The sequence below is a fragment of the Meriones unguiculatus genome, chromosome 4 (assembly GCF_030254825.1).
Source record: "Meriones unguiculatus strain TT.TT164.6M chromosome 4, Bangor_MerUng_6.1, whole genome shotgun sequence".
NCBI lineage: Eukaryota > Metazoa > Chordata > Mammalia > Rodentia > Muridae > Meriones > Meriones unguiculatus.
The window spans coordinates 77,801,670-77,942,971 of NC_083352.1; the positions used below are offsets into that span (position 1 = coordinate 77,801,670).

The 141,302-nt window shown below is 50.1% G+C and overlaps 2 protein-coding genes across 22 annotated transcripts in view; both read left to right on the forward strand.

Annotated features, from left to right (window-relative positions):
* Positions 1-370: 370 nt before the first annotated feature.
* On the forward strand, positions 371-87,718 carry Gtf2ird1 (GTF2I repeat domain containing 1). Of its 13 annotated transcripts, none has more exons than XM_060382240.1 (27): positions 371-616; positions 31,052-31,143; positions 39,269-39,397; positions 42,228-42,369; positions 44,118-44,273; positions 45,777-45,960; positions 47,262-47,572; positions 48,440-48,529; positions 50,477-50,560; positions 55,768-55,951; positions 58,992-59,017; positions 60,726-60,834; positions 62,274-62,311; positions 62,785-62,865; positions 63,791-63,880; positions 66,560-66,607; positions 67,376-67,441; positions 68,416-68,599; positions 70,801-70,850; positions 70,945-71,100; positions 72,587-72,670; positions 73,716-73,899; positions 75,072-75,100; positions 83,633-83,710; positions 84,231-84,423; positions 85,255-85,292; positions 86,241-87,718. In XM_060382240.1, the coding sequence occupies exons 3-27, from the start codon at positions 39,275-39,277 to the stop codon at positions 86,615-86,617; spliced, it is 3,105 nt and encodes a 1,034-aa protein (XP_060238223.1). In that variant the 5' UTR covers positions 371-616; positions 31,052-31,143; positions 39,269-39,274; the 3' UTR covers positions 86,618-87,718. The 13 variants fall into 13 exon arrangements, with proteins under 13 accessions (XP_060238223.1, XP_060238222.1, XP_021502333.2 ...); XM_021646658.2 differs by lacking the exon at positions 31,052-31,143 and having other exon boundaries at positions 380-616; positions 71,044-71,100; positions 86,307-86,440; positions 87,485-87,716; XM_060382241.1 differs by lacking the exon at positions 371-616 and adding an exon at positions 791-1,015.
* A 31,328-nt stretch (positions 87,719-119,046) lies between these two features.
* Positions 119,047-141,302, forward strand: part of Gtf2i (general transcription factor IIi) — an 82,441-nt gene continuing 60,185 nt past the window's right edge. For 8 of the 9 annotated variants that reach the window (XM_021646662.2, XM_021646667.2, XM_021646665.2 and 5 more), the window contains exons 1-3: positions 119,047-119,180; positions 138,113-138,216; positions 139,340-139,478. In XM_021646662.2, coding sequence (XP_021502337.1) covers positions 138,118-138,216; positions 139,340-139,478 — 238 coding nt within the window. In that variant the 5' untranslated portion in view covers positions 119,047-119,180; positions 138,113-138,117. The remainder of the gene's footprint in view (positions 119,181-138,112; positions 138,217-139,339; positions 139,479-141,302) is intronic. The other variant, XM_060382244.1, reaches the window with a different exon arrangement.

Here is a 141,302-nt window from a genome sequence, read left to right on the forward strand (position 1 = left end):
TAAATAAATAAAAAGGCCTGGGTCGGGCCGTCCAAGATGGAAACCTGGGGTTCCTCCCTTCCGACCTTGGACGTCCCGGGGCAAGAGTGGCCAGCAGGGCGAGCCACCCAGGAATCCTCCAGGCGTCCTCTGGGTGACCTTGATGTGCCCGATCCCCCGGAGGACGGTGTTCTAATCCGCCGCTGGTGTAGTCTCCAGGCCTCGAGGTTCTGAGTCCTTCCCCACGGTGGCACGGGGCGGGCCGTGCGGGCTAATCCCGTATGTAAATGACAGCCAATGGAGGGTGGTGTTGCGCGGGGCTGGGATTAGGGCCGGGGCGAATGGCTGGCAATCTTACTGGGATTACAGAACAAAGAGAGAACCTCCCAGAGCCCGGGCTCGGCTTCGCGCTCGCTCCGCGCCCCGCCCTCCGCCGCAGCCCGCGCCGGGGGTGGGGGCCCCGCGCAGCCCCCGGCCGGCCGCCCGCACCGCGTCCGCCCTCCTTCCCTCCCTCCCTCCGCTGATCCTGTCCCCCGTTCCCGGATTATTAACTCAGGAACCAGAGGCGACTGGATCCACCGAGTCCTGGCCGCCGGGCCGGGGCCGGGGCGCCCGGAGCGCTTGGGGATCCTGCAAGGTAAAAAAGGAGAAAGTTTGGCTGGGGGTGGGGTGGGAGTGGGGGATGGGGTGGGGGATGATGGAAAGGGGGTGCTCTGGAGCTTGCCGTGGCCCTGAGCCCCTGTTTTGTACACCCCCCCTTCAGTGTGTTGTGTGCATGCGAGGTCCCTTCCCCTCCCCTCCCCCTCCAGGTGTCTCAATTCTAAGGCCCGCCTTTTGGGGTGTGTGTGCACGTGATCGGGATTATAATTCGAGTTTGGAGGGGGATGGGTTGGGATGGTCAGCTTCTCCCCTCCGGATACCTGCTGGAATCGGGGAGAGCAGCCACCCCTCTCACCCTCGCCTTCCCTGGAGGTGGAGAGAGAGGCGTCCCACTGGCCTGGAGCCCAGCAGGCCTGGATACAGTTGGGCGAATGAGGTCAGTGGTGCTGCCCTGCCGTGGGAGGCTGGTGGAGGGGGCGTCGGAAAGACGGTGTCCTCCTGCCCCCGATTCCCTCTGCTGTCTGCTAACGCTCGAGCTGCGTCCGTACACTGCCCCGGAGCGGTGGTTTCTTTTTTTGAGGGGGGGGTCAGCCTGTAAAGGAGCCGGCTTACGGGGTGGGAGCCGGACCTCTTCGGTTTGTTGGGGGTGAGGGTGAAGAGGCAGGGTGGCAGTTAAGAGGGTGCCGAGGAACAAGTTGGGGGAGCCTCGGCTGTGGGTGGTCTCTGAGTTCTTGAAGAGGAGGGGGAGGGGCCGAAGGGCTCCTGGAGTCTACCCATCCGGAGTCTCCGGGAGCGATCTCGTGGCCGGTGTGACAGCCGGCTCTGCAGCCAGGCAGGGACCGGGAGGGCGACCTTTCCCTGGCCTAGGCCCCGGGGAGGCCGGGGACCGTGGCGATCCGAGTTCGGCCGCCCTGTCAGGGGGCTAGCGGAGCTCCGGCCCGGCATCTGGTCTGGCCACCCGGCTTCCCGGGAGTAAACGAGAGGCGCTAGTTCCTGCGTCCCCATCCTGGTGGAGTGAAAGAACTCGGGCTCTGGGCTCAGCGACGAGAGCGTGTATCTGGAATGTGGGGTGTGATGGCTGGGCTTCCGCAGCTTTTTAGAGGAGTGGGGATTAATAGGGGGGCTTCTCCCGCGGCTCAGAGTGCAGGGCGCCTCCTGGGCGTTGGGTGGTCAGCCCTTCCGCGTTGCTCTGCTGTGGCCCTCAAGTCTCTGGCCTTGGGAGGTGCCTTGATCCGTTCATTTATTTTAGCAGCGTCATTCCCAGAGGGAAAGGGCACCGGCATCGATTATTTATTCTATTTGGAGCAAGAGGAAGTGGTAGGAGGCTGGCAATAGCGGCCGGGAGGGGCTGGGCAGTGGGGCATCAGCATGGGTGCCCAGTGTGGTCCGCTGTCTCTCCATCCTAAGTCACCTGTTTAGGGATCCAAGAGTGTTTGAGCTTGACTTTGGCCTCTTCAGAGGTTCTACCAGCTAGAAACAGGCCTAGCATGGAGGGGAGGGGGGTGTCGGAACCCCCTAGCCTGCTCCTGGGTTGTGGAAGGCTTGCACTGCATCTCGTTCCATAGGCAGCTCTGAGGATGACCTAGAAATTGCCAGTTCCAACGCCAAGGGCCCCAGTGGATCCCAGGCAGGCAAACAAGGAATGATCGGATCTCTGCAGCGCTGCTTGTCTGGTCATTGGACCTGAGAGTTTGGGCTTGGGGACAGCATTTTGGGGGGGACATGCCTAATTTATTTAAGTGCTTTGTTGTCTGGATCAGGGGAGAGGGGTGCCACTTTTGTTATAATTTAAGGCAGGCTCCCGGGAGCCTAAGCCAGCCTCTGACACGAGGCAGTCTGGTGCCTGGTACTTGGAAATAGTCCGAAAAGCAGACATAATAATAGAGGTCTCAGAGGCAGCTGCTCAGTTGCTGCATGTGCAGAGATCGGGGCGTGTGCTCTTGGGTAATAGCTGGGTTTTTGGAGACCCCAGTTGAGCTTCCCTGGTGGGAAGGTCCAGGGTATTCATCATGTCTTGAGCGTGGCCTCAGGACTGCAGACAACCTCTCCTGGCCTGGACCCTGAGTTTTTTTTCTCACTTTGGCCCATCTGGGACACCCTGGCAGCACTCATGGTCTCCCGTCCACTGGCTAAGGGGGTGTGTGTGAGCGTGTGTGGAATTTTCCTCTTTTCTTTCAAACTTCAAGACCTGGCTAGTGTGCCTGTCCCAGAGCCTGTCAGGTCTGTGTTTCCAGACTGTCCTGGCTCCTGCCTCTCCTTATCTCACTTGGCTGTTTAGTGTGTCCCTTTGACTGCACTAGGTATAAATAGGGATGGAGCTTGCTGCTCGCTTGCTGAGTGACTGCATGTTGGAAGGAATGAATGAATGGGTGAATGAATGAATAGAATCCTCTTAATTTTGTGTGTGTGTGTGTGTCTATGTCTATGTGTGTCTGTAGGCCGAGACATACCCTAGGCTAAACTAGGTACTTATTCTATAGCTCAGATTGACCTGGAACTCAGGGTAATCCTCCTGCCTCAGTCTCCCAAATGCTGGGATTACATCTTTCATTCCTGGTTCTTAAAGGACACCTGTCAGTTACACCAACCTAGTTATCCCCCTGACCATAAGCCTAGTACCGTACACACTCCCCAGTGTGATTCTCCCTGCAACCCTCTGTTCAGATGCTTTAGTATGTGTGTGGCAAGCGGCCAGTGACGAAAGCCAGCTGCCTGGGGCCTGCAGAAACCTTGACAGACACTTGAAAAGCAAGATTTGTGGGGGTTAATTCAGAAGCTCCAGAAAACAGAGCAGGATCCTGGCCGAGGGCTCAGACCTCACACTGTGGTGTTTTTTATTTTATTAAGTAGGGTCTTGCTATGTGACCCAGGTTGTTCTTGAACTCATGATCCTCCTGCCTCAGCCCTCCCAAGTACTAGGATTGCAGGCAGGTGCTTGGCCTGAGCTCAGATTGCATAAAGGCACTCCCAAATAAAGAGAGATGGAGACATGGACAATCCAGAGAGTAGAGGAATCCCAACAGAGCCTTAGAGGGAAGGTGAGTGTAGAGGAATTGTAATCTAGCAACATGGCTTCTCTGACAAGGGATAATATCCAAAGACCTAGGTCTGTGTGATCTGGCTGGAATTCAGACATACCCTTAGTACACAGCTTTAACCCCTCTGGCTGGAATTGGGTACACACCTTTCATCCCAAACAGTAACATCTAACTGAGGGACAGACAAAGTGACGAATCAGAGAAAGATTTGACAGAAGGAGTCAGAGAGCTGATACACTCAACTCTCATGAGAGCAGACAGGAAAGGGAATGCATTTAAGAGCAGTGCAGAAAGAGCAAGGGTGGAGACAGGTTGGAGTTTGGGAGAATAGTACAGTTCAGTGCAGTTGAGTGTGGAATTCAGAGGCAGTTCTTCAGAAGAGAGCACTTCAGTGAGAAACGGAAAGGAGCCGGTCTGAATCAGTCAGTCACAGGATCTCCTGAGACACGGATATTTACATTATGCTTCATAGCAGCAGCTACTGAGGGTGGACAGGAGCAGCGTGGGAAGCTGGGGAGCCCAGGTTCCTCTTGCAGCCCAGCTCCTGCCGTGCCCAATGACCCAAGAGGAACCTTTGCCCCTGCATCTGCACCTAGCTTGGGTTGTCCTTCTATAAGGACTGAGCTGATACAGTCTGTGATTGGTTTACCTGGTTTCAGACACAGTGCCCCAGGTGACGGTTATGGGCGTCAGAGTGCTGGCTCATTGGAGGTGCGTTTAGGTTTTCTTCTCTGGATGGACTTTACCCCTGTGTGGGTGTGGGATGACTCATGGAGTGTTCTGGACAAGGGCTGTAGGATTTTTGTAGCAAACACCTTTCTTCCTGACCCTGAGCGGAGCCTGGTGGACCTGCAGCTATTTGCAGGTCCACCTGTCTCTCTCTTTTAGGACCACCTGCTGCTGAGGTCCAGATTTAGCTAATAAAAATAAGGACGCCTGGATAAATTTGGACTGCAGATAAGCAAGGGATGACGCAGTTCTGTTGAGAACTAAACTGTTCATTTATAGAGCACCCCAAACTGAAGATCCTGGGGTTTATCTGCTAAGCCCTGTAGTTTTGTCTTGTAGGGGACTGAGGGTGTGGGAGCAGAAGAAGGGGGCTGGGGTCAGGGCTCACCTTAAGGCTCCAGGGAGAGTTAGAGCCAGCTCCTGATGTTAACTTTGTCTGTGTCTGGGTGTATCTGTGTGTGTGTCTGCCTGTCTGTCTGGGTATATCTGTGTGTGTATATATGTGCATGCGTCTTTCTGTCTGTCAGGGTGTGTCTGTGTGTCTGTCTGCTTGTCTTCCCTGGGTGTATCTGTGTGGTGTGTGTGTGTATGAGAGAGAGAGAAAGAGAGAGAGAGAGAGACAAAGACAGAGACAGAGAGACATAGAGAATAGGCCAGGGGTTAGTCTTGGGTATTTTGTTTCTGAAGAGCTGTCTGCCTTCTGTTGTTTTTCACCCTGGCTTTGTTCAAATTTATTTTTAAATGTGTGTGAGTGTGGGCACGTGGAAGACAGAGGTGACTGATCTGGAGCTGGAGGGGCAGATGGTTATAACCCACCTGCCATGGGTGCTGGGAAGCAAACTTGGGTCTCCTGTGAGCTCTTAGGCACTGAGCCATTTCTCCAGCCTCCACCTTGAGTTTTGAGACAGGATCCCTCATTGGCCGCGAGCTGCCCGAGTATCCAGAGAGCCCAGGGATTTGCCTGGGTCTGCCTTCCGCGGCGCCACCCCAGCTTTACTCACTGCTGTGTGTGTGTCACCGCGTGTGCACTAAGGTGGTTGTGTACCGTTCAGAGGACGACTTCAGGGCTTGGTTCTCTGCTTCCACCGTGTGGGTCCCTCGGATGGGGCTCTGGTGGCGAACAGTGTTCCCGAGCCATCGCACCGACTCTTCAGCCTTTGCTTTTTATTCCTGTGGGCTCTGGGGATTGGCTTTAGGTCCTCATGTCTGTGCTGCAAACTTTACAAACTTGCATGTGTGCATATCACGGCTTGCATGTGGAGGTCAGAGGACAGGACTCCGTTCCCTCCTCCCACCCCGTCGGTTTGTAAGATTGGTTGAACTTGATTGAACCTCAGTCTGGTGGCAAGCGCTTAAACCTGGACTCATTCTACCCAGTATTTTTTAACTTCTTTCGTGGAGTTTACAGTTTACTTCACTCAGGGACCTAACGGCCTCCATCTCCAGAGGTCTAGGCAACAGGAGGGTTAGGACTGTCAGGTCTCAGTGTGAGAACCTCTTGTTTTGGTGTCTATGTTTGGAAGGCAGAGACAGGAGGATCTCTATAAGTTCAAGGCCCAGACTGATCTATGCCCTGAGTTCCCTGTCAGCCGGAGCTACACAGTGAGGCCCTGCCTTAAAGATTTGTAAAGCTAAAATTGAGCACTAGGAGACAGTTTCTCTGCTGTCCCCACTTCAGTGTCAAGATGGGAGGCTTGCGTCTCTTCCCATGGTGGTCACAGGCTGGGGAGAAAGATTGCCTTCCTGGGGCGACAGGAAATGAGCACAGCAAATGTCTCTTGGCCCGTTATGGCGATAGCTGAATACTGCAGACTGGGAAGAGTTCACAAATGAAGATTTCTTTAGTTTATGCTTCTTAGGGCACAAGATTAAGGGGCCCACTTCTGGCAAGATTTTTTTTTTTTTTTTTGAGACAGGGTATAGTTCTGGCTGGCCTGGAATTTGCTTGCTATGTATACCAGGCTGGTCTTGAACTCTCAGAGCTCTGTCTGCCTCTGTCTCCCAAGGGCTAAGGTTCACCACCCCCATCTGTGGGAGCCTGTGGTGGGGCCACTGTGATATGGGTTTGAGGCATTCGGAACAAGGGCAAGTTTGAGTCTCTTCCTTTTAACAAAAGTTTTTGTTTATTATTAATTTTTTGTTTTGTGTGTATGAGTGTTTTGCATGCATGTTGGTTTGTGGACCTGCTGCATGCCTGGTGCTTGGCCAGGTCAGAAGATTGGCGCCACCATGTAAGTGCTGAGAATGGACCCTGCTCCTTTGCAAGATAAGTGTGAATCAGAAGCCATCTTACTAGCCCCAAGATTTCATTTTATTATCATGTGTATATGTGTTTATGTGAATGTGGTTTATGTGTGTGTAGATGTCAGGAGAGGGCATCAGATTCCCTGGAACTGGACTTATAGGTGGTTGTGAGCTGCCAGATATGGATGCTGGGAACCACACTCAGGTCTTTTGCAAGAGCAGTAAGTGATTTTAATCAGAATCATCCTTCCACCCCATCTCTTCCCTTTCATAAAAACCTACCAATGCCACCCATGGTGGCTTCATCCTCATGACCTCATTTAACTCAGTACCCTCATTTAAGTCCCATTTCTTACCACCTCACAATGAGGGTAAGTACCTTGTCTCTTCTGTTCCGTTCTGGTCTGTTCTCTCCCTCTCCTCTTCTTTTCTTTTTTTTTTCTTTCTCCCTCCTCCACCCCCAGACAGAGTTGCATTATGTAGCCTTAGCTGTCTTAGAACTCACTCAGTAGACCAGACTGGTCTCAACTGTCTGGACAGTTTGCTTCTATTTATTTTATTTTATTGGTTTTTCGAAACTGGGTTTCTCTGTGTATCACTGGCTGTCCTGGAGCTTGCTCTGTAGACCAGGCTGTCCTCAAACTCACAGCTCTGTTTGCCTCTGCCTTCTGAGTGCTTGGATTAAAGACCTGCTCCACCATCACCAGGCCAATTTGTTTGTTATAAAACATAGATAGGGCTGGTGTTGTTTTTAGCAAAATCTCAATTGTTTGATTTTTACCAGTGGAAACTTGGGAGCCAGATGCTGGGATGCAAGCCTCCTAGCTCAGAGAGGCAGAGAAAGCACCCAGTTGACCCTCCTCCTCAGCTAATGTCCCCAAAGGAATGCCCATCTCCCATGTCAGCCCAAACAACTTCCTTCAAACTGAATGTCCCTCCTTTCTACTTCCTTTGTGTCTCTCTCTGTCCTCCTGACTTCCTCTCTGCGTTTTTTGTTTTTTCTTAATAATACTATGTTCACTTCCTGTCAACTGGTTGCTTGCTCCACTTCTTGACCTATGGTTGATTTTAATTCTGTTTACAATATTCAGGCAGAAAAAAATCTTGGATTAAAGGTGTGTGCTAAGGCTGAGCCACACCACAACTAAAAACAGATTTTTTTTTTCTTCAGTAAATAACACAATCTTGGAGTTGACAGTATGATCAAATATCCTGCAACAGGCTGGTGAGATGGCTCAGTGGGTAGAAATACCCACTTCCTAGACAGGCTTGATGACCTGAATTTAAGGTTTGGAACCCAGATGGAGGAAGGAGGGAGCAACCCTTGGAAGCTGTCCTCTGACCTCCACATGTGTGCCATGGCACATGTGTGCCCGACACATCCATTACACACGCAAGCCAATAATAAAAATAAAATCAATTTAAAATGTGGACAGTGTTTTTGATCTTTTTGTTGGCAGAATAACCCCAGGAGGGAGTTGGGTTACATGTGGTAGCATTGACCTGTAATCCCAGCACTTGAAACATTGCAGCAGGAGGATTATGAGTCTGAGGCCAAGCCTGGGATACATAGCAAAACTGTCTCAAAAATCAAACACCCCTGTGGGATGGTGGCCGGAGAGCTGGCTCAGCTGTTAAAAGCACTTGCTGCCCTAGCAGAGGACTCAAGCTTGATTCTCAGTCAGCTCTCGAATACCTGACATTCTAGTCCCAGGATATCCGGTGCCTTTTTCCAGCCACCTTGGGCTCCTGCACACATGTTGCACGTACACATAAAAATAATAAATAAATACTAAAATAAAAAAGTTCTATCTCTCGTCTTAACGTTCCTAGAACCTCACATAGATGGGATGACGGAGTGTCTTGGCCTTAGAGACGAGTTTCTTCTACTCTGTGTTGTCCTTGGTGTGGCGTGGACCAGGAGTACATCCTTTGGCTCTCATCCTTGTCACCCTCATTGAAACAATGGCCTCACATTTGCTAGGCAGACACTCTGCGCCTGATTCTTGTGCCCAGTGCCTCACTGGGATTCTAGGCTAGTGCTCTGCTCCTGAGCCATGCCTACTGCACCTTACTGGGAGATTCTAGGCAGGCATTCTACAGTTCATCTAAATCCCTAAACTTTCTATTTAAGGCAGGGTCTCTGTGTAGCCCGGGTTAGACTAGGATTCATTTTGTAAAATAGACAAGTCTCAAACTCTTATCCTCCTGCGTTAGCTTCCATGTGCTGCTGTTCCACACCAGGCCTGGCTCTTGTCAGTCACTTGGATAGGACCCTGTGTCATGGTTGTGCCATATGTACACATCCATCTCCAGCCACATCTCAGTGGCAATCCAGCATTCCCAAAGAACTTGTGTCCTCAGTGCGAGACTATCCAAAACAGGGTAGCCTCTTTCACCTTTGTACAGGAGCATCTTCCCTGCCCCCTTCAGGAGCTGACCCTGGGCCAGAAGTACACCCACTTCTGGTCTCGGGAGCTGGAATTTCATCCTGCGTTTCTGGTGACTCACAGAGCGAGCCCCTGCGATGAAATTTCACCTTCCTGCTGCTGCCCTCGGGGGCCGTTGGTCCTGGATCCTCTGCAGCCCAGGTGGGCTCCGGAACAGTCTGTGCTGTGGGGCCAGGACAGCCGATGTTGGGATAGTGCCAGGCAGGGAGCCGTCTGCTGGGTGACGTCATGTCCATCTCTTATGTTCCCCTTGCACCAGGAGTCAGCGGGAGTTGGGGTGGGGAGGTCCCCGGGGCACGTGTCAACAACTGTAGCTGCTTTGTTTGGTGTGGAAATTCCAAGTTTCTTTCGTGGGTAGGGAAGCAGGATGGGAGAAGAGCCGTGTGGTTCGACTTAAGCGAATAGAATAAACAGTATAAAGCCGAATCACTTTGGGTGGTGTGTGTTGAGTGTGTGTGTGAGTGTGATGAAGCTCCCCTCCTCCTCCCTCTTTCTTCTCCCCTTCCCTCTCTTGAGACAGGGTCTCAAGTTGCCCTCTAACTCAGTATTTAGCTACGAACGACCTTGAAATTCCTCCCCTCCTGCCTCCACTTCTCACGCGCTGGGCTGGGCTTGCAGGCTTTTACCCCTATGCCTGGCCTAGGCAGCACTGAGGCCTGAGCAGTGTTTGTGCCTGCTAGGCAAACACTCTACAGCTGAGCCTGCGCCTCTCTCTCTTTCCTTCCTTTTTTTGTGTGTGACTATTTGTGTGTGTGTGTGTGTGTGTGTGCATGTGCCACAGTATACATGTGGTGGTCAGAGGGCAGTTTTCAGAATTCTGTTCTCCCCTTCCACCATGTGGGTTCTGGGGATTCAAACTCAGGATGTCAGGTGAGGTGGCGAGTGCCCTTACCCTCCTGAGCCATCAGGCCTGTCTATTATTACTGTTATTATTATTGTTTTTTCCAGACAGGGTTTCTCTGTGTAGCCTGGACTGGCCTGGACTCATTTTGTAGACCAGGCTGGCCTCAAACTCAGACATCCGCCTGCCTCTGCCTCCAAGAATGCTGAGATTTCAGGTGTGCGCCACTGCCCCTGGCTTGCCTGTCCATTTTTGAGATGACATCTTGTATTGCTCAAGTTGTCTTGAAGTCTTAGTCTTCCTGTCCCAGCTTCCTGAGTGCTGGGGTTGCAAGTGTACATTGCCACTTGTGGCAAAGACGTGTTTTTCCTTCTTTCCTTCCTTCCTTCCTTCCTTCCTCCCTTGGACCATGGCTAGAACTTACGGCATCACAAATGTTAGGCAAGCATTGTACAATGAATGAAGCTATAGCCTCAGCCTTGAGTTTGGGGGTTTCAAAACTTTTTGTTATTCTGGCCTTCCCCGGACAAGTTGTGCCAACCTCAGCACCCCACCCCTATCCCTTAGTTTCCCTGTATCCCTCCCCTGTCTCCCGAAGTCCATAATGGTTGGACCGTTGGGGCCAGCACTCAGTGAGGGGCCCTGAGGACCTCCAGGCCAGTAGCTGGTGAACATGGAATCTTCCCGTGTGGCCTGCCCACCCACTCCAGGGTGGTCCTGCTGCCTTCTGGGGGGTTCTGTGACTGGGCCAGGCTGGTCTCCTGTGTTTATCTAGGAGCTGGTTTTTCAGGAATTGCAGCTTCTAGCAGCAAGGCCCAGGCTGGGGTGAGTGGGGCCCTTCAAGGGAGATGACCCCCCTCTTCTCCCGTGCACCCTGGCTTCCAGGTGCCGACGCAGCAGCAGCAGCAGCACCGCCCTGCTCCAGGGCAGGTGGGCAAACCGCATCCTCCTCTTTGATCCATCGCCCGCCCACCCTGGGCCAGCCACAGCCTGAGACTCTGGTCTCAGCACCTTCAAGCTGAAATGCTCTTTGGTCTCCCTGAGTCAGAGGCCATGGCACTGCCAAAGGGCGTCCCCAGCTCACAGTGAAGCTCCGTGCAAGCCTCAGGGCCTTTGAAGCCAGGCAGGAGTGGGTTCAAGTTGCAGCTTGACCACTGACCTGCTGAGTAGCCCCAGGCAAGTGACTTCACCTTCTAAGCATCATGGGAACAAAGACGAGTGTTTGGGGGAACATTTCTCTTGTGTGTATGTGTGTGCACTACGTAGCGTTGATTTGGGGACCAGTTTTCTTCGATCGTATGGGTTTAGGGATTGAATTTGGGCCACCATGCTTGGCATCAGGCACCTTTACTGGTTGAGCGTCCCCCATCTTTGTTTTTGAGACAGGATCTTATGTTAGCCCCTGATGACCTTAAAGTCGTTGTGTAGTTGAGATGACCTCGAACTTCTGTTTTGTATGCATTTATGTCTGACTATAATGCATGCCTGCCAAGTCATGGCGTTCATACTGATATCAGAGGATAACTTTGGTCCTTGGCTTCCTATCCTTTGAAGCAGGGTCTTTTGTTTCTGGTTCTGACCTCCAGGCTGGCTGGCCCATGAGGTTATGGGAAGTCTGCTGTCTCTACCTCCCATCCAGCAGTAAAGCAATGGGATTACAGGTGTGTTACTGTGTCCTGCTCTTGTGTTGTTGGTTCTGGGGACTTGTTGTTGGTCCTGTGACTCATGCTGCAAGCACTTTATCCACTGAGCCATCTCTCTAGTGATGGGTCAGTTGTTTAGACGTCTGTTGTTTTACTTAGGGCAAGCTGGTTGCCATCCCAGACAACGGTTGTTCTGTTTGCTTGAGACGGGTTTCACTATGTAGCCCAGGCTATCTCCCGTGCTTCAGCCTCCAGGATGCATTACCACACCCAGCATAAAAATTTAGGATTCTTTTTCAGTTTTGTTTTTGGCTTTTTTGTTTGGGTTTCTCTGTGTAGCCTTGGCTGTCCTGGAATTCCCTTTGTAGACCAGGCTGGCCTTCTCAGACTCACAGAGATGCGCTTGCCTCTGCCTCCCAAGTGCTGGGATCAAAGGCATATGCCGCCAGCTGCTGCCCCCACCACCACCACCGCCACCTTCATTGCCGCCTCCGCCGCCACCATCACCACCACCACCTGGCTGTAAAGAATGTTTTTATGTTACTTGTCTGTTTTCTGGGCCCAGGAACTGAGACTTACTTGCAGGTTTCAGCTTGGAAGCTCTTTCCTGTGGCGAGTGTCCTTGATCTTCTCCGCTTCCCCAGGCTTGTGTTGAGTCCCCCCTCTGGGTCATGCCACCTGAGCTTTGAGGTCTAGCCACAAATGAGAGAGCTGCCCTTCTGTTAGTCATATGCACGGGCAGACTGGTGTGTTCCCAACAAGTTGGGCTGAGCAGACCTAGTCTAGTTTCCAGTTGCGTTCCTGTTCATCCTGCCCTGTACTTATGAGGGTCCAGGACATCCTGGCAAGGGGACATAGATGCCAACTTTGGATCACAAGTCCAAGGCCTGCCTGGGCTGCAGAGCAAGTTCAAGGCAAGTCTGCACAATTCAGCGAGGCCCTGTGCCAAAATAGAAAGAAAGCCAGGTGTGGTGGCCTGTGCTTTTAATCTCAGCGTGTAAGAGGCAGAGGCAGGCACATTTCTGTGAGTTCGAGACCAGCCTGGTCTGCATAGCAAATTTCAGGGCAGCCAGGGCTACCTAGTGAGACCCTGTCTCCAACAAAATAAAACAAAAAGTAGAAAGTAAATCTAGACGTGGGTGGTAAATACCTGGATGTGGAGACAGGAGAATCAGGTCAGCTTCCGTTGTATAGTGAGTTTAAAGCTGGCCTGGGCTCCTTGACATCATGCCAGGGAGTGGGGTGGGGTGTTGTTGGGCATCTGCTTGATGGCTTTGAGTTTCCTAGGAGGCTGTGGGCCCAACTGTGGCAAGCAGGACAAGGAAAATAATCATGACGACCGACCAGGGCGTCGTCTAAAATACCCAGTAGGGGAAAAGAGAGTGAAATGCTGAAAGCCTGGAAGGGTTTGGTTGAGGTCCGCAGGGGAGAGAGGCGCTGTGGTTCACTCTCCAGAGCCCCTGGTGTCCCCTAGAGGAGCTCTTAAGCCTCCTTACATCCACTTGAACCCCAGAAGAACATAGTGCTTATAGTTTGATAGCTTGAGGGGCTGGCTGACAACCCAGGAGGGGCCTCAGGAGACCCTGATGGTGGGAGCAGATGGGGTACCTCAGGTGCTGTTCCATCCTGGGATGAGTGCACACTGACTTAGGATTGCAAGCCCTGGGTTTCATTGTCTGTGACTTTAAATGCAGGATCCTCCCTGGCTTGGGTCCCACAGATGAGGGACTCACCCAGCTGCCTGGGGTTTATTCTGTTATAGGTGTTGTGTCCCTAGTTGATGGGCCACATCCATTCTCTCTCTCTCTTAATGATGTCTTTATTTTTATTCTGTGTGCATTGGTGTTTTGCCTGCATATATGTCTGTGTGAAGGTGTCAGATTCCCTGGAGGTGGAGTTACAGGCAGTTGTGAGCTGCCATGTGGTTGCTGGGAATTGAACCCAGATCCCTCTGGAAGAGCATCCAGTGCTCTTAACTCCTGTACCATCTCCCCAGCTTTCTGTATCCATCTTCTTAAGATTACCAGGAGCTCAGAACACTTCTGAGCATGGGCATGAGGGTGAAAGGTAGGCAAATGCTCTACAGAGTCTCTAGAATGCTCTCTAGAATCCCCCAGTGAGGGGCTGGGGTGTGGCTCAATGGTAGAGCCCCTGCCTAGAATCCCCCAGTGAGGGGCTGAGGGTGTGGCTCAGCTGTAAGATGTTTGGGTAGCATTCAGGAGGGCTTAAGTTGAATCCCAGGAGTTCCAGAGGGCAGTGAATGTAAGTCTGAAGCAGCGGAGCATGTTGGTACACACTTGCAATTCCAGCTCTCCAGGACTGAGGCAGGAGGACGACAGGTTCAATGACAGCAGTGCCTGTCAGAGCCCAGCCATGTGGCCTGTGAGTCCGGGGTCCTGGTGAGCATTTGTTTGGAAGCTGATGGGTCCCTCCGGACTCAGTCAGTGCTCCTTTATGATTGTCTTTTCCAAACTTACCGTTTCACCCAGCTGTCTCTTCTAGTTTTTTTCACCCCCAAGCTTCCATCCATTCCCTGGAACCAGCATTTCTGGTCAACTGCCAGTCCTTCATCTTGTCCCCCACTACTGTCCCTGTTGGTTAGGTACTGAGATGTTGGGTTAACTGTGTAAACCTCAGCTCCTCAGGCTGAGCATGAGGTTCAGCTGGGAGAGAGCTTGTGTACCACGCATGGGGTCCTGGGTCCTCTCCGCAGCATCACATGACCTGGGTGGTGCTCGCCCTTGATCCCAGCACTTGGGAGGCAAAGGCTGGAAAATCAGAAGTTCAAGGTCAACCTCAGTTACATTGGGAGTTTGTAGGCTACGTGAGACCCCGACTTCAAAAAAATAAGATAAAAACTTAAGCTCTTTTCTATCCTAGGGATTGTAGGCTGCTCACAAGGCACGGGTTTCTGTGCAATTAATCAGAGTCACACAGCAATTAGGTTAGGCTGGCGCAGGACTGAGACTGGGCCGGGGGGGGGCTGGGATGGAGTCCATGAAGAGATTTTTCTTGGATGATGTGGCCTAGGGGACAGGAATGTTCAGGTAGAGGCAGGGTCCGCAGGTTCTGGGGCCAGGAGTGACTACAGAGGATGTTGTGAAATGGGCTCAGGTAGTGGAAGAGACCGGACCGAGGAAGAAGGGTTTGTAGTCCTGCCGGGGCTCAGTCCAGGAGAGCCCTCCAATAATTTAACTCCTGGTGTACGTTCTGTTTCGGATGGGGAAACTGAGTTTGCAGCGGGCAGGTGGAGAAGATGTCCATCTAGTCTGTCGGGTGGAGGCAGGTGTCCTGAGCTGCTTGGCACAGCCTTTCCTGGGGCTCTGCTCTCAACCCACTGGTTCAGAGGGTGAAAGGGCAGGAGGCGGTGGGTGGGGCAGCCGACTCCGAAGGGTGAGTCGTCCTCCCGCCCGTGCCCCCAGCCAGTGCCTGGGTTAGATCATCCCCAGAGCCTCTGGCTGGTTTCCATGCAGCCTTCATTTCCCGACACTTAAAGACCTGATGCCCCTCCACCTCCTAGACCTTCTCAGAAGGCGTGTTTACGTCTGGCAAGGGGGCTCTCCAGAGACACCAGCCAGGGCCTCCCACCACAGCCTTGCCCCTGGGCCTGGTGCTGCCTCTGCGCTGGCCTCTGTGCATTCCATCCTGACAGCCGTCCTGTACTGGAATACATGTGTTGGTATACCTGTGTGGAGAAGCTGGCTTCTGCCCCTGGGAGCCAGGGATTCCTGGGCCTCCAGCTAAAGGGTAGGTTTGCCTGTCTCACCCTGCTCCGCCTGAGTGTGGAGGGACGTGGACAGAATGGGAGAGTTGATGTCGGAGCAATAGCGTCAGGCAGCATGTGGTGATCACAGTCGCTCAGTAACCAGCACTCAGGGCTGCCTAGCTTGGTGTCACACACTGTCTGTGTGGCCTCACATGTAGTCCTTATTGTGTCCACAACTGTTGATACTCCTTTGCTATGAGGTAGCTGAGACAAAGGGAGGCACTTGTGAGGTGAGGGCTGTACCACTGAGCCACACCCCAGCCCCTCACTGGGGGATTCTAGGCAGGTGCTCTACCACTGAGCCACACCCCAGCCCCTCACTGGGGGATTCTAGGCAGGTGCTCTACCACTGAGCCACACCCCCAGCTCCTCACTGAGAAATTCTAGGCAGGTGCTCTACCACTGAGCCACACCCCAGCCCCTCACTGGGGGAGTCTAGGCAGGTGCTCTACCACTGAGCCACACCCCCAGCTCCTCACTGGGGGATTCTAGGCAGGTGCTCTGCACTGAGCCACACCCCAGCTCCTCACTGGGGGATTCTAGGCAGGTGCTCTACCACTGAGCCACACCCCCAGCTCCTCACTGGGGGATTCTAGGCAGGTGCTCTACCACTGAGCCACACTCCAACCCCTCACTGAGAGATTCTAGGCAGGTGTTCTGCCACAGAGCCACACCCACCCACACACTGGGGGGTTTTAGGCAGGTCCTCTACCACTGAGACACACCTCTAGCCCCTCACTGGGGGATTCTAGGCAGTTCTTAGTGTCTGCAGGAGGGTTTTGTTTGCCAGTGCTGATACCCTCTACTTCCTTGTCTGCCAATTGTTCAGTCACCCAGATACAAACATTTAAATTGAGGGCTGCTCGTCTGTATTATGATGACCAAATAATATTATCTGCCCTAGAGCTGGGGATGCAGTTCCATTGATAAGAGTATTTGCCTTATATGCAGGAAACCCTGGATTCCATCCCTAGCACCACCTAAGCTAGATGTACTATGATCCCAGCCCCGGTATACCTGGCCCCTATTGTATAGCTGTGATCCCAGCCCTGGTAAGGAGGCAGGTGGATCGGGAGTTCAAGATCATCCTCAGATGCATTGCAAGTTAGGAGGCCAACCTGGGCTTCCTGAGACCCTATCTCAAGCAAGCAAACAATAAGTTATTTGACTTAGTGCCAACCCCAATGTCTTGGTTTGCTGATGTGTACCTTGGGTGTGCACACAACACAGGAATTGGCCAGCAATGTTTTGTCCTAGTGTTCTGTTCTTTGATGTGTGCCTGCTATGGAGTACCTTCTGTATACCAGTCACTGTTGGGTTCCTTCTCAAAGCAGTAGACAGAACAAAACTGGAGGTTGGTGGGACCACAGTTTCCTACCGCATCAAGCTTTTGGGTCTGGCCACTGTACTGCCTTCCCATCATGTGGAAGGTACCAGAAAATGGCTGTGGGGTGGGAATCCTTGATTGTGCTTTCAGATGGTCTGAGTTTTCAGCCAGTGGCTGCAGAAAGGGTATGGAGACTGGGTGTCTTACAGGATGTGAGTCTTCAACTCTGCTGCGTCTTCAACTATAAGTGTATGAGGTTTTGGGGAACATGGTTTTCAACCTGCAGTTGTGTATCTCCATTCAACCCTGCTAGCCTTCCTAAAGAAGGAAGCTACATTGGTGCCCACCCTGTGACCCTTCCTTCCTTCCTTCCTTCCTTCCTTCCTTCCTTCCTTCCTTCCTTCCTTCTTCCCTCCCTTCCTCCCTCCATCCTTCCTTCCTAACTCCCTCCCTCCCTCCTTCCCCCCTCATCCTCCCTCCCTCCCTCCCTCCTTCCCCCCTCATCCTCCCTCCCTCCCTCCTTCCCCCCTCATCCTCCCTCCCTTCCTCCCTCCCTCCTTCCCCCCTCATCCTCCCTCCCTTCCTCCCTCCCTCCCTCCCTGCCTCCCTCCCTCCCTCCCTCCCTCCTTCCTTCCTTCCTTCCTTCCTTTCTCTCTCCCTCCCTTCTTCCCTCCCTCCCTCCCTCTCTTCTTCCTTCCTTCCTTCTTTCTTTTTTTGAGACAGGCTTTCTCTGTGTAGCCCTGGCTGTCCTGGAACCTGGTTTGTAGACCAGGCCGGCTGAGATCCGCCTGCCTCTGCCTCCCTGGCTGCTGGGATTGGATTATAGGTGTGTGCCACCATGCCTGGCCTTGTGTCTTTTTCCTACCAGACTCCCACTGCCTCCACCTTCCACTCCGTCTGCCTCTCAAGCCCCTGCCCCCCCCCCCCCCCGTCTTGGTGTCCTTCCTGACCTTTGACCTGCCTCTCCCAGGGTGTCGGTGGCCAGTCTTCTTTAGCCTCCTTGATTCTACCTTCCCTGTTCTGCTCTCTTACCTCTTGTCCTCCACTCGAGGTTGTCACTGTACCCTGTCTCTCAGATCTCGTCTCTCCAGTCCAGGGACCCTGCCCTATAGCCCCTTAGCCGATGTGTGCCTTGGGCAGCCTTTCCTCAGAGGCTCAGCTCCTTCCCTTCCAGCCTTCTTCCTTCCCCAGGGCACTGGTGCCCATGTGAACGTAGGAGTTGGCCATCTGGGATCACTCCAGGTGTCTCCTCCTCAGGACCCTTCGTGCCCCCAAAGCACTGCTCTGATGTTTTCCTATCTGCTTCACGCTTGGCATTACCCCTGCCCCTCAAACTCCAGTCTTGACCCCCTGCGCCCCCGGGGGGAGGGGCACTGCTTTAAACCTTGCTGTGTATGGATGGTTCGTGTTTGCTTGAAGGCCCTTGGTCTCAGGGCCTTAAGGCCCATCTCAGTGTTTTCACCCACCACTTCCTGCACCTCGCCTCAGCAGTGCAACCCTGATCCCCACCTCACCAGCTTGCCCAGCCTCCAGCCAAGGCCATTGCCCTGCTCGGCCCTGACCGAGACACGTGGGCGGCCCAGGCTGGCGGCTGGGTTTCCTGGGCAGCCAGTCATTTGGCACTCCTTCAAAGTCTGCTCTGCTCTGTGGCCCGGGAGGTGGTACTGTGGGCTGGGGTGGGGCAGGCGTCCCTCCTGGATGACTGCATTGCTGAGGTCAGCTCCGGCATCCTTTGGGGAGCCAGTCTCCCCTACCGACTCCCATCATGTTGTGCCTCTTCCTTGTCGCTAATTTTGTCTTCTGAGGGTTTTTGTTTGTTTTGTTTTTTGAGGGAAGGTCTTACACAGCCCTTCAAGAGGACTTAGTTTATGCGTTGCTGGTGACTGAGCCCGGCCTTTCGCATCTGGGGGAGTGTTCTGCCAGCTGAGCTACAGCCCTACTCTGCCGTGTTTCTGCCTTGCATAGAAGTGCAGTCGTGGTGAAACGAATAATATCGCTGCTGCACGCCTGTAATCCCAGGACCGGGGAGGCTGAGGCAGGAAAATCAAGAGTTCAAAGTCGTCCTCAGTTATATAGCAGGTTGGCAGCCAGCCTGGGCTGCATATGACCCTATATAAAAAGGGGGGGGCTGGCGTTGGGGCTCAGCTGTAGGGTGCTCGCCCAGGGACCAGTCCTCAGTGTGACATATATTGGTGTGGTGATACGTGATTCATGACTGTCCTTAGCACTTAGGGAGTTGAAGTGGGAGGACCAGGATTCAGGGTCATCTCCAGCTGCATGGAGAATTAGAGACCAGCCTGGGCTGATTGAGGCCCAGCCTCAAGAAGCAAAACAACAGCAAGAACACACACACACACACACACACACACACACACATACACACACTGGTTTTAATCCCAGTAGTCAATTTTCTTGTCATTGAGATGTCCCTTCCCAGCTTGAAGTGTTGGGACAGAATTGCTGGGTCAGTGTGTGTGAGCTGCTGGTCATGTCCCTGTGTGCGTGTGTGTGTGTGTGTGTGTGTGTGTGTGTGTCAGGGGCTTGCTCCACTCCCCAGCCAGGGCCCTGTGAGGAGGCCCTGCTGCCTGGAGATTAGTCTCCAAGGCCACGCCGCCAGTTGCCATAGGCACTCAGGTCCCAGATAGCGCTGTGATTTCTCATCCTGGTCACGCAGGCGGCTGCCAGTGTCGCCTGCCAGGAGCCAGGCTTTAAATAACTGGTGGAAACCTGACCCTGCAAAGGAACTGTCTGCCTACCAAGGCCTGGCCTCCCCTCCTCGGGCAGGCTGGGGCTGGGGTGGCTGCATCCTGCTGCTGTCACGGTCCTCTGAGGACTCAGTTCCTACCCTGAGGCTCTGACCCCCTGTACTGAACCCATTCCCTAGGGTTCTGGGCTCCTGAGGGGAGGGACTTCTAATGGCCACAGCTGAAACCTGTCCCTGTGCCCGGCTCTGCTACCCTGGTGTTACTGAAGGTGGCCTGAGTCCTGGGCCTGAAACTTCGTGCTGCTTCCTGGCCTTGGCCTTGCTGGGGCCCCTTTCCTGTCCTGAGTGGGGCAGCAATGCTGAATGTTTGTGTTTCTTTTTCCTTTTTAATTTTCAAATATTTATTTTTAAGGTGTTTTTTTTTAATGACTTTTATCTGTTTTTGCATATGTGTTATGTGGAGGTCAAAGGGCAGCTTTCAGGCGTGGGTTCTCTTCTGTCTAGGACATGGGTCCTGTGTACCCGTGTCGTCTGGCTTTGGAGGCGAGTGTCATGTCCTGAGCCTGTTCTGTTTTGAGGGAATGAAGCCTCGTCTTGGCGTCCCCAGGTCCTAAAGTAACACCAGGGCGCCTTAGGTCGATTACAGAACAGAAAACAGTGAAAAGAAGAAAGCTGCTGCGGGGCTGCGATCCGTGCACTGGATGCCAAGCTGCCGAGCCAGTTGGAGACTACCCCTGGCTGTGGGGGACCCCGCCGGGGCTTACCTGCCACAGCGCCCTCCTTGGACTCCCTTCCCACCCTCGGCAACGGGTCATGGTGACACATGCCAGCAGGCCCAGCCCTGGACCGGAAGGCTGAGAGTTCATCATCCTAAGCTACATCCTGAGCTTGAGGCTAGCTCCAGCTCCGTGAGGGTCTGTCTCACAGGGGTGTGGGGAGGAGAAGATACCTGGGCAAAGCATGGTGCCTCACGCTTGGCATCCTGGCTCCCGAGCAGGGCTAGCCTGGGCGACTTAACAAGAGTGTGTGTAAAATAAAAATAAAATAAAGATGAAAAACATTATTTATTCCAAGTGATGACCATAATAATAGTTTTTATATATATATGTTTGGCTTTTTGAGATAGCGTTTTTCTGTGTAGCCTTGGCTGTGCTGGACTCACTTTGTAGACCAGGATGGCCTTGAACTCACAGAGATCTACCTGCCTCTGCCTTCCCAAGTGCTGGATTTACAGTCGTGTGCCACTGCACCTGGCAATAATACTTTTTTTTTTTTTTTTTATAAACCAGCCCCTTTGCCAGCTCCCCAGTTGCCTGCTGTCTCCAGTTCCCCACTCCTCTACGGCACCCAACCCTTTGGGTTGCTCCTTCTTTTCACATATGTTACGTGGTATCTGTGCATGTATGTATGCTTGTTCACGTGTGGGTGTGCGCATGGCTGGAGGATGCTCAGGGTGGATGTTGGAAACTGTCCTTCATTTCTCTCCCACCACGTTCCTTGAGGCGGGGTCTGTCGGGGGAACCCAGAGCTTGCGCACATGGGTCCTGGTCTCTGTCACTCAAGACTGTAACGAGATGGGGCCACCACGCCCCTCAGCATTTACGAGGTTTTAGGACTCCTGCCCCTGCCTGGTTCAACCACTTGTTTAAAAAAGTTGTGCATGTGTTTGTATGTGTACATGTGGAGTCTGGAGAGCAGCCTCCAGTGTCATCCTCAGCTACCCGACACCTTGGTTCTGTGTGAGTGTTCACGTGTGTGCATATACATGCGTTGTGTGTGTGTGTGTGTCCCTGGTGCGAAGGTCAGAGGACAGTCTGGAGGCTTGCTTCTCCATTCCATCCTGCTTTGAGGCAGGGTCTCTGTTGTTTTCCTGTTGTGTTCTCCAGGCTAGCTGTCCTGTAGGCTCCTTGTCTTGTCTCTTGTCTCTCGTCTGTCCACGGAAGCACTGGGATTACAGGCACACACGCTACTGCATCCGTCTTTTTCACGTCTTCTCAGGACTCACAGTCAGGCCCCTGTACTCACTGAGCATCTCCTTGTTCTCTGAGACACAATTTCTCCCAGCCCAGGACTCATCAGTTAGGCTAAGCTGGCCGCTGGTGAGCCCCAGGGGCCGTTCTGTCTCCTCAGCACTGAGGCAGCCGCACACTGGGCTTGTCACATGGGCGCTGGAGGTCGTACTCAGATCCTTGCATGGCAAGTGCTTTGCCAGCTGAGCTGCCTTGCCATCTCCCTCGTCGTCCGAGGTCACGGTTTGACCTAGCTTTGACTCTGCGTAGCGTGAACTTTCACACCTGGACTCTTTCTTCATCGTTTCGACATCCAGCCCTGATGTTGCAGGAGGTGGAGGTTGGGCGGCCTGTCCGATGTTTTTCCAGTAGACGGGGCTCCAGGGAACAGACAGGAGGAGTGCCGAGATCCCGATCTAAAAGACCTTGTTGCCTCGAATATGAAAGGATGTCATCATGTGTGGTGGGGCACATCTGTGATCCCAGCCCTTGGAATGCTGAGGCAGGGGGATTGCAAATTCAAGGCTAAGTCTGGGCTACATAGTGAGACCCTCTCTCAATAATCTATAGGTTGTGGGGCTGGCCAGATGACTCAGAGGGAAATGGTGTCTGATGCCAAGCCTGACAAACTGAGTCTGACCTATCTGGTGGAAGGAGATACTGACTCCTGAAAGTTGTCCTCTGGCCTCCACATACTTAATGTGGCACCTCCCTTCTCCAATGAATGTAAGTTCAAATTTTAAAAATAACCATAGCCTGAAGCAGGAATTACCATAAGGTGGAGCCAGCCTGGGCTACGTAGGGAGACACTGTCTCAGAAGACAGAAACAACCTATATAATTGTAGATGCAGTACAGTGGTAGAGCCCCTGCCTAGAATCCCCCAGTGAGGGGCTGGGGTGTGGCTCAGTGGTAGAGCCCCTGCCTAGAATCCCCCAGTGAGGGGCTGGGGTGGGCTCAGTGGTAGAGCACCTGCCTAGAATCCCCCAGTGAGGGGCTGGGGAGTGGCTAACTGGTGTACATTGACCTGTTAAGCACACATCCTGGATCTAAGTGTCTAGTATCAAAAGAAAAAATAAGTTCCAGAATTTACATTTGCAAGTGGTGTAAGAGTTATGGTCATGGGAGATCCTCTAAAGTCCTGGTGTGTCCCCGGGTAAATAGTCTGTCCTCGCTGGACCTTCATGGAGGTGGTTTGATGAGGGAGCATACTTAGTGCTGAGAGATGCGTTTCTTTCTTCCTAAAACATTTTATTGTTTATTTGTTTATTTTACTTGAAAGAGAGAGGGAGATAGAGAGGGAACTTCTGTGTGTCTGTCTGTCTGACAGAGGGTAGAAAATAATCTCTCTCTCCTACCATTCTCTCCTACCATCTCTTCTGAGTCTCAGCAGGAGTTGAACTCAGGTCATCAGTTTTAGTGGCATGTACCATAACTCATTGAGCCGTCTCCGTGGCCTCAGAGGTGGCTGTCTCTAACTCTCCTCCTGCTGCTTCGTTTTTTTGAGGCCATCCACGCTGCTTTAGAATTGCTGTGTCATGGGAGACGACCCTGAACTCCTGATCTTCTTCCCTCTGCCTCCCGAGTGTTGGCATTGCAAGCTTGCAGCAGCATGCTTGGATACGGGGTGTTTTTCTAAATCGGTTGAAATTTTCTTTTCACATCTTATTTTACCAACCTGGCTAACTAAGGACAGGAAATGTGAGCTATTGTGACCTTGGCCATGTTTTTTCCTGAGCCAGGCTGCACATAAATGAAACCAGCCTCTCCTGGGGGCGGAGACCATCTTTTATGCTTACTTTAATTTTTTTTTTTTTGCATTTTGATTTATTTGACTTGCATATGCTCATATGTGTGTCATGCATGCACATAGAAGAAGCCAGAGGACAACTTGATAGAATCGATTCTCTCCATCTACCAGGTGGGTCCCTGGGATCAAATACAATTCGTGAAGCTTGGTGGCAGGTACCTTCACCCACTGAGCCGTCTCACCAGCTCCCAGGTTGGCTGTATAGCTAGCTTAAGCTGATCTGGACCTCAGGTCATCCATCCTCCAGTTGCTGAGTGCTGGGAAGATAAGTGTCTGCCACCTGAGAGGTCCTCTTTAGAAGGCTCTGGTGAGCCCCCCCCCCCGAAATAGAAGTTAGTTGATGTCATTGGGGTGATTCTGTCCATGTGAGACATTGTCCCAGGGAGACATGTGTAAATTTGGAACCTCAGGGACCAGAAATCCTGGACGCAGAGCTTGGGGAGGCAGTGGGCAGGCCCCTCGAGACCCAGATGTTGGCAGTGGGATGGATTTAGGAGGTGCCCCTAGCTGACAGCACACAGTGTTTGCGCTCATATCTTCGCTTTTATTCTCAGCTGGAATCGTATGGCTGTCTTTATCTTGTAGAATAATTGAAATGCTAAGCCAGGTATGGTGGTGCACATCTCTGGTCCCACTCCTTGGGAAGCTGAGGCAGGAGGAACAGGATTCTGTTTAGGGACAGTCTGGGAGACTTAGTGAGGCCTTATCTCATTCAGGGTCGGACCTGGTTAGTACTTGGATGGGAGAACCTATCTTTTTTTTTTTAATTTTTATTTATTTTATGTATATGAATCCTCTATCTGCATGTACACCTGCATGCCAGAAGAGGGCATCAGATCACATTATAAATGTGTTGTGGGCCACCATGTGGTTGCTGGGAATTGAACTCAGGACCTCTGGAAGAGCAGACAGTGCTCTTAACTGCTGAGCCATCTCTCCAGCCCCCGGGAGAGCCTATCTTAAAAGCTATCTTTGAGTTGGCAGTGGTGGCCCACACCTTTAATCCTAGCATTCAGGAGGCAGTGGCAGGAGAATTTGGTGATCTGGAGGACAGCCTGGCCTGCAGAGCTAGTTCTTGGACAGCGCAGGCTGCAGAAAGAAACTCTGTGTATATACGTATACTTATATATCATATACATACATGCGTATATACATACACACATGCACATGCAGGTGTCCAAGGAGTCCAGACGAGGCCGTCAGATGCCCCGGACCTGGAGGTGCAGGTGGCTGAGTCACCCAGCGGGGATGCTGGGAACTGAACTCAGCTCCACTGCAAGAGCAGTGCATCCTCTCAACCCCTGTGGCATCTCTCTAGCCTCTCGCCTTTTTCTTTAATTTTTTAAATATTTATTTATTTGTATGAACGTTTTTCCTGCATGAGTTATGTGTGTTACATGAGGGCCTAGTGCCCGAGGAGGTCAGAGGTGTTGGGTCCCCTGGAACTGGAGTTATAGAGGGGTTAGGGGCCATCATGTGGATGAATGTCTTAGTTGCTGAGCCGTCTGTCTGGCCCTCCTCACCTTGTTTTTAAGGACAGAGTCTGTTGATCGGACCTGGGGCTCTCTAAGTAGCCTTGACTAGCTGGCCAGGGAGACTCGCAGGCCTGCCGACCTGCCTCCCCCCTCCGCTCCCCCCCCCCCCGTGCTGAGCCAGGCAGCCACCTACCCCAGCCTCTTAGAGGAATGCTGTAGGGGTGGACTCCCGTCTGTATGCTTTAGGGGCAAACCCTTTACCAACTAAACCATCTTCTCACCCCCTCAAAACATGTCTTAACTGATAAGCTAAACAAGGACCAGCAAGGTGGCTCAGGGGTGGAGACGGTCGCCACCAAACCTGCTCCCTAGACGTGGAGCGGTGGACAGACAGAGACAGTCAAACAGTGAGAGAGACAGAGACAGTCAGTGAGAGAGAGACAGTCAGACAGTGAGAGACAGACAGAGACAGTCAGACGGACAGTAAGAGACAGAGTCAGAGAGTGAAAGAGAGAGACAGTCAGACAGTGAGAGACAGAGAGACAGACAGAGACAGTCAGATGGACAGTGAGAGACAGCGTCAGAGAGTGAGAGTCGGACAGACACAGACACATAGAGAGTGAGAGAGACAGAGAGAGAATTGCTATGTAGCCCAAGCTAAGCTAGAACTCTTCGTATGTATTAGGCTAAAGTGGGACTCGCTATATAGCCCAAGCTGTCCTGGAGCTTGCAGCAATCTTTCTGCCTCAGTTTCTTGAGTGTTGGGATAACAAATATTAGCCGTCATGCCTTGAGACATATTTCATGCCAATGTGAATCTTTTTTAAAATTCATTTTAACTTATGTGCATTTTTGCCTGTGTGTATATATGTGCACCACATGTGTGCCTGGCGCCTTCAGAGGTCAGGAGTTTACAGATGGTTATGAACCACCGTGTGGGTGCTGGGAACCAGGTCCTCCGCAAGAGCAGCAAATGCCCTTGACTGCCAAGCCGTCTGTGTGGACCCATTCATGATGGTCACCTGGCTTATCTCCTCCTTTAGGCTGGAGTGAACAGCGCTGCGTGTGTAGGTCTCTCTGAGACTGTCGTTATCTTCGTGTAATATCAGGAAGGGCCCTAAGCCTGGTGTAGACCCAAGAAGATGCCCACCACCCTTTATCTGCTGCTTGAGTTTGAGCATGTTGCTCACGTTTAGGGATATGTGCTTTGTGTACACTGCAGAACCCAGTACAAGGGAGGCCTCTCCACTTTGTTGTCAAGGGCAGCCCTATAAAACAGGCTTCTGGCTGCCCGGCTACCAACCGGAAATGTGTCCATTATGAAATGTACCTGAAGACACATTTGTGGTGCTGGGCCTCAAATAAGGGACATCATGAATACCAGGCAAGAATTCTCCCACCAAGCTGCATCTCCAACAAGCTCTTCTAATTTATTTCAACTCAATTATTTGAGACAGAGTTTCCCCTGTAGCTCAGGGCTGACCTAGACTTGCTGTGTAGCTGAGGATGACCTTGAGCTTCTGTTCTCTGGCCTCCATCCTAAGGGATCAAATTTAGGCGTGCCCCGCCCTGTGCTGAGGATGAAATCAGGGCTGTTGCATATGGGCAAACATGGGGACGCACTGAGCATCCCCGAGTAACCAGGAGTAGTGGCAGTACTCAGGAGGCAGGGGCAGGTGGAGCTTTAAGTTCAAGGCCAGCCTGGTCTACAGGAGAGAGTTCCAAGGCTACACAGAGAAGCTCTGACTCATCCCTTTCCTCAAATAAACAGATCCCCTCAGGCCATCCAGCCTGGACTCAGGCCTCAGTGGGCAGGAGCTGCAGGGAGGCAGGGCTGTGGACTGTAACATTTCCCCCAGCTATGGGTAGAGCACAGACAGGGTTCTGGAATCTAAGGCCCTGGGCAATCCCATTCCCTCCGGGCAGGCCATAGGACAGGAAATGGGGACTGTTGTTTGCTGGGAGAAAACAGCATTCTTCCCCGAGCCAGGACGGGAGACACTGCCTTTTTGTTTGTTCTCTCAGGCTTTCTTTTTGGAGAAACACAAGCATATGGTGGCGGCCGGTGCGGAGGCGGTGTTTGGGTGGCAAGCGAGCTTGACTTTGCCTTTTGTGGGCTCGCCTGAGAGTTTTCTTCCCCAAGTTGGCTCTGCCACCTGCTCAGCTAGCTGGTCCACAGGACAGTGATACTGAGTCAGAGAGCCTTGCCCGGGGTCTAGAAAAATCTAGATTTCTCTGGTAGTTCCTGTGGGGTTTCTCATGGGGAAGAGTTTAAGGAATTTAATAGCAGACTCAGACCTGTAATTTGCAGGGTTCTGAGCCTCTGGGAGGCCCATGTGTCTGTCCCGGGGCCTGAGGACGTGGGGTGGGTCTGTGAGGAGACATGGGAACAGCGCAGGAGCCTGTCGCATGGTCCTGAGGCTGCAGCCAGACCCTTCTTGGGACCACAAGCCTCTCAGATTTGGGTTTTCCTCGGATTTTGGAGTATTTGTGTCTAATCATGAAATACCTTGGGGATGGGACTCAGGTCTGAACAAGAAATCGGGTTCCTGTTGCAACTCCACCGTTTGCGTGTAGCCTGAAGGTAATTTGATTTTTAAATTTGATTTCTTTTATTATTTTTTAATTCTTTGTATATGCATGTGCGGGTATGTGCGCATGAGACCTGGAGCTCTGGTCAGCCAGAAGCTACAGAGCCTGGGATCACAGGTGGTGAGACACCCAGTGAGGGTCCTGGGAACTGAACGTGGGTCCTTCGGAAGAACAGTGACCGCTCCTGATCACTGAGCTTCCTCTCCAGCTTGTGAGAGAAAACTTTTTTTTTTCAGGTTAAGGAGGGGCAGGTCTGTTCTGGGGACAGATTGTCGGACGTGAGTCTTTTCCTCATGTAAGTCCCAGGATTGAACTCAGATTGGCAGACATGGTACCAGCTGTCTCACCTGCTGAGCCATCTTGCTGGCTGGTAGTTGGGTTTTATAGTTTTGTGTTCTTTATTCATTTCTTATTTTTGGTGTTTTCTTAGATGGGGCCTTATGGAGTTCGGGCTGGCCTTGAACATGCTGTGTACCTCCAGCTGTTTCCAGCTGTGGGTGTCTGTGGGTGTGAAGTACAGGTGGAGTCCAGACGCAGACAGGGCCTCTCACTGAACCTGGCTTGCTGACTTTTTGCTAGTCTGGCTGGCCTGGGAGCCTCCTGGGGTGTCTCCTGTCTCTGCCTCCTATAACTGGGACTGTAGGTGAATGCTCTTTTTTTTTCCTGGATGCTGAGAATCTAAAGCTAGGTCTTTTGTTTGCACAGCCTGCAATTTATCCACTGAGCCGTCTCCCTAGGCCCCTGGTTTTGAACTCTTGATCCTCCTAAGTGCTATAATTACAGTTGTATGCCATTATATCCGGCTGAATGGTTGGTTGACTTGTTTTGGTTTTTTTTTTTTTTTTTTTTTTTTTGAGACAGGGTTTCCCTATGTAGCCCTGGCTGTCCTGGACAGGCTGGCCTCAAACTCATAGAGATCCACCTGCCTCTGCCCTCCTCTAAGTCCTGGGATTACAGCCTTGCGTCACCACACCTGGTGCTTGGTTGATACTGTTTTTGAGACAAGAATTTTAAACAGCCCGGGCTGCCTTTGAATTCCCAATTTTCCTGCTTCTACTTCCCAAATGCTAGATTATAGGTAAGCCCAACCATGCCTACCAATTTTTTATTTGTTTGTTTATTTAAAGCCAGAGCTGAGGGCTGGAGAGATGGCTCAGTAGTTAAGAGCACTGTCTGTTCTTACAAAGAAAATGGGTTCAATTCCCAGCACCCACAGGGCAGCTCACAACTGTCTGTAATGCCAATTCCAAGGGATCTGACGCCTTCACACTAATGTACATAAAATAAATTTAAACACATTAAAAAAAAATAAAGCCAGAGCTGTGTTTTATTAGCCAAAGATGATCTGGAACTCGCTCTGCAGACCATGCTGGCTTCAAGCTTAAGGTTATTCTCAAGCCTCTCCCTCTGAATGACCATGTACCGTCATGTCCATCTTGAAGGTAATCTTGTACCATTTTTTTTCTCTGTGCCCCCATAACGTTACAAGAGGTCAAGGTGGGATTCACCTCGTGTGGCATCATAGCAACAGCACTCAACGTGTTGGATTCTAGAGCAGTTTGGATTTTGGATTTTCAGATTACGGAGGCTCAACCTATAACCATGCTATTTGGAGACGGTGGAATCTGCCTCTGTAAGGCAGAAGTTCACACTCAGTGCATAGGCAGGGTGCAGCTCCCTCCACTGGGTTGGGGAGAATCACTCCTTGCCTTGGCTGACCTTTGGTGGTGGTGGCATGCTTGGCCTGGGGCCATGTGTGTCAGTCAGTTGTCTGATACTGGGACAAAATACCTGAGAAAATTAAGTGGGGGAAAGGTTTATTTGATTCAGTCTCTAAGGTTTGAGTCCATGGTCAGCTGGTCCCCCCTTTTTTTTTAGATCTGAGGTGAGGCAGAGGATTATGGTCCTGGGAGAATGAGGTGGGGATGGCAGGGATGGAGAAGGAGGAGGCTGCTCAGCTATGGCATCCAGGAGCAGAGAAGAGAGGTGGAGAAGGAGAAGGGAAGGTGGAAGAAGAGGAAGAGAGATGAGGGGAAGAGAGGAGAGGGAAAGGAAAGAAACAAGAGACATTCATCCAAGTCTAGTCCCCAGAGACCCACTTCCTCCACCTGAGTCCCGACTCCTCCTAGCCCTTTCAGCAGTGACTCCCGGTCACCGATGCGGCTTCCTCACAGTCCAGTTGCTTTCAGTAGGATCACCAGCTAGGGGCGGAGCGTCAACAGACAAGCCTTTGGGGAGACACATCCCTTTTAAGTCAAAACACCGTGTCATTCTGTCCTTCAAAGCTACCCCCGTCCTTTTTTTTTTTTTTTTCCTTCCTTTTCTAAGAAAAGGTCTCACTGTATAGACCTGGAACTATGTGGCCTGGAACTCACTGTATACAGAGGCCCCCTCTGCCTCCCAAGCGCTGGGATGGAAGGTGTGCTTTGGCATGCTTGGCCCAAGCCAGAGCCAACCCCTCTGTCATCTTCAGGCTGCCTGTTCTGTGTCAGCGCCTTGTAATGTCGCAGATAGGGCAGCAGTGTCGGTGGTGGTGTACAGCACTCAGGAGGCAGAGGCAGGCGGATCTCTGTGAGCTTGGGGCCAGCCTGTCTACAGAGTGAGGTCAGGACAGCCAAGGCTCCACAGAGAAACTGCCCCCCCCAACAAAAACAAAGAACGTGGCAAATGCCTTTAATCCTAGTATGAGTTCCAGGACAATCAGGGCTAAAGGAAACAAAACAAAACAAAATGTAGCAAATGGACTGTTACACAGGGAAGCCCTGTCAGAAAAAAAAAAAAAACAAAACAAAAGGTAGCAAATGGATGTTACTGTAGGTCCGTTGGTTGAGCGCTCAGGAAGCCCTGTGTTCTGTTCCCTGCATCACAGTTTACAGGTGCAGATCTATAATCCCAACGCTGGAAGTGGAGGCAGGAGAAGCAGAATTCAAGGTAATTCTTGGCTACATAGTTATAGACCAACCTGGGCTACATGAAACAGTCTCAAAAAGGGGGCGGGGTTCGTTTGTTTTAGAGACAGTGTCTCTCTATGTAGCCCTGGCTGTCCTGGAACTCATCTGTAGACCATGCTGGCCTCAAACTCACAGAGATCTGTCTGCTTCTTCCCCCTGAGTGCTGGGATGCAAAGTATTGAGTGTCACCAAGCCTGGTTTACAAAAGATATTAGTGTCACTGAGACATGTACCTGGACTTAGCTGATCCTAAACTTGGGAAAGAGCAGAGGACTCTGAGGTTGCCCCCCTGCCCCCCGCCAGTGCAGACAGAACAGGGTGAGCCCTGGGGCCATCTGCCAACACTGTACTTCCTTGGCATTGACTGTCTTGGCTTTGGGCCGCTTGGGTGTTCCCTGTTCTGTGACTCCACCCCTGGTCTCCGTGCAGTACTGGAATCTTCTGGGTTTTTTTTGTTTTTGTTTTTTTTTTTTTTTCAGTTGAGATACACTTTATATTTTCATTTGGCTGTTTATATATATTTATATTTGTGGTTCTTGCATGTGTGAGAGCATGCCTGTGTGTGTGTGTGTGTGTGTGTGTGTGTGTGTGTGTGTGTGTTCATTGAACCTGCCCAGGCACACACATACAGAAGCCAACTAAGACAAGTATCTTTCTCCATTGCTGGGGACTTGAACTCAGCTTCTCATGCTTTGGAGTGGGCATAGTTACTCACTGAGCAATACCCCCCAGTCCTACAAGTTGCTCTGTGGCCAGGGGTGGCCAAGAATCTCTCAGGTGCTGGGATTACAGGCGTGCTCCATCATGTAGGCCTGGGTTCGAACCCAGAGCTTCTTTCGTGACTGGAAATCACTCTGCCAGCTGAGCCGCATCTCCCTTTTCTTTTTGATTTAGCATGCTTGGCCCAAGGATACCCACTCAAGGATGACTTTGAACTCTGGATGACTTTGAACTCTTGGTGATCTTCCTGAGTGCTGTTCTTATAGGTTTGTACCTCCACAACCTGATTCCAAGTTGCAACTTTTTTTTTAACTTCAATTAAGATGTATTAACATCATTTTCCCCTTCTCTTTCTTCCTCCAAACTCTCTCATGTCCTCTACCTACAGTTCCGCCTTCACCAGCTCTCGTATTCATGGCCACTTTGTTATTGTTACACACATAGATAGATACATAAATAAAGTCTGTGTCCACTCTTTGTGTTTGTTTGTTTGTTTTGGGCTTTTGTTTGTTTGTTCATTTGTTTTGAGACAGGGTTTCTCTGTTTAGGCTTAGGTCTCCTGAAATCGCTTCATAGACCAGACTGGCCTCGAACTCACAGAGATCCACCTGCCTCTGCCTCTCTGAGTGCTGAAATTACAGGTGTCCACCCTGCACCCATCTTTTTCATTTGTTTGTTTGTTTTGTTTTTGAAGTGGGGTTTCTCTTTGTCGTCCTGGCTGTTCTCGATGAGCTGTGTAGACCAGGCTGGCCTGGAACTCACAGAGATCCACCTGCCTCTGCCTCCAGAGTGCTGGGAGCAAAGGCGTGCGCCACCACGCTCAGCCTCATGGCCACTTTTTCTGTGATTACTGTTGTTACATACATATACAAATTCATGCATACAACCTTCTGGGTGCATTTCCTGCTGTTCGTGCTTTGATGCTCATTCTTGGGAAAGACTAATTCTCTCTCTCTCGCTGGACAGTCATTACTTACCTGTAGTTCTTTGGTTAGGGCGGGGGTTGGTGAGGTTTTTCCTTTTCAAGATTGCATGTCTGTTGGTGTTGTCATTGTCTGTGTCTTGTTGGGCAGCAGAGTGTTCAGGTGTCATGGCATGGCCTCCCTGCCAATTCTAGAAGACAAGCTCCCACAGAAGGCTTCATGATCCTGGCTCTCACTACCGTCAGGCCAGTCCACTACATGACAGGCTCTAGTCTTAACTTTACCTGAGTAGGCTTGAGTTTCAGTTTCTAAAAAGAGAAACCACAGGGAAGGGGCAGCCAATCAGCATCAACCCCAGTGTCTGGCTGGGCCAGACATGGTTCTATCATATCTGCTTGGGAAAGTCCCTAAGCCCCTGGCCAATCAGGATTGTACCCTTTGGCTGGCTGCCCACCACTCGAGGTAAAAGTCACCTACTCATCCCTGGAATTCCCCTAGCTGACTGTCTATAAATAGGGCCTGCGAGCCCACTTTCTGCTCTTCACTGTATTGTCAAGGTGGTGACCCCTGCACGCAGGAGTTCTGTGAGTTCTAGGACAGAGGAGTAAATGCTCTCTTCTGTGAGGCTGGGGTCTTTTCTTCAGTGAGCTCCGGACCCTAACATTGCAATCTTTCCGCCCCCACTTCCACAGTGTTTCCTGAGTCTGACGTGCAGGAGAGGCGTTGCAGCTGTATCTGTTGGTTCTGAGCACCCCAGTTTATCTCTGCATTTTGACCAGTTGTGGCTTTCTTTCTTTCTTTCTTTCTTTCTTTCTTTCTTTCTTTCTTTCTTTCTTTCCTTCTTTCCTTCTTTCCTTCTTTCCTTCTTTCTTTCTTTCCTTCTTTCTTTCTTTCTCGCTGTCTTTCTCTCTTTTGAAATTTATTTACTTATCATATATACAATGTTCTGTCTGAGTGTACCACCTGCAGGCCAGAAGAGGGCACCAGATCTCATTAGAGATGGTTGTGAGCCACCATGTGGTCACTGGGAATTGAACTCAGGACCTTTGGAAGAACAGCCAGTGCTCTTAACCTCTGAGCCATCTCTCCAGCCGCTCCCCCCCCACCAGTTATGGTTTTCTATAATATTCTCCAATGTTTGTTTGTTTTCTTGTTATAATATATTTAAAAATGCTGAACATACAACAGCTCTGAGGTTTATTTGAGGGAAGGGAAGAGGAAGGGTGTTAGTGGCCTAACACCCTAACATGGTGTCTGAGTGGCCCATGTAGGTAGAGAGAAAGAGACAGAGAGGGACAGAGAGACAAAGAGATGGGGGAGGAGGCGCCCTAAAAGAGGCTGAAGCAAGAAAGCAATGAGGTGGCAGGTTGGTCCTTGTATATTTGGTGTGCAGCTCAGGTGGGTCTGGCACAGGTGACCTCATAGGTTACTAGGCAACCCAGAAGCAGGCTGCCTATATGCTAACATCACTTTTTTTGGGTTTTCGAGGCATGGTCTCTCTTTGTAGCCTTGGCTGTCCTAAAACTCGCTCTGTCCTAGAACTAAAGAGATCCCCCTGTCTCTGCCTCCTGAGTGCTGGGATCAAAGTTGTAAGCTTGGTTTTAGTTATTTTTTTTAATTAAAAATAAACCTTGTGCATACGCCTCTACCTGTGTCTGAGCCACATGGGTGGAGGTGCCTCTAGTCCGGAAAAGGATGTTGGATGCCCTGGGGCTAGAGTTACAGGCTGTTGTGAGCTGCTGGACATGGGTGCTAGGGAGCCTTCTGCTAGAGCAGCAAGCCGGCGAAACTGCTGGACCATCTCTCCAGGCAGGGCCACTCTGCCTACAGCCTGTGAAGCCCTGGCTCCTACTTGACCCTCAATCGTTGTTAGTTCATTGAGAACCCAGGAAGAGGCAAACAGGAATTCTGGGCTGTGGGAATTCAGTCAGCCTGACTGACACAGCTGCTGGCCTCAAGGAGTTCAAGAGATCTAACAAGAAGCATGACGACAGGCCATTTCAGATCACTGCTGGCTCTGTACAGAAAACAGCGAGCCAGGCTTAGTACCTGGGGGGTGGAGGCAGGAAAAACAGGAGTTCAAGGTCATTCTAGGCTACGTTCAATTTAGAGGCCAGCCTGGGTTCAGTGACTATGTCACAAAATGAAAATCCATAGTAGCTGGGTGCCCTCAGGAGGCAGGGGGAGGCAGGTTTCTGTGAGCGTGAGGCCTAGTCTGCAGAGCGAGTTCCAGAATGTTCAGGGTTACCTAGAGAAACCTGTCTGGGGGAAAAAAATGAAAAAACAAAACACAATCCCATAGGAAAATAAAAGGGAAAGTGGAGTAGTGAGAGTGAGGCTGGGCCGTGGGCATGCTGGCCAACAAGGGTGTTTCTGAGGGGGTGAGTGAATGGAAAGGCAGCAGGGCCACTGGAGACCTGGAGGCCGGTGCAGGCAGGTGAGCCTGGCTCCCACAGCGCCTGCCTTGGTGACAAAGGTGTTGGCCTTTTCTTTCTTTATTCATTTTTTTTGTGTTGTGCGTGCGAGTGTGTGTGTGTGTGTGTGTGTGTGTGTGTGTGTGCATTTGTGCTTGCAATGGCACGCATGTGTGTGGAGGTCAGAGGGCAGCATGTTCTGGTCAGTTCTCTCTTTCCCCCAGGTCGAGCCCTTTGGGATTCCACTGGGATAGTCAGCCTTGGTGGCAAGCACAGATACCACAACAGTGGAGCCGTCTTGTCTTGGTCTTGTTTTCTGAGATTCACTCTCACTGTGTAGCCAAGGGGAACCTGGAACTCACAGTTCCGTCGTGGCCGCCTGAGTGCTAGGATTATAGACACAGGCCACCACAGCGGGCTTCTTCGGGCGTCCTACTATAATTGTTCTGGCTGGGGCCCCCCTTCTTACTGGTCCCCTCCCGCCCAGCCCCTGGGGCCTTAACTGCTTATCATATTTCACATTCCCTGTTACACTAAGTTAAAAAAAGAATTTTTACTTTTACCTAGGTTATTTATTGATTTAAAAACTTTTTTAATCTAGTGTTTAGTGTGTGTGTGTGTGTGTGTGTGTGTGTGCGTGCGTGCGCGCGCGCGCGCCATGGAAGGTCAGAGGGCAACTTGAAGGAGTTGCTTGGAGTCCTAGGCCGTGGCAGGCGCCTTTGCCCACCAGGCCATCCTGCCAGCCCTGTTTTTCTCCTTACGTTGGCCCTGCTTTTGCTGATGAATACACTTACACTTACGTGCTCCTAACATGCCGGGGCCGGGGGCTCCTCTTGGCTCCACATACAGCAGGCAACTTCCCAAGTGCCTCGCCTGGACCCCACCGGAGTCAGGGGTCCTCTACGCCTGGCTGACTGGACCAGGATTTAGGATAGCCTGCAGCTCAGCTCTCTCCCGTCTCCACAGCCCTCTGGCTTGGAGTCCTTGGTTCTCTCCGAAGCTGATTAGGACCTTGGCCAGGAGGAGTCAGGGCAGTCTGGAGCGAGCTGGAGGTCAGGAGTGCCAGCTACTGCTGCTTGCCTGGCCCGGGTTTAATTGGGTCTGGGAAGCTGGGACGCTGCCGACCCAGAGTTTTTCTGGGAATGGCCCAAGGGCTCAAAGGAGTAGCTGGCGTCACGGCTGTAGGGCTTGGCTGTGCAGAATCCTCAGGCTCCTAGGCAGACGGACCTCTTGGCTAGGAGTGTGTACAGTTATGGAGCAGAACTTCCTCCGCCTCAGCCCTCCCCGAGGGGGTGACCTCGCGCCCCAGAACAGCCAGGACAAAGCCACCAGCAGCCTTTTCCAGGAATCTTGTCCGTAGCTCGTCATATTGTTGAGTGGTCTGATGTACACTTGATGTCTCTTAATGATACAGATTTTTCATTCTTTTCTTGAGACACTCCTACTCTGGAGCCCTGGCTGTCCTAGAACTTGTTATGTAGACCAGGTTGACCCTGAACGCATAGCTGCCCTGCTTCTTGCTGGCCAGCTAAAGTTGTGCCCCATGACACCTGGCTGGGTTTTTTGTTTGTTTTGTTATGTTTTTAAAGCACCTGGCTATTTTTTAAATGTTCGTTGTTACTTGTTTTGAGACGTGGTCTCACAAGCTCACAATGTAGCCGATGATGTCTTTGAATTCCCGATCATCCTACCTCTGCTTCCCAAATGCTTGGACTTATAGTTGTGTACCACCTGGACTGGCTTATTTGTTGAGTTATTAACTTATTTTTTGTGGTGTTGGGAATAGAATTCAGGGCTTTGAACTTGCCAGGCAGGTGCTCTAATATAGAACTATTACCCCCAACCCCTCACTGGGGGATTCTAGGCAGGTACTCTGCTACTAAGCCACACTCTCTCTAGTCCCTCACTGGGGCATTCTAGGCAGGGGCTCTACCACTGAGCCACATCCCAAGCCCCTCACTGGGGGATTCTAGGCAAAGTGGTAGTCTCTGGCTGAGCCATACACACATCCTGTTTTTAAATCTTTTGTTGTTACCGAAGACAGAATTTCATTAAGTTTCTCAGGATGGCTTGAATTCATTCTGTAGCCCAGGTTGTCCTTGAACTTGAGGTATGCACACCTGCCTTGGCCATCTGAGAAGCTAACAGGGTAGGCCAGCAGGCATTGCTAAAACCATTTATTTTGTTTTTTTCTGCTTTTTTTTTTTTTTTTTTACTAATTTATTTTGGTATGTGTGTGTATTTGTGTGCACATGCCACTACATGCCTGTGGAGGTTAGAGAAAACCTTGCAAGAGCCAGTTCTCTCCTCCTACCATGTGGCTCCAAGGGAATCAAACTCAAGTTCTTAGCAAATAAATGCATTTACCCTCTGAGCCAATTCACTGGCCCTACAGGCAGTTTTTTCCTGTAGCCCAAGAGTAGATCGAAGCCTGCTCTGGATCCAGAGCTGTTCTTACTCCATATGGTACCTTACAGCAGCTTCTGCTGTCTTGAGGTTCCCAGCACACTCAAGCCAGGCTTGGAGGCTGTCTGGGATTCCGTGCCTGGCCCGATGCACACACTGGACAATGAGTTGGGCCCTGAGGGACAGCCGTGGTGGGCAGACACAGTTTGGCCCTTTCAGAGTTTACAGTCTGGGTGTCAGTTGTAAAGGCAGTAAACATCCTAGGCTTGGTGCCCTCTTAGCTGTGGGCTTGGAGGCCTAGCCACCTGCCTGTTCCCTACCCCACCCTCTGAGCCTCTAGAATCCTTGCTGACAGGTGGCAGACAGGTGGCAAACAGGGTGTGGAATCCATGGATCTATCCATGGGTGACACACCCAGCCAGGGGCCTTAGGGCCCCGGGGAATAAGCCCAGAGAGTGTCCTGCCCCTTGCCTTTTTTTTTTTTTTTGCTTGGGCTAGTGAGGGGCTGGTGCTCTCAGAGGCAGTGCGTGGGATCCCCTCACTCCCATGCATAGGGACAAGTTCTGGAAGGATAGGTTTAAGCCAGCCACCAGCAATCTGCAACTTCGTCCTTGCAAGCCAAAGAAACCTTTTTAAAGGAGGAGCTTCGAGCAGCCTTAGTAAGTTGGAACAAAGTCCTTTCTTGGGGAATCCCTAGTTTGAGGAAGTGGCCTGTGCCATGTGCCCTGTGCCCTGTACCCTATATGACTGTTTGTTTGCACCTGCTTCACGTTCATGTTCCACATCCAGGAAACGGATCAGGCTCCAGGCAGTGGCCTTGATCTGGGAGCTTGTGATCAAGCCCAGAGGTGTGTACAGAACTGAGGAGGGTGATGCCCGGGTAAACCGTGGGTGAGGCAGCCAGGTGCCTTTCCAGCAGTGTTGGTTACAGGGATATGGACCTAGGCCAGTAATCTTAGTACTTGACAGGTGGAAGGAGTGAGGATCTAGAATTCAAGCAGCCCAAGCTACAAAGTAAGGCCTTGTTCAACATGTGTGGGCAGTAGAGAGGTGTGGAGGTGCGTGAGCAGGAGAGGGCTGAGAACACCGGTAGTGAGGATGAGTCTGGAAGACTAGCATCCTGGTGTGGGCCCACGTTGGTGAGGATTGAACACCTGGGGGACTGCTCCTTGGTCCACAACCCTCAGCTACGTTGTGTTGTAGGATGTTTGATGACACTGTGAACCTCAAGGTTGTGTGCTGGAAAAACCCATTTCTAGTTGTGGTGTGGTTCAACCCTAGCACACACCTTTAATCCAAGAACTTTCTGTTTATTTAAACAGGTACTTGTGGTGTGGTTCAAGCCTTGGCATACACCTTTAATCCAAGAGCTTTTTGTAAACAGAATTAAACAAAGTCAACTATAAGAGGCGGAGCAAGCAACCGGTTGGCAGGAAGGGGACGGAGGACAAAACCATAGAGAGTGGGAGGAAGTCTGAAGGATGTATAGAGAGACACACAGGAAGTAGAAAGGAGAGACCTTGAATTTGAAGGGTTTTAAGACAGTGTGGAGAAGGAGAAGGGGCTTTTTCCTTCTGGGATATCCAGAGTCAGAAGGTCAGCTGGGTGCTTTTGATGCCTCTCTGAGCTAGCAGGCTTTCACCCCAGCACCTGGCTTCCGAGTCTTTATTGGTAAAATCGAACATTTGGAATTTTTGTTTAAAAATAAGAGTGTTGCTGTTGTATGTCTTTTCATGGAGAGACATGACCAAATGCATCAGGAGGGCACTGAGCGCAGACTGAAGAATTCTACCAAAGGCTAGCTTGGTGAATGAGTGAGCGGATGTCTTAGTTACTGTTGTTATATTGCTGTGAGGAGAAACCATGGCCAAGACAACTCATAGGAAAAAATATATATATATATTTAATTGAGGACTTGCTTACAGTTTTAGAGGATTAGTTAGTTCACAGTCTTCATGGCATGGCTCTGGAATAGAAACTGAGAGCTTTAAACCCTGAGGGCCGTTCTCATTCAAACCACCACAATGAGTGAGGGTTACCTGCCATAATGAGGATGACATTAAATTACATCTCACAAAGTTACATCTCTGGAGCGCTACAGGAGCTGCAGCCCATGCTATAGAAGAGGGTCCCATATCCCTGCCCCGTTCCCAGCCGTACAATTGCTCTCTATATTTGTAAACATGGGGAGGGGCCTTGTGAATCTTACAAGTCTTTGAGCTTTCTGAGCTTTGTAAGTTTCTGACTTTCCAGGGTCTTGTAAGCTTCCTGAGCCTTATGAATTTCCTGAACTTCCTGAGCCTTATGAGTTTCTTGAGCTTCCTGAGTTATGTTAAGCTCCTTTGTCTTTGAGTCTCAGGAACCTCCCTCTAGGAGGGAATGTTTAGGTCCTCTGAGAATGCTTCAAATAGGAGAAAATAGTTATACATGAATCACTTAGTTCTCTGCAGGTTTCTGTAGTCGCTGCTGTGTCCTGGCTTGTGAAGGCTGAAATCCCTATTATACTTCTGTGGCCCTTGAGTGGTGGGAAGAAAGGCCCACTGGCAGTCTGCCCCACTTGTGAAGTCCAGGTGACCCTGGAAGCCAGATGTGCCTACCCGATTGTACCTTGTGCCTAGTACCCATTGTGTCCTCATTGTTCTCTCTAGGTGACCATGGCCTTGCTGGGGAAGCACTGTGACATCCCCACCAACGGCTGTGGGTCTGAGCGCTGGAACTCCACCTTTGCCCACAAGGACGAGCTCATCAACAGCTTGGTGTCCGCCTTAGACTCCATGGTGAGTGTCTGGCCAGGTGGGAAGAGTTAGGAGACCTGAGAGGTTATGTCCATCAAAATCTCTTGTTGTTGGGGCTTGGAGACAGAGCTCAAGTGGTAAAGTTCTTGCCCTACAACCACAAGGACCCCAGTTCAGTGCCCCAAGATCCAGATAAAAAAACATGCTGGCATGTGCTTGCAATCCGGTGGTTTGGTTTTGTTTTGATTGTTTCTGTTTTTCGAGACAAGTTTTCTCTGTGTCATAGAACTCACTCTGTAGACCAGGCTGGCCTCAAACTCAGATCCACCTGCCTCTGCCTCCTGAGTGCTGGGATTGAAGGTGTGTGCCACTATCACCAGGCGTGTAAGTCCAGTGTTAAGGAGGCCTGCCTGGCAAGCTCCAAGCCAGGAGGTGGCCCTGCCTTAAATGTAAACAAACTGAGGAACAACGGCTGCCCTCCACACAAATGCACACTTGTGTATAGACCCCAAGATACAGACCTACATACATTCATACATGTGCCTGGAATTGCACAGTCAGGAGGTTGCAGTAGGAAAATCTTGAGTTCAAGACCAGCCTGGGCTACAGTGAAAAACCCTGAAAGGACAAGCTTGAGCTCACTGATAAAGCAAGTGTTTATTTAACACGGTGTAGGCTTTGGGTTCGAATCCCAGCAGCACACACGCAGAAGTGAGATCTGCCTGGCATCCGTTAGCATTTTAGGGTGATAAAGTGGAAGCTCAGAGAAGGCAACATCAGAGAAGGTCACACAGCATGACCAAGTACCAAGTCTGTGGTCTCCTAAACACAGAGACCCCTCTTTCTAGATAACTCTGAATCACATGTATCCTGGGCTTCTCCAGCCTGTCGGCCATGGTGGGTGTGACAGATGTGTCCTAATGGACAGCGCCACGGGCCAAATGTGGCTCTTTGCATTTTGTCGTTTTGAGTCCATCTGTCACACTGTAGGCAGTCTTGGAAGTCATGGTGGTCCTCCCCGGGCTCTCCTGTTCGGCTAAGGCTGGCTCAAGAGCTGGGATTGTGGCTCAGAGAAGTCGAGGAACTTGCCCTAGAGTCACACACACAGCACTCTTTAAAATGCTAGTTGGCATACAGGCCAGCATTCATTTATTTTATTGTTTTGGTTCTGGAGGCAGGGTTTCTGTGTAGGCCTGGCTGTCCTGGAACTCACTTTGTTGACCAGGCTGGCCTTGAACTTAGAGATCCTCCTGCTTCTGCCTCTTGAGGCGTCCATTACCACACCTGGCTCAAGACCAGCACACATTATTTATTTGTTTGTTTCTTTCTTTCTTTATATTTTGTGTGCCCTGGTGTTTTGCCTACAGGGATGACAGTATTGATTCCCCTAGAGCTGGAGTTACAGTTGTGAGCTGCCATGTGGGTGCTGAGAATTGAACCCCGGTCCTCTGGAAGAGCAGACAGCTCCTAACTGTGCTCCTAATTGCAGAGCCCAAAGCAGCGTTTATTAAGTGCCAACTGTGTGCCACAGAGTTTACAGACAGGGCTTTGCCTCCGAGGAGCTACATACTGTAGTCTCGGTTATTACTTGGGGCCACAAGTCTAAGGCAGTCTGGCGTAGCCACCTAGAATCCTGTGTTTGGGGTGGGCAGTGTGCATGTTCTGTACATGCATCCTGTATGTGAGGGTGCGTGTATTGCATGCACACATGTAGAGTCCACAACTCCACCTTGGGTTTCGTTATTCTTCAGGGGTCGTTCACCTTGGTTTCACTTTATCTCGTTTTACTTTTGTCTTGTTTGTTGGAGACAGGATCTCACTCTGTAGTTCAGGCTGACCTGGAATTCACTGTGTAGCCCAGGCTTGCCTCAAACTCAAGGCAGTCCTCCTGCCTCAGCCTTCCTGATTACAGACTTCAGGTGTGAGCCAGCGTGCCGGCTAAGCGCACGGCCCCTAGTATTTGCAAGCCGTCTCCCATCCACGTTCTAAGTAGCCCAGCCCTGCTTAGCCTCTGAGCTCAGATGGGCCAGGCACGCTGAGGGTGGCTAGAGGCCACCTGGTTTTAGCTTTGAGACAGGATCTCACACTGTCCTGAACTCATCAAGCAGACTAGACTGAAAGCCAGAAAGCCCTGTGGGTTCTCCTGTCTCAGTGTCCCCAGTGCTGGGATTCCAGGTGTGTGCCAACATACATGGCTCGTGCATGCATGTGCGTACACATGACTCTAGTTTATTATGGTGTGTGTAGAGGCCAGAGGTTGACGTCCCGTGTCTTCCTCTGTCGCTCTTTTATATACCGAGACGGACATTGTCCCTTGAACCCAGACCTTGCCATCTGGACTAGTCTAGCTAGCCAGCTTGCTCCCGGGAGCCCCTGCTCACACACCTCAAATGACGGATTAGGAGGCCTGCCGCAGCCACGCAGCTTTTCTGTAGGTGCTAGGGATCCAAACGCTGGCCTTTACGCTTCTGCTGCAGATGCTTTACCGCAAGCAGCCCTCCCCGACTTCACTCCCAGCCCTTCTCACGTGAGTGCTGGGAATCAAACTAGGTCCTGTGCTTGGAAGACAAGCAGTTTACCCACGGAGCCATCTTGACAGCCCTGCCTGTAGAGGTTCTTTGCCTGTAACCAGGATGTTGAAGTTCTGCTGTTACATTCTCCAGTAGCAGGCTGCATGATGCCAGTTTAGAGAGGGCTGTTACCCAGCACGATGTGACCAAGTGGAGCCGGAGGGCTCATCTCCCATCAGTAGCCCATCTCTGTAGCTGGCTTGAAATGCTTTATCCCTGTCTCAGCCTCCTGAGTTATGGATCGCCATGCCAGGCTCCAGGCCGGTCTTGATTTAGCTCACACACCCGCCCCTCTCCCACAGTGTTCTGCGCTCTCCAAGCTGAACACGGAGGTGGCCTGCGTGGCGGTTCACAATGAGAGTGTCTTCGTGATGGGCACTGAGAAGGGGAGGATGTTCTTGAGCGCTCGGAAGGAGCTCCAGTCAGACTTCCTCAGGTTCTGCCGTGAGTACCCCACGGTCCCCATACCCAGGGTCCTGCCCTTTCCAGCGGACGAGGATCCTCGCCCATCCCTGTGTCCCCTGCTTTGTCCAGCCCAAACAACCCGGTGGAGGGATAAACTGGGTACACACAGGGTTGTTCAAATGGAGCCTGTTAGAACTGTCCAGCAGCTCCTGTCGCTGAGCCCCATAGCTAGCCACATTCATGCACCCATTTTTATAGGGGCACACCAAGGCCCAGTGCAGTTATCCAATTCTAATTCTACTCCGTTGTTTTGATGGTGCTGAGGATAGAACCGGGAACCTCATGCTTATTAAGCAAGCGCACTGGTACTGAACCATACCTTCAGCTAAAGGCCTACTTTCTTATTGTTTGTTTGTTTAAGTTATAATTTATTTATATGAGCATGCGGATGCTCTGGCATGCATACAGACATCGGACATCAGAAGACTTGCTATGCTACAGTCAGTTTTCTCTTCCTCCACTTGGAATTGAACTCAGGTCTTCAGGCTTGACAGCAAGCTTCTTCACCTGCTGAGCCACCTTGCTGAGTGCCTGCCTGTTTTTGTTTTAAGACAGTTTCTCCTCTAGCCCAGGCTGGCCTTGACGCCCTGGTTCCCTTGCCCCCGCTTCCTGGGCTGGAGGTGTGGGGAGGCAGTGTCCAGGTTAGGAACAGAACAGGTAGACTTCCGGCCCCCAGAGAAGCAGCTCTTTACCCGCGCTGTATACCCTCCTGAGTTAGTCTGAGTTAGTCTGGGATGGCTAATCCTGGGGGCAAGGCCCCGGCAGCCATGAAAACTACTAACACAACCGTCAACAACTGAGCCAGGCTGTCCACGGAGAGCCCTGGCATCCAGGTCTACCCCCTGGATCTGTCTCCCTGACTTTGAAAGAGCAAGGGTCTGAGAGCCGGAGTCCCGGCCTTGGACTGTGCACTCCGTGGAGGCCATTCTTGTTAGTTGTGGTGGTTTGAATGAGGATGATCCCCGGAGGACCTCCAGCAACTAGTCCCACCACACACACAGTCAAGAGCAGAGAGCCTGCTCACTCTCTTCTAGCGTTCTTGTTTCATACAGCTCGGAAGCCTAGAGAGCAGAGCCGCCCACGGTGGGCTGAATCGGTTAACAGGACGGCTCCCTGCCCTTAGCCCACAGCCCAGCTGATCTAGAGCTTCTCAACCTAATGCGGTGACCCTTTGTGGTTGTGGTGACCCCCGGCCAGAACGTTAGTTTTGTTGCCACTTCATAACTAATTCATAACTGTTGTGAATCATAATGTAAACTTCTGTTTTCAGATGGTCTTAGGAGAGATCCCCGAGATAGGGTCTTTCAGCCCTCAAAAGGGAGGGTCTGAGGCCCACAGGTTGAGAACTGCCACCGATCTAGATCCTTCACAGGTTGTGGCACGCCGACATTTAAAAACTAACCATCTCCGTGTCCGGATTGTTTTCTGTGTTGCCCAGGCAGGAAGCTAGGGCGTAGGTGGGTTGGTAGAGTAGGTTGGGATGCATGTAGAACGGGGTGTGTGGGGTCCGAGTTCTAATCCAGAGCTGGCGGTCTTCTCTGAGTGATCGTAGACTTAGGTCCCAAGAGGGAAAGGATAGCCCTGAGGTCGAATGCAGCTAGATAGAGACCTGCAGCCTTTGCTGGTCCTCAGCAGGGCATTCATTCATTCATTCATTCATTCATTCACCGTGCCTCCGATTCTGGGGCTTGACACCAACCTCCGGCCCATGTGCTCTTGCCCCACAGGGGGACCCCTATGGAAGGATCCAGAAGCAGGACACCCTAAAAAGGTGCAGCGCTGCGAAGGAGGTGGCCGGAGCATCCCGCGGTCCTCGCTGGAACAGTGCTCGGATGTGTACCTGCTGCAGAAGATGGTAGAGGAAGTGTTTGATGTTCTTTATAGTAAGATCCTTCCTCATTCCATTCCTGGAAAGGGGTGGGTGGGAGACCAGCCTGCCCACACCAGCCTCGTCTACTTTAGTCAGGTCCAGCTCTGCCCCACCCACCGTATCTCCACCCTGCCCATCAGCCCAGCCTACTCCTCCCTGGTAGCCCCGCCGACCCCAACTACGCGGTATCCTGGTTAGCTCCACCCACCTCAGCCCTGTTTTCCCCGCCCACCTCAGTCCAACTCCACCCATTTCTGCCTTGCCCAGCCCACTGGTGCCCGACCCAGGCTCTCCTCCTAGCCCAGTCCCAGCATATCCCCGTGAGCCCAGCCTCGCCCGGTGAGGTCATCCTCTGCCCTCCCAGCCTAGCCACGCCCACCTTGACCCCGCCTCGTCCAGCTCTGTGTCTGTAGCCCCACCTGCTCCGCCAGTCTCTGAGACCTGAGTTAGCTCTGCCCTACCCAGCTCTGCTCAGCCTTATTCATCCACTTCAGCCCACGCTTTCCCTGCCAAATCCTACTTGGCCTCACCTGCCTCAGACCATCCCTATTATACCCAGCCCCAGCTCAGCCTCTCCTGTCTGGCCGCGCCCTTCCCACCTCAACCCTGAAGCCTTGCCCACCTCAGCCTAGCGCCGACCACGACCACGTCGGCACTACCCCCCTCCCCACCCCCGGCGTAGCTCCACCCACCAATGCCCATTGCTTACCCCAGCCACACACCACAAGGCTTAGCCCTACCTACCCTTACTGCACCAACCTCAGCCCAGCCCACCTCAACCCAGCCCCACACGGCCATACTCTAATCCAAGCCCACTTGTTCTGTCCGTGTCAGGCCAGCCCTGCTCAGTCTAGCCCTGATAGCCTGATTCTGTCCGCTTCCCTAGCCCCACCCAGGGCAGTCCTGTCTGCCCCATTCCCCCCTGTTTCAGCCATGCCCTGCTGCTTACCCCTGCCCAGCAATGCCTTACCAGGGCAGCCGTGCCCTTACCCCACCCAGCCCTGCTCACATCTGCCCAGGCCCACACAGCCTGGCCTTTCCCATCTCACCCAGTAGGGCAGGCCTATGCTTCTGCACTGTGGGTCTCTGAGCAAAACAAGACCCCCCAAGACATGGCTCTCCCCGCTCTGGCCCTTTCCCAGCCCTCGACTCCCAGGCGTGAGTGTCCCTGTTTCCTGTACAGCCACCTCCTGACCACCTCCCCACCCTCATTCACATGGTCTTCCGATAGACTGTCCCTTCTGCCTCCTGGTTATTTGGGGACTGTGGCTATCTTCCCCAAAGATAAGCCTGAGGTTAAAACTCAGTCTGCTGCTACCGGTGTGGCCATGGGCCTTCCTGTCTCCTCCACCAGCCCTCAGATGTACAGTGGGGTCCATTCTATACCGTGTGTGTGTCTGCAGCAGTGAGGGTCGCGGAGCTCCTCTCTGAGGGGAGTCACCTCACATTGCCTGGCTCCCAGTGGGCCTCGCCAGGCCACAGCCAGCACTGAGCCTCACTGTTCACTCTCTGACAGGTGAGGCTTTGGGCAGGGCCACCGTTGTACCTTTGCCCTATGAGAGGCTGCTCAGGGAGCCAGGGCTACTGGCGGTGCAGGGCTTGCCCGAGGGCCTGGCCTTCCGGCGTCCAGCAGAGTATGACCCCAAGGCACTCATGGCCATTTTGGAGCACAGCCACCGAATACGGTTTAAGCTCAGGAGGTGAGTAAGCCCCTGTCCTACTTTCATTTCCTTTTGCCTGTGTTAAAAATACCCAGACAAAAGCCCGTTAAGGGAGAAAGGGTTTATTTGGCTTGTAATCCCAGGTTACAGTCCATCACTGTAGGTAGGCCAAGTCAACAGGAATTTGAAACAGCTAGTCACATTACATCCACAGTCAGGAGCCAAAAGCGATGAAGTCAGGGCCAGTCCTCAGCTTGCTTTCTCTACGCTTAGAAGATTCGGAATCTCCTGCCTAGGGAATAATGCCTCCCATGGTGGGCTGCCCTCCCCTTATTGATGTGCCCACAGCCTATTCTAATCTACGGCCCTCTTTGAGACTTTCTTCCCAAGGGACTCTAGACAGTGCCAAATTGACAGTGAAGACTTGTAAGGTGTGGTGGTGCACGCCTTACGCTCCCTCTCCAGAGAAGAGGCCGGCGGATCCCGATTCCAGGCCAGGCAGGACTGCGTAGGAAGACAGTGTCTCAAAAGCAAAAGACAAGCAAACCGAACTGTCACATCCCGTTCCCAGCCAAAGGCCAGAAGGCTGGAGACACCCTGAGGGGCCCACTGGGGGAAGCTTGGGGTGTAATGGGAGGAAGCGAGGCTAATGTGCAGTCACACTGTGTGAGCTGAGTCAGGAGACAGCTGTGGAGTTTCCCACGGGGTCGCTGTTAGGAAAGAGTCACACCAAAGGCTTTGGAGGGGTCGGGGCAAATGATGATGTGTGGAGTTGAGACTGTCAGACAGGGATGCATGCCTACAGTTCCAGCACTTTGGGGGAGTAGAGGTAAGAGGATCAGGAGTCTGAGATGATCTTCAACTCCATCGTGAGTTGGAGGCTACCTTGGCAACATGAGACCCCGTCTCAAAAGTCTTGAGTTGGCAGAGCCACATGGTCTGGGGATGTGAGCTTGGGCTGTGAATGGGATTTCTAAGAGACTGAGAGGGGAGGTTAAGGTTGGGCCCGGGTGGGTACTGTGGGCCCAGCATAGAAGGCACCTCAGGTTGCAGACAGCTGCCAAATCTTCCCGAGCGATGCATGAGCAGGGTGGGGAGGGACAGGTGGGATGGGGGAGTCGGGTGCAGGATGGGATGGGTGCCCTGTAGCGTGGAGGCAGGCTGGGTACAGACCTGGCTGTGCCAGTGGTTGCCACCTGGCATTAAGCACGCTCTGCCCACGCCGCCAGGCCTGCACCCTACCCAGCTCTGTAGTATTCTGTACAGTCACATGGGTTGTTCCGGGAGAGACTGACAGGCAAGAGCAGGTGCTCAGGGCTGTCCCCCTGTCCTCTCACCAGGCCTCCTGAGGATGGTGGGCGGGACTCAAAGCCGCTGGTGGAGATGAACGGCGTCTCCCTGCTGCCCAAGGGGCCCCGAGACTGCGGTCTGCATGGCCAAGCCTCCAAGGCCATTCCTCAGGACCTGCCCCCCACTGCCACCCCTTCCTCCATGGCCAACTTCCTGTACAGCACCTCGATGCCTAACCACGTCATCCGGGAGCTCAAGCAGGAGGCACCCACCTGCCCACTGACCCCCAGCGACCTGGGCTTGGGCTGGCCTGTGCCTGAGCCCCAAGCCCCCAGTGCCCAGGACTTCGCCGACTGCTGTGGTAATGCTTCAGTGGGGGCCTCTCTGGGCGGTGGCCTGTAAGGAGGAGGCATTTCTAGGGAGGGGTGGGGTAATGCACCCAATTAAACTTGGGCCTCCACTTGCCCTCCTGAGCAGACATTGGATGGGATTGAGAGGCGGCTGGGGAGAGCCCTAAGGAGGCTGTGGAGATTTTAAGTTAATCAGGGATGATGAGATGGTTCAGCACCTGCCAACCAGCACGACGACCTGAGTTCAGGCTCCCAGACCCATGTGATGGAAGAAGAAGAGTGAATCCCACAAGTTGAACTCTGACCTCCACACACTTGCCATTCGTACATGCATGTCTGTGCACGCACCCACAAGAAGTGAATGCAATTAAAAAATGGAATAAAATAATCAGTCCATGTGCATTTAATGAGCGCCTACTGTATACCCCACTTGGATTCAAGATTTAGGGGGCCTAAGAGAAGGAAGAGCTGGGTATGAAGTATGAAGAGGATGTGAGCTCTATCCTAACTGTGTGCCAGAGCAGGTCTCCTCTCCCTGAGCCTCAGTTTCCTCACGTGTGAAATGCTGGTGCTTATGTGAGTCCCAGTATCCTGTATCGAAGGGACTTGGGAATCAAGATTCCTGAAGTCGACGTTCTCGATGCGGGTGTTAGGGTATATGGCCTGGCTAAAGGCATTTGTCACCAAGCCCAGGGACCTCAGTTCAACTCCGGGAACGCCTCTTACAAGTTGTCCTCTGATCTTTAATTAATAAATGTAATAAAAGAATGAGAAAAGGAAAGGAGGCAGCGCGCTGTGATGGCGTAGAGAGCTGCAGTTGGGGACCTGGCCTCCCCCGACACCCCCAGAATGTATGCCTGTCTTTCCCCCTTGTTCAGGACAGAAGCCCGCGGGGCCGGCGGGGCCTCTCCTCCAGAACGTCCACGCTTCCAAGCGCATCCTCTTTTCCATCGTGCACGACAAGTCAGGTAGGCGGCGCCCTTGCTGGTGGCCTTGCCAGGGTGGCTTCTGCAAGGATCGTGGGTCCCTCAGACACTGGTGAGAGACAGGACGAGCAGTTCTGCTCAAGGAGTCAAACCGGGGTGTGACAGGCGGGCCTGGTTGTCACCAATATCCCCAAGCTACAGCTTGAAACCAGTGTTTGTCTCTTCACAGTTTCTGTGCATGCGCTAGTTTCTCGCTGCTTGCTAGTTTCTTGCTGCTTTCCCTGTGCTGCGATAAAATACCTGACGAAAAGAAACGCCAGGCAGGGCGGGTTTGCTGTAGCTCAGGACGGGCGGCAGGAACGTGAGGTGGATGGTCACATGATTTCTTTTTCTATAATCTGGGATCTCGGCTAGTGTGCGGCTTCCCACCTCTGTGAGCCCAGTCTAGAGGCTCCCTCACAGACACACCCAAAGGTTAGTTTCCATTCAGATTCTGAGTCCTGTCAAGTTGACAAGCAAGACTGACATCCGAGCAGGTGAGGAAGTCGCTAGTCGATTTTGGTGTCTTTCACATGAGGAAGCTTTTGGTGTAGGGTCTCTCACAAACTTCTAGGCGTGGTGCCAGCTGGGCGGCAGTCTAATCTAAAGGCCTGACTAAAGCTGGAGAGCCTGGTCACCTGGCCACCCTTGCAGCCACGGGCAGGAGACCAGTTCTGAACCACCTGGGCTGGTTTATCTCAGGTCAGCTGAGAAGGCTCCCAACATGGCGGGTGGTGAACTCAGACTTAGTGATCCAAGCCAGAGAAAGGAGGAAGCCTGGTCTTCCGCTTGTTTGTTTAAAGATTTATTCATTTATTACGTATACAGTCTTCTGCCTCTATGTATGCCTGCACGGCAGAAGAGGGCACCAGATCTCATTATAGATGAGGCACCATGTGGGTGCTGGGAATTGAACGCAGGACCTCTGGAAGAGCAACCAGTGCTCTTAACCTCTGAGCCATCTCTCCAGCCCCAGAAGCCTGTTTTGTTTTGTTTTGTTTTCATAACTTCACTTCAGAAATTACTGTCATTTCTGCCCCAATCTACCCATGAGAAGTCCAGAATATTCCAGCCAGTACTCAGCGGGGGAAAGAGTTATATTCCTCTTCGTGAGAGAAGCTAGGTGTATGCCTTCAGTACAGGAAGCAGAGGCAGGAGGATCTCTGCCTTCAGGCCAGTCTGGTCTATGTAGGCCAGCCAGAGCTACATAGTGAGACTTTGTCTCACTCACACACATACACAGACATACACAGTGGGGTCGTGAGAGCTGTGTGTGATTAGTTCCCAGCACTCGGCAGCTGAGGCAGGAGGCTCCTTTGAGGCCCTGTCTCTAAAGAATAGGCCAAAAAAAGAAAAGAAAAATGGGGGGTGGGTCGGGAACGTAGTTGCACCCTCATGTATTGTTTAGGGCTCCCCATTAAGGGGCTGGGGAGGTGCCCCCTCACTAGAGGGCCTGCCTCGCCAGACTTTCTCCATGATGGGCAGGGAGTATGGCCCCACAAAAGCCACCTGGCCAGCATATGCAGGTCCTAGGGCCCAGCACTAGCACTGCCTAGTTTGCTAGGCAAGGTGACACACACCTGTCATCCCGGCCCTCAGGAGGCTGAGGGAGGAGGATTTGAAATTCCGTTCTAGTCTGGCCTACATAGTAAGACCCTCCTTTCTCAAGAGATGTGGCTTTCCCAGGCATTTGCCTGCCTGAGGTAGGGTAGCCAGCCTGCGGAGAAATGGTTCAGAACCCACACAGCTCTTTGGGGGATGAAGAAATGGACACAGGGGCCAGTGAGAGAGCAGAGGGGACACTGAGCAGGCCAGGTTGCACAGTGGTTGGCCTGACGCTGGATAGACAGGCGGGCGCTTTGGAGGGAGGAGAGCAGCGGGTGCTCGGGGCGCTGACCGGAAGCAGCCCCGCCTCGGGGCGAGCCCTCACTGGGCCCTCTGTTTTGATAGAGAAGTGGGACGCCTTCATCAAGGAGATGGAGGACATCAACACCCTGCGGGAGTGCGTGCAGATCCTGTTTAACAGCAGATACGGTGAGTGGGCGGCGCCGGGTGAGCGGCTCGTTCTGTGTGCGTCGCTGTGTTCCCCAACACAACAGCATGAGCCATATGCTGGCGCCCGCGCAGCAGCGCCAGTGCGGCTGCGCCGGCGTGGGCTCGCCCCCGCCGGGAGAGGGTGGTTATGTCAATATTTCCCTTGCAGATTCTCTGTGGGGGTGGAATGATGGCAGAGCCCAGACCTTGAGGGAAGCTCCCTAGACCTTGGGGAGACGGGCAGGGGCAGCACGCTGCTTTTCCCGCTCGCACTGCTTCCACAGCCCCGTGTTGCTCTCTGCTATTTTTGTTGTGTGTGCATGCATCTCCGTGTGGAGTTGTACATACGTGTGCGGGGGCGGGGGGGGATGTGTGTGTGTCCGGGGCAGAAGACAAACCTAGGTTATCGTTTTTTTAGGCATCGTCTGTCTTTCTGAGGTGCGCTGCTGCTGAGGTAGTCTCATGTAGCCCAGGCGAGCATTGAAATTTCAGTGTAGATGAGGGTGACCTTGAACTTGTGGTCCCCTGCCTCTTCCTGAGTGCGGGGATTACAGGTGTGAACTACCACCACACCCGAGTGTGCATGGTGCTGGAGACCAAATCCAGGGTGACAGTGACGAGGCTGTGTGTGTGTGTGTGTGTGAATGCCACAGTGCAAGTTCTTTCCTTCCGCTCTCCGGGTTGCAGATACCGAGCTTAGATTGTCGCTTTTAGCCCCTGAACCACTGTCTTGCCTTCCTATTGCTGTGGTAAAACACGGTGACCAACACTGACTTGGGGGGGAAAGGTTAATTTCGGCTTATAACTCCTGCGGCGCTGCCTCGCTGAGGGAAGACCAGCAGGCACCTGGAGGCAGGACCTGAGGCAGAAGCCGCGGAGGAGCGCTGCTTGCGGGCTTGCTCTGGTGGCTTGCCCAGCCTGCCTGCTTGTGGCACCCAGAACTACCCACCCACCCAGGCTTGACACCGCCCACCGTGAGGTGCGCCTCCCCATGTCAGTCAAGAAAGCGAAGCACAGGCTTGTCCACAGGCCAGTCTAGTGGGGACATTTTCTCAACTTTTCACCCTTTTCCCAGATGACCCTAGCTTGTGTCCTGTTGGCAAAAGTGGCCAACACGGCCATCTTAGTACCCATTTTTCTCCATGTCTCCAGTGTTGGGGCTACAAGGCAAGTTACCCCTGCTGGCTTGTTTTGTCTTTAGTTTTTCGAGACAGGGTTCCTCTGTGTAGTCCTGGCTGTTCTGGAGTTCGGTCTATAGACCAGGCTGGCCTCAAATGCAGAGTGCTGGGGGTAAAGGCGTGCTCCAGCACTGCAGGCCTCTCTCGGCCTTTCTGCATTGGTTCTGGGCATCAGTGTTGGATCTACGTGTCTGGAAGACAGGCACTTGGCCAGCTGAGCTGAGACTTTAATTTTCTACGTGTGCATCTGGCACACACACACACAGCCTTCAGGATGTGACCTCGCCATCCGTCCTTTACATGCTGTGGGTTGGGCTCAGGTTGTCAGGCTTGGTGCTCAGTGCCGCTGCCTGGTGACCCATCATCGCCAGCACTTGTCTTTTTTGTGGTTTTGTTGTTCTGGGTGTGTGAGTGTTTTACATTTACTTTTCGTGTGTGTGGTGGGTCTGGAGTGTGAGGACAGACTTGAGTTGATTCTCTCCTTCTACCATACAGATTCCAGGAAGCTAGTTCACGTCTTTGGGCTTCTCAGCAAAGCACCTTCTCCCACCGAACCATCTGCCCTCCCCACGTTTGGATTTTTGGAGACAGGCTCTTACTTCAAAACCTAGGCTAGCCTTGAAATTGCTATTGAGGCCAAACTGCCTCAGTCCACCAATAATACACTTTATTATATGCATTATATTATTAGTTATATGCGTGATATATGTTAATTATATGCATGACAAATTTACCCTGCTTTCTTCTTTCCTTTTATTTTCCTTATCTATCTATCTATCTATCTATCTATCTATCTATCTGTCTGTCTGTCTGTCTGTCTGTTTATTTATTTAGAGGCAGGGTCTTCATTTCACTTAGGCTGCCTTTGAACTCCCAGTGTAGCCAAGGATGACCTTGAACTTCTGAACTTCTCGCCTCTATCCTCCATTAGAGGTGTGCACCGCCTCATAGGGTCAACTCAGTGCTGGAGGTGGAACGCTCACCCTTTTTTGTTGTTGATTTTGGTTGGTTGGTTGGTTGGATTTTGGTTTTTTGAGGCAGGGTTTCTTATGTAGCCTTGGCTGTCCTGGTGCTGGAGCTATAGACCAGGCTGGCCTTGGATTCACAGAGCGCTGCCTGCGTCTGCCTCCCAAGTGCTGGGACTAAAGGCGAGCTGCCACCGCCCAGCTGTTTGCTTGGTTTTTCAGACAGGGTTTTGCTCTACTGTCCAGGATGGCTTTGAATGCACAGAAATCCTCCTGCCTTTTTCTCCCCAGTGCTGGGATTCCCAGGTCTACCCCACCCTCTGGGCTTTCTGCTTTGTTTGCCTGTCTTATGTCCTCTGATTGACAGGTCTTTTTAACCCTAGGGAAGTAAACTCTGGAGGAGAAGACACAAAAGCTGAGTTTGGTAAAATATTTAGGAATTGGTCCCCAACGCAGAGCCCCTCACTCAGTAAGGCCTGAGGCACGACGTGAGAGGCATGAGGTCATCATTCCTGGGGATGACTTCATGTCCAAGCAGCATGGCCATCGCTGCCTGAAGGACACGTGGGCTAGGTGCATGCAGGCGCATACAGCAGGCGCACGAACGGGTCCCTGCAGGTGTCAGACAGGAAAGCAAACCCCATAGAGAGATGAGAATAAAAGCCCAGTGCTGACTGACCTTGTCAACCTGGATCAGACTTCTGGAGTCCAATGCCAGGCGGTCCACTGTCAGCATATTTAAAACACAGTACAATTGGGGAAGAGGTTTCCAGGCAACAAAGAGTCCAGTTCCAGGTGCACAGGTGCGGAGTCTGAGGTGTGGCTACATAGAAACTTCTGTGTTCTTCTACAAGTACATGTGACCACGGGGGTGGGTTCTTGAGCTGAAAGGCCACAGAGTCCATGTGACATCTTCCCCAAGGATGGGTAACGCTTAGTTAGGGAGGGGAGAGGTCTGCCTCCATAGAGAGCAGAGAGGTCACCAGGTCAGTAGCAGCCCAGCCTTCGGGGTGGGAAGATGGGTATTTTCTCTCCTCCACTGAGAAGAGGCCCCTGTGAGTTTAACACTCCTGGTTTCCCTAGTGATCTGGGATGCAGGAACTTCTGTGCCCCCAACAGATACAGACAGTAGTGTGTGCTTGAGTACAAGTGCAGAGAGCCTTGGGCAATTGTGTGCAAGATCATCTGGCTGTGGACCCTGATATGCAGATGCACACAACTGTGAGGCCTTGAATATGGTCGGATACAACGGTCGGCATTAGTGTCCAGGAGTGCGTGATGAGGAAGCCAAAAAAGATGGCTTAGTGGAGGTTAAAGCTAGAGAGTCGAAAGGCTTCCTGACATGCTGGATGGGCTTGGGACGGGTAGCTCAGGCCTTCTGTGTGGGTCCTGCCTGGTGGCCTAATTGGCTGTCTGCACAGGAGCGTCCTCATGTAGTCAGGTGAGCCCCCTGGGCTGCATGGAGCAGGAAACTCTGGGTATGTCCAAGAGAATGAGGCCTGGGTGAGAGCCCGCTCCAGCCCCTGGCGACGCCCTTCTGCCTACCATATATGCTTATGTAGGCCTGTGACAGGGTAGGGTGCATATAGGGACAATAACAAAACAAAACAAAACAGAAACCAGGTATCATAGTGCACACTTGTAGTGCTATCGTTCCGGAGTCTGAGGCAAAAAGGATTAAGACTATCAGACCTGCCTGGGCTGTAAAGAGAGGCCCTGTCAGAAACCCTGAAGAGGCTGGGAATATGGCTCCGTTGGTAGAGTGCTTGCCAACCATGCGGGAAGCCCTGGGTTCTGTCCTTAGCACCGCATACACCAGGCCTGGTGGGCCACACCTGTAATCCCAGCTTTTTGGAAATGGAGGCAGGAGGATCGTGGGTGCAAAGAGAACTTGTCGGTGGCTGGGGGTGCTGTTGGGGAGAGTCCCTTGAGGCTGACCTTGCATGGTCCTGAGTTCTCCTGAACTCCAAAAAGCAACTGGCCAAACACTGAAGGCAGGGCGGGTGGCTCCCAGACAGGAGGTGGGCGGGCATGGGGAAGACATGATTTGACAGCTGCTTGGATTGCCAGGGTTTAATTTGACAAGGAGCTAAGTGTGGCTTCACAGGGTAGAGCTGGCTGCCAGCGCTGCCAACACACAGGCCCGGGACACATCGACAGGAAAACAATGCTGCTCCTGAAGCAGCCCGGACTATTCTGCCGAGCCCTGACGTGGCCGGGAATGGCTGGAGGGCAGCTTTGGGCCACAGGAACACAACCGTGGGAGAACAGGGAAAGCCCCAGTCGAGGACTAGCTTGCCCAAGGAAAGTAAGCAATATTTGGAGCCTGGTGTGGTTCACCGGGTGTGGAAGCCCAACTCTTGGGAGGCTGAGGCAGGAGGATTGCTGTGAATTTGGTGTCATTCTGGTGAATATAACAAGACACTGACTCAAGTAGGTGCAGACGGAGCTGGGAGATGGCTCAGCTGGTAAAGTCACTTGCAGCCAAATCTTACGGCCTAAGTTCGATCCCTGATGATAGAAGGAGAGTTCTGACCTCCACACTCAGACTGTGGCCGTAACAATGCCTCCCAGTACATAAGCAGTAAAGGTTTTTAAGAAACACTCTGGGCTGAGCATGGCAGCTCACACCTTTAACCGCAGCACTCAGGAGGCCGAGGCAGGTGAATCTCTGAGTTCAAGCCAGCCTGGTCTGGAGTAAGCTTCAGGACAGCCAGGGCTACACAGAGATATCCTGTCTCAAAAGACAAAAATATAAATAAATAAATAAATAAATAAAGACTTGGCCAGGTGGCGCTGCTCTTAAATGCCAGCATTTGGGAAGCAGAACATAGAGATCTCTGGAGTTTGAGCCCAGTCTGATCTACACAGCGAGTTCTGAGTCAGCCAGGGCTATACAATGAGACCCTGTCTCAGAAAGCAAGAAAAGGGAGAAAGGTTTCCCAGTTGTTTCTCTTGTTGCACAGCCAGTGCAGCCTCAGAGGGGGAGGGACTGTGAGCTGGGTCTGGCCCACAGTGTCCTGTGACTTGTTTCTTGTACTCATCTATGTTTTTGCCCTTTCAGCGGAAGCCCTGGGCTTGGACCACATGGTCCCTGTCCCTTATAGGAAGATTGCCTGTGACCCTGAGGCTGTGGAAATTGTGGGCATCCCGGACAAGATCCCCTTTAAGCGGCCCTGTACTTACGGGGTGCCCAAGCTGAAACGGATTCTGGAGGAGCGACACAGCATTCACTTCATAATCAAGAGGTGTGGATTGGCTTGCTTCTGTGAAAGAACACCTGCCTAGAATCCCTCAGTGAGGGGCTGGGGGGTGTGGCTCAGTGGTAGAGCACCTGCCTAACGTGTAAGGAACTGGGTTTTCTATCCTCAGAACCACAAAAGCAAAACGAGGAGCAGATGATTCTGGAGCTCAGGACCGTGCTTTGAGCCCCTAGTCCATGCAGTAAGCACTCCTGCCCAGACATCGTCTGAGGTCGTCTGGCTTTTTCCTCTACCTCCACATCTGCAAAAATGATGGGAGACCCCTTGTGGTCTGACTGTGCCAGCCTCCCCCCACTGTACCTCATAAATAATGGTCCTCTTGTTAACTCTGCAGCTGCTGGGCCAGTGGGTGGGGCTGGCAGGGGGAGAGGGCCTCCAGACAGGAAGCTAGTTCCCAGCCGCGTGGCTCTCGGGCTGTGTCGCGCCTTGTGGTATCCAGATGGCATGTGAGCTTCCAGAGCCTCAGGAACAGCAGGGAACCCCCGGTCTCTCCTTGGAGGAGGAACAGGAAGTCACGTTCAGCTTCGTGCTCTGAGCCCCAACTCAGTCTACCCTTACTGGCTTTTTTCGTTTCTTTTATTTTTATTTATTTATTTCTGTTTTTGGTGTTGGTTTTTTATTTGAAGCAAGGACTTACTGTGTACCTCTGGCTGTCCTGGAACTTAATAGATAGACCAGGCTGGCCTCTAACATTCAGAGATCCCCCTGCCTCTGCCTCCCGAGGGCTGGGATTACAGGGGTTTGCCATTGCACCCAGCTTGCTGGTTTGTTTTTTTAAATAATTTTATTTTATGTGCGTTAGCATGAAGGTGTCAGGTCCCTTGGAGTTGGCACTACAGACAGCCGTGAGCTGTATGGATGCTGGGATTTGAACCTGGTTTTGTTTTCCACAGACAGCGTCTGTGCACTGTGAGCTCACTGTGTAGCCCGGGATGACCGTGGATTCTGTCCCCTTTTCCCCATCACCTAAGTGCTGGGATTACAGGTCTGCACTGCCGTGCTCTGCACTCTCGATAGCTTTCTAAGTCACTGATCATCCAAAATGGGGTCTGTGACACTTCCACACATTCTTACCAGACATTCTGACCATCGTCCGCCCTCAATGACACACTCATAGGCCTGTCCTAGTTCATCCTTTTGCTGTGCTAACAGCAATGACCAAAAGCGGCTTTGGGGAGGAAAAAGGGCTTATTTCCGCTTCCGGGTCACAGTCCACACTGAGAAAAGCGAGGGAGCAACTCAGCAGAAACCACGGAGGAACGCTGCTCGCTGACTCACTGACTCACGCTCTGGCTCCCCCCTGCTCATGCTCAGCTTTCTTAGCCCAGTGATGATGCTGCCTCAGCAGCCTGGGCCCTCCTGCATCAGTTTACACCGTTCATCAGAGACAGGCCCACAAGCCAAGCTTGTGGGCAACTCCTCAGCTGACACTAGCTTGTGTCATATGGACAATTGCATGCACGCATGCGCACACGCAAACACACACACATACACACACACACACACCCCTACCTCCAACCCCTGCTGCACTGCTTTCTCTTTGGGAATTATTTCTCTTGTCTGTTCGTGGCAATAATAACTATTGTTAAGCCAGGTGGTGGTGGCAGCACACTCATTTAGTGCCAGCACTTGGGAGGCAGAGGCAGAGGGATCTGAGTTCAAGGCCAGCCTGGTCTATATAGTGAGTTCCAGGACTTCCAGGGATACACAGAGAAACCGTGTCTCAAAAAACAAAACAAAGCAAAAAACAGAAATAGTAACAATAACAAACTGTGGTTAGTCTTTTTGAGACAAGGTCTCAATATATAGCCAGTGGCCTTGACCTCAAGAGCCACCCTTCTGAGCCTCTGAAACCCTGGGACTACAGGGGAGTGCCTGCCATCCCTGGCCTGGACTTTGGAGGCTTTGTCTGCATGCTTTGGTCCTTAAGCCATCCCTGGGCCTCTTCGCCTGCAGTCGGTCCATCTGTGATCTGACCTTGCCACAGGGTTCCAGGTCTCTGTAGATCCATAAGGTGGAGGCCTATGCAGATGGGCCTTGCTTCTAGCCATCTACAGGACACCCTGGTTTCTGCCCTGCTTGGGCTCTTCTGAGAACACCCCTGAAGGAGCCCTCGGGTCAGCTTCCATGGCTGTCGTCCGTCCAGTCTCTCCCAGTTGCTTTCTGCTGAGCCTGACTTTTAGATACACGTGTATCAGCGGCTAGATGGACAAGACTCTGGGTGATGGTGTGGCTCCGTGGGTAGAATGCTTGCCTGGCACCCACGAAGCCCTGCAAAAATCCAGACATGGTGTTGCAAGTCCTGTAATTCCAGCACTTAAGAGATGGAGGCAAAAGGATCGGGAAGTCAAGATCATCTTGGCTACAGAGGGAATTTGAGGTCAGCCTGGGTTACATGAGATCCTGTCTCAAACACAACAAAACAACAACAAAAACACCTCTATGGGTCTTTTGTGCCTGGAGTAGCATTGGGACGGGAGCTTGAATTGTTCATTGCAGCAGCAAAGGAGGGAGGTTTGGGAGCTGGTTCATCATCAGAGAGAGCAGAGGGGTCGCGGGCCATTCCATCTCTGGCGAAGCAGAAAAACATCCTGAAACCACATTCTGAGATCTCAGATTTGCTCTGTATTGGTTACTTTTCATTGCTGCTATAACAGCCCCCCTCTCCCCCGGAAAAAGTAGCTTAAGGAAGGACAGGTTTACTTGGGCTCACAGTCTGAGGGGGTACAGTCCATCATGGTGGGAAGGTTGGCAGCAAGAATGTGAGGCAGCTGGTCACAATGGATCCTCAGGAAGTGAGCAGTTGAATGGTGACTCTCAGCTGTCTTCTTTCGATTCAGTCCAGCACCCCAGCCCATGGGAAGGTGCCACCCACACTTAGAGTCTCCCTTCTCAGTTAACCAGAGGTTTGTTTCCATGGTGATTCTGAGTCCCCCAACACTTGCCCACATGGGTGGCCAGCCCTGTGCCATTTCTGAAGGGACCAACCTTCACCTTTCTTATGTTCTCTTTTCTCTCTTCCCAGGATGTTTGATGATCGTATTTTCACAGGTGAGTGGGTATTGTTGATCTCTTCTGGAGTTGGGGACTTCAGAGCTGACCCTGTTGTCTTGAGTCCTCTTCGGCATCTTGGGATTATAGGTGGTCTCTGGGTTCCCAGCAACTCACAGACTGGACACTCTAGAATTTAGAGTCTCCTTGGAGAAAACAGTGCTACCATTTGCTAAACATACAGCCAGGTTTTCTTGGGAACTACTGTGGTTTTTGTTGCTGTGTTGTGTTGGTGTGTGCGTGTGTGCATGTGTATGCCTGTGTGTCTGTGTAAATTTCCATGAGGTCAACACTGTTGTCTCCCACAGTCACTCTCTCCCTTACCCTTTTGAGAGACACATTGCCCATTGACCCTGTCTTGCTCCCCGGTCTGGCTTAGTCCCCTGTGTGTGCTGGGGCTCCAAATTCAGGTTTTCATCCCTGACAAGCACTTCCCCTAGAGATCAGTCTTCCCAGCACCTTAGCTTCCTTGTGTATTTTTTCTTATCTTCTTTTACCTAACCACCCCCTCCCATGATTTCTTACTCAGGGTCTCACTATATAGTCCAGCCTGGCCTCAAACTCTGTGTAACCCAGGCTGGCCTCATTCCAGATCTTTCTGCCTCTGTCTGTTGAGAGCTGAGATTTGCAGGCACGTGCTGCCAGCCACTCTGCAGGCATGGGGATGATCCCTTAGATAAAGCAAGTGAAGTGCTGGACAAGTGGGGCCTTGTCATTTCCCTTAGGAGCTGTGGCCTAAGGCCTCCCATGACAGTTGGACACCGAATAGAAGGAGGGAAGTTGTCAATTGTATCACAGCCACCAAAAGCTACACAGTTCCTTGAGGTGTGACATACCAGAGCCCCATTAACAGCTTTGCTACCTACCACCAGCTTCCTAGCTGTGGACATTTTCTGTGGGCCTTAGTTTTCCCATCTGTGACATGGGGATGATAAGAGGAGTTAGGTGGCCAGGCAGTGGTGGCTCATGCCTTTAATCCCAGTACTTAGGAGGCAGAAGCAGGCGTATCACTGAGTTCGAAGCCAGCCCGATCTACCGAGTGAGTTCCAGAAGAGCCAGGGCTATGCTAGGAAACCCTGTCTTGAAAAACTAAAAAGAGGCGCTAGCTGCCTTGTAGTTTCTGGTTTTATTAAACGTGAACGAGAAAATGATCCTATGGGGCAAATGGTGGAATGGTCTTTTTTCTTATATTATCAAGCCCTGGTGGAGGGTGGAGAAAACTGTTCAGAATGAGGGCAGGGTGTGGACAGATGAATTCCTAGCTGTTTCAGACAACCCCCAAAAGAAGAGAACAAATGCAGGCCCTACCCTTCCAAGAATGCCCTGAGGAATGTCTTAGAGAAGCCACTTCCCAGCTATCTCCACCAACAGGAGAGGCCCTTTTTGAGGGTTCACAAGATAAGGTCTTTCTGTGTAGCCCAAGCCAGCTTCGAACTCACCTCGGCTTCCTGAATGTTGGGTTTACAGGGTATGCTAACACATTTGGCTGAAGAGCATCTTTTTTTTTTGTTTGTTTGTTTTGTTTTGTGTTTGGAGACAAGGTTTCTCTGTGTAGCCTTGGCTGTCCTAAACTCACTTTGTAAATCAGGCTGGCCTTGAACTCACAGAGATCCGCCTGCCTCTGCCTCCCTGAGTGCTGGGATTACAGGTGTGCACCGCTGTGCCCAGCTCTGAAGAGCCATGTTCTCAAGCACAACTCTTCCCACAGGGAACAAGTTTACCAAAGACCCAATGAAGATGGAGCCAGGCAGCCCAACAGAAGACACTCCCACAGAGGTCTGTAGGGACACCATGCTGGACCTGGCTGGGACTGCCTGGTAAGGTTCCTGTGCTCTGTGTTAGGCCTGTGTTCTCCACAGTAAAGGAAGGGCTGAGGCCTGAGGAGTTGCCATCACTCCATTTTGGCATATGGTTTCCACATAAAAGGACTCCGAATGTACACCTTCTAGGCCACTGAGAGACAAATGGGAGCAAGAGAACAAGGATTAGGTATTTCAGGTGTCTGAAATAAGCTCAGGGACCTTAGTTGGTCCTATAGCCTGCTCACCGGCCCTCTTCCCCAACCCAGGCTGTGAACTGAGGGGGATAACATCTGGCCATTTGAGCTGCAGGTGTGGCTCAGTGGTAGAGTACACCTGCCTAGTGTGCGCAAAACTGTGGATTCCATCTTCCTTGTTTTGTTTTTTTATTTTTTAAGATATATAAATGTACTCTGTCTTAATGCAAGCAGGAAGAGGGAATCAGATCCCATTACAGATGGTTGTAAGCCACCATATGGTTGCTGGGAATTGAATTCAGGACCTCTGGAAGACCAGCCAGTGCTTTTAGCTGCTGAGCCATCTCTCCAGCCCCCCTCCCCCACCCATTTTTGGTTAAATGAGAACAGTCATATGTTTATAATGCTCATGTCTCAGGTCTTGTCCACAGACATCCTAATCCCCGACTGTGTTCCATCTAGCTACTTTGCTAAGCTTATAGGCTCCAAAACGGGCCAGGCCAGGTCATGAGCTGTAGAACACTTGCTGGCCAGGAAGATGGAGATGAGAGTGAGAGTCAGGACCCCTGGAGCCAGGAGCCAGGAGCCAGGAGCCAGGGCCCTGAGAAGCTGGTCCCTGACATGGACACATGTTCTGTGAAAGCGTAGGGTCCAAGATGTGTGGTGTTTTGTTTATTTTTTTGTTGTGTTTTTGAGACAGGTTCTCACTGTCTAGTTCTGGCTGTCCTGGAACTTATTTGGTAGAATAGGCCGATCCCTGGATCACGGACAGAGATCCACCCGTTTCTGTCTCCCAAGTGCTGGGGTTAGAGGCGTGAGCCACCGTGCCTGGGTTAAGACTGTTTATATTTTATGTTAAATGCCTGTGCCTGGTGTATCTCTCTGCACCACATATGTACAGATGGTGCGTATGGACACCAAAAGAGAGCGTGGGGCACACTGGAAGCAGAGCTACAGATGGTTGTGAGCCCCGTGTAGGTGCTGGGAACTGCTCTTGGTTGCTCTGCAAGGACAGCAAGCAAGCCCTCGCCACTCCTGAGCCAGCTCTCTGGCCCCATAGCTTTGTTTTCTGAGACAGACTCTTAAAGAGTCTTGAACCCTCAGCAATCCTCCTGTGTGCATCTTTCAAGTACAGGCGTCACAAAGGGGCTCTGCGACACTCAGATGGAGTGCTGTTTTTGAAGTGTGGGGGGGTGGAGCTGAGCAGATCAGCTCAGGACAAGGTCAACACCGGGTCATTTCCCCACCTTCCTTTCTCAGGTCAGACAAGAGCAGCGTCTCTGAAGACTGTGGGCCAGGTGAGAAGGCATGTGTATATTCTGTGTATATTCTGTGGGGACAGAACCAGGAAGAGCCCCGCCCAGGCTGTGAACCCATAATACCCGGGGATAGTTCTGTGCCATGGCCTCCACGCCATCCCTCAAGCCACACACAAGCAGCAGAGCATGCTGGGAACTCTCTGGGGAGGGGCAGAGAATAGACACCGAGGCCTGGCATCACCACTGCAAGAGCAGCAAGCCCTCTTCCCTGCTGAGCCAGCTCTCCAGCCCTGTGGATAAGCAACTCCGTCTTCAGGATGTCTTCAGGGTTGGCTTGAGCTTGTCCAAGGGCTCATCTGGCCCTTCCTGGTCTGTCCAGGAGCCAAGGTCCAAAATGATTTTTCCTAATTGTTCACTGTCAGTTCACAGACATGAGAATGTTCTGCAAAGATGTGCTTTGTACAGCACGCTCATGCCCCCGCCTGACTGGATTCTCCCTGTTCCCTTTGCAGGAACCTCAGGAGAGCTAGGAATGTTGAGGCCCATCAAAATCGAGCCAGAGGAGCTGGATATTATTCAGGTTACTGTTTCGGGTAAGAAACACGCATTGAAGGACTGTTGTCACCCCTGTTCCTGACTGCACATTTTGTGCTGCTGTGCTGCTTGCAGCCTGCTCCATCAGGCCATTGTATCCAGGTTGATTCTTTTGTCCCCCAATGTTTTGGATATAGCTTGAGGTCTTGCATGTGCTGAGCAAGTTTTCTCCCACTGAGCCACACCCCAGCTCCTCACTGAGGAATTCTAGGCAGGTGCTCTACCACGGAGCCACAGCACCTCCCTTTTCTCCCCCTTTTCAGTTTTTATTTTGAGACGAGATCTCCCTGAGTTGACCGAACCAGCCCTGAACCTACTCTGAAGCCCTCAGTCATGCTGTTTTACCTTCCCACACAGCTGTACAACCCCTGACTACATGGATTTCTTTTAGAGTCTTGGTGTTGTTTTTAACAAAATGCCAGTTGTTCGATTTTACCATTGAAGACTCGGGAGCCAGAGTCTGAGTTGAAAGCCTACTAGCCCAAAGAGCAGAGGAGCACCCAGCTGACCTTCCTCCCCAACTGACGTCCCAAAAAGAAATTCTCTTTCCCCACACCATTTTAAAACATCCCCCAAACTGAATGTCCCTCCCTTCTACTTCCTGTATGTCTCTCTATCCATCCTCCTGGCTTCCTCTTACTCTTTATGGTTTTTTCCTATGTCCGTTCCTTGTCAACCGGTTGCTTGCTCCATCTCTTGACCTGTGGTTGACTTAATCCTGTTCAAGCAGAAAGCTCTTGGATTAAAGGTGTGTGCTAGGGTTGAGCTACACCACAACTAGAAACAGGTTTTCCCAGTAAACAATCTTGGCATTCACGATCAGATATCCTGCTACATGGTCTGTAGACCTGCTTGGTCCATGTCAGGGACCATGAAGGGTGGAATGTGTAAAAGATGCCCTCCTCAATTGGAGTTTGCTTTCAGATCCTTCACCAACCTCTGAGGAGATGACTGACTCATTACCTGGCCATCTGCCTTCAGAGGATTCTGGTTATGGGATGGAAATGCCGGCTGGTAAGAGGTGGGCTGGGACTGGCCATTCTGGGGACCTACCACCTTGGGGAGCCATAGGGAGGGACAGGCGGGTCAGGAAGTCTTTGCTGTTGCTAGAGAAGACTCAACAGTCAAGGGGCTATATGTGGGACCATGCATGTCTGCAACTTGGGGTGTGTCTTTGGATTTTGAAATATTTGCACTTGATTGGATGCTTTGAGGAGCTGGGCAGTGGTGGCACACCCCTTTAATACCAGCACTCAGGAGGCAGGGGCAAGTGAATCTCTGAGTTTGAGGCTAACCTAGTCCATAGAGTGAGTTCCAGGACAGCCAACACTACACCAAAAAACAAAACAACGAAAGAAAGAGTTGCTGTTGGTCCTTCACTCATCTTCATGTCAGAGCCCTTTAGCAGATAGCTAATCATAGCCTGTTTGAGGGACTGGGGTCTATTCCCAGCACCGTAGGGAGGGACAGAATGAACACATGAAAACAACTCCCCAAACAAGCCAGACGTGGTGTTAATCCCAGCACTTGGGGCGACAGAGAGAGGCAGGAGGATCAGAAGTTCAAGGTTTTCCTTGGCCATATGGCAAGGTCACCCTAGGCTACATGAGACCCTGATTCCAAATACCAAAAATGTAGCTAGAGAGTTGGCTTGGCAGGGAAAGGCACTTGCCATGCAAGCTTGATACCCACGTTTGTTTGTTGTTTGTTTGGAGACAGGGTCTCTCTGTGTAGCCTGGGCTGCCCTGGACTCCTTTTGTAGACCAGGCTGACCTCGAACAAAGATCTGCCTGCTTCCCATGGTGTAACGAGAGAATGAATACCCTAAAATTAAATTGTTCTGTGACTTCCATGTGTCTGCTGTGGCATGCGTATACCCTACACGCACACACACACACACGTACTCACACATGTACTCACACAAATAAGTTCAATTAATTCTTTTTCAAATGTGTTGGGAATGTGGCACAGTTGGTTGGTTGTTTACCTGAGCACTCCTGAGCCCTGGGTTCCATCGCCAGCACCATATAAACTGGTTGTGGTACCACGCGCCCATAATTCCAGCACCTATGAGGCAGAGAGAGGAGGATTAGCACAAGTATCTTTGTCATAGTTCAAGACCAGCCAGAGGGATATGAGACCCTATTTCAAAATGGTGAGAGCAGAAGAGTTGGCTTAGCAGTTAAAAGTACTTTCTATGCCATACAGTGATAGCACACACCTTTTATCCCAGCACTCTGGGAGGCAGAGGAAAACAGATATTTGTGAGTTCAAGGCCAGCCTGGTCTACATAGCAAGCACCAGGACAGCCAAGGCTACCTAGAGAAACCCTGTCTCGAAAAAAAAAAAAAGTACTTGCTTTTTTCAGAGGACAGAGGAGGACATCAGATTCTCTGGAGTTACAGACAGTTGTGAGCTGGCTGATACGGGCGCTGGGAACTGAACTCAGCCCTAGAAAAGTCTTTGCTGTTTTACTTGTAGCTTACACAGATAACCTAAAGGAGTGCCAAACATCAAACCCAGGGCCTTGCACATCCCACGCAAGCACTCTGCAATTGAGCTGTATCCCCAGCCCTTTGTGTGAGTGTGTGTTTGTGTGTACATGTGCACATTTCTCCTTTTTCAGATTCTGAGATAGGACCTCACTAACTTGTGCAGCCAGTACTGAAATGGCTGTATAGCCCAGGCTTGCCTCAAACTCCCAAGCCTCTTGACTCGGCCTCCCAAGTTGCTGGGATGATAAGCGTTCTTGTTTTATTTCTTTTGTGTGAGCACAAAACATTGGAAAAAAGCACCGTAAGGGAGAATGGGTTTGTTTGGCTCACAGGCCCCGGGTACAGTCCATCATTGCAGGGTCAGGATGGCAGAACTTGAAGTCACAGTCATCGCGATCATTTCTGTAGTCCAGGGCAGAGGGAATGATGTGCTCATGCTTGCTGCTCATCTCGCCTTCTCTGTTCTTTCACAGTTCAGGACCCAGACTCGGGGAATGTAGCCACTCCCTTTTAGTCTGGGTGTTCCCACATCAATTAACAAAGTCAGTAACAGCCCTCTACACACAGACCTCTCTGATTTAGAGAACCCCTTATTGAGACTATCTTCTGCTGATTCAAAAAAATAATAATTAAACAAAATTAAAAATGGAGGTTGGAGAGATGGTCTTCTTAATATAAAAATATATACATATATATGTACACACACACTGTATGTGTAAATGTATTTAATGTATTTTTTTGGTGCTGGGAATGGAATCTGGGGCCGAGTGCCTGCTAAGCAAGGACACAACTGCTGAGCTGTGCTCCAGGCCCTTGGCTTTTTTTTGAAACATCGTCTCACTTTGTAGCTCAGGCCGGCCTCAAACTCACAGTCCTCCATGCTCAGACTCTGAATTGCTAAGATCACAGGTGTGGGTCTCTCATCACTGAATCCTGGTGCGTTAACTTCTGATGTTGACATTCTCTTCAGTGTCTGGAATAGACTGGCTGGAGGTGGGTTCTCGAAGGGGGCCTGTCAAAGGCGATTGTAGGTTTCTATTTGAAGGGCATGGTGTGTCCTGGTCCCATCTGGGGGTGTGCTACCCTGCCTCTATCTGAGCTCTCTAGCCTGATTATCACTCCTTTAGTCGAGCCTCCTGACAGTGAAACCTCAGGAGATAATAAACATGGCTTCCTAACATCCTCTGCTTTCTCACAGACAAAGGCCCCAGTGAGGACCCATGGCCGGAAGAGAGGCCAGCGGAAGGTGAGGCCCTGTCTGTCTCCCGTAATTCCCTCTCCACTCTACTGCGGCCCTGTGAGAAATTCTCCTTCCCCTCCCATCTCTCTCCAGCACCCTGCGTTTGGGCTGGGAGCCCTGTGTGAGCTGCGCCGGGTGGGAGAAAGCTCTAGAGTGTGTCAGAACCGGCAGGCTTCTGTCAGAGTCAAGTTTTACCTTCGGTTTGCACAAGTGGTGCCCTCACCTTCCTGAGCAAGATTTTAGGCTTTAGTATGTAAAGCTTGCTTTCTGTATAAAAGATACTATAAGAACAACTGTCCTTTCTCCCCCTCCCTGCCGAGAATAAGGTAGGGTAGGTAGAGAGGCCAAGGTAAGAGTGAAATTCTGTTTATCACTAGCATGAATGCCACCTTGTAGAACCCAGCTTGATGTAGGCAGGATACCTGTAAAGTTATTAGGAAATGTTTGCTGCCCCCTGGTGGCAGTGCGTGCAAATTACAGGCTTACTTTGTTTACGTTGCGTGCTTTACATGGCTGTTGAGCGAGCTGACCTGAAAGTGATGCTGTCAGAGAACAGCCACCAAACCTTTTAGATCTCCGCTGTGGCATAGTTCCCAATCATGTATGCAAAATCCAGGAGTTACAGCAGGCTTCTGTAGAGCTGCCGTTTTTCCCTTGTTCCGTTCCAAAGTTTCACCACAGGGTCTTTCCTGATGCCTTCAGGGCTGGGGTGTGAGCTAAGAAGCACCAAGTTTCTCTATCTAGGAAACTCAACACATGTCTTTTGCCTTCCAGAGAGCCCCGGAGATGTGATCCGGCCCCTGAGGAAGCAGGTGGAGATGCTGTTCAACACAAAATATGGTGAGTAAGGAAAGGGACAGTCCTGCAGGTCAGAGACAGGGACAGAGCTGGGACCCACCCTCAGGATGGTAACACTTGACTGATTGGCCCCTATAGCTCAGCCATGTCAATAGCCTCTGGCAGAGAATTCCACCCTGCTGGCCTACTGCTCCACACATTCTTTTGTTGTTTTTTAAGATTTATTTATTTATTATTTACACAGTATTCTGCCTGTGTGTGTGCCGGCAGGCCAGAAGAGGGCACCAGATGGTTATGAGCTACCGTGTGAGGGCATTAGGGGTGTAGCTCACTGGTAGAGCACCTGCCTAGAATCCCCTAGAGAGGGGTTGGGGTATGGCTTAGTGGCAAAGTTCTTTTTTAGCACCTATCAGCCCTTGGTTCCATTCCCAGCCTTACAATAAGACAAACCTGAGTCCAGGAAAATGGAAGAGATTAAAGAGGCCTGTTTTCTGTAGCTCCTCAAGTTTGCCAGGTGCTGGCTTCTCACGAGCCCTCTCCTGCCTTCCACACATAGTCCTAAGTCTGCTTTGCAAATGCGGAACTGTGAAGCCTGCTGTAGCTGTCAATGATGGCTGGCTCAAGGCACCAGGCAGGGGCAGAGAGCCTCAGATAGGGCTAGTCCTAGATCTGGCATGCCTAGATCTGGGCTTTGTGAAGGTTTGGGGGTTTGGAAGGCGGTTTCAGGGGAGAGGGGGCAGCAGTCACATGGCAGAGATACTCTGGTTTCTCTGCTATGAAGGCAGGAGTGAAGAGTGGGTTCATGTTCCTGGGCTGTTTGTGTGCCTCCAGACAAGTCACCTTCACTGGGTACCTTCATCCTTGCCTGCAGGTTAGATGTGCTTTCTGCCCTCTGGCAAGTTTATGGGGTTCAACTGAGTGCTGTCTCTAAAGCCCCCACCTAAAGCAGCTCCTGTGGAGAGGTGGAGGCCGGGATTGGGGTTCGGGGTTGCCTGACAGTAGCCGTGTCTTCGCAGCCAAAGCCATTGGTACCTCAGAGCCAGTCAAGGTGCCCTACTCCAAGTTCCTGATGCACCCCGAGGAGCTGTTCGTCCTGGGACTGCCTGAAGGCATCTCTCTCCGAAGACCCAACTGCTTTGGGATTGCCAAGCTGCGGAAGATCCTGGAGGCTAGCAACAGCATCCAGTTTGTGATCAAAAGGTAAGTCTGGGTGTTCCCGGGCTAGCCACAGACACATGCTGAGAGCCAGTCTCAAAACAGAATGAAAGAAGAAACAAGGAAGAGCGTGCAGGTCTGAGGGTGGCGTCAGAGACGTGGCTCAGCGGGTGAAAATGTTTGCTGTCAAGCCTGATGGACTTGAACTTTATCCCTTCCACCGTTGTGCTCCCAAGCTTTGGGGGTCAGGCCACGGTTCCCCAGGGTTGCCTAGACCATGGGAAAACGCAGATAACTTACATTACAGTTCATAACAGTAGCGCAGTTACAGCTACGAAGCAGCGATGAAAATGATTTCGTGTTTGGGGTCACCACACCATGAGGAACTGTATAAAAGGGTCATGGCGTTAGGAAGGTCGAGACGCAACCTTTACCTTAGACCCAAACAGCAGAAGAGAACTGACCTCCACATGCGTGTCGTGGCATGATGTTCACACACACACACACGTAATAAAGAAGTGAATGTAACCAGACAAGGGCTGGTGGGATGGCTTGGCCCATAAAGGTCCTTGCCACCAAACCTGAAGGCTTGAGTTCGGTCCCCGGACCCGCGTGCTAGAAGGAGAGAATGACCCCAGCAAGCTTATTCTCAGCTCTCCACATGTGAGTTGTGGCCCACACTCACACACACACATACGCTGCGTTTTTTTTGTTTTTTTTTTTTTAAATCAAGTTGTACACATAGACGTGGGGGCTGGCCAGACCCCTCAGGGACACTGTTGAAGCAGCAGCAAACTGGCATCTTCCCGCGGTCCACTTTGCAGACACTTCCTTCCTTTTCTTTTTTATTTACTTGGCTCTCTGTTTTGGTGCGTTTGGCTTTTGAGAGTTTTTGTTTTTAGGACAGGATCTTCCTTTCTAGCTCAGGCTACTCTGGAGTTCACCGTGTAGCCCAGGCTGACCCTACTGATCTTCCTGCTTCCACCTCCCTTCGTGTCCTCTGGTCTTATAGATACGAGCTACCCTGCCCTGCTGGTTCTCCATTAGAACTGGGTGTGACGGTTTCTAACTGTATAGTAGCCCTGGGGAGGCTGAGGTAGGAACAGGTAGATCCATGGTTCTCGGCCTTCCTAACGCTGCAGCCTTTAATACAGTCCTCATGCTGTGGTGACCCCGGCCATAAACTTACTTCCGTTGCCTCTTCATAACTGTGGTTAGGAATCATAATGTAAATATCAGTGTTTTCCAGTGATCTTACACGACCCCTGTAAAATTTGCGTTGGACACCCACCCATCCCCTTGCCCTCAGCTCCCACCTCCCCCATACCCGAGGGGGTTTTGGCCCACAGGTTGAGAGCCACGGCTGTCAAGTTCAGGCTATATCACAATACCGCATCTCAACAAGAAAAACAAAACAAGAGCTGCTTTAGACGAGGCTCAGAGTTTAAACCTCGGTACCCAAATAGTATGAGCAAAAAATGAGCCAGGTGAGGTGTTGTGAACCTGTGATCCACAGTGAGTAGAGAGAAGAAAATCCCTGGTGTTGCTGACCAGCCGGTGTGGCCAAATATGTGGGCCGCAGGTTCAGGGAGAGACCTTACAAACACACAGTGGAGATGGCTCAGCAGTGAGGAATGCCTGCTGGCCTTTCTCAGGGCCTGAGCTTGGCTCCCAGCGTCCTGGACCAGCCACTCATGACCACCTGTAACTCTAGCTCCAGTTGTCTTAGCGCCCTCTTCTGGCTTCTTCAGGCACTACACTGTCTCTTACTACACTGTTTCTCTTCTCTCACACATACACACACACACACACACACACACACACACAATTTAAAAAAAAAAATTACCAAAAATTAACGTGGAGAGCAATTGAGGAAGATGCCGTCTGCTGACTGCTGGCCTCTACAGGCACCTATACACATACGTGTAATACACACATCATTTCCCTGGTAGTCACTCGCTCACACATGGAGGCTGTATTTCAGTGCTAGGCAGTAGGGATCGGATAACATCAAAAGCAGGGACCACCAGCCGGCCCAGGACTTGGGAGGATCCTCAGAGCTCAGAGCTGTTGGTAGCTCCCGTTAACAGGATGGCTGCCCCCGTGTGGCAGGGACCTTAATTGTGTGTTGGTCAGGGCTAAGAAAGCCCATCAGCCAGATCTGTAGACTGAGGTCCGGAGGTGCTGCCGAACACCCCTGCGATGCTTGGACAGATCTCATTGACAGCGCTGATTATGTTTTCTAGACCTGAACTGCTCACTGACGGAGTCAAAGAACCTGTTGTGGATACTCAAGGTACCGGGGCGTGGGCGAGACACAGGTGGGTGTGGGCGGGTGCCGAGTCTCTGCCATACCCCTCCTGATGCCCCTGTCCTATCCCCTACCCTAGGCATTTCCCCACTGCCCCTGTCGGGTTTGCCCCCTCGATGCCACCTGAGACCCCGGGTGCTCCCTCCTCACCTGCCTTCTCTCCCCACCCCACCCCCAGAGAGGGACTCCTGGGACCGTCTTGTGGACGAGACCCCGAAGAGACAGGGACTTCAAGGTAAGTTTAGGCCCGTATAAGCTTAGGCATTCCAGGGTCATGACCTTGAGTGGCTGGGGGGGGGGCGGTGATGGGACAAAGGTGGAAGTGGAAGGCTGGGCCCCACCGGTGGGTTGTAGGGTGCCTGACTTGGTTCCGGAGCCAGACTGTAGCCTGGTAGCTCTGAGTTAGCGTCTGGCTGTCGGGAAGGGGACTCCAGAGCTGCTGTTCTATCTGGGGCGTGGCCATCTACCTTCCTCAGTCAGCCCAGTTCTCACTGCTGTGAAATTGGAGGAGCAGACGGTGGTCAGAACCAGAAAGGCAGACAGGAAAGCAAGTGGTGGCCAGGGGAAGATGTTAAAGGAGCGCCTGCCGCCAGGCCTCAGAGGAGACTCCTGGCCCCCTTAGCATGAGAGGCCAGCCAACATCCTGGCTATCAATAGGGATGTAACTGAGAACAAAACACAGGCTATGTGTGTGCAGCTTAGAGAACTAGTGGGCGTGGCTGGTGTGAGTCCCTGGATGACTTCGTGGTCGACATACTTCTGAGGAGTTGAGAGAGGCAGCAGTGACCAATGATGGAACCAAAACCTGAGATTGGCTGCCAGTCACCTTTGTCACGCCCTCCTCCCAGGCTGCTGGAACATTCCGCCCCGTATTGTGTATCGTACCTCACCCTGTGTAGACCCCTAAAGGCAGACCCGAAGCAGTCTGAGAGTTTCACCAGAGGCCATTTCCTCCTTTCCTTGCCATCCACACATCCATACCTTTTCCCTTCTAAGGCCAGAACAGAATGTAACCTCCCTGAGGTCAAAGGTGCATGGTGGTCCTTAATCAACAGTAACTCAGAATGGTAGAGCCCTTGACTAGAGTCTTCCCCTCCCTGTGAGGAAATAGCAGCATAGGCCAGTATTAGGGCATTTGCCTGTAATCCCCACCCAAGGTGAAGGACTGGGGGTGTGGCTCAGTGGTAGAGCACCTGCCTAGAATCCCCCAGTGAGGGGCTGGGGTGTGGCTCAGTGGTGGAGTATTTCTGTGCCATCTGCAAGGCTCTGGGCTTCATCTTCTGTACCACCACATAATAAGTAGCCCCTGGTGGGGTGGACATTCCCTTCTGTCCCTCTGTCTCCCGTGAGCTCTTTGAAGCCCTTGCTCCCACTCCCATCTGGCCGAAGGCACAGAGACCCTCCTCTCCCTGGTGTCTCACCTCCAGGCTTGTTTATTGTTTTGTTGATTTTCAAATGTCAACAATTAACTCAATTTCTTCTCATTGCTGTTGTTGAAACAGTGTGAGTCCTTCTAGGGAAAACACACACACACACACACACACACACACACACACGAGTCTCATGAAGACTGGTTCTGAAGGACTCTGAGGGGCCCACTCCAAAGATCTGCTAATTGCCAGAGAAGGAGTTCCCTGTAATTAGGAAATCATTTTCCTGTAAAAGTCATCAAGTGCCTTTTAATGTACCAGCCTCTGTCCGTAATTGTATTCGCTTTGCAGAAAATTACGACACCAGACTCTCACGGATCGACATCGCCAACACACTTAGGGAACAAGTCCAAGACCTGTTTAACAAGAAATATGGTGAGTTACAGGCAAGGGTCAGGGGGAGGGGGAGGGCGCTTCCTGCCGGTGGTCAGCTTCATATCGGCAGAGATGTTGATCTATATTTAGGTATTTTCTTGCTTTTTAAGAAGAAATATATTTATTGTTTGGACGGGCACGGTACCCCACCATAAATCCGGTGATCACATTTGTGGGAGTGGGTTCTTTCCTTCCACCGTGGGGATCCTGGCTATCACATTCAATTTGCTGGGTTTCCTTTGTGCACCGAGTCGCCTCGCCAGCTCCTTTATGTTTCCTGAGCATCGACTGTGTGTGCCCGGGACTGGAGACACAGTGAGGGATGTGGTTGGCCGTGCACACCTGTAACCTCGTCTCTCCGGAAGTCTCAGCAGGATTGCTTTGAGTTTCCGGCCAGCATGAGCTACAGAGTATGATTTTGTCAGGATAGAGAGCGTGGCTGCGAGCTGCTGAGGTGGCTTGCAGGGTATGGGTCTTTGCTGCCAGGCCTGACCAGCGTTTGGTTCCTGGAACCCACAGAGTGACAGGAGAGAGCCCGCAACTGCAGGCTGCACTCTTGCCTCTACCGTGTGCATCGTGGAACATGTACACACACAAAGAAATAAAATGTGATCTTGAACTTTTTTTAATAGAGGCTGGGGTGTGCCTCGGTTGGTGACTAGTTGCCGAGCATGTGTGAAACCTTGGTTCAGTGACATCACGTGAACTAGGCAGGATGGCAAACACCCACCATCCCAGCACGGGGGAGGCAGAGGCTGGCGTAGCTCTGAGGCTAGTCACGGCTGCATGATAAGGCCCTGTCTCAGGAAGCGGAGGGAGCCTGAGAAACCGGAACCGCTGCCGTAACCCAGCACCTGGAACCACACAGTGGAGGCCCACCCAGCATGGCTTCACACCAGAAACGCCCCGAACAGTACCCACGTTCATCTCCAAGATCTACCCACACACACTCTCCCAAAGGGCCCTGTGCCCGCTGGGAGAGAAGTGTCCGTACTGAGGCGGCACAGCCTGCTCCTGACTGGCACAGCGTCTTTCTTGTATCCAGGTGAAGCCTTGGGCATCAAATACCCAGTGCAGGTACCCTACAAGCGAATCAAAAGCAATCCAGGCTCGGTGATCATCGAGGGCCTGCCTCCCGGGATCCCATTCCGCAAACCCTGCACCTTCGGCTCCCAGAACCTGGAAAGGATCCTCTCTGTGGCTGACAAGATCAAGTTCACCGTCACCAGGTTCCAGATGAGGAAAGGGGGGTGGTGGGGTGGGGGTGAGATTAGACTGGCTCCAATCGGGAGCTGGTTCCAGAAGTTCCTCCAGGGGGGCTGTTGGAGAGGGAGGCAGACCAGACATCGTCCGGGGGTCCCCCACGCTGACTGTGCATCCTTCCGACCCGCAGCAGCCCCGAACCCAGCCCCATGACAAAGCAAACCCTTTGCACAGGTGGCCTGGGCATCTGGTTAGAATGTGGCTTCTGGGGCCCGGGAGCTGCTTTCATGGGCCAGTGCTTACTGAGCAAGCCTGCATTTGGATGCACCTCAGCACCTGTATAAAAATTGGGGCATGCTGGCATGTACCTGTTAGCCCAGCGGTGGCATATGGGAAGACAGGAGCGGGGAGCCAGGGGCTAGCTGGCTAGCTAGTCTAGCTAAGTGGCTTGTTCTGTGTTCTGTGAGAAACCTTTCCACTGAGAGGGGGCGGGAGCAAGCGAGCGAGCCAGACGGTGCTGGGGGGTGGTGCAGCCTTTAATCCGAACACTTGGGAAGCAGAGACAGGTGGATCTCTGAGTTGGAGGCCAGCCTGATCTATAGAGTGAGTTCCAGAACAGCCAGGACTACACAGAGAAACCCTGTCTCAAAACAAATCGAGGTAGAATGACTGAGGAAGATACTGAAAGTCAATCACTGGCAGGCTCGTACCCAGAGTACCTGATGCTGTACACATGCACACACATGGTACAGACCCCAAAACATGCCTCTCGCCCCGGCACTCAGGAAGTGGATGCAGGATGGTGGTAAGTTGAAGTTAGCCCGGGCTGCATGCTGCAGGATGAGACCCTTTCTCAAACAAAACAGCGCGGCTTGGCTGGCTCCCAGAGTGTGTGGCACACACGAAGCCCAGAGTTCTGGCCCCAGCACCTCCTAAATCAGGGTAGTGATGCACGCCTGTAGTCTCAGCACTCAGGAGGTAGAGGCAGGAGGATCAGAAGTTCGGGGTCAGCCTTAGCTACAACATAGGGAATTCAGGGCTGTCCTGGGCTCTGGGAAGTCCTCTCTCAAAGAGTCAAACATTAAATGCTAACGTCTGAAAAGGGCCCTGGGCATTTGTTTGCAGTTTCTTAGCAAGCGGGTATCATCATGTACTTGGTCTTGTCACCCCCTGAAGCCCCTCTTCTGCTTCCTTCCAGGCCATTCCAAGGACTCATCCCAAAGCCTGGTAAGTGGTGTGTCTGTGGGTTTGAGAGGTATGTGACGCTGGGGTGGGGTTCATGCCCGGTTCTGGGAGTGCAACGCCTAGCCCAGGAGCAGGACCTGGGTACTGCCCTGCTGTGTCCCCAGCCCCCTGTGTGTCTGCCTCAGGCTGGGGGGGAAAGGCTGCAGATGCCCTGGGTGGACCTTCGAGTTTGAAGTTTACTTGGTCTACAGGGTGAGTTCCAGGACAGCCAGGGCTACACAGAGAAACCCTATCTTGAAAAACCAAACCAAAAACAGAACTCCTATGATATCCCCACTGAAAGGCTGGGGTGTGTCCGAGTGGTAGAGCACCTGCCTAGAATCCCCTAGTCAGGGGCTGGGCAATGGCTAAATCAAGCCTGTTAAGATTATATGTAGCAGAACGTGGTATCAAACGCCTTAAATCCCAGCACTCAGGAGCCAGAAGGAGGGGGATCTCTGTGAGTTCCAGGACAGCCAAGGCCACACAGAGAAACCCTCTCTGGACTCGACTCTCCCCCAACTCCCCAAAAAAGAGATTTTGTATGTGTTGCTGGGGCTGGAACCATGGTCTCTTGCATGCTAGGCAAGCCCCTATATCTCTAGCTTTACCTCTAGTCCCCAAGACCCTTTCTTCAAAGGATTTTAAAGCAAAACAAACAGAAACTCTGGCATTCGTCTACCCTCTGCAACAGCTCACTGAGTAGACTCTGTGCTCCTGTGCCCACTGAGAAAGCCCTGGGTGAGGTCAGAGGTTGAGCCAGGGCTTGGAGGGGTTGGGGCTGGAATGAGTACTTCCTCAGGAAGGACAGCTGGGCAGGCCTGTGAGCACAGAGGGCTGTCCACCAGTGAGAGATCCAGGAGGTCCCTTCTGTGGGGCTGACCCTGGTTCCCTAACAAGCCCCTCCCCTCCACCGCAACTCCTGAGTTTGGGAATGCAGGCCTCCTGGCTCCAGACTGGTAACCGGTGACTACCTGAGCTAATGGTACTGCTGGGTGGTGCTGCTCCTGTCCCCCGAGGGGGGGGGAGAAGGGGAGGTAGGCGCGGTGCGAAAGTGTGGCTGGACCTCCTGCCTCCGTAGAAACTCAGTGAGTTTACCTCAGCCAATCCCCACAGCCCCGAGGCTCTCCCTGCCTTCCACACCCCACTTGTTTGGGGGGCAGAGTCTTTGTATGTATCCCAGACTGGCCTCAAATTTGTGATCCTCCTGCCTCAGCCCCCACTCTTGATATTAGAGTTATATGCTCCCACTCTGGGGTTGATTACTTTCTCACAGGAGGAAACGTAAGAGTTTAAGAGAATTTCTCAGAGCCACAGCATGTGACTCACCTGGCTGAGATCTGAAAGGAGATCGTCCCCACTTTTTGCGGGAGCCAAGTTGGACGTTGTGACCACCCTCCCCACCATCTCTCCCTCCCTGCCCTCATCCACTGTGCTAAAACCCTGAGCCTGCTGAGTGTCACTTTATCACCCGCTCCTGACACTAGCTGCAATCACACGGGGCCTGTCTACAATCTTAAACTCCCAGTTTGAAACTGGTGTATTTACTTGATTGATGGGTTTTATTCTTTGGTTTTAGGATTTTGGCTTGTTTGTTTTGTTTTCCCAGACACGGTTTCTCTGTGTAGTGCTAGCTAGATGTCCTGGAACTAGCTCTGTAGACCAGGCTGGCCTCAAACTCAGAGATCAGCCTGCCTCTGTCTCCTGAGTGCTGGGATTAAAGACTTGCACCACCACCACCTGGTTCTGGTTTTAGAATTCTCATGGGGGTGGGGGTGGGGGCATTGTGCACACGCCTGCAGAGGTCAAAGAGCAACGCTGGATGTTGGTCCTGTAAAGCTGCTCTTTTTTTTTTTTTAAGATATTATCTCTCATTAGCCTGAAGCTAAGGCTGGCCTGTCTGTGCCTCTCCAGTGACAGAATTACAATTTCACACTACAACAGTTAACTTTTAAGAAAAGAAAAGTGTTTGTGAATGGAACACCTTCAGAGGCCAGAAGATGTTACCTGAAGTTCCCAGTTGTGAGCTGCCTGACACAGGCCCTGATAACTTGAACTCAGGTCCTCAGAGCCATCTCTCCAGTCTGGCTTTAAAACAAAGGAAAAAATTACAGCTGGGCTTGTAACCCCAGCACTCATGGAGGCGGAGGCAGGTGGATTTCTGTGAGTTTGAAGCCTGCCTGGTCTACAAAGCAAGTCCAGGACAGCCATGGCTACACAGAGAAACCCTGTCTCAAAAAAAATAAATACTGCATATTTGGCGCATGCGCCTGTGTGTGTGTGTGTGTGTGTGTGTGTGTGTGTGTGTGTATGTGTGTGTGTGGTGTGTGTACTTACAGAGAGCTTCCTGTCTCTGCCTCCTGAGTCCTGGGATTAAAAGTGGACCACCACCACCACCCAGCTCTCACCTGTCTTTGACCTATGTAGCCCAGGCTAGCCTTGAATCTGCAATCCTTCTCTTCTTCCTCCCAGGTAACTGGAATTACGGGTTCATGCCGCCAGGTCTGGTGTGGTTTGGGTTTTATTTTCAGGCACTAGGGTTCTGTTTTCCAAATGGCGTCAGAATTGACTTCTCTGGTGGTAACTATGGTGAGCAGCTTCCACCGGGGCAGGTGGACTACAGAAGATAACACTGGAGCCAAGGACAGGAAGGTCTACTGGGGGGATGGGCCCAGAGAGAGAGGAAGTGAGATCTAGAATAGGTGGACAGGCCTGTAATCCCAGCACTCTCGGGTACAGAGGCAGGTGGATCTCCGAGCTTGAGGCCAGCCTGGTCTACAAAGTGAGTTCCTGGGTCCAGGACAGCCAAGGCTAGGGGGAGGATCTAGAATGGGATGGGGTGGCTGATGAGGAAGGTGGTGAGAAAGATGGATAATGAAGGTGACATTTGCCTAAAGGTCTGTGTTTGCAGAATTCTGAGTGGCGAGCGGGGTAGGGGGGAAAGCCAGAGCTTTGGGAGTAGTGAATTCCCTGTCACCAGAGACATTCAAGCTCAGGTTAGGTCACTTACCACAGAGAATGTTCTTACAGGGTTTGCTGCAAGGGAGGGTGGAAAGAGCTGTTCCCACATACCTGACAGGACCCACTTCCCTTTGCCGCCCAGTTATGACCCTCCAAACAGCCAGGCCCTTCCGCTGCAGGGTGGGGTGGTCTGGGGTCCCAGCACCTGGGAGGAGTTCAAGGCCAGCTTCAGTTACATGGTAAGTTTGAGGCTAGCCTGGGCTACAAGAGACCTTGTCTCAGAACCGAATAATAATAGGGACTTGAGGGATGGCTCAGAGGTTGAGAGTGTTTGCTGCTTTTTCCAGAGGCCCTGAGGTCAGCTTTTAGCAACAATATCAGGTGGCCCACAACTCCAGTGCCTGAGGGCCCAATGCCCACTTTTGGCCACCACAGGCACCGGCAGACACTTGGCATGCTTGCATGTCCTTGTGCACACACACACCATCATCATCGTCATCGTCATCGTTCAGCAGCAGTATTGTGTCCTCTGGCCCCAGGGTGCGCTGTCAGGGAAGATGGGAAGCACTGGGGTCCCCACAGGCAGAGCACCGGGGCCCTTATCTATAAAACAGGAACAGGGTTGCCTTCTCATTACCGAGGCCAGGTGGGTCTCTCGGGCTCAGAAGTGCTAGCTCTGCAGCCTGGATTAGACCTTGCAGATGTAGGCCTGGCCAACCTTTGCGCTGGGTCCCTGCTGCCCGGAAACCTCAGCACTCCGAGGAGTGAAAGCACTCTGAGGAGTGAAAGCCAAATTCCCAGCAGTCCCAGGCTAATCTAGGACACGCCACAGTGGACTTCCCAGTTCAAGTTCAATTACGAGAAATTATTAGGGCAGATTTAAGCCCCACCTCGGTGGGCATTTACTCCAAGCACTCAGAGAAGAAGAGGGGGGAAATTAAAACTCTTTAATCATTTCATGTTCCCAAAGAGAAACCAGCCCGGAACAGAGATCTCTTGTGGCTTTCTGTGGGTTTAAGCTATCACATTGCTTTCATCTGTAAATTGCTTTCAGGTTCCCACCCCCCTCAAGTTTTGAGCAATTAAATGAGTTTCATGGAGACAGAAACTGCAAGCGTTAGTCATTTTTGAACAAATGGGTAGGTTTACAGTGTCAAAGTATTGTCACACCTATTTCAAGGCAGACCAAGTTGGCTGGTAACCAAGGTCACCCTGCCTGGCTGGAGGAATGATGCTCCTCAGCAACTGCCAGCCAGGGTCTTCCTGGAGCTTCCTGGCAGAGCCAGTGCTACTTCAGGACTTTTTCTCTTCTTTTTTGTTTGTTTCTTTTCTTTCACTTAGTTTTGTTTTGTTTTTTTAAGACAGGGTTTCTCTGTGTAGCTCTGGCTGTCCTGGAACTCGCTCTGTAGACCAGACTGGCCTCAAACTTACAGATCCGCTTGCCTCTGCTTCCCGAGTACTGGGATTAAAAAGGTGTGTGCCACCACCACCTGGCCAACTTAATATTTGCTAAGCAAGTTTATTGGTAAATCTTTTATAACATCGATTTATCACTGAGAAAAGTTCATATCCCCGTTTCTGAGGTGTTGTCTGAGGCCCAGTTTGAAATGCTCAGCTGAGGGGAAGGCCCTGCCAGCTACAGGTAGCAAAAGGCCCTGCTGATGATGCTAAGCCTCTCTCAGTCTATGCCACCTCACAAGTAAGGAGGGCTCCGTGGAGAAGGGAGCCTGACCCAAGCCTGGGAACCAAACTGGGGTTGATCTGACAAGCAGGGAGCAAGGGAGGGACACTACAGGAGCAGGGGCAGTCCCTTTTTCCCCTTTAGGGGCGAAGCTTGCCGTGTCTGAGCTGTGAGTTGGATAAGTATGATCTTTGATTTTGGATAAGTTAACTTACCGCCTGGGATCTTAGATAAGCTCATTGACTCTGTAATCTTGGATGAGTTAGCTCACTGTGTGATCGTAGATCAGTTAGCTTACTCTGTGATGTTGGATAAGTTAACTTACTGTCTCTGGTCTTGGAGAAGCCACCTTACAATCTACAATTTTAGGTAGGTTGACTTACTGTCTTGAGGCCTTTTTTTCTCTGGGACTTCTGGCTTCCCCAAGGCTTGAGGGATATTTTCCTGGCCCCAGTCCTCTAAGTCTCTGCCTTCCTTGCTCTCCACCCTTCCTTCTCTGTCTTGGTCTTAAGGACTCAAAATGATACTGTCTTTTCTCAGTATCTAAAGATGCTGAAATTCCAGCACCAGACACTCCTCCTCTATGCTGCTCTCTATTAACATGGCGCCAGTAATGACCGCCATTCTGTCTCCTAGGAAGCGCTGGCCTCTGCCAGGGTGGGGCAGGGAGGCCTCTGTGGGTAGGTGAGCTGCTGCTGGGCCCAGATCTGCCCCTATGCTTCCTCCGTTATTCCAAAAGGAGCCATGGAGGCACAGGGTGTTTGGGAGACCTGGACCGTTTCTTAGTCTTTGAAAATTCAGCCAGAACCACTGTGACCCATCCTGCCCCTAGATGGTTAAAGATCTCAAGTCCTGCACCCCACACGTTTGGAAAGGAACTTTCATGTCTTTGGGTTGGTAAATAAGAAGCTCTGCAACCCCACAAGGCTGAGGGAGCTTCAGACTTTTCCATAAGACTCCAGAAACTCAGCCGGCCATGGTGGCGCACCCCTGGAATCCCAGCACTCTGGGAAGCAGAGGCAGGCAGATCAGTATGAGTTTGAGTCCAGCCTGGTCTACAAAGCAAGTCCAGGACAACCAGGGTTACACATAAAAATTCACTCTTGAAAAACCGGGAAACAAGACAAAAACAACGGCAAAAGATTCCAGAAATCTTGGGTAAATGTAGGCAGCGGAAGAACTTGGGGATGATTCATTCAGCAATTCAGGAAACCTACAGAGAAAAGGCCATGTCGAGCGGCATCCATTTTTAATCCCAGCTCTGAAGCAGCAGAGGGAAACAAGGGGCTCCCTGGGGCCTGCTAGCCAGCCAGGCTAGCCTGCTTGACCAGTTCCAAATGAGAGACTCTCAAAGTTTTCTGAGAAAGGACCTTGCAGGTGCAAAGCCATGAATACACACACTAACTTCTGAAGACCAACCAAGTCCTTAAGAACAGCAGCACTTTCATCTGAGTTGGTGTGACATCAGCACGGAGTGGCCACCTTATTTGTCTCTGAGCCACTTTAGAAGAGTAAGGGTGGGGCGCAGGTGGGACCGGGTGGGTGCTTGCTGGATACTCTGGTCTTTGTAGTAGACTGACAAGAGGTTAGATGACGGGATAATTGGGAGTTGGGGAAAGAGACAAAACACAGCTGGAAAAACCCCCGGATCAAGGAGACTGGAAGCCCAGAAGGGTCCCAGAGGCGCAGATCTCTGTGTGTGCCACTGTTTGAACAAATTACAAGCTAAGCATTGTAACAGGGTATTTAAAAATACCACACACTCAACAGATGTGTTAGGAAGAGATTTGTTATGTGGAGGTGGAGACAGTGGGAGAGCGTTGGGAGAAGAGAAAGAGAGGAATGGTGCACCACTACCACACACCCCCAGAGAGAGAGAGCAGGGAAGGCAAGAAAACCAAGACACTGAAGAGCACGCAGTGATAGGCCAGTCCTTTATTTCTGGTGCACAGCTCAAGTGCACACCTGATGTAGGCAGGTGATGCCATCCCAGGTTGCTAAGCAACCTAGGAGTGGGCTAGTGCATCGGCTTGTGAACTAAAAAGCATGGTGGCACGCGTCTGCACTCCCCAGCACTCAGGAGTCCAGGCAAGAAGATCAAGCCATCTTTAGCGATCACCTTTGGTTATATGCTGAATTTGAGACTCGGGTAGTGAGCTGCTTGAGACCCTGGCTCAAAGCAAACAAGACAAAATGAAGAAAGAAAAGAAAGAACAAGGAAAGCGGGGAGAAGTGGAGGCAAAAAGAAAAATAACACCCTGGCCTTGACTCAGCTAAAGGCTCAGGACCCAAGCCTGGCAACCTGAGTTCAGTCCCTGGTACCCACTTGGTGTATAAGAGAACACAGACTCCTACAGGTCGTCCTCCGAGCCAAACATGCTTTCATGCATTTCATTCAGCACTCGGGAGGCAGAGGCAGGCAGGTCTCTGAGCGTTCCAGAGCAGCTTACCCTACAAAGCAAGTTAGGGAACGCTTGAGTCACATGGTGAGCCTCTGCTTCAAAAACTGACAAGGGGAGATGGAGAGATGGCCTAGTGGTTAAGAACACTGTCTGCTCTTCCAGAAGTCCTGAGTTCAATTCCCAGCAACCACATACATGGTGGCTCACAACCCTCTGATGCCCCTTTTGGCATGCAGGTGTACATGCAGATAGAGCCTTCATATACTTAAATAAATAAAATCTTTAAAACATACACACACAAACAAAAAAACCCAACAAGTTGCTTTTTGGCCTCCATATTCCTGCCGTGGTCCACATGCATGCATATGTACATACAAACAAAATGAGTTAATTAAAAACAACCTAAGAAAGCTGAGGCAGGAGGATCATGAGATTGAGGCCCAGCTGGAAAAGCAAAAACCCCAGTGAACTTGAACTTGGTGGGAGCTCTTCTTGCTTTTAATCTTGTTATCCAGAAAAGGGAGGGAGCGTGCAACTGTGAGCAGAAGAGGGGGGGGTGGGTATACTCACATACTCCCAAGAGTGGCCCCTGCGTCCTGCGGGAGGCAGCCCATTCCACTCAGCTAGGGGAAGACGAAGGTCATTCAAGGCCCTCGAACTTCCCGCTGAGATGGGCGATGGGCAGCTCTAGCACAGCTGCCACGCCATGTGTGTTGATGCTGTGCAGATACCTGGCTGTGCTTTCATGTACCCGGCCCGTGTGTGTTTGTGCGTGTATCATTCCTTATGAATTCCTTGCGGCTGATACGGTTAATCTTCAGGCTAAGGCAGTGGATTTGAAAGAGTAAGGTGACAATGGCCAAGGTGGATGGCCCCTCAGCAGAGACCAAAACCAGCATAAGCCAAGCTTTGAGTCTAATCCCAGTCCTGGGAAGGCTAAAGCGGAATACACTGTCTCAAATGAACAAAAGGGCAACAGTGTAAAACCCTGTTTTAGAAAAATGAAAACAAGGCCGGTGGTGCACGCCTTTGATCCCAGCACTCAGGAGGAAGAGGCAGGCAGAGTTCAAGGCCAGCCTGCTCTACAAAGGAAGATCAGGAGAGCCAAGGCTACACAGAGAAACCCTGTCTCATAAAGCAAAAAAGAAGAGAGAAGTGAGAACAAAATAAAAAAGGAGGCAGTCCTGGCTGGCGCCTTGTGTCACCGAGTGCTCTGCTACATTTGATCTGGGGCTATGGCTGATTTTCTCCACACTGTTGGCTCCTCTCGGGTGCTCTATGCCTGTGGTAGGGGTTCTGTTTGGAAAATTTTGGTGGGTGGAAAGATGAGTAGGTGGGCAGATGGATGGATGTGTAGATGAGTATATGCTTATGATAGCAAAGCAGTTACAGTGAAGAAGGCAGGATCTAGTGCGGCTGCCCAGCAGGCCAGGGCCATGTTGCATGCTCTGAAGTACGTTGCAGCTCTGTAGTCCGATTGTTTCCCTGCAGATGAGGATGATGCCAACAGACTCGGGGAGAAGGTGATCCTCCGAGAGCAGGTGAAGGAGCTCTTCAATGAGAAATACGGTCAGTGCTTACTCCCCAGTGGCCGGGGTGGATCTGTAGGGCAGCTTGCCTAACTATAGTGGCTGATGGTGTGTGTGTTAGGTACTTTTTCCTATTGCTGTAACAAAGTACCCAAAGGAAGGAAGGGTCTATTGCGGCTCACAGTCTGAGGGTACACAGTCCATCGTGGCGGGGAAGGCATGGCAGCAGGAGCATGAGGCTGCTGGTACCCAGCTCGCTTTGTCCATTTTATTCAGTTCTGGACCCCAGCCGGTGAGGTGGTGCCACCCACACTTAGAGTGGGTCCACGTCAGTTAGCTCAGTCTAGAAACTTCCTCACAGATACACTCAGGCATGAGTCTTGTGGGTAATTCCAGAATCTGTTGATCAGGATTGACCCCCCGTAACGTGCGGGGTTGGGGGGGTTGTTGCTGTCCCTGGGCTGGCTGCCGAGTTGGGCTGCCAGAATCATGATCCTTCCCTGGAGTTTTACATGTTGATGCAGGGCCATCTTTCTATAATTCTGACCTGTGCTCTCCAGGCGAGGCCCTGGGACTGAATCGGCCTGTGTTGGTCCCTTATAAACTGATCCGGGACAGCCCAGATGCCGTGGAGGTGAAAGGCCTCCCGGACGACATCCCCTTCCGGAACCCCAACACCTATGACATCCATCGGCTGGAGAAGATCCTGAAGGCCAGGGAGCATGTGCGGATGGTTATCATCAACCAGCTCCAGTGAGTGCTATGGGGTGGAGAGCAGGGCAAGGGCTGTGGGAGAGAGTGCCACCCTAACCAGGACACACATCATCAGAGTCAGGCAGAGTCTGTCGAAGAGGGAGAATCCTGAATCAAAAAATCAACTCCAGATTTTGTTGTTGTTTTGAGTCTCATGTAGCCCAGGCTGTACTGGACCATACGTGTAGCTAAGGCTGACCTCAAGCTTCCAATCTCCCTGCCTCCACCTCCTCCGTGCTGGGATTATTGGCATGAGCTAATGTATTTGTATAATCCCAGTAATGGAGAGGCAGAAGCAGGATTAGCCTCGGCTACGTAGCAAGACCCTGTCTCTAAAGAAAAAGAGTTTTAGAATTTTTGTGCCCTGGTCACTTGAGCCTGGTTTTGTTGGGAGCATATATATGCATGGTGGAAGGAGACGCTCACCTCCTGAGAGCCAGGGAGCAGAGAGAGACAGAAGGAAGCCATGGTGTGGGCGTCCGCTGAGGACATGCCACACTGACCTCTCCCTCCCCCTAGAGCCAGGGAGCAGAGAGAGACAGAAGGAAGCCGTGGTGCGGGCGTCCACTGAGGACATGCCGCACTGACCTCTCCCTCCCCCTAGGCCCCACCTCCTAAAGGTCTGCCACCCAGGACAGTGTGCCAGCTCGGGAACTACGCACTTACCCCATGGACCACTGAGCCACACTTAGGATGTGAAACTCTAGCTTGAACTGACCTGGCTGTAGCCACAGCAGCTGCATCTCAGCTGTGGAGAGTCAGGTGACCATATCCAAGGGGCAGGCAAGGAGGGGAGAGCTGCTAACTGAGGCCTTGCTTCTCTCTTTTCAGACCTTTTTCGGAAGTCTGCAATGATTCCAAGGTGCCAGGTGAGTCAGAGGCAGGAGAGGCCGGCCTTCTGCCTCATGGGGACTAGTCTATTGCCTTCAAAAATAAAAATAAAAATAAAGCACAGGTAGGCATGACTTTGGGTGGCCCAGCGGATGAAAGTGCTTGCTGATAACCTCGGTCCCTATGAGGGAGAGGGAGCTAACCCCTCCTGCACATGGTCCTCTGGCCTCTGTTCATGTGCCACATACATACACATAAATAAATGTTCCTTTGAAAAGTAGGTGAAGCTGGGTGTGGATCAGTTGGGAGAGTACACACAAAATGCTCCCATGATTCCTCCTGTAAACCAGGTATAGCCGCTCGTGCCTCTAATCCCTGCACCGGGGAGCAGAGGAATGAGGATCAGGAGTCAGGGCCAGCTTCAGCTACGCAGTGACCTGGAGTCCAGCCTAGGCTCCTCTCAACAAATTAAACTGAAATACCTTGGTAGGAAGTGTGTAGAAAAACCGGTCTGAGGGCTTTTAAAGGTGTGGGGTAGACAGCCAGAGTGAAGGTTTACTGAGCTGAGTGAGGTTGTGAAGGTTGTGAAGACAGCTAGAGCCATGTACTGAGGCTGCTGAGGTGGGGGAGGGGTATTTTATCAGCGAGACCTTAGACATGCTTAGGGAATAAAGCTAGACAAGTCAGCCTTAGCCACTTAGTGGGTAGGGAGAGCCGCTGAGCCTAGGATGCCAAGCTAGGGCATTGGAAGAATATAGCTGTAGCTCAGAGGTGGGCGGGCACCTGCTACCATCCGTCCATGATGGGCTGGGGCATGGCTGAGTGGTAGAGCACCTGCCTAGAATCCTCTAGTTGCAAGGGGAGGGGGGGAGATCGTTCATGAGGGGTTGGGAGTGGGGGTCAACATACAGGAAGCCCTGGGTTCTATTCCCAGGACATCAAAACAAGTAAAACACTAAGAATCTAAACGCAGGGGCTTTCTCCAGGGAGTTCAGGAGGCCGACACAGGACGGCCCCCGCCATCCGGCCTCAGCAACTGTTTCTTCCACCAGCCAAAGACAACATTCCCAAGCGCAAGAGAAAGCGGGTCTCTGAAGGCAACTCGGTCTCCTCCTCTTCCTCCTCTTCTTCATCCTCATCCTCTAACCCAGAGTCTGTGGCATCCACCAACCAGATCTCCCTCGTGGTAAAGTCACGCAGATCCGAACTTCACCCTAATTCTTTGTGGCCTTTGGCCCTCCCTCCGGCAGGGCCACCCACACCTCCAGCAACTGGGAGGCACTGGGCTCTGAGAGGGACTCAGCCAACCACGCAGGCGCACGCACAGGCGCAGATGCATCCACCTGTTTTGCCCACAAGATAAACTGAGGGTCTGTGCAGCCAGCTTGGAGTGTGGTTGTCACCAGCCATGTGTGTAAATAAGGACAGCGGGAGCCAGAGGGTAGATGGTCACATGACAGAAAGCCGCGTTGCTGAGTCTGGCCCTTTCCTGTTTCAGAGGAAAACTATAAAGAACCGGGTGTGGCGGCTGTGCCTTTAGACCCAGTAGTGGAGAGAGGGAGAGTCGGAAATTCTAGGCCAGCTGGGGCTATGCCTAACCGGGTACTGGGGGTGCGGCTCGGTGAGCAGGGTGCTTGCCTTACCTGCACGGAGCCTTGGGTTATATTCCCCATAAACTGGACCTGGTGGCACACGCCTGTAATCCCCACGCTGGGGGGGAAAGGCAAGAGGACCAGAAGTTGGAGTCAGCCTCAGCCTCGTGGGAAGTTTGAGGCTTGCCTGGGTTAGCTGGGACTGTCTCAACAAAAAACGATTGAAGGCAAAGAAAAGACTGGTTTTAGGATTTCCAGGTGCTGGCTGTGCCCCTCCAACCCTCTCTGGATACTCACGAAAGCCCAGACTTTGCATTTTTCCCTTGCCTTCGTTTGTATCATTGACAGCTCCCTCCTTTCACCCCGCGAGGTGGGACGGTGCCTCTGGGGTGAAGCTGGGTGTTTGGAGTTTACCACCGCTGCCGACTCAGCCTGCGCTGGTGTCCACTCCCCGTGCTGAGCCCCTGCTGGGGACAGTCACCAGGCTGTCCTGAGCAACCTGGGAGAGCCCTCCTGTCCTCTCAGGGGCTTCATAGGTGACGCTTGAGCTCACCCTCAGAGAAAGCACGCTGACTGTTCTGGAAGTCCTGCCATGACACCTGGAGTCCTAACCTGGTCCCTCTGTCCCCTCTCTCTAGCAGTGGCCAGTGTACATGGTGGACTATTCCGGACTAAACGTGCAGCTTCCGGGCCCCCTTGATTACTAGACCTCAGAGCCGAATCAGGACCTCACCTCAGAAAGACTTAAAGGAAATGTAATTTATGTACAAAGTATATTCGGATATGTATCGATGCCTTTTAGTTTTTCCAATGATTTTTACACTATATTCCTGCCGCCAAGGCCTTTTTAAATAAGTAAAAAAAAGAAAAAAAAAGAAACAAGTGTCACCTTTATTTATTTTTTTCTGGTTGTGTGTATGCTTTTGTTGGTGTGGCCTCACCTGAGGACTGAGTTGGCACACCAGCTCAGGTGCCCCTGACTCCATGTCTGTAAGTCTCGTGCTCCTGAGTGCTGGGCTGTGGTGTCAGGGACAGAGTTGTCTTCTCTCCTGCCAAGGATCTGGGGCCACAGGAGGGGCCACACAGCGAGTCTTCCTTGCACAAAGTCACTCATTCCACCCCGGCCCTGGGACTTTGGTGCACACCTATAATCCCAGTGGAGGCAGGAGGATGGGGAGCTCCCCATTTGCGGCTGAGGAAAACACCTTCAAACATGCTGATCTGACCTCTGATTCCAATATCCATGTAAAAAAGCTGTGACTGCGTTGGTATAGGCCTTTAACCCCAGCAATGGGAGGTTAGAACCAGGGCAACTGCACTGGAGAGATAGTCCAGAGGTTCAGAGCACCGGTGGCTCTTCCAGAGTTCAATTCCCAGCGCCCACATGGTGGCTCACAGCCATCTAAAATGCGATCTGATGCCCTCTTCCAGCCTGCAGGTGTAAATAGGACACTCATATACAAAATGAATGGATGGATGGATGAATAAATGAATAAATCTTTTATTTATTTTAAAAAGAAACAGGACAGTCCCTGTACTTGCTGCCCTGCTAGCCTAAGTGAATTAGTGAGCTCTGGGTTCAGCGAGGATCCTGTCTCCAAAAGTAAGATGAAAAGGGATAGCTTAGTGGGTGAAGGCTTTTGCCGCAAAGGCTGACACCCAGAGTCCAGCCCCAGGGACCACATGAGGAAAGGAGAATACTGCCTCATACGCTTTCCCCTCTGACCTCCACACACATGTTGTCATGTTGGAACACACACTAAATGTGATGGGAGGGGGTGGTCTTGATATAGCCTTTGAATTCACGGAGATCCACCTGCCTCTGCCTCCCGAGTACGCCACCACCAGCACCACACTAAATGTGATTTTTAAATATATGTTTATGTAAATATATATCTATACATATATCATGAAAGGATTGAGACAGACTCCCAGTGTTGACCGCTGGTCTCCAAACATACATGTCCAAGCACATCTGCACACGTGTGCTACACATTCAAATACACCATACACATACACCATAAAGAAGTTCAAGGCCATCCTGTTCTACATGAAGCCCATGTCCCTTCTTTTTCCTTCCTTCTTCCTCCTCATCCTCACTCTAGACCAGGCTGGTCTTGATCCCAGAGGTCCACCTGCCTCTGTCTCCCAAGTGATGGGATTAAAGGTGTGCTCCAACCTTTTTATTTTTATGAAACCATATGTTAAAGAAAAACTGTCTCAAAAGAACATGCTCTAGAAATACATATCATCTCTATGTCCACAGCAGTAAATATTGAATATACTGGAATTTTTGACTCAGCCTCTGCCAGAACTTTCAAACAGACACATGCACACCCCACCCCAGCCACAGGAAGGCTTTCTCTTCCTGTGTGTCCGCCATGGTCCCTGTCTTTCTATCCCATCCGAACATTTCAGGGTACTCACTGGAAACAGGATGGCCCCAGGACCTAATGCTCCAGCCAGAATGGGTCTCCTGCTTGACACAGGACAGACCAGTCCAGATATTTTCCTCAGGCCTGCAGGATGGCTCTGCATCCCAGCTGGGAGAGGCCCCACTCCAGACATCTGGGTCCGCTTCCTCCTGGAAAGATGTAACAAGCCACGGAGTTGGCACACCCCTGTCCACTGTCTCTCTCTACTGGCGCCCAACCACGACCACACATAGCAGCTACTAGTCGGCATTCTTTTACACATCTCCTAGATGGAGGAGGAGCGGCCACCACACCAGGATACTCATTCTCCTCTCTGTTTGGCTCCTCTACTTTTTTTTTTTCTTTGAGGGGAAGGAGGTATGACAGGGTCTCATGTGGCCCAAGCTGGCCTCAACTCTGTATGTAACTGAGGATTACCTTGAACTTGAGGTCTTCCTGTGTCCCCATTACAAACACTGGGGTGGCAGGTATTTCACTGCTACACTCATCCTTTCTCTTCAAGGTCAGGACTCCATCATGAGCCGCCATCCTTTTTACAGAAACTACCTCTTCACATTGGAGATGGCTGGCCCTGTCGTGGACCTATAATCCAGCTATTTAAAGCCTGATGAGTTTATTATGAGACCCTATCTCAAAATACAAAATTGAGGAGCTGGAGAGAGGGCTCAGAGGTTAACAGCGTCAGCTGTTCTTTCAGAGGATCTACGTTCAGCTCCCAGCACTCAAGTGGCAGCTCACAGCTGTCTAATTTCAGTTCCAGGGGATCTGACACCTTCACACAAACATACATGCAATGCACAGAAAAATATAAATAAATCATTAGAAAAAAAAAGGAGTCCATGGTTCTGGTTTCAGTTCTCAATACACATACACAAGGGCAGTTTAACCATAGGAAGGAAACACACACACACACACACACACAGAAACTATAACAAATGTGACAGGGCGCAGCTGTCACCCAGCATTTGGGAAAGTAGGCAAGAGGATAGGTTCAATGTCATTCTCCTTTACATAGCAAACCGGAAGGCTAGCCTGGACTACATAAGACCCTTTCTGAAAACCAAAAACAAAGGTGTATGATGGTGGCACACACCTTTTCAAAAATTAAGTTATTTACACAGCATTCTGACTGCAAGTGTGCCTGTGCACCACATCTCACTATAGATGGTTGGGAGCCACCATGTGGTTGCTGGGAATTGAACTCAGGACCTTTGGAAGAGAAGGCAACCAGTACTTGGGAGGCAAGTGGATCTCTGTGAGTTTGAGGCCAGCCTGGTCTACAGAACGAGTTCCAGGACAGCCAGGGCTATACAAAGAAACCCTGTATTGGAAAAAACAAAAACCTAGGGCTGGCCAGATGGCCCAGCCATTGGGAATGCTATTATAGAGGTGGCAAGCTTAATTCCCAGCACCCATGCCCAGTGGCTCACAGCTGCCCATAACTCCAGCCCCGGAGATGAAAGCCTGTACTGTGTCCACACACACACAAACTTTAGAGTAATTAAAAAAAAATTTTTTTTTTTAATGTAATTAACCCTTAGATCAACCCCAGAGGCAGCAGCAGGCAGTCTCCATCTGAGGCCAGCCAAGGCTACTTAGTGAGACCCTGTCTCGGTTAACAGATCCCTCAGAGCAGGGCTGCCTCCACCCAGCCATTCCACAACCTCACCCCACCTCCGTGAGGGGCTGTGGGCATAGCTCAGTGGTAGGGCACCTATAGAACACATAACCAAAGCCCGGTCTCATCCCCCACATTCCAAAACGGGTGGGAGGGATGGGGAGAAAGTTCCCAGGAATTTTCTCCCTGTTATACATTAAGAGCTAACTTCCTGATGTAATATTCCAGCGCTCCCTCCCCCACCTTCCTCCCTCCCCCGTCATTCTTCCAGCGGGCCCTCACAACCACTCTTTATCCATGGCTGGAACCTGGCTTTTTGGTCTAGTTAGGGCCTTGGGTACCTGGCGCCCTTACACCGGGAGCAGCCACTGGCGCCTGTCTGTGGTCTAGACCCGCCCCCACCATGACCCAAGGCAACCGGATCAGAGCCCTGTGGTTGGAGCCTGTGGGTGGGGCCGGCGCTGGGAAACCCAGAGCTATACAAAGCTGCCCTTTCCCTCCGCAGATTCCTGTAGTTCCTGGGCCTGCGCCGCGGGGACCCTGTCTCAAGCAGGGCCTGCGAGAACCTTACTGAGGTGGAGCATGCCTATAACCCCAATACTGGGGAAAGCAGGGGTCTCGGGCGTGGGGGACCAGCTTGGGCTACATGAGAGCCTGTCTCAGGGCAAAAACCCAACATTAAAAAACAAAAACAAGAAAACATGTCAGGCAGTGGTGGCGCACGCCTTTCATTCCAGCATTTGGGAGGCAGAGGCAGGTGGATCTCTGAGTTCGAGGCCAGCCTGATCTAAGATCAGGACAACCAAGGCTACACAGAAGAGCCAAGGCTACACAGAGGAACCCTGTCTCAAAAGGCTGTCCCTCCATAGCAAAGCCTTTTGTTCTTTGAGACTGGGTCCTGGATTACCCAGGCTGGCCTGAAACTCCGTATGTTGTTGGGGATGCCTTGAACTACCCCCCCACCCCCACCCAGACAGTGTTTCTCTCAAACACTGTCCTGGAATTCACTCAAACTCAGAAATCTATCTGCTTCTGCCTCCCGATTGCTGGGATTAGAGGTGTGTCTGTCTACACGCCTGGTTTCATCTATGCCTGTCTGTCCTCACCGGCAGTCCGTTTATCCCCGCTCCGCCCCCCACATCCCCAAACCCCCCTCTGCCCTCCGTGCCCCACTCCCACCCCCGCGTTCTGGTCTCATGTCCCACCCACCCCAGCCCAACTTCCTGCTTCCTGAACTTTAGGAGCTGTGGCCCATCAGGGGTCAGCCCCACAGCCCCTTTCTTCTTGCTCTCCCAGATCCAACCCCCCCACCCCCAGCACCTTCCTGGGTATTTGTCTGCAGAAGCTTCCAGATGCTGTTTATGCTAGCGCTCAAGAATGCGAGCATGCCGCACTTTGTAAAGCGATTTGCTTCAAAGCGCTCATTCTTTAATTAAACTTCATTGAACCACCATCTGTCTCCCTTCAAAATGGCTTCGTGTTTTGCAACTCGAAATGAGAATTGTTTGTTGGTTTTGTAAACACATCCCCCCCCCCAACACACACACACAAATCACAAAAACACTTTCCAAAGTAATAAATGAGGGATGTGAATTGCTGAGCTGCATCTCAAATGTTCTAATTGCCTGGGGATGTGTGCTGGTGGGTGTCTAATCATCCTATATACAGATTCTTTGTATAAAGATCTAGTATCAATGAAAAGATCGAGATTATGGAAAATGCTGGAATTATATCCGACTGAAAACAGTAATAAAGCAATCATCAGCCAGAAATGAGGCCAGCAGGAGGCCGGGGGGAAGGAGCGGAGGGGCAATGCCCACACCTGCGCCTCAAACCACACCTGCTTCTCTAGGGCGGCCTCCCTCCCTGCACAGGTGCATACAGAGGGCCAGGCAGATGACGGTGGGCTTGGCTTCTTCCCCACAGTCAGAACTCTGTGAAAAGTCTCTTTCTGTCTCTGTGTTTCTCTGTGCCTCTGCCCCACCCCCAACACACCTCTGTATTTCTGTCTGTCTGTCTCTCGATCTCTGTCTTTCACACACACACACACACAATACACACTCTCATTCCCTAGCCCCGTGTTACAGAAGGCTGCCCTCCAAACGTACCAGCAGACATCTTTCATCCTTATCAGGGTAGCTTTGACTAACTTACAAGTCATCTCCAAAATGGAATTTGCTGATTCCAAGAAGTTATGATACTCATTGTTACGAGGAGGGAGTGATAAGGATCTAGGCCCCTCACTTGATTTCAGACACTTCCTCCTGCGCCTCCCACACAACTGGATGTAATTCTGCCACTGGAGGGGATCCAGACCCTTCTAGGCGGTTTTGAGCTATCCAATGTGGGTTCTGGGAACTGAACACTGATCTCTGCAGGAGCAGTTACAGTGATGTAAGTCAGGCTCCCATAGACTCATGTGTTTGAATGCCACAAGCAGTGGCACTGTTAGAAGGCATGGCCTTGTTGGAGGAAGTGTCGCTGTGGAGACAGGCTTTGCGGCTGTTTTTACAAAGCTACATCTCGTGACACAGTCCCCCTCTGCTGCCTTTTGGATCAAGACGTGGACTTCTCCAGCACCACGTCTGCCTGCCTGCCGCCATGCTTCCTGCCATGTTGATAATGGACTAACCCTCTGAAAATGTAAGCCAGCCCCAGTGAAATGCTTTCCTGGGTAAGAGCTGCCTTGGTCATGGTGTCTCTTCACAGCCGTGACGCTCTAAGACAAGCTAAAATGAAAATGTTGGTTTCTTTAAAAACTCAGTTATGTCACCTAAACAGGTTTTTTGTTTTAATCACCAAGTGTGGGATTTGGAGCTGCTTTTAGTTTGTCCACAGCTGATAATGGCCTCCGGCGGCTCGGAGAGGGGCGTGGTCTTTGCCAATTGCACATAGTTTAATTCTGAGGACTCAGAGAGGGTATAAATATCAGAGCCCAGAGAGAGAAAGAGAGAAAAGAGACTTCAGGGAGCCGGTGAAAGGAGGAGGAAGGCTGCCTGTTTGTTCCGCTGCTGTGTTTGCTGTTGCTGGTTAGCTGACTGCTGGGCATCCTAACAGCTGAGATTGGTGTTGCCTAAGACCCTGAACAGCTGGAAGTAGCTGGTCTTGAACATGTGCTGTTCCAGCCTTGGCTTCCTGGGATACAGTTGTGTATCAGTGTGATTGGCCAGGCTATCTATCAAAGTATCAAGGACCTTGTGGACTTCCTTCCTTCCTCTTCTTCCTTCCTTCCTTTCTTCCTTCCTTCCTCCCTTCCTTCCTTTTCTTTCTTCCTTCCTTCCTTTCTCTCTTTCTTTCTCCCCCCCTTTTGTTTTCATAGAGACAGGGTTTCTCTGTGTAGCCTTGGCTTTACTGAAACTCACTGTATAGACCAGGCTGGCCTCGAGCTTACAGAGATCCACCTGCCTGTGCCTCCAAGTGCTGGGATTAAAAGCATTTGCCACCATACCTGGCTAGTTTTGGTTTTGGTTTTGGTTTATTTTGTTTTGTTTTAACTTAAAAAATTATTTGTGGAGCTGGAGAGGGGGCTCTACCGTTAAGAGCATTTGCTGCTCTTACTAAAGAGCGAGGTTTGGTTCCCGGCATCTTCATCATAACTCCACTTCCAGGGGTTCCGATGCCCTCGTCTAGGAAGGTGTCTAATAACTGAGGTGTGTCCACTGTGGTGGTTTGAATCACAGATGTCACTAGGAGAGCTCTCGTGCCTAAAGTAGGAGGTTATACAGAATCTCCATGAGATGGCAGCAGCTCTTCACACATGTGTGAAAAAATGTTCTTAATGGACATTTTAATTCTTTTTACTGCCAACTAAGATTGTTTCTGCACACTTCAGCTTTGCCTGCCTTGAAATGATATTGAGAACTTAGAAATATTGAAATTGGGCCAGGCATGGTGTTGTATGTCTGTAATCCCAGCATGAAGAGAAAGGTCATCTTCAAGTTTCAAGGCCAGCCAGGGATACATGAAATTCTGTGTTTAAACACAACATTTATGGGCTGTCAAGGTGGCTAGGTAGGTGAAGGTGCTTGCTGCCAGGCCTCGAGAACTGGGTTAGAAAGAACCAACTCCTATGGGTTGTCCTCTGACCTCCACAGGTGCACCAAGGCACACGTGTGCCCCCCTGAACCCCACAAATTCATAAATAGACATTTTTTAAAAGATGGAGAATGATTAAGAAAGATGTGGGATATTGGCCTCTGGCTCTCACAGAGCTGTGCACACACACCACACAGCACATAAACACAGAAAAGGGTTGGTTTGCTTTTTTTGTTGACAGGATCTCACTATGTGATCCTGACAGCTCTAGAACTTACTTTGTAGACCAGGCTGGCCTCAGACTAGAAGAAATCTGCCTATCTCTGCCTCTAGAGTGTACATCATCACAACCGTGTCCTGAAAAAAACAAAAATAAATAATTCAATTCCTGTCATAACTACTAGAAATACTATTGTATCTGCTGCCCTATTGAATAAAATAAAGCAAGCTGTGGAAGTGTTCCATGCTTTGGGACTTGTAGTGACATTTTTAAATTCTGGAATTTAGGTTTCTTTAAAAAAAAAAAAAACAGACATAATAGAAAGTGCTGTTGTGTCACTAGAGAGATAGCTCAGATGATAAGACCACTGGCTGTTCTTCCAAAGGTCCTGAGTTCAATTCCCAGCAACCACGTGGGGGCTCAGCCATCTATAATGAGATCTGGTGTCCTCTATCTTGCCTGCAAATGCAGGCAGAATACTGTGTAAATAATAAATAAACCTTTTTTTTAAAAGTGCTGTTGTGGGTATTAATATTTATTATAGATTTATCTTTTAGTTAAACAATAGTTATTCCTAAGCCAGCTGTATACCCAAATCACCACACAAAGACTAGGATTTATTTAATTAACCTAGAGCACAATGCTGGGCAATAGTTACTTCATCCTAAACCTCCAAGCCCACGTAGTTTTCAGATTTCCCATATTATACTTGCTTTTAGTCATATCTTAGGTCCGGTTCATCTCTCCCCAAGGTTCCAAGACCTCTCTTGCGGATTCTCTGCCCTCCCTCCTGCTTCCTCCCTCTCCCCTCCAGACCAGGATGTCACACCCTATTCTCCCAGTGCTCAGCATTGGTTGGTTGTTTAATTTGACAATTTGGAGAACAAATGGTGGCGTGTTTACACAAACTTGAGACAGGTGATGCGTAGAATAAGCATCACAATGCAATGTCCAGATTGAAACTAGATAGAGGCGTAGAGAAATCAGCATTAGCATGAACAAGTGTACATTCCACAAGAATATTATACCAACAAAGTGCTTTCCTTTTAATCCAGGCATAGAGATGTGGGGCTGCTTCGGACTGTCCACAGCAGCTGACGATGATTTGCCCTGTGCTCTAACAGAGGTGTGGTTTGGCCAGTTGTAGATAATTCCTGCAATTGTGTGATGTTTGGAATTCTGGGAACGACATTAATGAGGGCCCCGAGAGGTGGGAGTTGGTCTTGGTTTCGAGGTAGCAAAGAAATTAGATTCAGGGATTTTTCTAATTCCTCTCTCCCCACTCTCCCTGTTTCTCTGCTGTCTGGTGTTAGTGGGGAGGATAAAGGGCGGGAAAAGAACCCACAAAGTAGCAAAGACCAGCTGCAGGGCCTGATGGGGGTTGTCATCTCAGGCTGGCTGCCCCGTTTATTGTTTTCAGTTTTTAATTAATGTATTATTTAGTAGTGTGTATATTTTGTGTGTGTGCACTTGTATGCCGTTGTGTCTGTATGTCGTGTGGCATGCACGTGGAGGTCAGAGGTCAACTTGCAAGCGCTGGTTTTCTCCTTCCGCCATGTGGGTTCCAGGGGCTCGACCTAAGGGAGTCAGGCCTGGCAGCAAGCACCTTTACCTGCTGAGCCATCTCTCCTGCCCTCATTTCTGTTTTCTCCAGATGGATTCTCAGTCTCAGTTTATGCTGGGAGGAAACCAATCAGCAAGTCGCCTTACCAGATGGCGACACAGACCAAAATGCAGAATGGGAGGTCCTGACAGGAGAAGGGTTCCGGCCTGGAAGCCACTAGCTTTCTTTCTGACTGGCCAAGCTTGTCACCTAAACCTTCCACGCAGTTTTGTTTGGTAACAAGGTTTCAGAGAGCCTAGAATGACCTTGAACTTCTGATCATCCTGCCTCCATCTGCTGACTGCTGGGAAAACAGACAAGTATAACCAAGCCTAGCTCTACTTTTTTTATTATTATTATTTACCTTTATTTTATGTGTCTGCATTGTTTTGTTTTGCCTGCATGTATGTCTGTGTGAGAGTGTTAGCTCTTGAGGTTACAGACAGTTGTGAGCTGTCATGTAGGTGTGGGGATTTGAACCCAGACCTCTGGGAGAACAACCAGTGCCCTTAACCTAAGAGCCATCTCTCCAGCCCCCTGGGTCTGTGTGTGTGTGTGTGTGTGTGAATGTGTGTGTGCATAATATGGGGGAGTGAAGGTCAGAGGAGTCCATTACAAGAGTCAGTTCTTCCCTGTGGTGGGCGGATGTTCGGGCTTTTTGGCAAGCCTCCTCACCAGATGAACCCTCTCACTGGATTGCTTTTTGAGACAGTCTTACACTGTAGTCCAGGCTAGTCTGGAATGCACTGTGTAACCCAGACTGGCTTTAAGCACCTGCAAACCTGGTGGTGCACCCCTTTGATCCCAGCACTCGGGAGGCAGAAGCAGGTGGATTGCTGTGAGTTCAAGGCCAGCCCGGTCTACAAAGGACAGCCAGGGCTATATGGAGAACCCCTGTTTTAAAAAACAAACAAACAAAAAAGATTCCATAGCAGCCTAGCAGGGGTGGTGCACACCTTTAATACAATACCAGCACTCAGGAGACAGAGGCAGGAGGATCTCTGTGAGTTCAAGGCCAGCTTGGTCTACAGAGTGAGTTCCAGGACAGCCAGGCGTACACAGAGAAACCTATCTTGAAAAACATTTACATTAAAAAAAATCTTATTGGGGGAGGTACACATGCCACAGAGCCAGTGTGGAGTCAGAGGACCACCTACGGGGTCAGATCTCTTTCCACTGGTGGGTTGAGGGGCTTGAACTCAGGTTCTTGCCTTGGCGGCAAGCACTTTTATCTGATGAGCTGTCTCACTAGCCCAACAGCAGCAGTTTAACCAGCCACTTTGCAGAATGATTCAGCTTTGAAAGTGGTTTGCTGGTGACCTATGATTTGCAAGGTCTTTAATACAATTAAATGCTCCTGAAATCCCTGCCTCTACAGCTAACACCAGTGAACGTGACATCATACGTGACTGCGTTCCTCTTTTTCTCTCTTTCGTGTCTCTTCCCTAAAACGGTGTCAACAATATGGTTATATTCAGGGTGGCTGCTGTTTTCATTCATTATTATTAAAGATTTGTTTATTTGTGTATTTTATGTACGTGAGTGCTCTGTCTTCACAAACGCCAGAAGAGGGCACCAGATCTCATTATAGATGGTTGTGAGCCACCATGTGGTACTGGGAATTGAACTCTGGGCCTCTGGAAAAGCAGCCAGTGCTCTTAACCTCTGAGCCATTTCTCCAGTCCCTCATTATTATTTTTAATTTTTAAAAATGTGTCCTATATTTTTCTTCATCTTTAGATTTATTTTATTATTATTATTATTATTATTATTATTATTATTATTATTATTATTATTATGTGTGTGTGAGTGTTTTTACATGCTGTAGCACCAAGGAGGTGGTGAGTCTCCGTGTGGGTGCTGGGAATCAAACCTGGGTCCTTTGCAAGAACAAGTGCTCTTAACTACTGAGCCGGCTCTCTAGCCCTAAGATGTTTATTACACAGCAAACATTTTAAGTTCAGGTTTCATCTTCTGGCACCAGCATGTTGCCTGCACAGTGTCTGCACAGCACCCCGCACCTGGTACAGGCTTAGGCGTTTCAAAAACCTACTTCATGTTGGGTTTTTGTTTTAGTCTATTTATTATTATTAATTATTTTAGTTTTTATTCGAGACAGGGTTTCTCTGTGTAGCCTTAGCTGTCCCAGACAGCTTTGTAGACCAGGCTGGCCTCGAACTCACAGAGATCTGCCTGCCTCTGCTTCCCAGAGCGCTGGGATTACAGGTGTGTGCCACCACGCCCTGCTACTCTATTTGTTTATTTATTTATTATACTGCCTGCGGGCAGGACACCAAATGGTAATGAGCCACCAGGTGGTGGATGGGAATTGAACGTGGGACCTTTGAAAGAACAGCCCGTGGTCTTAACCTCTGAGCCATCTCTCCAGCCCTTATTTAGGGTTCTTAAACACCTCTACTTCCCTTTCAAACCCTCCCCACCCCCAACACTAGTTAGGAGAAAAAGCAGGTTGGTCGGGACAAGGGACACAGACCTCTCTAGCTACTTCCTGCCGGTTTGGAGCACTGGGTTTTTTGGGCAATACCAGTCTCAGTCCTCTGAATTCCAGGAGTCCAGCTAAACAGCAATCCAGCAAATAAATGCAACAGCAACCTCAGCAGCAGCTCGAAGCGTTCTCTAGTGTGTTTCTTTCTTGAAGCGTGTGAAGCAAAAAAGCCAGAAGATGCTAAATGATGTCTCTTTGGTTTGGGGCTATTTTATACCTTTTCAAGGTCCATACAGGATGATTTTCAGCTGACAAACCTCACCACACACACACACACACACACACACACACACACACACACCATGTGCCTTTTCACGGGGGCTGTTTTCCACTAGGGATATACCAAAAACATTTCCACATCCCATCCTTGGGATCCAAACAAAAGCATGTTTACGTCTACTGCACTGACGTCCACCACAGGAGTCAGCAGGTGTCAGAGCCCCTGTTATGGATGGTTGTGAGCTGCCCTGTGGATGATGGGATGCAAATGTGGGTCCTCTGCAAGAGGAGCAAACGTTCTTTTTTGTTGTTGCTGTTTTGTTTTGGTTTGGTTTTCTTTGTATAGTCCTGGCTATCCTGGAACTCACTCTGCAAAACAGGCTGGCCTCACTCCTAGAGATCCGATTACCTCTGCCTCCGGAGTGCTAGGATTAAAGGCCTGAGGTACCACTTCCCAGCTTTACTTTTACTTTTTTTTTTTAATAATTAATCTTTACTTATTGTGTGTGTGTGAGAGAGAGAGAGTGAGAACACACAAATGTGTCATGGTACACACATGAGGTCAGAAGATAACCGTCAGGAGTCATCAGGCTTGCATGGCAAAAGCCTTTACCCACCGATCCATCATTCCAGGCCCTCCTCAAACTAAAAGTCTTCCTGAGCAGGGGATGGTGTAGCACATGCCTTCTCTGCACTTGGGAGGTAGAGACAGGGGACTCTCTGTGAGTTCCAGGCCAGCTTCATCCTCAAGGTGAGGTCTAGCCATGGCTACATAGTGAGACTCTGCCACAAACAAATAATATAACCCTTTTTTTTAAAGATACTAGAGGTTCAATTCAGGTTCATGGTAGACAGCCTTCGTCAGAGCTACATCCTTAACCTAAATGTTAGCTGTGTTTTCTTTTTCTTTCTTTCTTTCTTTCTTTCTTTCTTTCTTTCTTTCTTTCTTTCTTTCTTTCTTTCTTTCTTTGAGACAGGGTTTGTCTCTGCAGCATTGGCTGTCCTGGACTCACCCAGCTTGTTTCCTTTCAATTATGAATACCTCACACATGGTAAGTACATGACCTACATTGACAGCCCATCCTAACCACTTTTAAAACACCTTTAGATAGCTAGGGCTCCACAGAGAAACCCTGCCTTGGGAATTGAACTCAGGACCTCTGGATAAGTAGCCAGTGCTCTTAAACACCGAGTCACCTCTCTTGCCCCACCAGGCTCTTCTACAACTGATCTTGGGACCAATTCTAACTGAGCAGCCACCAAAGGAGTGTTTTGCCAAACTGCTGCCAGAGGCTGTCATTAGTTAAATAGAATGGAAAGACTAGTGGCTAGGGGCTGTTTCTCTTTCAAGATTTAAAGTCTCTTTGTTAGAAACTGTCTATGGTGGCACAAGCCTGCAATCCTAACATGATGGAAATGGGGACGGGAGATTAGAAAGAGGTTCAAGTCACCTTCAGCTGAATAATATGTTTGAGGCTATCCTGGGCTGCATGACAGTGTGTCTCCAAAAACTAGGGGGCTAGAGAGATGGCTCAGTGGTTAAGAGGCACTTACTGCTCCTACTGAGGACCTAGGTTTAGTTTCCAGCAACTTACATGACCATCCACAAACATCTGTAACTCTAGTCCGGGGGAGGCCATGTCCTCTTCTGGTCTCTGAGGGCACCAGGCATTCACGTGTGCAATGACATGCGTGCAGGCAAGCAGTCTTACACATTTTGAAAAAAATGAAAAGCCCAAATAGGGCAGGTGGGGGCCTAGCTGCCAAGCCTAACTTGTCCTCTGATCTACACACGCGCGCGCGCACACGCACACGCACACGCACACGCACACACACACACATATTCACATCCACCCACACTCACAGATACAGACCCATTTACACACACGTTTACAGAGAGACACAGGAACACCCACATCCACAGTCACAGACACACAATCGTACCCACCCACATTCACAAAAATAGACACACACGTTTACACACACTCAGACCCTCACAGAGAGAGACACACAGTCACACCTTCACACACACAGTGTAATTTTGAGAAATCTAAATAAATAAAAGGCTCCCTGTCTGGACCAGAGCATACCCACAGAAAAGTTTCTCACAACACAAAGTCAAGCTGAAACCGGACATGAAACCAGACATAAAAGAACACAGGAGCTGGGGTGGGGCTGAGTAGTGTGCTTCCCTAGCAAGCACAGGCCCGGGTTCATCCTGGAGCTGCATAACCAAACAAAGAAAACACAGCGTTTTGAAGATCAAAACCCTGGGTGCAGGTGTGGGAGAGGCCCCAGGGCTGAGGGCCTGGGAAACACACAAAGAAGATTCTGGTTCTGCCAGTTTATGTAAGAGGGGTTTGTCTCAGCCCGCCTCTCTAATGCTCTCCTCCTCCCATGCCAAGCTGGCAATGGGTCAAGAAAGGTTAGATCTGGAGGGAACCAGAGAGCAGGTGCCCTTGAGAACAGCACCAGAAGCCAGACTAAAAAAATAAAAAAGTTCTATACCCATTCCATGTTGGAGATGTAGGAGACCACTGTGGTTTTCTTCTTCTTTTGGTTTGGTTTGGGTTTTGGTTTTTTGAGACAGGGTTTCTTTGTGTAGCCTTGGCTGTTCTGGAACTAGCTCTGTAGACCAGGCTTGGCCTGGAACTCACCAAGATATTACTCCTGAGTGCTGGGATCAAAGGCGTGTGTCACCACTGTCCCGAAAAAGTCATAGCTTCCCTACCCAAAACCCCCTGTTTCTCTGTGTGACTGTAACTGTTATTTATTTATTAAAAAGCAATGAGGCTGGTATCAACCGATATTCTCTGCAAGGAGTTTATTAGGAGGGTAAGGAGGGAGTGGGTAGCAGGACATGGTGGGGAGAGAGAGAGGAAAAAAGGGGGATGGGGTGCAGAGAGAGAGAGAGAGAGAGAGAAAGAAAGAGTGTAAGAGAGAGTGAGAGGGAAAGTAAGAGGAGAGTGACCACGTGTTGGTATCAGCCCTTTAAGGGGGCACAATAACCACGCCTTCCAGGTGTGGCCACCTGGCTGGCTGGCGACACATGATGACATCATCATAGGTTGCTGGGTAACCCAGAAGCAGGTTGTGTTCCAAAATACTAACAGTAACAGCCTTGGTTGTCCTGAAACTTGTAGACCAGGCTGGCCTCAAACAGAGGTCTGCCTACTTCTGCCTCCTTAGGGATGGGATTAAAGGCTGTCACATCAGGCTTTCTTCTTCTTCTTCTTCTTCTTCTTCTTCTTCTCCTTTTTTTTTTTTTTAAGATAGGGTCTCATGTAATTCAGGGTGGCCTCAAACTTGTTATGTAGCCAAAGATGACGTTGAATTTCTGAGCCTCCTACCTCTACTTCTTGAGTCTTGGCATTACAGGCATGGGTCACTCCTTCCAGTTGTTTGCAGTGCTGGGATCAGTACTGCATGATCATGGTAGGTGAGTAGTTTATCAACTGAGTTACATGCCAGCCCTCACTGTGTTTTTGTTCTAGATATTCAGAAACTGTGCTTTTTTAAATGATTTATTTATTTTATTTATACATGAGTGCTCTATTTGCATGTATGCTTGCATGACAGAAGAAAACATCTCAGATCCCATTGTAGATGGTTGTGAGCCACCATGTAGTTGCTGGGAATTGAATTCAGGACCTCTGGAAGAGCAGCCAGTGCTCTTAACCACTGAGCCATCTCTCCAGCCCCAAGAACTGTTTAATCAAAAGCATTTACTCCTCTCTTGGGCCTACAGGGCAACTAAACCCAGACTGAAAGCCTGGCATCTCTGCCTTTATTCTGCTTCAGTTCATAGGACAAGTAGGCATGCTAATCAGTTAAGGAGTGTCTGTCTAAAAACAAAACAAACCAAACCAGGGGTAGCTAGGGACAGTGAGGAGATGGCTCAGCGGGTTAAGATGCTTTGCTGCCAAGCCTGAGGATCTGAGTTCAATCCCCAGGATCCACACGGCAGAAGGGGAGAACTAACTCTTTCAAGTTGTCCTCTGACCTCCACACAGACAAGCTGTCTATACCCACACACACTAAATAAATAAATGGAATAATAATAAACACACAGTGGGCCTCTAACGCTCTCATCAGCCTTCCAAACTAAAGAGATGATGAGTGACTGAGGTATCTTACTGTCCACTTTATTTTATTCTTTCTGAATTAAGGTTTTACTGTATAGGTCAGGCTGGCCTCCATCTTGCATCAACCATCCTTTCTGGTGCTGGCGCTGGTGACCCTCATGTTTACTCTCACCTCTTACAACATCTCTGCCCAGAACTCCAAAAGTCACTTTCTGTTCCTATTACTCTAAACACCCAGGAGCAGCAAAACCTCACTGAAAGCGCCCCATGATGGGATCACCCCAATAAGAAGCAGTCACCTTGTGGGAACAAGCTTGCCCCTCAAGCAATAAAGATTTCTTCAGAGGCCTGGCAGGATGAGAGCCGAGACACGGTGACTGCTCAGCTCCACAGAGCTCTGACACCAGCCTCAATCCTCCCTCTGTTCAAACCTAAGGCTCATGTCGCTACCTCAAAGATGGATTTGGGGGTCGCTGGCCCATGTCTATACCCTCCAATGTGTAATTTCTTTTCTCTGCTTTTCAAGATTTCTCTTCCTCCTCTTTCTCCCCCTCTGTATTTTTCTGTTTGTTTGTTTAGTGTATATGTATGTGCCCACATGTACAAGAGTGCTTATGTGGAGCTCAGAGGGCAGCCTGATGGGGTGGAGCTCAGAGGGCAGCCTGATGGGGTGGAGCTCAGAGGGCAGCCTGATGGGGTGGAGCTCAGAGGGCAGCCTGATGGGGTGGAGCTCAGAGGGCAGCCTGATGGGGTTGGTGCTTGCCTTCTACCGTGTGGGGCCAGGGATTGAACTCAAGCTGTCTGTCTTGGCTGCAAGCACCTTTACTGGCTGAACTGTCTAGACAGCTCATCTTTATTTATTGTTTGTTTTTCTATGTGTCTGTGTATCTATGTATTTATCTATGTATCTGTCTATGTATCTTTGTATTTATCTATGTATGCATGTATCTGTCTATGTATGTATCTATCTATGTATTTTGCATCTATGTATCTCTCAGTTTTTCTGTGTAGCCCTGGCTGTCATAGAATTCTGTCAATAAAGTACTTGCCTAGCTCATACAATATCTTGGGTTCCATCCCCAGCACCACACAAATGGAGAGAGGTAGCTCATGCCTAATACTCACAGAGATCCTCCTGCCTCTGCCTCTTGAGTGCTGGGATTAAAAGTGTGAGCCGCCACCTCTGCTTGCTTTTATTTTTGAGGCAGGGTTTCCTGAAACCCAGGCTAGCCTTGAACTTGTGGCTGAGGATGACCTTGAATTTCTAATCATCCTGCTACTACTAGGCATGAGCTACTTCTCTCCATATGTGTGGTGCTGGGGATGGAACCTGCCATACTGTATGAGCTAGGCAAGTACTCTCTCGACATTTTCTTTTGGCTTATCCTTACATAGGGCGGGCTGGTCTTGAACACCTGATCATCCTGCCTCTAGCTTCTGAGTGCTGGGATTACGGAAGTGTGACTTACTTGTCTCTGTCATAGGCAAATGGGACAGGTGGCCAAGTCTAATGTGTTAGGTCAGCCTGAGATGGGGCTTCAGTCACAAAACTCCAGCTAATCTTCCCAACTGGGAATTTAGCTCCTGGATGGAAATCATGGCCAGCGGCCCTGCTGGTGACAGAGCCAGCGGGGACCGGTGTAAACCAGCAGGCTGGGCTTCCTGGGTTGCTAAGCGAGCATGCAAATGGGTCTTAACCTGAGGCCCTGATTTTTTGGTTTTGTTTTTTCGGTTGGTTAGTGTTTTGTTTCGTTTTGTTCGTTTGTCTGTTTGAGGCAGCGTTTCTGCACGTAGCCCTGGCTGTCCTAGAACTCAGAGATCTTCCTGTCTCTGCCTCCTGAGCGCTGCCTGGCGTTTTCATGCCGTTCTCATGGTGGGACAACAGAAATGTAAGTGGGTCACCTCAGGCCTCTCTTTCCACCTCTTTTCCTTCCCTGCTATGCAATTGACCTGGATAATTTGATCCAATAAGCCAGAGCTGGAGATGTGGCTCAGTGGCAGGCTTAGTTAGCTAAGATGCAGGAGGCCCTGGGTTCGAGGACCAGCACTGCATAAACCTGGTGTGGTGGGGCATGTCCGTAACCCTAACACCAAGAGCTATAGAGGCAGGAGGATCGGAAATTCAAAGTCAGGGTGACATAGCAAGTCTGGGGATAAGCAGGGCTACATGAAATGCTGTGACAACTTGCTAATTGTCAACGTGGTAGAGTCTAGAGTTTCCTGGAAAATATCTAGAGTCCTCTGGAAAAGGAGGCTGCAGGCATGCATGTAGGGGGTTATTTTGACTATACTGAAGGGTCTCACTGTGCAGCACTGTGTGGCTTGGAACTCTGACTATGGAGTTCTCAGAGATCCAGCCACCTGCGCCTCTGGACTTACGTGACTAATTCATACACCAACCACCACGAGGGAAGAGCCATTTTAACTGTGGGTAGGACCATTCCCTTGGGCAGCAGATCCTGGCTGGATAAACGGAGCAAGCCCACTGAGTGACAACACTAGTCTCTCCTTCTGCTTCCGGGTTGTGGGTGCGATATGAACTTGACTCCGTGATTATGATGTCTACACCATGAACAAGGAGCCAAAATGAAGTCTCTCTCCCTTACATTTCCTTTCTGCCTGCTTGTTTATTTGGCTGGAACTTGCTCAGTGAACTTGGCTGGCCTTGTTCTCTTGGCTCTCAAGAGACCTGCCTCTGCCTCCCCAGTGCTGGGATTAAAAGTGAACCACTCGGGAGGCAGAGGCAGGTGGATTTCTGAGTCTGAGGCCAGCCTGGTCTACAAAGTGAGTTCAGGACAGTCAGGGCTACACAGAACAACCCTGTCTCAAAACAGACAAACAAAAACAAACCAAAAAAAAAAAAAAAAAAAACGAATGCTGCCAAGCTTGGCTTAAAACAGCTTTAACAGAGCATTTTATTATAGCAATAGGGAAAGAAACTAAGATAGACCCTATGTTTTTTGTTTGTTTTGTTTCAAGACAGGGTTTCTCTGGATAGCCTTGGCTGGCATGGACTCACTTTATAGACCAAGCTGGCCTCAAACTTGCAGCGATCTACCTGACTCTGCCTCCATGAACCTCCACGTCCAGCTCCTTTCTTTCTTTCTTTTTTCCACCCCCCCCAGACAAGGTCTCTCTATGCAGCCTTGGCTGTCCTTGAACTCACTCTGTAGACCAAGCTGGCCTCAAACTCTATGCTAAGAACTAAAGTAGGTCTCAACAAAAGGGAGTTTTAGCATGTTACAACACAGAGATACACACAAGGCTGAAGACGAACCCGGAACCCTGCACATGCAGAGCAAATGCTTTGTAGTTGAGCTGCCAGCCCCTCCCTAGAGGGATTTTTTTGGGGGGGAGGGCGGCTGAGGGTTTCAAGACAGGGTTTCTCTGTATAGCCTTGGCTATTGTGGAACTACTCTGTAGACCAGGCTGGCCTCAAACTCACAGAGATTCACCTGCCTCTGCCTCCTGAGTCCTGGGATCAAAGGTGTGCGCCACCACCCCCTGACAGATTTAACTACTTTTTATGTGCATACATGTTTTATATGCACCCCATCATGCATGCCTGGTGCCTGCAGATGCAGAAGGGGCCTCCAGACCCCTTATATGTATAACTGGAGTTATACATATTTGTGAGTCTCCATACAGACGCCAGAAACCAGCTCTAGTCCTTCACAAAAGCAACAGTGCTGTGTGTGTGTGGTTTTTCGAGATAGGGCTTCTCTGTATAATAGCCCCGGCTGTCCTGAACTCACTCTGTAAACCAGGCTGGCCTCGAGCTCACAGAGGTCTGCCTGCCTCTACCTCCCCGAGTGCTGGGAATCACAGCTGCGCCTGGCTGCAGCTAGTGCTCTTAATCAGCCCCAAGTCTCCCAGTTTTAAACAGCCAGAACCAGCGAGGTGTGTGTGGTGGGACATACTTTTAATCTCAGCACTTGGGAGGCAGAAGCAGGAGGATCTCTGTGATCTCTGTCTGAGGCCGGCCTGGTCTACAGAGGGAGTTCCAGGTCAACTAGGGCTACACAGAGAAACCCTGTCTCGAAAAACAGAAGAGAGCAGAAAAGCAAAGAGAGCAGAAAAGCAAAGAGAGCACGCTGAGCAGGCCACGAGCAGCAAGCCAGGAGGTCGTGTTCTTCCGTGGACTTTGCGTCAGCTGCTGCCTCCAGGTTCTTGCTTTGACTTCCTGCCTGACTTCCCTCCATGATGCACTGTGGCCAGAACATGCAAGCCAAAGAAATCCTTTCTTCCCCAGATTGCTTTTGGTCACGATCTTTATTATAGCAGTAGGAAACACAAAGACAGAGACCTTATCCAGGAAAAATAAAATAAAATAAAGCCCGAGTGGTTGGGCCTGTCTGAGTGGGTGATGTAATGCCGCTTGGACACGGGGGCTGGAATGACAGGCATCCTGACTGTGTCTGCCACAAACCTCTTGACTGGCACTGAAGACCATTGTGATCCGGGCCAGGGTCATTCCCCAGACTGACCTGCACCTGGTGCTGGGTGGGGCGGGGGTTCACGGGGACTGAGGAATAGCTCTAGACTGCAGCACTCCCTCCCAGCACATAGGCTCTCCTGTGTCTGTGCATGCACTTGTGTGGCACATGCGTGTGTACATATGTGCACACTACCGTGTAGGCGCACGTGAAGGCTGATGACCGGTGTCTTCCTCAAACACATCTTTACAACTTTTTTTTTCTTTGTTTTGTTTTGGAGACAGGGTCTTACTAGGTAACCCTTGATAGCATGGAACTAACTATGTACACCAGGCTGGTCTCAACCTCACAGGAACCAGCCTGCCTTTGCCTCCTGGGTGATGGGATTAAAGCTGTGTGCCTTTAATACCCAGCTTCACCTTAAAATTTGTTGCTGGGCGGTGGCGGCTCGTGCCTTTAGTCCCAGCACTTGGGAGGCAGAGGCAGGATAAGTCTACAGGGTGAGTTCCAGGACAGCCAGGGGTACACAGAAAAAAAACCTGTCTCAAAAAATAAAAGTTAAATTTGAGTGTGTGTGATGCATTTGTAGGCATGGGTGCTTTGGCACACTTGTAGAGGTCAGAGACAGCTTCATGTTGCCTCTCTCTTTCCACCTTTATGTAGGTCCTGGGATTGAACTCTGCTTGCCAGAGCTTGTGTAGCCAAAGCCATTACCCACTGAGACACCTCCCAGAGGGCACAAGGTTTCTTGTTCTTATGATTCTCTACCATGTTTATTGAGACAGGGTTTCTCAAGGAACCTGGATCTAGGCTGACAGCAATTCCTAGTGGTCCTCCGGTCTTCACTCCCAATTCACAGATCTGATATTAAAGGTATTCACGAGGCCACACCCAGCGTAAGTGGGTTCTAGGGATTTGAACTCAGGTCTTCAAGCTTGCATTGCAAGCTTACCCACTCAGCTTTCTCCCTAGCTCCCTCTCACTTCTCTTTGTCTGGATCTCCCAGTGCCCTAGCTAGTCTCAAATTCTATCCTGCCTTAGTCTGTTAAATGCTTAGATTACAGGCCTGGGCCACCCTAGCTGGTTTATCCATGAAATAGGAGTACAGCCCATCTGAAAGGAGGCCAGCTATAGATCAAAGAAGGGAGTGTCGCTTCCAAATTAAATGATTAGTCATATAACCCAGGCTGACCTTGAACTGATTATGTAGCCACAGATGATCTTGAATTTCTGATCCTCCTGCCTCCACTTCCTGAGTCCTGAGAATAAAGGTATGTAATCACCATTTCCTGCTGATGTGCTGGGGATGGGAGGCAGGGCTCACACACACTAGGCAAGAATCTAACAACCGAGCAGCACCTGGAGCTCTCCAGCCCGTCCGCCTTTCTCTCTCTCTGTGTAGCCATGGCCGTCCTAGAACTCTCTCTCTGCAGACCAGGGCTGGTGAAATTGCTTAGCTTAGTGGTTCCCAACCTTCCTAATGTTGCAACCCTCTGTTGCAACCCTCTGTCACAGTTTATGCTTGGTAACCCCCAAGCACAGAATCATTTTGTTGCTACTTCAAAACTGTAACTTTGCTACTGTTGTGAATCCTAATGCAAACATCTGCTATACAGGACAGCTGCAACCCACAGGTTAAGAACCTCTGGTCTTGCTTGGTGAGGCACCTGTGGGTGCTGGGGATTGAACTCAGGGCCTCTGGAAGAGCAGTCAGAGCTCTTAACCTTGGAGCTGTCTCTCAAGCACCTGATCTTACTTGGTAAAAGCACTTGTCACAATTTTTTTCTGAGGACCTGAGTTTAATCCCTTAAACCCAAGGTTTTTTTTGTTGCTGTTTGTTTGTTTGTTTTAAAATGTGATAATCTATCTGCAGTCCCAGCACTTGTATAAGATGGGAGGCAGAGACAGAAGAATGACCTGGAAGGGACGTGCCCAGCAGCTAGCCTAGAGTAAGAAGCTCTGCAAAAAAAGAGACAGCCTGCCTCCACAACTCGAAGGGAGAACACTGACTCCAGAAAGCTGGCCTCTGACCTCCACACAGAGCATCGTGGCATGTCAGCGCCCACAAATGTGAATAATGAGACAAAGCAAAACAAAATTGAAAAGGGGCCTCAGCAGTGACTCAACAGGTAGAGGCACTTGCTGCCAAGACTGAGCAGCTGAGTTCAAACCCCAAGACCCACTTGGTGGGAGGAGAGAAACAACACTGCCACATGCAGGCAGTGGTCCGTGCTCATGTATGTGTCACACACACACACACACACACACACACACACACACAATAAATAAATAAATAAATAAATGTAAAATAAAAAATTCCTCTAAGAGTTGGGGCCTGGAGAGATGGCTCAATGGTAAAAGCACATGCTGATATTTTGTTTGTTTGATTTTCCAAGACAGGGTTTCTCTGTGTGGCCCATGATTGTACTCACCCTTATAGCCCCTGCCTCTGGAGTGCTGGATTAAAGGCCTGAGACACTGCGCTCAGCTAGTCCTTACTTTTAATCCCAGCATTCAAGAGGCAGAGGCAAGTGGAGGTCTGTAATTTCAAAGCTGGCTAGCTGACCTATATAGCAAGTTCCAGGCCAAATCCACACAGTAACTCCCTGTCTCAAAAGAAATAAGTAAATAAAGCATTCTTTCATTCCTTTAAATAAAATATTTCTCTCAAAGAGAGAAAGTCATTCATTGAGGCCAAGCATTGTGTCTTTCCTGGTACTCTTAGCACCGGGGAGACTGAGGTGGGAGGGTGATTGACATGCCAGCCTGTGTTATATAGTGATTAAGAAAGGAAGGGAAGAAGGAGTGAACAAGGAAAAAAGAAGACAAGGAAAGGAAGAGAACTTATATGTATTTTGGGTTCTTTTTATATTTTTACAGGTCTTTTGCCTTCACGTATGTATGTATACTATGTATTCATCTGACACCTGCAGAGGTCAGAAGAGGGGATCGGATTGCCTGGAACTGGAGATACAGGCGGTTTTAAGCTGCCATGTAATACAGGTCCTCTGCAAAAGTCAATGCTTGGAACCACTGAGTGCTGTCTTTCCAGCCTTTCCCCTTATTTTTTTGGAAAGGGTTGCACTGTGTAGCCATGGCTAGGCTGCTGTGTAAATCAGGCTGGCCTCAACCCCATCGGTACAAGTGATACAATTAAAGGAGTGCATTGTCACATGCAGTGGTTTGGGTTTTGTTTGTTTGCTTGCTTTTTTCCTGACAGGGTTTCTCTGTGCAGCCCTGCTTACCCTGGAACTCACTCTGTAGACCAGGCTGGCCTCGAACTCAGGAGATCTGCCTGCCTCTGCCTCCTGAGTGCTGGGGTTAAAGGTGGGCACCCTCCCCCGCCATAGGTGTTTTTGTTGTTGTTTTTTAAGATAGGCTGTCCCCTTGCTCCCAGGCATCCGGCTCTGCAGGGGCCACATTACAATCGTGAACCAGCAAGCCAGGCTAAAAGTCATAGACTGGTGCATTTACCGAACACGGGTCATGTCATGATAGCGTCAGGCACCTGGGCTGCCGGGAGAGGAAATCCCTGCCAGACTGGAGAGAGTCTAGCAATCTTAGCCTTAGGGTTGGTGGAGTCTAAAAGTATGCTATGCTTGGAGATCCGACCTGGACTTTACCTTTTAGAATTTAGGTCAGGCAGGAAAGTTCCGGTAACTGGTCCAAGATAAAGAGCCTAGATACAGCTAAAGATAATTCTGGTTGCAGATCTACCACACTCCCTCTCTACCTCGCTGCACAGTGACCTGAAGCTCCCTTAGAGACTCAGCTTGGGCTGCCCGGCAGCTCAGCCTTGCTAATAAAGTGGTGAGGCTGGAGGATCAAGAGTTCAAGGTCAGTCTCCGATACACCGTGAGTTTCAGGACAGCCTGGGATATACAAGATGCTGCCTTTTGTTTATTTTGTCGGAGAGCTTATTATGTGTAGCTTTGGCTAGTCTGGCACTTGCTACATAGACAAGGTTGGCCCTGAAGTCAGAGACAGATATTCCCCTGCCTCTACCTTCTACTGCCAGACCAGGCCTCAGTGGTAGAAACCTTTAATCCCATCCCTTTGGAAGGCAGAGGCAGGCGGGTCTTTGTGAGTTCAAGGCCAGCTTGGTCTATAGAGTGAGTCCAGGACAGCCAGGGATACACAGAGAAACCCTGTCTCAAAAACAAAATAGAACAAAAGAGGTTTTTCTGCCAGTCCTCATCTTTTCTTTAAGACAGTTTCACTTTGTGCCTCTGACTGGCCGAGAACTTGCTATATAAACCAGACCTGCCTCTGAGCTAAAGTGTTCTTGAGTGCTGGAGTTAAAGGCATGTGACAGTTTTGGCATTTTTCATTAAACCTTGCCTTTATTTAAAAAAAAAAAAAAGGTTTGTGTGTGTGTATTGGGAGGAAAAACACAGTAGTGATCTAGATAAATTACTTTTTTTCTCCCGAGATAAGGTTTCTCTGTATAGACCAGGCTGTTCTGGAACTCAGAGATTTGCTTGCCTCTGCATCCCTCATTGCTGGGACTAAAGGTGTGTGCCACTACTCCCCAGCTATAAATTAATTAAAAAATTTTTTGAGACACTGTTTCACTACATAGCTCTGATTGGCCTGGAACTCACTGTGTAGACCAGGCTACCCATTCAATTACAAAGATCCACATGCCTGTGTCTTTCAAGTGCTGAACACTCATCTTTACCCTCATCTTTACCCTCATCTTTCAAAATGACCTTTGAAAATGACCTAGAACTCAGAGATCCACCAGTCTGTGCCTCCTGAGTGCTGGGATTAAAGGCATGCTCCACTTGCATTTATTTTTTTAAAGATTTCTTTATTTATTCTGTATATGGGATGAGCTGCCCGTATGCGTTCCTGCAGACCAGAAAAGGGCAACAGATCTCGTTATAGATAGTTGTGAGCCACCATGTGGTCGCTGGGAATAGAACTCAGGTGGGTGGATCTCTGTGAGTTCAAGGCCAGCCTAGACTACATAGTCAGTTCCAGGACAGCCAGAACTGCAGAGTGAGACCCTGTCTCAAAAAAACAAAACCAAGGGCCGGAGAGATGGCTCAGAGGTTACGAGCACTGGCTGTTCTTCCATAGGTCCTGAGTTCAATTCCCAGCCACCACATGGTGGGTCAGAACTGTCCATAATGAAATCTGGTGCTCTCTTTTGGCCTGCAGGCACATATGCAGGCAGAATACTGTATAAATAATGAATAAATAATCTTTAAAACAACAACAACAAAAATTAACCAAACCAAACAAAGCAAAACCCAAGGTGGATAGTGTCTGAGGTTGGCGGTCGCCAGGGGATTTGAAGCCCTCTTTTGATCTCTAAGAGCACCAGGCGCATGTGATACACATAGGTACATGCAAGAAAAAACTCATACACAAAAGAAGAAATCTATAATTTTTAAGACATATTTCGTTTCTAGTTATGTATATGCTTGTGTGTCTGCATGTGGGTATGAGCACACGTGAGTGCAGGTACCCAAGAAGACCAAAAGGGGGCATCATATCTTCTTTAGCTGGAGTTACAGACTGTTGTAAGCAGCTTGATGAGGGTGCTGGGAATCAAACTCAGATCTGCAGGAAGGGCTGGATGTGATTGTAACTGTTGAACGAGGTTTTGAACCCACTTGTTTTTATTTTTATTTATAAAGATTTTTGTTTCTTTACCCATTAAGCCATCTTGCAGTCCCCTTATTTTTACATTTAATTTGTATGTGTGTGTGTGAGAGAGAGACAGAGACAGAGACAGAGAGAGCTTGAGATTGACGGATTGATTGTATGGTGTAGATTAGAAGACAACCTTCAGAAGTTGGTTCCCTGTAGGAGGACAGGGTTCAAAACCACATCGTCATGCTTGGCTACCAGTGGCTTTATCCACACATCCACCTTGTCAGCCCTTCCCATGTTTTTAGACCGTGGCTATGAATCCAGTGCGTTGATGCCCTCCTGTAATCCTGGGAGGTGGAACGTCAGGATTCCGACGTCATCCCTGGCTATGCAGGGAGTTGACGGCTCCACGTGCCCCCTCTGTAACTGGACTTTTATTACTACTTTGTAGGTTCTTCTTTCTTCCACTCCTCTCCACCCTTTTCTTCTTCCCTTTCAATCCCTAACACTAGATATGAAAGAAAAGTGGAAAGAGAGGAAAGGAAAGCGATTCCTGAATAAAGTTGGGGGTTAGAAAGGGGGTGACCTTAGTCTACTTCCTGCTGATTAGGGGCAATCAGCTCCTTGGGGCAAGTTTGAACCGGATTCCTAATTTCTTCTTCATGACTACTTAAAAAACTGCAAAAGACAGCAACCAACAGCAGTCTACCAACAACCCCAAGGCCCACCAGCCATCAACCTCACCTCTTGGGGCCCTAGCATTTATGGACTCTGAGAAGGTCAAACAGTTGCAGAAACTATCTGCAGCTGGCAAAATCACGCCCTTGCCACAACAGGAGGTGAGAAGCAAATTGTAGTCATCTCATGGGCTTAAAACAAAAAAAAACTTTTTATTTTTTTTTGACAGGTTTTCTCTGTGTTGCCCTGGCTGTCCTGGACTCGCTTTGTAGACCAGGCTGGCCTCGAACTCACAGGGATCCACCTTCCTCTGGCTCCCTGAGTGCTGGGCTTCCAAGTGTGCACTGCTGTGCCTGGCTACTAAAACTTATTCTTTTTTTTAATATTTTATTTATTTATTTTATGTATGAGTGCTCTGTCTGCATGTATGCCTGCGTGTCAGAAGAGAGCAACAAATTCCAGTGTAGATGGTTATGAGCCATCACGTGGTTGTTGGGAATTGAACTCAGGACCTATAGAAAAGCAGACAGTACTCTTAGCCACTGAACCATCTCTTCAGCCCCGTCTAAATCATATTCTTATAATATTTCTGTGTTTTTTTAAAAAAACAACAAAATTCTCACTACCTTTTTTTTTTTTTAACGTACCACTACACCTATCTAAAAATAAAAACTTCAGCCAGGTGGTGGTGGTGCAGGCCTTTAATCCCAGCACTCCAGAGGCAGAGGTAGGCAGATTTCTTTGATCTTGATCTACAGAGGGATTCCAGGACAGCCGTGACTATATACAGAAATGCCCTATCTCGAAAAAAATCCAAAACTTTTGCTTGGTTCAGTGTCGCCTCAGGAAATCTTCAGGGTTTGTAACTGCCCTGGATATGATTCATGCTTATGTCCAGGCCATCCAGCCTGGAAGTGACACCTGCCCTCTGGACATACAGTAATTGTTTCCCTTATCAGATCTAGCCTTGGAGTCTTGATTTTTCAGTGGTTGCATTCAGCGAATGCTAATTTTCCTAGAAAATGGCCTCAAGAGCAAGTGTGCAAATGCTGTATCTTCTTGCTCTTTTGGCCAAGATGAAGGGCAGTAAGAGTACTGAGTCCGGCTTTTATTATTTTGCATATGTATGTGTGCATGGTAGACATACTGTGTGTGTGTGTGTATGCATGTGTAGATGGAGGCCAGAAATAATACCAAGAGTCTTGGATTGCTCATTATCTTATTTGAGACAGGCTCTCCCAATTGAATCCAGAACTTACCAATGTGGCAAGCTGTCCAGCTTGCTCAGAAAATTTTTATTACAGAGATCCACCTGCCACTGTTGTCCTCCCAAGTGCTGGGATTAAAGGCCTGTGCTGCCAACATACTACCTGGCTTCTTCTTTTTTTTTTTTTAAACAGGTTTTTCTCTGGGTAGCCCTGGCTGCCTTGGAACTTGCTCTGTAGACCAGGCTGGCCTCAAACTCAGAGATCTGCCTGCCTCTGCCTCCCAAGTGCTATGATTAAAGGCGTGCACCACCACTGCTCGGCCGAAAGCCTTTTCTTTAAGTGAAAAATTTCAAGTTGATTAGAAAGTCAGGCATGATGGGCAAATCCCTGTGATTCTAAACATTAGGGAGACTGAGGCAGGCAGAAGGATCAAATGTTTAAAGCTTTCCTAGGCTACAGAGTTGAGTTTGAGGCCAGTTTAGGCAATTTAGTGAGACCCTGCCTCAAAAGAACATGCAAATGAGCTGAGTAGTTCTTTCAGGGAGGATTGCTTTGCCTGATGTGCTGGAGGCCCTAGGTCCAAACTTTTATCTCTAAAGCTGGAGTGGGGGGGGGGGGGAGAACTAAATTTCTATGATCTACAATAAGGAGTCATCTCTTTAAGAAACTGCCAAGGAAAATGATATCTATGCTTCCCTTCAGTACGCAAAGATTACAGTCATGATATTTATATAATGGAGATGGAAAGGGTCTAGACTCTGAAGGTTGAACACAGACACAGGAAACTTAGGAATGTAGGCAATTGTGGCTTGTGAGGAAGCACTAAGCCTCCAGGAGACCTCAGCCCTCGCACTGTGGTGCACGCCAGTAAGCCTGGAGTTCAGAGGCTGAAAGGTTGGAGGCCAGGTTCAAAGCCCAAACAAACAAGGCCATCAAGTCCCTCCTGAGAGGACTGAGAATGTGTAAGGGATGAGAACCATTTAATGCCATAAGAGGTGCTTACAGAAGAACGAGTCTGGACTGGAAAATACAAGAGTTCCCGCACAGACACTGCTCTCAGAGAAGCTTGAGGACATTTCCAGGCGTGGAAAAGATTGGCACATCAAGGTGACATCCAAAGCCAGTCTGGCCCTGTCATGAAAGTGGGCACAAGGGTGTGGGCAACTTTAGTAGTCCGAGTGCTGTTCACATTGATGTTATGAATGGTTTATCAATATTATTGCAATTATTACTTAATACGAGGTCTCCTGAACCCTTGGTTGGCTTCAGATTCTCAGTGTAGCCGAGAACGATGCTGAACTCCTGATCCTCCTGCCTACATCTCCCACGGGCTGGGATTATGGATGTTTGCTACCACATCTGGTTCACATAGTGCTGAGGGTAGGGGTTTGTGCATGCTAGGCAAGCACTCTACCAACTGAGCTACATCCTGGCCCTAAAGATTCAATTTTAGTATTACTGTGTTACTTATTTTTCATCTCTTGTGCCTAATTGAAAAAACAAACAAACAAACAAACAAACAAACTTGTTGGTGCTGGGAGATGTGGTACAAACCTGTAATCCCAGCACTCTGGGAGGCAGAGATCTCTGTGAGTTAGAGGCCAGCCTGGTCTAGAGTGCGAGTTCCAGGACTTCCAAGACTACACAGAGAAACCCTGTCTCAAAACAAACAAACAACAACAAAAACCCACTTTGCAATGTTTTCTTTGTTTCTTGTTTTGAGACAAGGTCTTACCAAGAAGCCCAGGCTGACCTGAATTCCCTACTTGAACCGGTCTGACCTTCAATTTGTATTCATCCTCCCGCCCCTACCCAAGTGCTGGAATTTCAGGTGTGCATAAGCACATACTGCAGAACTTTTGTCCTAAGTATGTACAGGAAAAAATCATAGTAGGATCTTAGAACACAGTCTCCACTGCAAAGGAGTGGGACTTCTGTTTCGGTTGTATGGAATTTGGTTAAATATTCCCAAGATCAGTGAAATCAGAGTGCAAAGAGAAAGTTGTTCTTTTGACAACTTAATGAATAGCTCTGGACAGAACCGACAAAGTTGAGTCACAATCGGATTATGCAAGGCAACGAAGGGTGTAAATAGTGTTAGGGGAAAATCATAAAAACCGTAGGCAGCTTCTGTAATCAGATTGCTTCTCAGGGATCCTTAAATACTCGGTGGAGGGCAAAGAAATCCAACATGGAGATTCTAGATGAGGCTCTGTGGGTGCGGTTTCATACAAGAAAGTCGACCAAGGAACGGCAGTCCTTGAACCCGAATTCAAAGGCAGGGTTTTGGAACTAGATCAAAAGACTGGATTGCACGGAAAGTTTTCTAGCAAGCGACAAAGAGACTGGGAGGCTGGAAAAAGCCTTGTGGCAGCCACCTACCGAGAAGCAGCGGGTGGGGGAGGGCGCCCTAATATTTGGCCAGCGTAGGGGGAGGGGGGTGGGCAGAAAAAAGGAAAAGGAAAAAAAAACAAACCACAAATCCACTTAACTCAGGGCTCTGCATTAACATTTAAGTTCTTCAAGCTCGGGCTTTTTTAACTTTTGCGTTTAACTTAGATGAACAGTTAATCGTTACTCTCGAAAGTCTTATTAAATAGTTGAGAAGTAAAAATAAATAACGGACAGAGGAGGGGCTTTAAGTTAAATCGCTGTGTAGTTGTGGGAACAATCGGGATTTTTCCAACTTTCCTTCTAAATGTAGAGGTGGGTGTAGACTTGAGAAAGGAGAAATGGAAATCACGACACCCCCCCTCCGTTGCCTGTCCCAAGTTAGGGCAAGTCCATTCTGGTTGCTTCTGAAGCCAGCTTTGAAAACATTGAGTTCTTTGTGTCCCGGAGCCGGGGGACTTCCCTTTGCAAAACAGGCGACAGGCCAGCCCCTGGGGCTCCCCTGGCCTTTGCAATGTCACCAACTTCGCAAAATGCAAGGGAATGTCGGTGGCAGAGAGTAATTTAAGTGGAAGTTGTGCCTGCAGCAGAGGCGAGGTGGGGAGGGCATCACGTTCCGGGCCCCCGTTTCTCTTCAGCCCCCTCCCCTCCCCCACCCGGGCGGCCGCGCAGGCCCCAGGTGCAGCCATGTTCTTGCTCCCACCACCCGCGCGCCTCCATTGACAGTCCTAGCCGGAGAGGGCCGGGCGCCGCGGCGCTTCGCCTCGGCCTAGAGGGGGGCGGCGGGGAGAGAATCTGGGTTCATCGCGCAAGGCTGTCTGGGAGTTAGAGTTCGGGGTACCCACTGGTCGTGTAGGTGAGCGCGAGTCTAGAACTACAACTCCCGGTGGGCGGTGCTGCTCGTGCGCACGCGCAGCGGCAAATTCGGGGGAACAAAAAAAAAAAAAAGGCAAAAAAAAAAGGGGGGGAAAAAGGAGGAGGAGGAGGAGGGTGAGCGAGGAGCTCGGAGAGCAGAGAAAAGGGGGCACCGGCGCCCCCCCGCCTCCCGCACGCGCTCGCCGCCCGCCCGCCGCCGTTGCCCCGGGCTTCGTCCCTCTGTCCCCCCACCCCCCCGCGCGAGGCGAGCCCAGCGAGGAGCGAGGCCCCGCCGGGGGCGGCCATGCGGCGGTGACAGGAGACGGCCGAGACGCGGGCCCTCGCCCTCACCTCCACCCGCGCGCCGCTCGCCGCCGCCGAGGCCCTCCGCTCGCTTCGCTGGCCGCATCCCCTCCCCGACCCTCCCCGGCTGCACTTCGGGTGAGTCCCCGTCCCCTCGGATGGCCCCTTCTCCCAGGTGTCCCTGCAGCCTCGAGGTGCCATGGCGAACGGGGGCGTCTTTATTCTAGCCTCTGCCCCTCGTCGGGGCGGTGTGCGGACGCGGCTGCGGGAGTTGGGGTCGCTCGGCGCGTTGTAAGTGACGAGGGGACAACTTTGGGGTGGGGAGACGGACGCGCTGCGACCTCGCCCCCCCAAAGTCCACTCTACTCGGGGGCAAGCGGACGCGACGCGGCTTTGGGGGGGATGGGGCGAGTGGAGGTGTGGGGGGGGAGGACGCGACAGTTGCACGCGCGCACCCGTGGCGCGTGGGGGGAGGGCCCGCGGCGTCCTGCGCGTGCGTGTAGCCATCTACAGAAGCGTGCGCGGCGGTCCGGAGATGGGGGGGGGTGCTGCGGCGGCTCGAGAAGGATGGTCTCGCGCGACCAGCCCCCGCGCGTGAGCGAGCGGACGGCCGAGCGCACCCCCGCGGGGTCGCGCGAGCCCCTGTGCGCTCTGATTGGCTGAGCTTGCCTCCGGGGGCGCGCGCGCGCGCTCGGTGCCGCGGCCCCTCCTGTGCCCCGCGGGGTCGCGCCGGGGTTCGGGGTGTGTGTGTGTGTGTTGGGGGGGGGGGGATCTGGGGCCTGCGGCGCTCGGGGCGGCGGAGCGCGCGCGATTGGCCGGCGGGCGCAGGGGGCCGGGCCGCCCGCGCCTGGTAACCGCGGCGGGGGCCCTGGCAGGGGCGGGCGGCCCTGCGGAGCTGCTGCCCGAGCTCCGCCCTGCTCCCAGGTGGAGCCCGGCCGTGTGGGCTTTGTCCCGGGCTGTTGGCTCGGCCGTCCTGCGGGGCCGGACTTTTTTGGGGGGTTGGGATGGGGTGGGGAGATGGAAATAAACACAATGGCCGGAAGGAAGACTTTAGCCTTGAAGCTATGAAAATAATCAGTCTGGCTTGGGCCAGCCCCCAGACGTCGGGGTTAAGGAATGAAAAAAAAAAAAGTTTACTCCTGCACCTCCATTTCTTTCTTTCTTTATTTTTTCGCCCCTCAACGAGCTTTCCCCTTTTCGGGGTGCGGGAGAGCTCAGCAGGTAGCCCTGGCCGGTCTGGAATGTAGACGGTCTCCTGCTTCTGCCTCGCAGGTGCTGGGTTTAAAGGCCGGGGCACCCAAGTCCCGCCCAAGTTTTACGTAATTAAAAAAAAAACATTAAGTAGGGTATTTTGTAGCTCAGGCTGGCAGGGAACTCGACTCGCTTTGTAGTCGAGGCTGGCTTTGAGCTTGCGATCCTTCCATCTGGTGGGATCATAGGTCTGGCTCACAAGGTTTGCATTTTATCACCTCCCGCCCCCGTGCCTCACATCCCCTTTAGTACATCCCTCTGCCTCACGGCTTTGTGGTCCTTGGCTGCTGAGCGTGCAGATCTGAGATAGTGCTGGTGGGAACAGGAGGTGACGCGATGTCGGGCTGTCGGGCGTCTTCTGTGCACAGTGCTTGCCTCAGCCGGCCGTTTCCAGGCCAGACCTAGTTTGCAAGTAAAGGGGTGCAGGTACGGTACCCACAGGCATCTGGTTTGGGATGTGGGATGACTGCTATTCCTATAGCAGGGTTTTTTGTTTTTTGTTTTTTGTTTTAATTTGTTGCCTCTGGCTCTTTCGTTTTTCCTGTGTCCTGGGAATCTTGCTTCACATCCTGGAGGCACAGAAAACTTTCTCACTCATCTGCTGTCTTTTCTGTAAGGCCTTTTATGTTGTGGGGTCATGAGTTGTTTCCCGTTTTTTACCCTGTTAAAATATGGAGCACGTTCTGAGTTTGCTGGTCATCCTTGAGCAGGGGGATGTCAATACCAGTATCTGCCATTTTGGGGGATGAAAAGTAGGGCCTCGTCCAAGTTAGGTAAGCAAAGTTCCCAACTCCTTGAGGATTCTAGGTGGCCTCCACCCATTTTACTTTGTGAAATACTCCAGTTGTACTAAGTGGCCCAGGTTGGCTTTGAACCCTCTCTAGCCTAGGTCATTTTGAAGTTGGTAATTCCCCTGTCTAAGCTGCTTAGACAGCTGGAATGATGGAGCTCTTGGGAGGGAGTTAGGTTCTGCCTCTGTCCCATTGCTCTTTGGGTAGCAAACTCTGGTTAGGTCCTATTCTAGTCTGCGCGCCCTCCGCCAGATGGCATCCATAGGGCGCCATAGCCGCTGGGCTTGCGTGTGTTTTCAGTGGCAGGTGTGCCCCTAAACACGTGGTGAAATTCCATTTGCAGATGAGGCCAATCTAGAGAAGTCAGGCACTTTATTCTCTGTGTCAGGCCTCGGGGCCACTGACTCTCCATGCTTCCTCTGCTTCTGTGGAGGAATGATGTCATTCCAGACCATGTAGTTCTGCAGGCCTGGGCTTGGGTGGGGTACAGGCTGTAAATTGCAGTCCTCCTGCCTCAGCATTCTGAGTGCTTAGATTATAGCTATATGCCACTATGACGTGTGTTTTTTTTTTTTTTTTTTTTTGTTTCTTTGTTTTGTTTTTTGGTTTTCGAGACAGGATTTCTCTGTGTAGCCTTGGCTATCCTGGACTCAGACCAGGCTGGCCTCGAACTCACAGAGATCTGCCTGCCTCTGCATTCCCAAGTGCTGGGATCGATCACAGGCGTGTGACACTGCGCCCTGCTCGCCATGACCTGTTTAAAACAGGGTCTAAACTGAAATAAATGGAACTGTTTATTCTAGATTACTTGGAAGACTGATTGAAAAAAAAATTTAAATAAATCATACTTACAAAACTCAGCCTCCAGCTTGAAAAGTGGCTGTGGGTTCAAGTGCTGAGTTAAATTTGAAATCTAAGTCATGTGGACAGTTTTCCACTTTGTCTTGTTATTTCAGTCAGGACAGAGTTTTCCTCTCTTTGTTCTCCCTGCCTTCCGCTCACAGTGCTGGAGGAAAATACCCCAGGCGGTTCTAAGACATTTGTTACCTGTGTCTTCTCTCAGGTGAGCTAGAAGGAGCACCCACACTCCTCTCGAGGGTAAGGGCGGGGTTGTGGGCCAGAGCGTGGTGTGGTACTGTTGTGGCATGCAGGGCCATCCTGATCTGTCATTCCCAAGCTTGCCTCTTTACCCTTTGAAGTTTCCCTTCTGTGCGTGGGCCTCTGCCAGTGCAGATCTCAGGATTTGCTCTGCTGCTGCAGCCCTTGCCTGTTTCTGCACGACCCGCTACAGTGTTACCAACCACTTTGGCCGGAGAATATTTGACGCTAGAGATCATTGGAGGGCTTGGAGGGTTTTCTTGCTTGTGAACTGAGGAAAAGCAGTATCGGCTGGGTGTGCAGCCCTGCCCTTCAATCTCAGCGTGTAGATCGGGAGGCCAGCCTGGTCTACACATCAAGTTTCAGGAAAGCCACGGTTACATAGTGAGACCCTGTCTCAAAACCAGACCAAACCAAAATAGAATGGCTGGGTATGGCGCTCCCAAGCAGGAGACTTTGCTGAGTGCCCACACCCACCAGAGCCATAACTAGTGCTAGAGGGTCTAGCCTAGGGCCAGTGCTGCCCGGGAGGTGCAGGCCGCCAGCTGCATCCTGTGCTCTGTCTCCCAAAGCATTGGTTTCCTCAGAGTTGGCTCTTTGTGAGCCAAAACTTCGTTGTTTTTGGTGGTACTGGGGGTTGAATAAGCCTCAGCCCATTCCAAGAACTCTATAGCTTGCCTTATGCCAGCCCCTCACAGGTGGGTGTCTTAAGTTGCTGGAGCTTTCCATGCCCAGGGCTCACTGTGTAGCCTTGGCTGGCCTGAACTCGCTGTGCAGAACAGACTGGCCTTAGAGATCAGTAAAATGAATGAGGCGTCTTGGGATTAGTTAGTCTTACTTTTGCATTGCCTAGGATCTGGGCTTTCCGAGCGAGTCTGCCACTGAGCTACACCCTGGCCCTGGCTTACACTTTGTAACATTTAAGATTACATTATCTCATTTGTGATTTTTGACTAAGGAGGATGGCAACATATTTTCTATGGTCATAGAAAAAAGGGCAGGGAAACCAAGCATACAAAACCCATTAACTTCATGCATTTTTTTTTTCCCTCTCCCGAAACAGGGTGTCTTTATGTAGCCCTGGCTGTCCTGGACTCCATCTGTAGACCTTGACCTTAGAAGTCTGCCTGCCTCTGTCTCCTTGGTTGAGACTGATACTTGTTGAAATGTTTTCCTTGGGAAGAATTTGCGTGGATCTGGGCCGTCCTCTTCCCAGCATGGAAGAAGTGTCTGTCCTTTATGAGTACACTCCAGCGTGCTCTTTCGGAAGTACTGACACGTGCTCCCAGAGGCTCCCCATTGAATGTCAGTGCTAACTCCTAGCCCCAGAATTACCATTGCAAGCTTTTGTTGTTTCCATCTTCACTCACTTGAAAACTTATTTGTAGACTATTCATACAAACACATAAAGTTAGGTTAGAGCCAAGCACACATTTAACAAATGATATTCATAGAAAAGGGGTTGGCTTAGTTGTTAAGGGGCTTACCAGGCAAGCATACGGTCCAGGCTTATAGAAGTGTCAGCTGCAGCAGCGCTGGACAACCTGAGATCCTAGTGCTTGGAGCTGGGGACAGCTGCATCCTTGAGGCTGGCTGTATGCCAACTCCAGGTGAGTCCATGAATTCCAGGTTCAGAAAGACTGAAAAACGGGGAGCTGTGGAGGAAGAACTCTGGCCTCCACATGACAGACTCAGTAGTCATTGGGTTTGGTGACACTAAGGGACTATTGAGCTTTAGCCTCTGTTTACTGCATGTATTGAGTGCATTCACGGCAGAGAGATTCCAGTGGTAGCTAAGTACCCATCTAAACATGGAAAGCAGTTAAGAGTGCTTGCTCTTCCTGCAGAGGATCCGCCTCAATTCCCAGCACCCGTGTGGAGCTCACAGCCTGTAACTAGCTTGGCTGGCTCTGACTCCTTCTGGCCTCCTCAGGCTCTAATTCATGTGCAGATACAAACACACACATACATTTATTCATAGATAGAAATAAATCTTAAAAAAAGAGAAACTCAACTATGTGCTTTAAGAAACTATGTAAGAGCCAGGTAGTGGGAGGCAGAGGCAGGCAGATCTCTGACCTGGAGGCCAGCCTGGTCTACAGAGTGAGTTCCAGGACAGCCAGAGCTACACAGAGAAACCCTGTCTTGAAAAAACAAAACACAACAACAACAAAGAAGCTATGTACTATACATATTAAGCATAAAAACTAAAATGTTAAAAAAAGGAAAAGAAATGGAAATAAGTATACCATCATGCACAGTAGTCACCGAAAAGCTGAAAGGATTATTTATTGACTTACAAAAGAAGACTTTGGAAAAGCCGTGTTGTTTAGGCATAAGAAGAGACATGTCACGATCAAAGGTCAGTTCAGAAGATGATGCTTTAAAACGTACATGATGACAAAGCTCCAAAATACATGGAAGAGCAGAAGATGTGCTTGACTGCTGAGTTCTCTCTCTAGCCCCTTACGTTTTATTTATTTGTGGTGCTGGGGACTGAGCCTAGGGCTTTATGCTAGGCAGGGAACCATAGCTCTAGATCTTAGGCAAAACAAGTCCCTGGTGTGTGTGTGTGTATTTATATTTTTTCTCTTTAATTTATTCACGTATTCACTTTACATCCCGACGAAGTCCCCCCCCTTCCTCCCAGTCCCACTCTCCCATCTTGGTGTATAGATTTTTAAAAATAGGCATTTGGAATAAGGCGAGCACATTATTGTTCGTGCTCGTCAGAGCATCGGCCATCCTGATGCTGCCCTGGTTCATTCTTGTGCTTCATCAGAAGATAGGTTACTCTATTTAGTGCAGTGAAAGCAGCTGGCTGGGAACTGAGCCACTTTGAATTTATTGGGTTTAGGTTTGGAGTTTGTTTATAGGTATGCAAATAAACAGACACATGTAATAATGTGTGTTAAATATACTTTGCTTCCTTTAGAACTGTTTAATTGAGTGGGTGTTTTGTAAAGCACTTAGTTAAGTCCAGAGTACTTAGCAGCATAATGTCACAGCCTTGTGGGAAAGGGTCCTTCCATAGGCTAGTGCTGTTTTCTAGGCTGTAAAAGGCTCACCTGGACGTGGTTCTTCAGATAGAGATGGCTTTAGTAGGTCAAAGGGACACATTTCTTTGTGTGTGGACTGTGGAGTTGGGGAGATGGTGGGGTGCTTGTTAGGCAAGCCTAAGGCCTGAGTTGGATTCTGGAACCCATTTTGAAGAGCTTTGCAGGTGGGGTGTGTTTATAATCCCAGGAGGATTCCTGGGGCTGCCTGGCCAGCCCCTCTATTTGGTAAGCTCCCAGGCGACTCTAGCCGCTCAGGAGGATGCTGCTGGAAGATTTGACTGCTGGCTCCACAGCTGGGGGAGGGCTTCCTTCCTTCCTTCCTTCCTTCCTTCCTCCTTCCTTCCTCCCCTCCTTCCTTCCTCCCTTCCTTCCTTCCTTCCTCCCTCCCTCCCTCCCTCCCTCCTTCCCTCCTTCCTTCCTTCCTTCCTCCTTCCTTCCTCCCTTCCTTCCTTCCTCCCTTCCTCCTTCCTTCCATTCCCCTTCTTTCCTTCTTCCTTTCTCCTTCCTTCTTCCTTCTTTCCTTCCTTCCTTCCTCCTTCTTTCCCTCCTCCTTCCTTCCTTCCTTTCCTTTTTTTTTTTTGAGACAAGGTTTCTCTGTGTCTTGGCTGCCTGGAACTCATTCCGTAGACCTAGACCAGGCTGGAACTCAGGAGATCCGCCTGCCTCTGCCTCCTGAGTACTGGGATTAAGGAATGCACCATGGTGTTCCACTTCCTTCTGACTTTTTTGAGATGGGGTCTCATGTAGCCTGAAGTTCAGTAGAACTTTATAGCTGACGATGGCCCTAAACCCTGATCCTTTCCTTCACATCCCAAGTGCCGGGGTCACAGAAGTGTGCCACTACAGCTGGTAGTGGGCATTCTTTAACGTCTCCCTGGTTTTTCTAGACCGTGGGATCTCTCCTCTTTGACTCCTGTTGCAGATTCGTTGGTGGGCTTATGCTTGTGGCTCTCATCTCTCTTCAGCCTTTCGAGGGTGGGCCGCTTACTCATTCTCTCTACACCCTGTTGCCTGCGATGACCCATGTATATTTAAATAGATGTGCAAATCAAACACTTACTGATAGCACATCAGGAATATATGTTAAACAGTCCCCGAGTTTCTGTTATTTTCCCTTTTGTTACAGATGGGAGCTGCTGGGTGTAGTGCTGCATTCTTTTAATCTAACCCAGCACCTCTGAAAGTGAGGCCGGCCAGATACCTGAGTTTAAGGTCAACTTGCTCTACATGGTATGTTCCAGGCCAGCCCCCGCTGTCAAGTGAGACTTTGGCTTAGGTCCCCTGCTACGCTCACTCCCATTAAAAGAAGGGGTGGGGCTCTGGGTTTAAGCAATGGAGTCTATCCCGGCAGTGTTTCTAATGCTGTAGTGGTCACCTTGATTTCTGAGCAGTTCTTGAGTGTTTTAAACATGGGCTCTTACTGTATTCTGGGCTAGAAGTTACTTTGTAGCTGCTCTTAGACTCACTGCCACCTCTTGGGTTAGCAAATTCCATGGTGCCTTCCCATTCTGAGGTCTGTGTTTTGTTCAGACAGGCCTTCTCTATGTACCCTTGGCTGTCCTGGACTCACTTTGTAGACCGGGCTGGCCTCCAACTCACAGAGGTCTGCCTGCCTCTGCCTCTCTGAGTGCTGGGAGGACTACAGGCTTTCGCCACCATGACCGTACAGGGTTGAGGACCTTCTGCTCCTTCTGCCTCTATCTCCTGAGAGCTGTTATTGCAGGACATGCACTAACACACTCAGTTTGCGGGGTTTGAGGGATCAAATCCAGGGCCTCCCTAATGTTAGGTAAGCTTTCTGTTAGCTGACCTAGATCTCCAACCCTTCACTCTTTGATATCCATAGGAATCATTTTTCAGGATGTTTCAACTTGGATTCATCGTTTCTTCTTCCTAGTTTGACCCAGTTCATGTGACGTGTTTAGGGCTGGACTTACTTTTTTGAGCTCCTTGTTGGGAGTTGCTGTTAACTTTCTTACTTGGTTAAGATGAAGGGTTTCCTGTTTCACTTGGTAAAGGGATAGTACTTGGGGACAAAAAAATTTTTTTGGCTTTTTTTCTTTCTTTGCAATTAAGGCATTCTGCTTTATTTAAAAAAAGGCTGAAAATTTTGAGGGGAATAGAAGAGGTCGGTAAATAGATTTAAATATTATACTGTTGTCTTAAGTTCCTAAAAACTTTGTGAAACTATAAGTAAGTTAGTGAATGGCATCAGAAGAATGTTTAAAATAGCAGTGAGTTCTGCAGCATGCTTAAGAGTCTGAAAGGTCTTGGAACTGAGGTGTCTGGTCGGTTGGGGGGTCTGCATCCCTCTTGGCAAGGGTTCTGGGCTGGGGTGTAGCTTGACGGCAGAGCACCTGCCTTTCATGCTGGGGGTTCCAGATGTGTTTCCTAGCACTGCAAAGCAAGACAGAACAAGGAAACGAGGAGCGTGGTTGTGCAAGGAAAAACCTTGTTTTTCCTTCCTAGAGTGTTGGGGGGTAACCCAGGGCTTTAGCACTCACAAAAGTGCTATGCCACACGTCATACCATATCCCTGCTGGTGTTCTTAGGTTGCAAGGAAAAGTGTGTTTACTGTTGTATCAGCTTTTTATAGTAAACGTCAAGATTCCAAGACAAACCAATAGCATCAATAAACTACCTTAAATGCATCTAAAAACATAACGTCAAAAACACTTTTAATAACAATCTTTAAGTGGACGTGGAGAAAATGGAAGTGTGTCTGTAAACTGGTAAACTGTTAGATGGTCACTGGTGTCTCACTTGGCAGCCTGAGGTATTATTGCCTGGTTTACAGCTGAGAACCGAGCTCACGGTCGGCAGGCAGGCAGGCAGGACAGTTGAGCTTGCTAGGATGTCAGCATCCTGGACTGTTAATCTTTGTATTATAGGAATCCTTTTAGACCAAAGGGGGTGACGGTTTAGCTTTTTTTTTTTTTTTCCTCCTTGAGCTAGGGTTTCTCTGTGTAGCATTGGCTGTCCTGAACTTTGCCGATGAGAACTCACAGAGATCTGCCTCCCTCAGCTTTGAGTGTTGGGATTAAAGGCTATCACTGCCCAGGGAGTGACATTTTAAAAGATGGATTTTTAAAAACTTTTTAAAATGCTAACCATTTTGGAATAGCTTTTATGAAAATTAGAAGTTTCTTGAAGTTAAAGATCCAATTTTAGTTTTTCCTTAGAATTAAGTGGTGGTTGAAGTTATTCAAGATTTTTTTTTTTTGGTCTTTTTTAGCCTTTTAATTTTGTTGTGAGTCTTAGTGACTTAAATAAGTTGATTAAAATTGGGGTTTATCATATATAGGTTTGTTTGAGACAGGGCCACTATGTAGCTCTGGCTGTCCTGGAACTCATTCTGTAGACCAGGCCGGCTCCCAACCCAGAGATCTGCCTGCCTCTGCCTCCCAAGTGCAGGGATTAAAGGCCTGCACCACCATCTTGGGTCTAGGTGCTCTTAATATTAACCCCTTAAGCCATCTCTCCACTCCTGATCTATTTTTCTTACAATGATGATAGTGTGTGGAAATCTTTAAAAAACTTTCTTCCTTTCGCTCACAATTTTTTTCTTTCTTTTCAAAGCTTTTTGTTGCTATTATATTAATACCAAGGATCAATAAATTAAAACAAAAATATAGCATAAAAATGACATGGAATTGAGTGCTGGCTTGTTTTGAGGTCCAGCAGATCAGAGCTCTGAGGACACAGAGAAACCGATCCCTGATGCTGACCTCCAGCAGGAAACAGAAGCAGCTTTGAGAGAATGCTTGGTGTCTGTTTTCAGAGATGAGCCCATCTGGGCCACATTGAAACTCAGAATGCAGAGCTACAAACCATAGCAGGGAAGAGAAGAATAAAACAATCGCTAATCCACAAGACAAGGTAGGAGAGCATATGGGAAACATGTGGCAGGCTGGGGCCTCCTCGGCAGGGGTCCCTTCTTACTCCTGCCCTGGCCTTGTCTCAGCTTTGCTATTTGGGAAGAGCCAGGAACTAGCAGTGGGTGGTTTCCAGGGAGTAGCAGGATGTAGGCTCCAATAGGCTGGTTGAAGACCTTTCCTGTAGCCAGTGCTTGCTTAGCTGCTCTGGCCTCCCTCCTGGTCCCCACACTTTGTGTGCTTTAATTATGGCCCCAAAGCCCAAGAGCACTGCACTGCCTGCATGTGCCAGAGAAGCGTCAAGAGGCCTCTGTGAAAAGGTGAAAGTTTTTAATTGAGTCAAAATGAAAGTCCTGACCACAGTAAGAGCAGATCTTGCATCTGGCAATTGAATTGGTGAAGGAGATGAAAATCCACACCATGCTTGTGACCTTATAGAACACCAATCTCACGGCCACAGTGTGGGACAGGTGCTTGGGGCAGGTGGGGAGGCCCTGAGCCTGGGGGTGGAGGACATACCCCGTGACCTGGCGCGTGGCCATAGGAGCAGGCCAGGGGCCTCTCATATGCAGGTTGGGACCACAGAACCTGAAAGCCACTGCAGAGGTGGCAGCAGCCCAGACATTGGCTGTATTTTATGAACAGTGGCAGAAGTTGGCCAAAGAGCAAGAATGCTACCCTCCAAGGCCTGTCTTCATTTCCATGAAAGTAGGCCTAAGGGAGAGTACATGGAGACCATCCCACTTGGCTGTCATAACAGTGTGACTGATGATTGCTGTCAGTCTCACTGTGTCTAGTTTATAATGGAACTCTGTCCTAGGTGTGTGTGAACACGAACCAACCAGGATCTGCAGTGCTTGGCCCTGTCCCCAGTGGTGATGAGGAGGAGGTGTCTTGTGAGCCTGACCTGCTTTTCATCCCTTTCTCAACGATACTGCTGCTGGCTTGGCCTTGTGAGAACTGTCCGGTTTGCAGTGTGCCGATGCTGGTCACAGCCGGTCCTGGGTGATCTTTTTGTGGCTAGCTACTGAAATTGGCCCAGGCTAGGCTCCTGAATAACACGTTGTGTTTGCCTTGGGGACATAGTAGAAGCTTTGGTGAGCTTGATGCCTGAGGCTGTTGTATACACTGTTGTGGGTGGAAATGGAGAAGACAGGTTTTTTTCCAAGACAAGGTTTCTCTTCCAAGACAAGGTTTCTCTGTATAACCCTGCAACTTGCTCTGTATACCAGGCTGGCCTCAAGCTTAGAGATCGTCCTGCCTCTGCCTCCTGAGTGCTGGGATTAAAGGGTTCAACGCCATTGGCGGCATGTTTTGTGTTCTTGAACCTGTCTGAACCTAGAATCCATGCAGTCTTTACATACTAACTAAACTAAGCAATAAAACTCTGCTTTTATATTTGAGCTGGGACTTTGTAACTTTGCACTCTAAGGACTGCCTGCAAATTCATACTGTCATAACTCATACATTATCTAGACAATAAAAAATATATATACACACACACATCGAGATTAGAGAGTTGGCTCTGTGGTCAAGAACACTCGTTCTTTTAGAAGGCCCACATTTTGGCCAACAACTGTCTGTAACTCCAGTCCCAGGGGATCTGATGCCCTTTTCTGACCTGTGGGTACACGATAAACAGATCTACATGCAGGCAGAACACACATACACATGAAATAATCTAGCTGGGTGTACTGCCACATGCCTTTTATCCCAGCACTTGGGAGGCAGAGGCAGGCAGATCTCTGTGAGTTTGAGGCTAGCCTGGTCTACAGAGCAAGTTTCAGGACAGCCAGGACTACGCAGAAAAACCCTGTCTCACAAAACAAAAACAAAAAAGGGGGGGGGTGAAGTATGTACAGCAAGCAATATATATTCTCACTGAAAACAACTGAAATTTTTCTGAAATTAAAGTTTTAAAAATAAAATTAGATCCAATTAAGAATTTAAGATTACGTATTTTAGACTTCTGTAATGGAACAGAACCATTTGGGCACTGACAATGTCATATGTATACTCACAAAGCACATTCCCATTATACACAAGAATAAAGTCTTTTTAAAAACCCAAGAGGGCTAGAGAGATGGCTGAGTGGTTAAGAGCCTGTAGACTCCCACCACCCACGTGCTGGCTCATAGTCACTTGTAACTTCATTTCTAAGGCTCTGACCTCAGGGCACCGGGCATAAATGTGGAGCACACACATACATATAGGCAAAACACTCATACACATAATAAAGTGAATCTAAAAAACCAACCAACCAAAGCTAAGGAATTGATACCGTAGAGAGGCGACTGGAGGGAGCGGAGAAGTGCAGCTTGGTAGCGCACTCACAGTGCAACACAAACGCCCAAGGGGGATCAGAGTTGCAGCCAGACGCGGGAACTGCCTACCCTGCTCTTGTTTTGAAAGTGCTTTGGGGTAAGAGGTTCAGAAATCAACAAACACATACAACAAATTCTTTGGTCGGATAGAAACCCTTCCTGTGAGATGTAAGAGGGTAAGGGTCGTGGAGGAGCCTTGCTTGTGAGTAGTCCAAAGGCTTCGGCTGTGGTGACCCCAGGGGGAAACTGCTTCATTCTGACTTCAAATTACTTTAAAAGATTGAAGGAAATCAGGACATGAAAATAAAAATTAAACAAATGTGTAAGTATAGGAGATATGAGCAAGAACCAATAGAAATAGCAAACAATCCTTCCAAGACTGAAGATCTTAATTACCCGAGACCTGCAAGTATTTTATTATATTTGAACAAATGACAAATTTTTTTAGGGGTAGGAGGCCATAAATGTGGCAGGGAACCAGTGAAATGGAGGGTAAGTTAGAAGAAATGGAGTTCAGCATGGTGGGGTGGTGAGGTGGGGGAGGGGAAAGGGAATGAGAGATGACAAGATGGTCAGAGACTTCTGGGGATAAAGTAATGTCTATTGTAAAAGCTGAACCTTTTTGTTTTGAGGCAGGGTCTCACTGTGTAGCCTGGCTGGCTTCAGACTCACAGGGATGGGATGCCTCTGCCTCTGCCTCCTGCATGTTTGCTCAAAGGTGTGAGCCCTGATGCCTGGCTGAAGCTGAGGCTTTACTGAGAGGTGATGGCCGAGTGCCCATAGGCAGATGCTAGTTCACAATTCAGAAGCCCCGTGAGTAACACCAAGGGAAAGGAAGTCTGCACTTGACATAGGGAAGCTATAGAAATTGAAGACAAACGTCCTAGGATACGCAGAGGTTAGATGGGCTTATCTTCTGAAGACGCTGCATTGTGGGTGACTTCAGTGGCAGCAGTGGAAGACAAAATACGATGACTCCAAAAGTGGTAAAATGGCCTCAGCATGCAGAACAGAAAGAACCGTTAGAATGAGCTTCCATTTCAATGAAAACATCCCACAAGAAGAAAGAATTTTTAGCAAACAAAACCAGAGTGTGTCACTGGAAAGAATTCTGAAGGATCAACAGTGGGCAGAGGGAGTATCAGATTGGAGAAGGAGCAAGAATATCAAAAGCTGGATGGTGGTGCCGCACGCCTTTAATCCCAGGCAGCAGGTGGATCTCTGCGTTCAAGGCCAGCCTGGTCTACAGAGTGAGTTCTGGGACTCTGGGGCTACAGAGGGAAGCCCTGTTTTGAAAAAACAAAACAAAACATTAGTTGCTGTTTCGGAGGAGACAGATTTGAACTCTAGCTTCCGAAAAACAGCTCACAACTGCCTGTAACTATGGTTCCAGGGAAATCTTGACACTGTCTTCTGGCTGCTGTGCACACCAGGCATACACAGGTGTGCACACACGTTTATATGCAGGTAAAACAAATAAAATAAAGTCACTCAGAATGAGGCCAGCAACATGGCTGAACAGGTAAAGGCACTTAACCATCAGCCCTGGTGATGTGAGGGCCCTGGGGCTGCTTGATGGAAGGAGAAAATAAAGCTTTGCAATTTGTTTTCTGACTTATACATATGCACAGTGGCACATCCCTACCCCTACACTAAATAAATAAATAAAAAAAAATGTAAAAGCAAAAGTCGGAACTGAATAATGAAGGTGTTACCATTACCATAACAGTTTCCAGAATGAAAAGGAAGAACAAGGGTTGGGGAAGATTGACAGTTTATAAAGAGTACAGCCACCAGCAGACGCTGGACATCACTGATGTTCATGTTGGGCACAGGATCTAAAGTGGAGATGCTTTAGAAAGCAGCAAGGCTCCTAAATGTTGCTAAGTCTGATGGCGTTAGCACATTTAACCATCTCTGGTATAAATGATTATGTAGCAGCTATGAAGATACTGTTTGTTTTCAGTACTGAGAATTTTGTTTTTTGAGACAGGGTTTCTCTGGGTAGTCTTGGCTGTTGTGGACTCACTTTGTAGACCAGGCTAGCCTCAGACTCACAAGAGATCCACCCGCTTCTGCCTCCGGAGTGCTGGGATTACAGGTGCCTGCCACCGCACCTGGTGCCGGCACTGAGAAATAGAGGCTTGGGAAGTTGCTCAGTGGTTCAGAGGGCTGGCTGCTCTTGCAGAGAACCTTACTGGCTGGATCACACTTGCCAGTAACCCATTTTCAGGGGCTCTGGTGGCCTGTTCTATTCAGGCACCCTCACAATAAATAGGTGCTGATAAATCCACACAGAAACTGTGAGCGTGGGGCACGCATGCGCACACACACGCGCACACACATACACACACAGAGGAAATCTTTAAAATAGGTTGAAATAGAAAGGTCGAGGGGTACTTTGCTAAGATGTTGAGAACGCCATGGCATGGTTTGTTAGACTGCTGTGTGGGTAGGTGGGTGGTTACGTACTTAGGGTTCTTTGAGAATGTGGAGACCCAGTAATCTCTGCAGTACCTCTGGGCTGCAGCCCAGCCCAGCAGGCTCTTGGCGTTTTCTCACTCTCTGCTGACTTTGTGCTGTCCTCGCAGGCAGCCTGTCCAATTCCTTCTTTTTCTGTAGGTGCTCTGTGCTGCCAGTGCCCGTGAGGATGGGCAGTGAAGGACATTGTCACCAAGACGAGGCATTTGCTTACTGGCCTAATGTCCTTGTTGTCCCTCTTGCCTAATTTTTCTGACCCAGTTTTCCTGGAACTCTTTGTACACCAGGCTGGCCTGGAGTTCACAGTGATCCGCCTTCCTCTGCCTTCTGTGTGTGGGGACTAAAGGTGTGCGCCACCACTGCCAGGCTGAAGAACTGGACTTTTAATTTGCTTTCATCTTAGTTTACATGTAACTTCATGTGGCTGCTGGCCCCCACTCGGGAGGACACCTTCCCAGGGGGTCACGCCCTGGGTTGTTTCTCTACTGAGGACTCTGCCTTGGACGCTGGTCTTTGTTGTCCTCAGCATGCCCACTTCCTCAGATGCATACACTCTGAGGAGCCACACCCTTTTGTAACCCCTTCAGGAGCTGGAGGTCTGATGGGCTGTCCTTGCGAATTGTCAGTTCAGCTCACTTTTCCCTTTTCTCATGGTTGTGGGATCAATCCAGGGACCCAGACTGAAGGGATTAATGAAAGCTCAGAGGTCACTGGCTGAGTCAGCCCCCTTGTTTATAATAAAGACACACCTGGGTACAGTCCTGGGCTCTGCAGTTTCTGGGAAAGGTGGGGGGACACAGTTACCAACCGGAGCTCGGTAAATGGCCGCAGAGGAAGACTGCTCGGGAACTTGCTTCTTGGAGAAACACAGATCAAGCCAGTGAGGTGCTAGAGCCCTATAAAGCATGCCCTCTCCTCAAGCCCAGCTGCAACCTCCTCCGCAACCCAGAGCACTTTCCCTTAAAGGCTGTCACACTCCCGAATAGCTTCTGATGAAATTAGGCTGCTGGTGGGGTGGCATTTGTCTCCCGTTAGACAAAAAAGAATTTTTATTCTTTGAGAACTGCACACTTGCTTGCCCGTGTATGTATGAAATTTAGTCATATCTCTTCCTTTTTCCCTTCCTTTAGTTTTTAAGAAAGGGTTTCACCATGTAGCCCTAGTGTAAAATTAATTGTAGCAGTTTTCCACGTGCCTGTTTGAGCTCCCAAATAATGAGACGAAAGCCTGTTATATTATTTAAAGCCTTAAGCACCACAGCTTGGCAGATTCTCAGCCACATGCTGGGTTACCTGCCATCTCGCCTCACCCTGGCTGCTCCTGCTCCATCTTTGTTCTCCTGGAGACTCATGGCTACATCCTCATGGCCCTCCTCCTCCTCAACTTTCTCTTCTCTCCACCTGGGACCCTCCCACTGGGCTCTCCTGCCTGCTCTAGGCTGTTGAGCCCTTTATTAACTAATCAGAGATGATGGAGAACACAACATTGAGACAGGAGTTTCTTCAATAGCAGTGACAGGATCTGTTAGCATTTACAGTCAACAATGGAATATACAGAGACACACCTTCCTATAATGTGAATGACCTTTCCACCTGTCTGGCCTAGACTCGCTCAAGGGGGTCTGCTTGCCTTTGCCTCCCAAGTGATTATATTAAAGGCTCTGCTTCCTTAAAAAGCACATCAAGTGACTTTAGGACAAATGAATCTTGAAGCCAACAATAGATGAAAAAATTATCTTAGTTTTTTTGTTGTGATTTCAGTTGAGTCTGCATGGCTTTGACATAGCCCTGCATATGTACAATAAGAACATTTATTTGTTTCCCCTTGCTGGGAAGTTTAAAAGGTGAGCTTAAGAAGTAATAATGAGGTTTCAGAAATAAGGACATGGTATTTTAGGTGGATGCCTGTGATTATGGAAGAAAGATAATTTGATCATTTCAGCTCTCTTATCTCACATGTATACAGGCTTATCTAAGAGAAAAGAATGCAGCATAGGCTTTCCTTTGTGCTAACTGTTGGTGGGGCTGTGGTTTTCCATGCAAAGCCGCCTGTGATCCCAGCACTGGGAGGCAGAGGCAGGTGAATCACTGAGTTTGGGAGAGCCTGGTCTACAAAGTGACTCTAGGATAGCCAAGGCTACACAGAGAAACCTTGTCTCAAAAAACAAAAACAAAAGCTAAAAATTGTTTAAAATTAGAATCTATGTAGGTTGAAAGGGATAATGTTAACAGGCATACTTCCGTACTTTATAGGAAGTCAGCTTTTTGGAGTGTTTTAGATTTTACCTCAGACCTTCTTGTGTCTCCCCTGTGACATGTTGGTGGAATGTCTGTGTGGCGCTCTTTTGTTTTTGCTTCAAAATTAACCTCAGCAAAGTAGTATCATAAAAATTTCCGCTTTGGCTGGGCTCCAAGTGTTGGCTTTTCTGCCTTAAACTATTGACACTGTGTAGCACCTGAGGGTTTTCTTTTTTCCTGGTTTTGTTTTGTTTGTTTGTTTTCGAGACAGGGTTTCTCTCTGTATCCCTGGCTGTCCCGGAACTCACTCTGTAGACCAGGTTGGCTTGGAACTCAGAGATCCACCTGCCTCTTCCTTAGAATGGGATTAAAAGGCGTGTGCCGCCATCACCCAGCAATTTCTGAGTTTATTCTGTTCAGTTAGCCTCTCCTCTGCTCCCACTCACCCGTTCTACTTCTGTCTCTGGATTTAAGCCTTGTGAATCCCCCGTGGGAATAGTCTCACACAGCGCGTGTCCTTTTGTGTTGATTTATTCCTGAGGTTCCTCTGTGTTACAGTGTGAGTAATGTCTCAGGTACTTTTCTGCTGCTGTGAAGAAAGCACCGAGGCAGCTCAGAAAAGAAAGCATTTAATTTGGGGCTTAACGGTTCCAGAGGTATGAAGTCGGTGACATCATGGCAGGGGGCGTGGCAGCAGGCAGGGGGCGTGGCAGCAGGCGAGGAGTGTGGTGACAGTCAGGCGTGAATACGCATGCATTCTTGGTGCTGGAGCGTTAGCTGAGAATTTGCATTTCACCCGCAGGCACGAGGCAGACAGAGATGGAGCATATTGGGAATGGCTTGGACTTTTGGAATGTCAAAGCCCACCTCAGTGACATCTCCTCCAACAAGGCCACACCTCCTAAACCTTCCCAAACAGTTCTATCCACTGAGGACCAAGTATCCAAATATAAGAGCCTGTGGGGGTCATTCTCATTCAACCCATTACAAATGAAAATCTTTTTTTTTTTTTTTTTTTTTTTTTTGAGACAGGGTAATTAGCCCAAACAGGCCTTGAATTGATGACATTGAACTTCTGCCTCGTAGCAGTGGGACATAGGTGTGTACAGGTACTGGGGTTGGATCCCTGGCCTTCACTCGAGCCAGTCAAGCACTCCAGCTACTGAGCCACACCTCCAGCCCATGGTCCTTGTGAAGACTGAATAATGTTCCTAACGTAGATAGTTCACGTTTTGTTAATTCACATATTGGTACCTTTGGAGTGTTGCCACTGTTACACTGTTTAGAAAGCCATGGATGTGTGAGTACAGTCATGTTTCAGTTCCAGAAGTGGAATGGCTGAATTACATAGTTCTCTTCATTTATTTCTTTTTTTAAAGAAATTATTATCCGCAACAGCAGTGCAGCAGTTTCAAGGGTTCTGATCCTCACCACATCTTTCCCAGCAGTTACTATTTTATGTTTTCTGTTTGAAATTTGCTGAGCCTTCTTGCTGGTACCACAGTACCCAACACTGTCTGTGAAGAGAATAGGGTGTGGTGTTACGAGGAGTCCCAGGTGCCGCCTGGCGCCCTGCAGCCTGTCTCCCAGGGAGAAGCAGCTTCACCCAGCCTCAGGAGCGCCACCTGCTCCTCCTGCTGGTGCACGCAGGGAGAGACAGACATCGGTTGCTTCCCTGTGCATTGGGTCATGCAGTGTGGCTGCTTTTCCTGGAGGCGGGTCGCTGTCACGGCCTGGCTGCTGCCTGGGTTTAGCTGGGGTGTGATGATGTTAATCTAATTTTATGGAAATGGCTTGCCATGGGAAGTTAAGCATGTACCTCTTCTTAAAGGAAAGGAGTTTGGGCAAATCTGAAACTGTAAGTGAGGTGGGCTGGGATGAATCCCTGGCATCCATCCAGAGAGAATGAGCCACGTTCACCCACATTCTCTTTTCTTGTGTTTTTCTTGTGCAGAAGTGATGGCCCAAGTAGCGATGTCCACAATGCCTGCCGAAGATGAGGAGTCCTCAGAGAGCAGGATGGTGGTGACGTTCCTCATGTCTGCCCTGGAGTCCATGGTGAGACGGTGCAGTTTTGCCGGTGTCCTGTTCAGAGTTTCCATGAACCACTAATGAAACTAATTAATTACTATTACTTAAATTGAAAGTAGTTATTTGTTATGTATATAGTGTTCTGCCTGCATATGTGCCTGCATGCTGGAAGATCTCTCCAGCTCCCATCATTCCTTTTTTTTTTTTTAAAGCAGTGTTGAGGGTTGAATGTAGGGCCTTGCCTATGCTAGGCCAGCACTGTACCACTGAGTTGTAGCCCTAGACCTGTTTGTTTGTTTGTTTAATTGAGGCCACCTGAACTTGCACTTTCTGATGTTTTTTTTTTTTTTCTCAGTCTCTCCAGAATGCTAGCATTACAGTAGACAAGCCCTCCACCAGCTGAGCTGTACTCTCCCAGTCTAGGGTTTGACTTTCTCGTCATATTTTACTACCGTCTTTCAGACCATTGTCCTGGGACTTGAGCCAGGCCACGGCTCTGGTGCTGTGCTCTACTTCTCCACATCCTCAGCCCTCAAGTTCTTAAAAGTCCTTAATCTCATTGGAGGGGCTTATTGAAGTCAATCAGAATCTGAGTTAAGAGTCCTTGCATTTTGGAAACTGAGGCAGAAGGAGCTTGTGTTCTAGCATAGTTTGGGCTATTTAATGAGAACCTGTCTCAATTTCCAAGAAAAGCTGCAAAGAAGCAAAAAACGTAGGAGTGGAATGGCATAGTGACCATTAGGAGGGGCTTCAGGCCTCCTCAGGAAGGTGCTGTCCTCCCGAGGCCGTTGCACCGAGCGTCACATCCCTGTATCTAGACTCACTGTCCTTCCCAGTGTAGCTCGAGCCCCCTTCCCCCACAGGTCTTCCTGCAGCAGCCTCACAAAGGTCTGCAGCTTGTTTCTTGAGGAACCTGACCTTAAACCCACAACAAGGAGTTTCTGCTTTTATTCTTCCTGTAAATTGTTGTTGTTTTGTTTTTCCTGTTTAGAACTAGGTATAAAGTCTACATATACTTAATTTAAAGATATAAGTGTTTCTTGAATCCTGGTTATATATTAAGGTGGTTTTAAGTGTTAGATTTTTAGATTTGTCTAGAAAGAAATGATGCTTTTAAATAGACATATAACATTGGCTGTTTTTATTTCAGTGTAAGGAGCTGGCCAAGTCCAAGGCTGAGGTCGCCTGCATCGCCGTGTATGAGACAGACGTGTTTGTTGTTGGAACTGAGAGAGGACGTGCTTTTGTCAATACCAGAAAAGATTTCCAAAAAGATTTTGTAAAATATTGTAAGTGGATTGTTTTTATCTTTTGTAGTTTGTAAATTTTAAATATAATTATTTTTAGATAAGGCATCTCAAACTTTTTAAGAGTGAGTGAGTGATACCAGAAGAAGACAAAAGCTGTTCTGACGTACTTACAGGACGTTTATTTATAGGAGTGGTTCTGGACTAGTCACTGATGGTCAGACAGAAGGACGTGTAAAGAGGGTCCTGTAAGGTGTCTAGGGGCCTGCTGAGTGTGTTCTCTGCAAGAGCTGGCTTTGAAAACCTAATGACCAGGGGCTGTGATCCCTTAAGCCCTTAAAGAATACACCCATCATTCTGGCTGTACTTCCCTTAGTGGGTGTTAAAGTGGGGTGGGGGGGTGCGGCAGAATTAAACACTATGTTTTTACTTCAGAGGCCATATTAAGGAGCTGGTCCACAGGGCTCCATGGGCTTGAGAGGAACTTCTGTCTCCTCTAGCCTTCCTTTTAGCAGTTGTTCTGTCTGTGTGAGGAAAGTCAAAGGCCTTCCTTACTTGACCAGGGCTGGGCTTGAAGTCATGGAGGGAAGTTTTCCTATGTATTGACCCTCCTTTCTGTAAGCCAGACATTGGCCAGAGCTCACAGGTGGGGTCTCCATAGCCTCTCTGAACAGGAGAAGAAGCAACTCTCTACAGTATTTATTTATTGTTATTTTAAGGCAGGGTTTCTGTGTGTGGCTGGCTAGCTTGTTTGTTCTGGAACTCTGTAGATCTGGGTGGCCTCAGCTCACTGAGATCTCGACTTTGCCTGCAGAGTGCTGGGGTTAAAGGCGTCTGCCAGGACCCAGCGGTTACTCCTCACAATCACACAACATCTGAGACATTCCTCAGTCCTGGGGCCTACTTGACCCTTGGAAGGCAAGGGGAAAAATATTCTGCTTTTAATTACTCTGACCTCACTAGCATAACCTCTGACACCCAGAAGGTAAATAAACCTGTCTAGTACTTTTAGCTACTGTGTAATAGATAAACTTGGGCAAAATGAATCAAATAAATGTTGATTCTGTAAGCCAGTCCTTGTAATTGTTACTGAGTGTAGACCAATAACTCCACTGATTTAAGCAGAGGTTTGCCATGAATGTGTTGAACTTTGACCTTTGCATACCTTATAGAACTTGTTTAGACCCTTGTAATTTGCTTAAGTTTTCCAGCTTTCTTTTCGTTCTTGTGAGACAATACCAACAGCTAGGCGGTCAGCAAGCCTACCGTGACGCTCTTTTATGGGTTGGTACAGCTGATGTCACGGCAGTCGTTTGGCTTGGAAGATGCTGTGTGGCACCGCTTCAATTAAAAAACAAAACAGAACATTGAGCCTGTTGTGGTGGCTCACGCTTTTAATCCCAGCATTTGGGAGGCAGAGGCAGGCAGATTTCTGTGAGCTGGAGGCCAGCCTGGACTCACTAGTCCAGGACAGCCTGGGCTACCCAGAGAAACCCTGTCTTGAAAAACCAAAAAATAAAATAAAAATAAGAAACACTGAACGTGAACTACATAAATGATAAATTAGTAATACCTGTGTATGAGCTGTTAAACTGTGCTCCCAGGTAAAGCTCAGAGAAGACACGAGGAAGCCTTTATAGAGTGCACACAGTGATACGCAAAGTGCTTTAGACACTCAAAAGGCATTGTTCCTCTGAAAAACTGAACCTGGCGGATTGCACTGAACAGGAGGTTTGCTCGAGGCCAGTGACAGCTGAGTGGACTCATGCACCTGTGTGTCCTCCTTATGCCCAGTATAGGTTTTCCTAGCTGGGTCTTATCACCTATTGGGTCTTACACTGGGAACAAGGATTGATACACTTTCCT

Excerpts from the sequence above, each read along its gene's own strand:
- Gtf2ird1 (XM_060382240.1), top strand. The coding sequence starts at position 39,275 with ATGGCCTTGCTGGGGAAGCACTGTGACATCCCCACCAACGGCTGTGGG. Across the intron at positions 47,573-48,439 it reads GGACTTCGCCGACTGCTGTG|GACAGAAGCCCGCGGGGCCG; the intron begins GTAATGCTTCAG and ends CCCCTTGTTCAG. Across the intron at positions 75,101-83,632 it reads AGGACTCATCCCAAAGCCTG|ATGAGGATGATGCCAACAGA; the intron begins GTAAGTGGTGTG and ends GTTTCCCTGCAG.